The sequence below is a fragment of the Macrobrachium nipponense genome, chromosome 6 (assembly GCF_015104395.2).
Source record: "Macrobrachium nipponense isolate FS-2020 chromosome 6, ASM1510439v2, whole genome shotgun sequence".
Lineage (NCBI taxonomy): Eukaryota > Metazoa > Arthropoda > Malacostraca > Decapoda > Palaemonidae > Macrobrachium > Macrobrachium nipponense.
The window spans coordinates 27,781,215-27,893,242 of NC_061108.1; the positions used below are offsets into that span (position 1 = coordinate 27,781,215).

General features: G+C 44.4%; 1 protein-coding gene across 1 annotated transcript; it reads right to left on the minus strand.

Annotated features, from left to right (window-relative positions):
• Nucleotides 1-5,135: 5,135 nt before the first annotated feature.
• Nucleotides 5,136-108,888, minus strand: LOC135216773 (cyclin-H-like). The gene is made up of 7 exons (XM_064252255.1): nt 108,730-108,888; nt 65,858-65,908; nt 46,368-46,531; nt 45,900-46,101; nt 7,011-7,118; nt 6,702-6,828; nt 5,136-5,275 (listed from the first exon to the last, which is right to left on the minus strand). The coding sequence occupies exons 1-7, from the start codon at nt 108,844-108,846 to the stop codon at nt 5,223-5,225; spliced, it is 822 nt and encodes a 273-aa protein (XP_064108325.1). The 5' UTR covers nt 108,847-108,888; the 3' UTR covers nt 5,136-5,222.
• Between the last annotated feature and the right edge of the window lie 3,140 nt (nt 108,889-112,028).

Here is a 112,028-nt window from a genome sequence, read left to right on the forward strand (position 1 = left end):
TCGTTTCCATAGAAAACTTTGTCTTTCAGGACAAAGACGTTCAGGGCGATCACGCCCAACACCGGTCTCCAACCTCCCCGAGGCCTTCTTTACCAGGAAAAGGCGATTGAAAATCCTGGTTCCTGAGGAGCATCCACTAACTCTATGGCCCTCTTTGCCAGTAAAGCGAGAACTTCTTCATGGAGGGCGGCAAATTTTTCGGAGTTCTCCGAGTAAGCGGATAAATCTACAGGAAATTCTGTGAGAGGGGGGTGCTTGTTGAACAGAATGGTGTAACTTTCCTTCAGGACCTGAACCATCCAAGGATCCGCTCCGAGGTGACACCAGGTCTGCCAGAAAAGGTGTAATCTGGCTCCTACTGCTGTGTGGAGGACTACGAGCCTACTTCTTGATGGAAGAGGGAGTGGTTTTAGACGAGGCTCTACCTCTCCCCCGAAACCTAGAGAAAGATCTAACGGAAGCTCTACCTCGAAATGGTTTAGGGGCTTCCATGGTGGAAGCACTACGAGATGCAGAAAGTACCAAAGCAATCTTCCTGGGCTTCTTCACTGACTGTGATAAGAGATCCTGAGTCGCTTTCTGTGTCAAGGACTGAGCGATCTCGCACACAATCTCTTGCGGAAAAAGGTGCTTCTTGTCCAAAGGAGAGAAGAGCAAGGCGGACTTCTGGTTTGATGAGACCCCTTTCGACAAGAAGGAGCACCAAATCTGTCTCTTCTTCAACACTCCAGAGGCAAAAATGGCCGCGAGCTTCGACAAGAAGGAGCACCAAATCTGTCTCTTCTTCAACACTCCAGAGGCGAAAATGGCAGCGAGCTCCGAAGCTCCATCACAGATGCCTTTATCAATACAATCAAGTACAGATGCAAAATCCTTCAACTGCTCCTCCGAAAGCCCAAATGACTTGACTTTCCTGGCCAAAGAAGCAATGGCCCAATCCAGGAAGCTAACAACTTCAAAAACACAGAAAACACTCTTGCAAAGATGATCCAGCTCACTTGCCGAAAAGAAAATCTTAGCAATATTAAGGGCTGATCTACGAGAAGAATCCAAGCGACTAGAAAAGTCTCCCTGAGCAGAGGCAGTCACACCCAGGGAAAATACTTCTCCAGTGTCATACCAGACACGGCTCCTTGACGAAAGTCTCGAAGGGGGAAGGCAGAAAACATTTTTCGCCTGTTCCCTCTTCTCCAAAAGCCAAGCGTTCACTTTCTTGATAGCCTTCTTAGCCGAAATCGAGAGGACGAAACGCGTGAACGAGGACGCGGAGTCAGGCTTACTGTCCTTTTTCCACTGCGAACCAGGAGAAATTGGAACGGAAGGTGCAAAAGAAACCCCAAAGTTGTCAACAAAGAATCGTAAAAGTTGCATATACCCCGACAAATGCTTGTCTTTTTCTGTACTACTACTTCTTCTTCCACATCTGAAGCTTCCTTCGAAGAAACTGGGGAACATTCCATCTGAAGAGGATTCCTGTTCGGCGAAGTCACACAATAATGCACCCGAGGCGGCTGCGAGAGAGCAGGAGAAGTCGTCTGCGCCTGTACTGAGGCGCCGAGCGGCTGAGCTGGCGCCCGAGCGAGAGCCTGACGTGGCGCAAGAGAAGGAGTCAGGAAAGGAGCCTGACCTGGCGCCTGAAGCGGCGTCTGAAGAGGAGTCACATGGAGTCTGAACAGGTGCCTGGACTGAGGCCGAAACATGAGGCTGAATGGAAGCCTGAAGAGGAGACTGAAGACGAGCCTGTGAAGAGGACTGCACAGTAGCCTGCGGAAGATGCAAGGCGGGCGGGAGCACATTCGGGGAAGAAAGAGATTTGCCAAAAAGCTCCAAAATACTGCCTAACTTGGCATTCATCTGGTCTAAAACCGAAAGCTGAGGATCCACCAACGTAGAAGGCGCGGGAGGAATAGAAGGATGAGCCACAAACATGTCTGGAACCGCAGGAGTTACTGCTTGAGGAGGCTCTGAAGGCGTGTGAGAGTCCGGCTTCTCCAATTCTATGAGAGAAGGATGATAAACTGAAACAGCCGGAGAAAAAGCTTCAGGCTCCTCCCAAAAACTACAGGTAGGTTCGGCAGCCGCCACCTTCTAGGGAACCGCAGCAGGGGAAACATTGCGAGACCTCTTCAGCGGTCTAGACGTCTTATGACGCCAGCCTCTATGAGAGGAGACATCTGAACTCGAGTCGCTTGACGAAAAACACTTCCTCGCAACAACTTTCCAATGGTGAGCAACAGCATCCTGGGATACGGCTACAGGATTGCTTGAGGGGGCAACTGCTCGGGAGCAGATCCCGCTCGCCTCCCTTCGGTTTTCGGCATGCCTCCTCCCAGGATCTGGGGAGTTTGACAGGGGCCTAGACCTAGGAGAACGAACGGGCCAAACAGCCACCTCCTCGTAATACTGACACGGGATTGGGATCGGGAGATACAGAGTCAAGGGCAGGAGAAACAACTACGGGGTTAATAGGATCAGGATTAACAGAATTCAGAGGAATATCCTGGCTACTCACTGACTTAGAAGTAGACCTCTGTGAAGCCTTTCTGATTCTATCCTTTTCTAACTTTCTCATATACCTTTCCAAAGCCTTCCACTCCTGAGATGTTAGAGACTTACATTCTTCACACATATTCTCAAATGAACATTCACGTACCCTACAGCTAGCACAAGTAGAATGAGGATCAAGTGAAGCTTTAAGGGGACCGTCCGCTATGGCGGATGACATGTCAACTTGAAAAATTTAAAAATAGTTATTACTTGTATCATCTATGCAGAAACATGCCGTGCATGCTTTCCAGAAGTTTCAGCCAATTATTTTTATAAATAATGAAGATATAGTGGTTTTTAAATAATGACGTCATCGTAACTGCGTCGTCTGTATGTCTTGAGTTTGACAGAATAGTTTTTGTGTGTTTATTTTTGCAGATATACAGCGATTTTTAAAGATTTTTTCCGAAATTCTCATACATCTGGTAGCAATGAAAGGTAGTGAGACACTGGGTGAGAAGCGAGCTGCTCAGAGCGGTTATTTATAGGCGAGACTCAAGAGAGAATGACTCAGTTACGCCACAGACGTCAAAGGAGTTACATGCGCGTAGGCACTTGCGTTTGGTTACTCGCTATTTACGTTTTTTTTATAACTTCTTAGTGAACTTATAGCAATGCTGAAGTTACCTAAGATCAAGAAGGCTACTCAGCAACTAAGGCTAGCAAAATTAGCGAAGGCCAGGAGTGTGCTGAAAGAAAAACACGAAAATTCATCGTTATCAGCTGCCCTCATTGTCTCATGTCTCGCCGTCAACATCATTATCTGGTGTCACGCTGAGGGTATTAACACCACTTTTAGGGGTAGGACCAGGATCCTTGATGTAGAAATCAACAATAAAAGTACAAATAAAGTAATTATAATTATATTGTTTTGACTTTTATAAGAAAAAAGCGAAAATTTACATAGCAAATCTTTGGGAGCTCATAACTCAAAAACATACTTATGCACATGTCGGTAGCCATTACTCGGTTATTTATTATCCAATTTTAGAGTTTTAGAGAGAAAGATATCATTGGAAAGGGAAATAAAAATCCCATAATTCTGTGTGACAGAATTTTTATTTCTTTTTTTCTTTTTCTTTTTTTAGATTTTTTTGAGTGTCTAGACTAAAAAAAAAATTAAAAAATTCATAAAAAATTAAAAAATTAAAAAATAAAAATTCTGTCACACAGAATTGTTCCGTATATAAAGAAGTTTTTATGGTATGATTTTCAATACAACTGATGTCATATTAGTGGAGAAATCTCTACCTATTTTTTTTTTAAATCATGATTTTTGCTAATAAAACGAAAAGTTTTAGCTCAAATGACTTGAAATTTTTATATGATGAAGGTGTTATATATATCTAAAACATATTTGAAAATTATGTATTTTGCATAATAAATAAAAAAAATAGACATCATAGCGGACGGTCCCCTTAAGAAGTCTAGTCTTACACCCACTACTACACACCCTATACTGAATAGAGCCTGTGTCAGACATCGTGACAAAACAAAATAAATTCCTAAAAAGGAACCAAAAAATTCTTCAAAACCAAATAATTCTAGCGCTGCTAGCAAAAAGATCAGAAAATTCAAGGTACATCACAGAGAAAAACCAAGATGATCAATTCCAAACTCCAACCAGCAGAGGAACCGTGTTATCGGTTCCGACAGCAGGAAACTTCTGACATATTGCTGGAATGGTTCCTGGTACCCGGTAGAGGGCAGGAGTAGAGGGATCACCTGTCAAACCATTAGCGCTGCCGCAAATTTCAAATTCTGCCGTGATGTCAGGAGACGACAGCTATATGTAACCACCGGGGAAGTTGTATAAGTGAAACTATATATTATACAGTGGAACCTCTACATAGAAAAGTCCCTACATACAAAAAATTCAGGTTACTAAAGCAAAGACAAGGATTTTTTTGCTTCTGTGTACGAAAATAATTCAGGTTGCGAAAGGGTAAAGTCCGAGATTTGCCCGGGCTGCCGAGAACAATCTTAAAACTAGTGATCCGCCAACTCAGTAGACTCTAAACCATCCTCCTGCTCTCCCATTGGTTCCTGATACTAGTCAACGCCATAAGATCCTGGTCTCCTATTGGTCAGCATCTGTCCCATCATGCCTCTATGTAAAGGCATTCCTTGACCATTTTTTGTGGCAGCATTATCGTAAACACCTGGAATTCGTTCGTTCACATATATTTCGTTTGTTAACGTAAATTTGTGTTAGTGATTTCGCTTTCGTTGTACTGTAAGTTACTTTATCGCATTGTGTGTGAACTTAATTACTTGTGTTATTAGCCATTGGTCCCAAGAATGTTGCTGAAGTTCAATGAAAGAAGAGGATGCTTTCTATGGAGAACGAAGATGGATATAGTGTTAATGTTTTCTGCCATTTGTCCTCCTCTGTCGTCACTTTCGGACATCGCCTCACTCAAAAAGTAAGGTTCCACATTTTACTACATAGTACGTACGTACATGTACATACAGTATTTCTTGTACCCTGTACACTAATACACTTTATTTACAGGTACAGTCATAGTTATGTTAGGTATTGAATAGTCAAAATTGTTGTATTTCATTGTTTATTGGTCAATTTGCTTTATTATAAAATTTACTATGGTGTTTTTGTAGGGCTTGGAATGAATTAGGCAATTTACATGTAAAACGTAGTTCTAGATACGAAAAAATCAGGTTGCGAAGGCCGCTTCGGAACAGATTAATTTCATAGCCTGAGGCACTACTGTAAATGGAAAAAAATTAATAGTTTAACTTGTAAGACCCAGTAGGCTGTCGAATACAAGTCCAAACTAGATAATCAGTCAGTTTGAAGTACAAGCATTTGTTTGACAAACGATACAAAATTTTCTCAAAAATTTTGTTAGACAAATGGAAAGTTTGACATAAACGTTCAACAAACGAGGTACCACTGCATTTATGAGTAAAATACTAAATCTTTTACCACAGCTCTTGAGGTTTATCTCTGAAGCAAGATTGCTGGGTAGCTTCTCTCTCTCTCTCTCTCTCTCTCTCTCTCTCTCTCTCTCTCTCTCTCTCTCTCTCAATGTATGCACTTCTTTTCTTCTCTCTCAGGTCTTTTTATATTCTCATTATTGAATTTACTTCTACTTCTCTTTAATTTTGTAAATTTCTTTGGTTTAAATGAGATCATGTTTACTTTAATTTTGTGTACATGTTATCAGGTAATAAATGCCATTCTATCTCCCCCAGTTTTTTTTCTCTCTCTCAGTGTGTGGTCAATCACACACTTCAGTTTTCCTGATCATTTTCAATTTTGTTTACTTCAATTTCTGTTCTCTTTTCTTTTATTATGTATCTTCTTTTATTCCAGAAGTTTTATCTTCTACATTATTATTTGTACAAACAGGTACAGTTACTTTATGCCAGATGAGCATTTAATCAACTGCTTCTGTTGTCTGATACATTTCTATTCTAGTCATTTCAATTAATTTTCACTTCTCTTCTATTATGCAATTTCTTTCATTAAGCTGATTTTGTGTTTATTATACAGCATCAACAATACATAGGTGTACTGAGCTGGTGGAGGGGACTTGTTGATTGTATAAACCATTTGTCTGTTCTGTCCAATATCCTTTTCCTTGTTTTCCCTCCATTCATTAATTTAAATTTGTTCCTAGAATTAAAGTGTAATTAGATGTATATTTGTTGAAAATAAGTGCCCAATGTCAGGTCTCCCATTGCGAACATGTTTCAATTGGATTGTTATTTGATCCACTTGCTATCTATCTATTTCTTTAAAAGCAGAACTCAACTGTTTAAAAATGAAATCAGAAGTGAATAGCATTTATTTTCCAAATTTCGTTGAGTGAAATGGGGGATAAAATTCATGGCGGTGTTATCAAGACAAATGGAGGAGAGAGCATAAAGATAACTACCTACCAGCAAGCTGAATGGGCACTAATGCCAGCATTCACTCTGACCTTTTTTTTTCTATTGTAAAGGCATCAGAAAATACATATCAAATTGAGATTTTGTGACCGATAGGTCTGTCATGAAACAAATAAAACTTTGCGATATTCAACATAAAACATGGCTGTAAACACTCCAAAATACACGATAAAATGAAGGTAATGAATTTCGTGAGAATTAATCAATGTACGTACATAGATATTCTATATTCCACTTACTTCTAACTGCTTCAACTAGATTAGCTAAATGCTGCTTCTGGTCTCCAGGGAAAAGTATATCTGTTACATATTGATCTAGATTATCTCCAAGCCTGCTTACTGCAGTAGTCACAGCAGCAAGAGCAATCTGTGAACAAAAGATAAAATAATTGTTCAATTTTTGGATGCCCACCATATACACAATAAAATTATTCTCCCAAGTGGTACCACCAACCTTTTGTAATTGAAAAATAACATAAATTAAAAACAAGGATACAATAATTTCTTATTCACTACCATACTGAAATTCATGTACAGAAATGCATTTACCTGGCCTGGTGAATACAATATAATGGCATCAGTAAGATTTACTTTCTCTAGAAAATCTTCAATATAAGGTCGCAACCTTTCTGGGTCCTGTAGCTTTTGGAATCTTGTCTGTGGTAGGAAGAATTTTTCATGAGTACTTCATAATTTTAACACAATAGTACAGTAATTCTAATAATTATACATAAACCAACCAGTTGTAATCATTTTAATTCAGCATATTTAAAGTATCAATTGAACAAATTCATCATTTATATAATAATTGTTTTATTTAAGTCTTTTATGAATCATAAATACTATCCCCAAATAACAATTACATCATTGGACAGTTTGCTTAGAAAGTTTCACATTCTTTCACAATTCAAATTTTGTACTAGTATATAATTCAGGTTTTTTGTCGTCTTAGGTTTACATCTATAGCACACAAATCAACCTGCCCATTATGTATGACAAATTTCTATATCAATTTGTATTTTTCATAGCTAACAAACCTGAGGTCTTAGCAATAGGATATTTTCCAAGTGCAGCTGGTATGAGTTGTGTGCATTTTGTCATGGTTGCAGAGTGTATAGTCCTTTTCTCCAATATACATCCTAAACATCCAAACACAGGGATGTTTAGGAGTGCTTGATTTATTTATATATATATATATATATATATATATATATATATATATATATATATATATATATATATATATATATATATATATATATATATATATACTATTATATACTATATATATACTATATATATTACTATATATATATATAACTATATCTATATAACTATATATATAAATATATATATATTGTGACATTTATAGATTGTTCGTCTACCCAGATATCAATTAAATAATTTGATTTGGAAAACGGCAGCCATTTCTTTAGAATATCAGCTGATTTTTAGTAAAACGCGGGAAAACCCAAAACCCGCCAGCTAGAGATAGGGAGTTCCCAGTTGGGGGAATATAGTCTTTTGTCAGCTTTAGGGACGTATCTCAAAAGGGAAGGATGTAGGCAGATTGGTACTTCTTAGACCTATATCTTAAGCTCTCTTTCCTGTGACCCCTCTGCTGGCTGTATGCTTGTTTTCCAGGATTTGCCTTGCTCGTGGGGGGTTAAGCTGAATCCCAACCCCCAAGCACACCACCTGAATTCTGCCTCAGTCAACTGCAGTCTGTGATCTCGGACGGATGTCCAACTACCTGCCTTCCTGTTAGGCCTATCTAGGGCGTGAGTGGTGCGCCAAGACACAGCCGGGCGCCACATTTTCCCACAACGATACACTGAATATTGCATCCAGGTACGTCTAAGAGTGTAAACTTCAACCCAGCACCTTTTACTACCATACGACTCTTGCTAAATTCATTTTCAATTCTCATTTTTACCCCTTCTACATCAAAAGCCCTTTGTCCTCATCGGGCCACGTGCTTCCCTTTGTGACTTGTTAAAGACCAAGCTTTCGTGCATACCTCAGTGAAACATTCGAGTTTACTTTCCCCAATGTTAGAGAATTAATCAGCCTTAATCAAAGCAAGAAGTCATTTTTTCTTTTATCTCGTTTAATCTGGGATTCTTTTCCAGATTCCATGAGTCACGTGCCGTCTCTCTGCCCGCAAGTGTGCATTACCCGAGTTTATGAAAATCAGCTTGAATGACTCCAGCTGGAGCCATCATTTACCTTTTCTCCAGGCCAGCACGGGCCTTTTTGTAAATAAATAGCTGTAAAGTAACGAGCTGAGTTTTCTGGCGACCTTTTCCTCTAAAGAAGTATTCAATAATAATAAGTTTTACGGTAAGTTCAATTAATTTCAACTGGTCTTCCTTCAATTATTTCTGTTTACGTATCTAGCCTCTCTCAAGGCCAGCTAAATACGTAAAATTGTCGACCTCGCCGAGGATCGAATCTGGGCTTGCTTAAAAAAGCTTGTAAATCGCGTTATCCCTTGTAAAACGAATGTAAATGTTTTTCAAAGCGCAAGAAAAGAAAGCACACTTGCAGGGAAAGAAGAAAGACACTGACTCACGGTAAGGTATTCCATTCATTAATATGATTATTCTATAACCAATGTAAGCTTAAGGAACGTTTAAGTATTTTTTATTGTAGAAGTGTTTTAAACAAATGTGAAGGTAGAAATCTTATTATTGTAACAGCCAGAGCGCCGAGCGAATTCTGTTATTTTGTAAATCGCATTGTTCTTGTAGGAGCTCACACGATCACGTGTGCAGATAGATGCCAGAAAGGACCAGATCAAACTAGGAAGTGCTTTGCCAGGGTTTATTGCTGTATTAGAAAGCCTAGCTAGTTAGGAGTGTTTTACTAATAGTTACGGCAAAAGAAGTGTACAATTCTTTTGTCTGTGATAAGTTAGGGGAATTCATTCTAACTTAGTTTTCATTCCAAGTGTTGGTAACCGCTTACCTCTCAGCTTAATTCAGCCTCGCGCACTCTCGCGCCTGCGCGGTCTCAACCAGCCTTCGTCTCATTCACAGCGGCAGCCATGTTTGTTACCCATTTAAGAATTATCTAAACAATTTAAGCAAAGTAACGTAAGTCTCGAAGTTTTAACGTAAATAATATCAATCTCGGTACTAGTATCTATCGTTCTGCCAGAGAAATTAACGTAATTCGCCTTGAATAAGAAAGTAGAATTTGGTGTTGTAAATTGCCTTCGCATTTACAGAGAATCAGCTGTTTTGAACGACACGATGTCCAGCCCGCCCAGCTCTCTCACGTGTTTCACCTCGCATCGCTCACTCGCGCGCTGAGCGAAAGTTTCATTTCACTTCGCACCAAACGTAACCTCTTCTTTTTACAATTGTTTGCTAACATTTTCATTTTAAAATCCTTACCGTCATTTCACTTTTCAAAGGGACCTAGTAATCTTACTTAAAGTTAACGTAAATCTTCAAGTAGAATAAATTACAAGAATTGTTAACGTAAAACGCGTCTTTGTAAATTTCATATTAAAACGCAAATCATTTCATAAGCGCAAGCCGCTAACATTAACATAAAAATCGTTCACCACGAGCGCGTTATCATTTTCATAAAACGTTACCAAAAGCAATTCTTTCATTAAACGTTAACGTAAGTAGATCATTTAACGCAAGTTGCGTCATATTAAACTAACATTAGTAGTTCAATTCAAATATAAGGGAGTTCATTCATATATCATTTTTCACCCTCTCAGAGAGAGAGAGAGAGAGAGAGAGAGAGAGAGAGAGAGAGAGAGAGAGAGAGAGAGAGAGAGAGAGAGAGAGAGAGAGAGAACCCATTATTCACGAAGCCAAGAGTACTACATCTTACCATTAATTAGAGCATGCAGAATTAACATTATTTTAGTCTCTTGTGTCTTTCATTTACACAGCGTGATACGTACGCGCATGTGTCCATTGCAGTTTGCAAGCATTTATTTATTTCATTTACCGAGTACTTCAGCGAGGGACTGAGCATTTCTAAAATTTCCATTACCTGTCGTTGCCCGAGTGGTCTTTTCATTTTCTTTATCACGAAAGACTTGCGTATACCGCAAGCACAATTCGCACAGTGTGCCACGCAAATCATTACTTCCAGACAGGGAAGTCGTTACCAGTTTAGGACTGGCCACCACCAGTGCACGTCAGGTCTTACCATTTTACAGTGCCACTAATTCTTGACACTGTCCATCGACTGGCTGCTGAAGTACTCCCACCTTTTACTTTCTCTCCTCCACTATTACCCTCTGCCACGAACAGAGTACCATTTCACTTCAGTATATTTAAGTATACTGCATGTAGTGTCCGGGACACACCAGCACGATACCAGTGCTCCAAGGAACTCCTCATAAGTGCCATTGCACCTGTACAGGCTGTACAGGTAGCCATTAAACCTGCGTGTCCGTCCTTACGGAACGCCCCAGTAATTAGTGTGTCCGTGTACAAGGGTCAGTGATCCTTCGGAACACTCAACAAGGGAACGCCTCCCGAAGTGCCGCAATACCAGCACTACTAGTGCTGTCCAAAAGGAACGCCTCCTGAAGTGCCATCGCATCTGTACAGACGTACAGGTAGCCCTAAACCTGTGTGTCCGTCCTACGGAATGCCCATTCATTAGAGTATCCACCATTTTGGATCACTGAACCAAGGAACGCCTCCTCATAAGTGCCGTGCACCTGTATTGGACCTACAGGTAGCCCATTCCAATGTCTCCCAAATTGGGAACGCCCGTAAGTGTGACGTACGCCGCACACTTCATTCGATTTTTTCACCTCAGTAGAAGGTGCCATTCACAAAGTGCCACCAAGCACCCAGTCTTTTCAGACTTTTCCTTACCACGCCGCAGAACACATTTCCAAGTGAGTGCCACTTTCCACAGTAGGCACTCCCATTCCATTCAGTACCCTTTCCTGGCCATTATTTTCTTTTTCATCCGAGCCTCCACTGCAGCCTAGGGAAATGTCTTCCCCTGATTCCCGCGACTTCTTTGCCAGAGAGCTAGAGAAGCTCGGAGCCCTCATAACTCTGGGCAAGGAGGCTGGTTACACTGGACCAGCACTTGACCAGTGGATAAAGGCGCAGCAGGCTGCTGCGCGCCTGCAAGAAAAGGAAGAAAGAGAAGCAGAGGAGAAAGCCAGAGAAGCAGAGAGAAAGGAAAGAGAAGAAGAGAGAAAGTATGAGCTAGCTCTCATAGATGACGCAATCTCTCTGCTAGTTTCTAAGCCCCAGACCATGAGCTGGACTCCCGGTAAGAGGTGGTTGCGGAGGTTCTGCACCACTTGTTGTGTGCGTGGGCATGCTGTGGATTCCGACCAGTGCCCAAGTCGGTCTCTACCTTGGGAGGAGAGCTTCCAGGGTGAACTTCTCCAAGGCTACCATGTAGCCCTGCCTGATGAACAGTCTCCTACGGCCTATCAGTGGGTACAAGTCATGGCCGACACCGAAGCCCAGGTCTCCCTTATTTCAAGAAAGGCATTGCCTAGGGGTGCCAAAATCCAGACGAACGAAGAAATTCAGTTTGAATGGATTGACGGTAACCTCTATTCTGTTCCTTCGGTCCTTCTGAATGTAAAAATGCCCTTTCTGGACCAGGTGACCAAGGAAACCACATTGTGCCGCCTGGGCGTAGTTGACCAATTTCATGATGTTTATCAGGTGATATTGGGCCGAGTTCTACTTAAGCCGTATCTCCCCTGGATGCAGCTCCCACTACCAGATGCACCGGATCCCTGCAGCATGCCTCATAATCAAACCTCAACTTTAGATCCAGAGGCTAGTGCCTCCGATGTCCCAGACATTCCTTTTATTTGTGAAACCTGGCCCTGACCCAGTGTCAGAGCCAGACTGTTTCTTCCGCATCATCTCAGCCTCTTACCATTTTACCGCCTACCTCCTCCACTTTGGAAGAGGTAAGCCCACCAGTTAACCCCGGACTTGTTTCTGAGGGTGATTCAACGGAGGATTCCTTAACCTCTACCTCAAATCACTGCCAGAGAGGACTCTTCACCTGTGCCAGAGCACACTGCCAGCCTTGGTGACTCCACAGATTCGCAACCTGTGGGGCCATCTCGGCCTTACCGTCCAGTGCCCCGGAAGAGGTTCTGGAAAAAGTTCTGCCGAGACTGTGGCCGCAAGGGTCACATGTCTGCCAACTACGGAGGGTGCGCGAACCACAATATTCCTGCCATCGCAATGGCCGTCACCAATCCTTCTTCACTAGGACCCCCAGCTAAGGGCCCTATAACAGTCGCACCCGTCCAAAGCCATTATCCGCCAAGCCACGTCAGAGCCTACGACGACTCTGGTGCTCAAATCTCCCTAATACGGGAAGATCGAATCCCCTGAGGGGCAAACGTCAATAGACGTCACTTAATCACCATTGAAGGTATCAACCATATTAAACTGATCCTTCCGACCGTCCAATTGAGGGTCACCAGACCTCACTTCTCCAGAGTTTGTACCCTTGCAGTTGAAAGCTACATTCCAGGAGGTTACGACCTCCTCCTAGGGCAAGACATGAAGTCTCCCTCACCGTTCAAGAAGCCTAGGGGTCCTAACCCCACAACAAATCACTCCAAGGCAAGGAGTCATCGAAATTTTACTTTCTCCAGGAAGTACGTCCACCAACAGTCTCCCCCGTTACCAAGGAGGGAGATTGACCATTCACAGTTCCGTTGCAAAACCTGCAACGTAATAGGGCACTCTACTAATTGGCCTAGGTGCCCTAGCAAACTACCAGCAGCGGACAATGTCCATTTTCCACAAGGCTTATCCTTCCAAAAGAGACAGGAGCCTCTGTCTCCCATTTCCAAGGGCACGCTGAGAGGTATTGCACCTCCGGTACCCGCCACAGGTCCAGCCGACCTCCACACTCTGCCAGTGCCACTTGGCAGCACTGAGCAGTGCCAAGCTCCGTCCAGCCTGGACGTAGAGCCACCACAGAACTTGACTTCTGCACCTGGCCCCGAGCTAGTGCCGGCGCCTAACCTAACCAAGGATCCTCCTACAGGAGATCCTCCAACGGGCATGGAGCTTACCGCAGCCCATGGCCAATCTCCAGCCCATAATTCTTCTTCACCCTCACCACTGTCGCCCGAGGATGAACCTCCGGCAGACCTAACCTCCATACCTCCTCTGGAAAGCCAGGAACTGCCCGACACGGAGTCAGCCTGGAGTTTTCCCCTTACGACGGCTGTCGCAGCAGCTGAAGTGAGGGCCTCCCCTGCAGTAGGTTCCACCTCTACGACGGTTGCTGCAGATACCGAAGTAGGGTGTTCTCCTGAAATCCCTCAGGCTACCACTGCCTCTGCTCCTGCCGGCGTTTCTGGCCTTTCCCCAGAGTCGGTGCCTCCGTCTACTCCTAGGACTGGTATAGCCAGGTCCTGGAGGAATAAGAAGAAGAAGAAGAAGGGACGTAGCAAATCATTAACACACTAACCAAAGAGCCACATGCTCTCCTTGGCACCTGTGCCCGAGGTACAGTGTCGCATTCAATTGCAGAATGATCCTGGCACCTACCCAGAGAAGGTAGCCAGCCTGATCTCTGCCAGTAGAACTAACCCTCTAACCCCTAGCCATGGTGATACTAATCCTCACTTAAATGTAATTACCTCATTGCATGTCCATCCTGGTAATGCACTAACCACTCATCATCCTCACGCACCATTACCTCACCTCATATATTTTAACAATTCCGTCGCTGAACTACTGCTGTGCGTACCACACTCTGGAATGATTGCGTCTTCATTTAACTATAATGAGTAGGTTAGGCTAATGATTTAGTACCAGGGCATTAGGTTAGTAGCAAGTAGAATTTTCAAGTAACCTTATCTAGGGGTAGAGTAGACTGTCGTCACAGACAACCCGTAGTTATTACTTAGGCTAGACTACATTACTACATTAAGTTAGTACACTTAGCATCTCCACCTATGTTAGGTAGGCCACTGTAGTTAGCTGTATCGCTGCTCAAAAAACTTCAAGTTGGAGTAGGAGAACTGGGTAGTCGAGACGATCAATTTATTTAAGCCAAGACCTTCACGCCCGAAAGGGAGTGAATGCATTCTTAACAGGGGAAGCTGTGACGTTTATAGATCGTTCGTCTACCCAGATATCAATTAAATAATTTGATTTGGAAAACGGCAGCCATTTCTTTAGAATATCAGCTGATTTTTAGTAAAACGCGGGAAACCCAAAACCCGCCAGCTAGAGATAGGGAGTTCCCCAGTTGAGGGAATATAGTCTTTTGTCAGCTTTAGGGACGTATCTCAAAAGGGAAGGATGTAGGCAGATTGGTACTTCTTAGACCTATATCTTAAGCTCTCTTTCCTGTGACCCCTCTGCTGGCTGTATGCTTGTTTTCCAGGATTTGCCTTACTCGTGGGGGGTTAAGCTGAATCCCAACCCCCAAGCACACCACCTGAATTCTGCCTCAGTCAACTGCAGTCTGTGATCTCGGACGGATGTCCAACTACCTGCCTTCCTGTTAGGCCTATCTAGGGCGTGAGTGGTGCGCCAAGACACAGCCGGGCGCCACATTTTCCCACAACGATACACTGAATATTGCATCCAGGTACGTCTAAGAGTGTAAACTTCAACCCAGCACCTTTTACTACCATACGACTCTTGCTAAATTCATTTTCAATTCTCATTTTTACCCCTTCTACATCAAAAGCCCTTTGTCCTCATCGGGCCACGTGCTTCCCTTTGTGACTTGTTAAAGACCAAGCTTTCGTGCATACCTCAGTGAAACATTCGAGTTTACTTTCCCCAATGTTAGAGAATTAATCAGCCTTAATCAAAGCAAGAAGTCATTTTTTCTTTTATCTCGTTTAATCTGGGATTCTTTTCCAGATTCCATGAGTCACGTGCCGTCTCTCTGCCCGCAAGTGTGCATTACCCGAGTTTATGAAAATCAGCTTGAATGACTCCAGGCGGAGCCATCATTTACCTTTTCTCCAGGCCAGCACGGGCCTTTTTGTAAATAAATAGCTGTAAAGTAACGAGCTGAGTTTTCTGGCGACCTTTTCCTCTAAAGAAGTATTCATTAATAATCAGTTTTACGGTAAGTTCAATTAATTTCAACTGGTCTTCCTTCAATTATTTCCGTTTACGTATCTAGCCTCTCTCAAGGCCAGCTAAATACGTAAAAATATATATAATATATATATATATATATATATATATATATATATATATATATATATATATATATATATATATATATATATATATACTAAGACAGCACAGCTGTCAGATATATTTGAGAAGACAAGCTTCTTTGATAAAAGAGATAATGTTAATACAAATGCTTTCTCCCAACAGTTTTGCCATGCTATAATTACCACCTGCTTCACTACTATAAGCTAAAAAACGATTCCTAAGTTCCACTAGACTGGGACACTCAACCAGCAAATGCCTAACAGTCAGGGGAACTAAGTAATCGTCACAGAAGGGCTCATTCTCCCCATCCATCAGATAGCCGAGAGTTAAACGTGTATGGCCAATACGTAATCTACACAATACAACCTCCCACTTCCTTGGTATTAGGTCATATTTCCAAGGGTGTGTCTGACCAGTAATTTCTTTCATCTTATTGGGGCCTACTCTGTCCCACTGAAGTGCCCATAAATGCTGGATGGACTTCCATATATCATAGAATGTATCTCGATATGGAACAGGGCATTTTCTCGGTACCAAAGTTTGCGCTGCTGATTTGGCTAGCTTGTCTGCCTCTTCATTTCCCGATATGTTCACATGGGCAGGAACCCAACATAAAGAAACAATGCTGCCACTATACTGGTGCGAGAAAATCCACTGCAAGATCTTCAACACCAAGGGGTGATCAGTATTAAAGACTTCCAGGGACTGTAGGGCACTTTTGGATTCACAAAATATTGTGTAGCTACACACTCGGAGTGTTGCAATATGTTCCAGTGCTACTAGGATGCAATACAATTCAGCTGTAAAGTTTGAGGCGACAGAGGGAAGTGCACCTCTTCGGTTAAAAGATTCGCTAAAAACTCCATATCCAACGCCAGCATTGGATTTGGAGCCATCAGTAAATATAAAACTTGTATCTACATGCTCTGATACATGCTCTTAAAAATACGGCCCTATTTCCTCATCAGATTTATCCCTCTTTGCTCCATTGAAGTACCTGCAGAATTTCACATCAGGTAACCTCCAGACAGGAGTACTGGGATACACATAGGGGATAATGGGAAATTTTTTAATATTGTATCCTCTAAAATTTTTCTAATTCTAAACCTAAAAGGAATGGGATACCTTGGATGACTTTCATACAAACCGTTAAAAATATTTCTATTTGCCACAGCAAATGCCAGAGATTTGGGGAGTCTTTGCACTCTAATCCAGTACCGAAGTAATGATGACTGGCGATAGAGTTCAAGGGGCATCTCTCCTACATCAACTAGCAAACTAGATATTGGTGATGAACGGAAAGCTCCTGTGGCTATATGAATACCTGAATGATGAACTGAATCTAAAATTTTTAAGTTAGATGAGGAAGCTGAAGAATATACTTCACAACCGTATGACAGCTTTGATAAGATTAAAGATTTATGAAGCTTTAGTAAAAGATTTCTATCAGCTCCCCAACTGGTGTGAGAAAGCACTTTCAAGATTTGTAGAGCTTCTAGGCTCTTTGCTTTTATATGCACCATGATTTTATACGGCACCTGGTCAATGATGACCTGGTAGCTCGGTGTAACAGCCTTAGGTCTTCTGACCACCACGGTACTGACCGTCTCCTGAATAGGCCTTTAGTTCGAGGAATCGAGTGTAGACCTTGTTCCATTGAGTAGATCAATGGCATCATCTATACTTAGGAAATCTTTTGCATCCCCCTCCAACTCACTCAAATCTTTGAATTTTCTCCAATTTGCTTTCTCTAAGCACCATCGTGGTGATCTCGGGATAGGTGGACCATCATTGGTGTTGATCACAATTGGAGAATGGTCACTGGTATGCCAGTCATCACTTTTTCTCCAACTATAATCAACACTGCAGTTGGAGCTACATATTGAAAGGTCGATGCAGGAGACAGTGCCTGTCTAAATGTGGTAATGGGTAGGTTCTCCAGTATTAAGAAAACCTATATCTTCATTTTCTATTAAAGATGCCATCATATTCCCTTTTGGATTTGATGTTACATCTCCCCACAATGGATGTCTACTATTGAAGTCACCAAGTAGAAGAAATGGCTCTGGTAGTTGCTGCATCAAGTATATCAAGTTCTCTTGGGAGACAGCTATTGGGTGGAATGTAAAGGGAACATAAAGTATATTTCCTTCTTAAATTAATTCTTACAGCCACAGCTTGAAGTGGAGTATTTAGTTTCACTTCGTAGTGTGGCACATCTTGACGGATGTAGATGAGGGATCCACCATGATTTCCCACCTCTAAATCAAATTTAGTTCTATAGTGAACATATTCCCTAGGACAAGGTGTATATTCACCTAGCATGGTCTCCTGCAAACATAACCCTACAGGGGAGTGCTCATAAATCGAAGCTTGACTTTCTCATACTTTGCTCGCAGTCCCTAACAATTCCATTGAATAATGGAAGTGAATTTATTTAAGTTTGGGACCAATATTATGGTTCCTTTTTACAAGACTGGGAGAGCTCTTTTTTCTACTAGGGGGAGGCATTTTAATGGAAAGTTTTGTTGGCTTCTTGGGTGGAGTTATTGCCTTCATAGAGCCAACATCTTTTCCTTCAGTGTCCTTGACACTGAAGGGTTTTTTAGTTTCTTCACTCTCCATCTCTGTCAAGACGGAGAAAGCAGAGGTGTTCCCTAAAGAGACCACCTCAAGAGTCTTTGTATTGCTGGCGGTTGCCAGCTCTGAGGCAGAAGTACCCGCGAGGACTGGCACCAGGGGACCAGCATCTGCTGGTTTGTCCTCCAAAGAGGAGTTGGCACCAGACCAGTAACCAGTGGCCTTGCCTCCAAAGAGGCAGATGGTGGAGGGTGTAACTCAACTGGCACTTCAATTTTTTCCAATTCCATACTAAGGTCTTTCTTGTTGGTTCTAGTGAACCTTATCTTTACTTTCTCATCATCAATTGACTCTAAATGATTCAGTTAGCTGTCTCTTTAATGATTCTTTATTTGATCCTACCTTTGTGCTCCTAACTTGGGTTTTTTTGTTTGTCTCTTTCTTTTGGTTTCTTAATTTTGCTATTACAGTAGGAAAACTTAGACTGGGTCTTACAATCTTTGCTTTGGCTCTCTCTCGTGCTTCCTTAAATGTTGTTCTTTCTATTACTTGGATTGCTTGGATTTCTTTTTTGAGTAAATATACATCACACTGCAGAGATGATGATGCATGTCCCTCACCACAGTGAACACATTTAGGTTCCCTGGTGCACATACCATGCTCATCCTCTCCACAGTTGACACAGACTGCAGGATTTTCTTGCAATTTGGATCGGCATGATTGTAGGGTGTGTCCAAAATGCTGGCAATGGAAACACCTTCTGGGTCTCGGGATGTACTGCTTTACCTTAAACCTATACCAGGCTGCAGTGACATATTCCGGAAGTCTTAATGTACCAAAAGTTAATATTAAGGTAGGCTGAGGTATTCTGTTATTATCAACCTTCTTTGACATCCTTTCCACCTTTATTACACCCTGGTCTTTTAATTCTGTTAAAAGTCTCTCCCCTCTCAGAGAAAGCCATCAAACTGAGGGGCATAAATCAAGCCCTTGCTGGAGTTCAGGCTGGAGTGGGGAGTGCACTCAACCGTAACTCCCGCAAGGTCTGACAATCCCATCAACTTAATACTTTCCTCTGGGGAGATGCTTTCTACAAGGAGCATATTGCCATTCTGCAATGTTATTTTTGGCTGTCTGCCACAACTTTTCACTAATTTCCCTGTGTACTTGAAAAATGTCAATATTATTGTCACCTTCAAGCTTCAAATTCAGGTACAGGCAGCCCGCGGTTAACAGCGCAATCACTCAACGGCGAATCGGTTTTATGGCGGTCGTCAAAAATATTCATTAAAAAAATAAGTCATTTTAAAGGTATCTGTACGGCACAATTTTCAGTTAACAGCGCCGCTAGCCCCGTTGTCTAACGAGTTCATACATTTGTAGAAATGCTGTTCAGACCATAAAGGTTATGCAAATTATATTATTAAATTTTATGGAGAGTTATTACGTAGGTATTAGGGTAAAATTTATGCCTCTGACGCTGTTCTATGCCGAAAATATCGAGTTACATAAGTGCAAATTTAGCTATGGATGTGTCGATTTATAAATGTTTATGCTTTTGTTTAAAATGTTTATGAAAATGAAGTTTTTATGTTAAAACAAAGTTTAATGTATACTTACCTGGCAGGTATATATATAGCTATATTCTCTGTTCCACCTGGCAGAAATTTTCAAAACTCGCGGCAAACGCTAGTAACCTATTAGTAGTTCATGCAGCCACCACCCCGTTACCGTGGCGCTAGCGCTAGGAACCGTTCCCAATTGGGCCAGATTTTCTCTGAACCCTGTCTCCTGAGGGGAGGCGGGTGGGAATTAAATTATATATACCTGCCAGGTAAGTATACATTAAACTTTGTTTTAACATAAAAACTTCATTTTAATGTATGACACTTACCTGGCAGGTATATATATAGCTGATTGACACATTTGGAGGTGGGTCAAAGACAGCAACATTATTAGAGTATAAAAAATATTATTAAAATATTTCTGGGCTCAGCTCGTGCGGCCTATGAAAGGATCCTTAATATCATTCTTTCTAGGTAAAATTAATCTAAAATTACCAGAGAAAAACAAAATTAAGAAAATGTCAGTAAAACTGACTCACTCACTCTTAAAAAGAAGTGTCGGTATGGCAATAGGGGCGAGTGGGAACACTACCACGAGACATTCACCAATTAGAACTTCCAATCAGAATCCCCACAAGAGAGAGCTGATACCAACGGGCGATGCGGCCGCTACTACTACTACTAGAGGACGCCACGGACAACAGCGCCCCTAGCGGACATCCTTAATCATTAGCGCCAGCGTTCGGACGCATTTTCTTGTGCTTGTGCTATTTCACGAGGATTTATATCACCATCCATCATGGAACGTTCTGCCATCGCAACGGCTAAGTTAAGTGCCTCATAAGTAATGTTTTACTGTATTTTAGTCTTCCGGGAACCAGTATTTTCCTTCTAATAGGTCATATACGGTTTCCCGGTTGTCTCGTGGCGGCGCCATGCTGCCTCGTTAAGAATTCCCGGTCCTCCATACTGGGACTTCTTATACTTATGGGCTTACTATATCACGTTCATCGTTTTCTACATCGAGTTTTAGCTAGGTTAGCCCTTTTACCATTTCTCTTAGTTTGGTATTTAGGGCTATTCTATGTTCCAGCCCAGCATCCCGGCTCTTGCTCTTCATCGGCTATCGCTGGCTCCGAGTAGGCTTCTGTTCCTCGGAACAGTTTGCCTCCTCCTGGGCTTCTTTTTCTTCTACTATAAGTGTCTTTTCCATCTTTACGATGTAATTTAGTTCTATTTAGGGTAGGTTAGGCTAGCCTAGGTGCATGTCCCATGTATTGGTACAGCCTGGTTCACGTGGCCCTCCCACGGTTGTGTTGCTCGCGGCTTAGGCCACTTGCGGTCACGTGTTCCATCGCACCTTCCCCTTCCCCTTCCCTCCCTACAGGTATGGGAGGCGCGGGGGACTCTGGTTTGTCATGACAAACCTCAGTTGCCTTCCTCCCTCTCTCTGAGGAGGCCAGGGGTTCCTCCAGCGGGGGGTATAGGGCGAACCACTCATAGGGTACCGGGTCTCCGGAGCGGGGGTAGTTGTTGGGACGGGGAGGAGTAGGCCAACCCCCCCCTCTCTCTCTCCCGCCGGTCTTACGCCGAGACCCTCCCCCCCCTTCCCCAGTTGCTCAGCCACCTTCCCTTTCTATAACGAACGGAGCCTTCCGCCCGCAGGTTATAGATTACTGGCTCCGCCAGCAGGGCGGGGTGGTCACTACTAGTGTGGGGGAAAAAGTTTGATAATTATTTGTTAATTTTAAGGATATACCTAATTTTTTTACGATGATTTGTTTATTTTTAATTTTTATATCCATATGGATACCCATCCCGGCCATATCCGTCGTGGTTTCCATTTTACCACCACACCTGGTTGGATTCTATCTCTTGTCTCCCGCCGTAGCCTAGGACAAAACCAAACCATTTTACTAACCACACGTATTATGGCGGGGCTCTGGTTTAATCTAACTTTCTCGCTCCGGCACCAGCGGAGCAACTGGTTAGGCTGTAAGTGTTCTCCTGATACTTATGTATCCTTTCCACTTACAGGCTACCAACTGTCAGGTCCTGGGATGCAACGCGACGTTGTACGAACCACCCTGCGGCCACGATGAGTGCAGATCTCACGCTCCATGTGCCCACGCCGTACAACGATATGAATCGTCTGGCAACCCGGAAAAGCCTGCGCCATCTGCTACGACCTAGTCAGTTCAGCTGGTGGACGGGGGTAAGTCGATTATAGACTTCTTTACATTTTACTAACAACTCTTAGACATAAGTGTTAACCCCGTCCGCCATTAGAAGCTCATTTAGCTTTTCTTTCAGGCTGCTGGTGTGAGGGAGGTTGCCCTTGCAACCCTGAAAAGCGTGGGTAGGCGGCTTCGGGAAGAACGCGCAAAGGCCAGGCCGGCCTTTACATTTTAAACAAGAAGCTGGCCGTCCAAGATCTTTCCCCAGGGGCAAGTCAACAGGGTATAAGTGACCCCTTATCCGCAGCCCCTCTCATAGCCTCCATCCAGCAAGAGATGCAGCAATCTCGGGGTCGTAGCCACACAGGAGTCGTCCGGACGTCGTACCCTGACCCGACCTCAACATTGAGGCCTATGGCGGTAGGGTGCGGAGGATTGTTGGTTGAGGGTAGGTGTGTCGGGCGCCCAAGGTCTTTCCTTGGGCGCTCCATGGATCTTCTCCTGTCCTTCTTCAAGTGCTCTTTCCAGGCTTTGTGGGAGCTGAGATCCCTACCCGCTCTCCCCGACCTCTCTCTGTACCCCCAAAGGTGAAGGGACAGAGAGAACCGAAGACCCTAGTTAAGACGACTTCTAAGAAGTCGTCTTCGTCTTCTTCGGCTAAGAAGTCTTCGACTTCTTACGCTGACGCGGTGAAGGCCCAAGCGAGGCTCTTCTTACCTCGAAGAGCTCTAGAAGCAAGTCTTTCTAAGGAGAAGGCTCGCGCTCCCACCGAGCCAATGCCTTCTCCGGCCTCCACCGCATCCACTCCTTGTAACGTCCGGGTTGGAGGAGCGGGACCCAGCACCTTTGATCCACTGCTTTCTCAGCAGTGGTGATGCAACAGGTGGGTGAGATGGTCGGCTCTCAAGTCCTCCGCCCTGGGGACAAAGTTGAGCAGATGTTCGCACAACTGTTGAGCACTCTGTCTCAAATCGGGCCAGTCCATCCAAGATCTCTCCAACAGAGTTAGAGAGAATGAGGGACCGAGTAGCTGGGGCTCTCTCAGGGTCCCCCTTCAGTCTCCCCAGTAACAAGTGGCTGGGATTTTCCAGCTTCCACCATGATTTCACTACCAGCTTTCTCTATGGAGAACCCATGAGAGTAGCCGCTTACGCTCCGTTTAAGGATGGTATGATCTCTACCCGGAGTGTGGAACTAGAAGGATTGAGGACTTCGAGTTTTATCCTCCGGGTTTGACGCAGCCTTCATGGCTATTGCTAGGCGGACGCCGTAGCGGCTCTTACTAGGGAAGGACAAGATCTCTAGGGAGAATGTTCTCTACAGTAGGGATCATGCTCAACGTGAATGGGGTCACTGCCTTGAGGAAACTGGGATGTACAAACACCAAGCTCCAGGCCTATAAGGAGTCCCTTTCACTATTTTTGCGACGGAAGAGGAGGGCTTCTCTTTCCGTTCGCTACAAAATAGTAGAGGACGACTCTTCAGGCAGTCCTCAAGGATGAGCCCATGCCACAGCTAAAAGGGGGAGGCGGAGTCTACTTCTCCGCTCTTCCCAGCTTTTGGAGAAATTGTGGGAGAACTTGCCAGCCCCACGTTCACGCTTGGTAAGCTCAAACCGGGGACTGACGCCATGGACCAGTTCGGCGAAAAGCTCCAAGGCTGCCGATTCCTTGATTCAGGCAGAGTTCGACGCGCGGAACTAGGTTTGGCAGGTCCTCAACTCGCTGATCATAACAGAGATGGCTGCTCTCTCGTATGGCACGGAACCTCTGTTAAGATCTTGGCCAAATCCCAGCTTCAGACGGTTCAGACGGATGCTTTCGACTTCTTCCAAGGTAGGAGGAATTGCCGAAAGCACGTTCTGCAGGAGTGCACTATTTAGGCACGAGCCTAATAGACTCCTGGCTTCTAGCATGTGGGGGAGCGGATCTTCTTCCCAGAGTCCGCTGTAATGAAGTACACCAGAGGCGGCTAGGCTCAACCAGAGCTTACAGCTAGGTGGGGTATTTCATCTAAGAGGAAGCAAGAATCCGTCCCCACTGCTGGTAAGAAAACCAAAGAAGTCTGGTAAAAGGTTCCAGCCTTACCAGAAACACCAGCAGCAGCAGCAAATTTTGTTCAGGCCCGTCCCGGTTACCCAACAGGGACAACCTCTACTTCTAAGCAGAACCAGCCCATCCTCCTGCTGTCTCCTCAAATCACAACCTCGGCCTCCTACGCACTCTCGCCGGCCTTCAACCCTACGTATGAAGGTCAGGCTACCCTCCCTTAACAGACAATCGAGAGGTAGGGCGAGAGGCTACTTTCGCCAGCGTGGCGCAGGGAGGGCGACAAGGAGTAAGCAGTTCAGAGGAGGGCGTGGCGTGGGTCAAACCCCGCCCATCAACAATGAGGCTCCCAGGTAGGAGGGAGGCTGTTCCTCTTCCGTCAAAGGTGGGGGTTCAGCAATTGGGCGGGACCAGAGCATAGTGTCCAAAGGATTGGGTTGGAGTTGGATCAAAGATCCTCCTCCAATCAAATCATTCCGCCAAAATACATCAAGGAACTGACAAAGATTATGCGGAGGAAACTCCTTCAGAAAAGGAGCTATGCGAGAGTCAAGCATCTAAAATGTCAAGGTCGCTTATTCAGCGTGCCAAGAAAGGCTCAACAAAAAAGAAGGGTAATCTTAGACTTGTCAAAGCTAATACTCTTTCATTCGTTGCGACAAGTTACAAGATGCTTACCCTCTCGCAAGTAAGGACCTTACTTCCGCGTTGGACCGTCACCTGCTCCATCATCTACAGACGCATACTATCATATCCCTATAGCCAGACACTTCCGCCATTCCTAGGATTCAGGCTAGGAATCAGACATTCTCATTCAAAAGTGATGCCCTTCGGTCTGAATGTAGCCCCCAGGGTATTCACGAAAATTAGCAGAAGTGGTTGTGCAGCAATTGAGAACTCAGGGAATCATGGTAGCAGCATACCTCGACGATTGGTTGATCTGGGCCACCAACAGTCGAGGGGGGGAATGTCTTAAAGCCACCAAAAAAGGTAGTTCACTTTCTGGAACATCTGGGGTTCCAGATAAACAAAAACGAAATCCAGACTTACCCCGAGTCTCGTTTTCAGTGGGGCTGGGAATCCAATGGGATTTGTCTTCCCACAATCTGTCAAATTCCAGTGGCCAAACGGAAAGGGAAATAGAAAATCTTGTCAGACAATTCTCAAAATTGCAAACAATCATCAAGGAGAAGCCAGGAAAGAATCCTAGGGTCCCTTTCAGTTTGCTTCGGTGGGGACAGATATCCTCCTGAAAGCAAGGCTAAAAGATATAAATCGAGTTTGGCGATCGAGAGCAAACGCCAAATCTGAGGACAAGTTGTCAGTAATTCCACAGATCCTTCGCAATCAACTCCGTCCATGGTCAAAGTAAAGAACTTAGCCAAGCGGGTACCCTTCAATATCCCCTTCCAGTGTTAACCATTCACACAGATGCCTCCTGTCCGGGGTGGGTGGGGGGGATATTCTCAGTTCAAAACAGGTTTTCCAGGGGTACTTGGTCAGTTCAATTTTCGCCAGCTCCAACATAAACGTTCTGGAAGCAATGGCAGTATTTCTTACCTTTGAAAGAGACTGCTTCCCCCCGAAAAAGTCTCATCTAAGGCTAGTTTTGGAACAAGTGCAGTGGTAGTTCATTGCATCAACAGGGGAGGGTCCAAATCCAAGCATGTGAACCATGTCATGATAGCCATCTTTGCCCTAGCAAACAAAAACACAAATGGGCATCTGTCCGCCACTCACCTGGCGGGGGTAAGAAATGTGATAGCAGACGCTTTGTCCCGGTCAGTCCCTCTGGAATCAGAATGGTCCCCTAGACGACGGGTCATCCAGTGGATGCCGGAGAGTCCCAGGGTCTCCAAGTAGATCTCTTCGCCTCACAAGCGAACCACAAGCTCCCTTGCTATGTGGCCCCCAACCTGACCCTCTGGCTTATGCCACGGGACGCCCTGGCGTTAGATTGGGGATCAGTGGAGAAAAAATTTATGTTTTTCCTCCAGTGAATCTCCTCTTGAAGTCTAAGCAAGCTGAGGACTTTTCAAGGGAACAGTAGCTCTGATTGCACCGGACTGGCCCCAAGAGCAAAACTGGTATCCCCCCCCTCTGCTTCTGGAATTGGGTCTCCGACTCAACGGATTCCCAATCCAGCTGTCACAATCAGTACAAATGAGGGGGACTGTGTTCGCTTCCTCAGGAATTCTTCAGACCCTAACTTTATGGACTTCATGAAGTTTGCGGCTAATAAGATGCTAATATTGATCCACAAAATATTTCTCTTCCTAGAATCAGATAAGAGAGAGTCAACTATTAGACAATGGACTCAGCTGTTAAAAAATTAGCATCCTTTTCTGAAAGAAATCAAAAAAAAAAAAAAAAACACTACAACCATGACAGTTAATCTAGCTATATCCTTTTTCAGATCCTTGTTTTTGAAAAAGGTTTAGCAGCTAGCACTATTTACTACTCATAAATCGGCTTTGAAGAAGATCTTTCAGTTAGGTTTTTCAGATAGATCTGACCTGAATCTTATTTCACCGTCTATTCCTAAAGCCTGTGCTAGACTTAGACCTTCTCAAAGCCTACTGCAGTTTCATGGTTCTTAAAATGATGTCCTCAAACTAGCTTTCAGATACTGACAACTCGTCTTTGTACATTCATAATGCTTCTTAGAAAGACATATTCTTATTAAGCCTAGCTTCAGGAGCTAGAATTTCAGAACTGTCGGCTCTATCCAGAGATGCGGGTCATGTGGAATTCCTCCCCTCAGGAGAAGTTCTGCTTGCTCCGGATCGTAGTTTTTGGCTAAAATGAGGGATCCTCTTGCAAGGTGGGCCCCTTGGAAAGTCATCCCACTTCGCAAGACCCTTCTCTTTGCCCAGTATCAACTTTAAGAGCCTTTCTATCTCGTACATCCTCAAGATCCTCAGGTCCTCTCTTCATGAGAGAAAAAGGTGGTACTTTGTCAGTAAAAGGTATTAGACAACAAATCCTTTACTTCATTAAACAAGCCAATCCTGATTCATTCCCAAAAGCACATGACATCAGGGGAGTAGCCACCTCAATTAATTACTTTCAACATATGAAACTTTGAGGATCTTAAAAAGTATACTGGATGGAAATCTCCGACAGTCTTTAAACGTCATTATCTAAAGTCCTTGGAATCTTTAAAATTTTCAGCAGTAGCAGCGGGAAACATTGTTTCTCCTGATACTGTATAGTAGTTGTAGTACAGATCCAGGTCTCCTTTCTACCTACCTCATCCAACATGCCTCACCCTATCGCCATGCTACTCGGATATCCTAGCCTTAGCCGCTGAAATCATATAGTGGATTGTCCCTTATTTTTTGCTAGGGACATCCACACACTTTGTACTGATAATGTACTTCAGTGTACCTACCTTATTTTTATGCTAGGGTAGGACACAATGTGTTTGTATATTTTGTAAATAAGTTATCTAAGTAAATCTATTTTGTTAAAATTACACTGCATTATTATAATTTACTGTGTTTACTGTAATTTTAAGTACTTTACATTACTAACTTTCTTTTATGTTACTGTTTAGAATAAGTTAGACTTAAGTACTTAGTTTATATGCTGTGATTGATTTACTTATATTATATCCCTCATTTTACAACTGCTTTTCATTTGTCCTTTTTTCCCATCTTGTCTGTTTCTCTGGTACTCTTTCATAGGCCGACACGAGCTGAGCCCAGAAAAGGGATTTTGACGAAGGAAAAATCTATTTCTGGGTGATTGGCTCGTGTCGCCCTATGAAACCCACCTGTATTGTCTGCCCCCCCCCTGCAGGACAAGATGTTTTTTAGATTAAGGATGTCCGCTAGGGGCGCTGTGTCCGTGGCGTCTCTAGTAGTAGTAGTAGCGGCCGCATCGCCCGTTGGTATCAGCTCTCTCTTGTGGGGATTCTGATTGGAAGTTCTAATTGGTGAATGTCTCGTGGTAGTGTTCCCACTCGCCCTATTGCCATACCGACACTTCTTTTTAAGAGTGAGCGAGTCAGTTTTACTGACATTTTCTTAATTTTGTTTTTCTCTGGTAATTTTAGATTAATTTTACCTAGAAAGAATGATATTAAGGATCCTTTCATAGGGCGACACGAGCCAATCACCCAGAAATAGATTTTTCCTTCGTCAAAATCCCTTTATTAAAACTCTAGGTTCCTTACCTGCTAAGGTAGCTGACTTCATAGGTCCTGCCTCTAAGCCTGCTTAAACCTTAGTAGCTCTCAACACGGAAGTGTCCTGTATGTTGAAGAAGCTAAGACTGGAACTGACAACTGGACGTGACCAATGTGTTGACAGAACCGTACAGCCTCTTATGCCACGGCATTCAAGCTAGTCATAGATCATTTACCTGAACTACACACACACCATCACCAGATAATACTAACAAGACTGATAAAAGTACCGAACACTTTTCTCAGACGACCACAAACACAGACACCATCACCTAATAAAATCAACTAGCTTAAAAGAAGGTTATGGGGTAGTAATTCCTTTGCCCAATACTGTACCAGAGGACACGTATGGACCTAGCGTCTGACAATTATCAAAGGTTGTCTGAACATCTCTAAGATAATGAGACGCAAATATTGAATTAGTTCTCCATATGTGGATTCAATAATTTCCTTGAGGGGCTAAATTCTTTTTAAAAGCTAATGAAGTCGCAACTGCCCTGACTTCATGAGCCTTCACTTTCAAAATACCAAAGCTCTGCTCTTGACACAACATATGAGCTTCTCTAATTAACTCTCTCATGAAGAAGGCTAGAGCGTTCTTCGTCATGGGTCTACTGGGGTCTTTAACTGAACACCACAGAGCATCAGAATTCCCTCTGATATCTCTTGTTCTTTCCATATAAAACCGCAATGCTCTCACTGGGCAGAGAACTCTTTCTTGCTCGTGACCCACTAACTCAGACAGACCCAAAACTTCAAAGGATCTTGGCCAAGGATTAGCTGGATTCTCATTCTGGCCAAGAAACCTTCTTGGAATAAGAAACACACTGCGTTGCCATGTCTCCATCCCACCTTCTTCGATATAGCCTGAAGCTCACTAGCTCTTTTAGCGGTTGCCAAAGCTACTAAAAAGATAGTTTTCTTAGCAACATCTCTCAGAGAGGATTTCTCTAAAGGCTCGAATTTGCTAGAAGTTAAATACTTCAGGACCACATCGAGGTTCCAAGCAGGTGCCTGCATTGTGGTTGTTTCTTCGTACCAAATGACCTAATCAGATCTCTAAGGTCTAAGTTATTCGAGATGTCTAGACCTCGTGTCCCTAAACACTGAGGTTAGCATACTCTTTATAACCTTTGATTGTCGAAAACTGACAAGCCCAATTCCTTCCTCAAGTATAGAAGGAAATCTGCGATTTGGGTCACAGAGGTACTGGATAAGACACTTTCCTGTTCTTTACACCACTTCCGGAAATTCTCCCACTTCGACTGATATACTGTGATTGTTGAATTTCTTCTGGCTCTAGCCACTGCCCTGGCCACCTCTCTAGAATATCCCTCGCTCTGACAAGACTTTCGATAGTCTGAACGCAGTCAGACCCAGAGCGAGGGTATTCTTGTGAAACCTGTCGAAGTGGGGTTGTCTGAGTAAATCTACTCTTAGCGGAAGAGTCCTTGGCGTATCTATTGTCCATTCCAGTACCTCTGTGAACCAACTTTGGGCCGGCCAAAAACGGGGCTATTAAGGTCATCCTCGTCCCTTGGCTCTCCCTGAACTTCTTCATCACTTTCCCCAGTATCTTGAACGGAGGAAAAGCGTACACATCTAAGTTTGTCCAATCCATCAGGAATGCGTCGACCGCACTGCTTCCTGGTCTGGAACCGGAGAGCAATAGGTTGGTAACCTTTTTGTTCTGGCTGTCGCAAACAGATCTACTACCGGACGCCCCACAACTTCCACAGGCTCTGGCAAACCTCCATGTGCAACGTCCACTCCGTCGAGAGAAGTTGTTCTCTTCTGCTCAACAGGTCCGCACTCACATTTTTCTCTCCTTGTATAAACCTGGTGAGTAGCACGACCCTTTCCTCTTCCGCCCAAAGCAGAACTTCCTTTGCCAGATTGTAAAGGGGAAAAGAATGAGTCTCTCCTTGTTTGCGGATGTATGCCAGAGCCGTGTGTTGTCCGAGTTGATCTGCACTGTCTTGTCTCGATCAACTCTCTGAAGTGCTTCAAGGCCAAGAAAATTGCCATCAGTTCCTTCCTGTTTATGTGCCAACTTGTTTCTTTCTTGCTCCAAAGTCCCGACACCTCTTGAGGGCCTAATGTCGCTCCCCAACCCGCGTCAGACGCGTCGGAAAACAAGACGAGGTCTGGGCTCTTCTGCTGAAGCGACATCCCTCTTGCTAACCTGCCTGGAGTTAGCCACCATTTAATTCCTCCTTTACTTCGGCAGGAATTAGAAAACTGGAAGGAATCCGGTTGCAATTTTTTCTTGGCCATGAATCCTTCAGGAAAAACTGTAGAGGTCTCATGTGCAGTCTTCCTAAAGAAATGAACCTCTCTAGCGAAGAGAGTGTGCCCAGTAGACTCATCCACTCTCTTGCTGAGCATCGGTCCTTCTTTAGAAAGTCCTGCACCTTCCGAATGCATTGGGTTGCTTGCCTTTCGGGGGACGGAAAAGCCCGAAAAGTCACTGACGATATCTGAATCCCCAAATAAACTATCTGTTGTTGGGGATCCAATTGAGACTTTCCCATGTTTACTACCAGACCTAGGTCTTTTGCTAAGTTCAATGTTTGATTCAAGTCCTCCAGACTTGACTTCTGATTGGATCTTATCAACCAGTCGTCCATATAAAAAGACACTCTGATCCCTCTTAAATGCAACCATCTCACCACATTGGACATCATCCTCGTGAACACTTGGGGGGCTGTGCAAAGGCCGAAGCACAGGGCCTTGAACTGAAAGACCCTGTCCTGAATCACAAACCTTAAATACTTCCTGCTTCCTGATGAATCGGAATATGAAAGTATGCGTCTTGTAAGTCCAGGGTCACCATCCAGTCCCCTGGACGTACCGCTGCCAGTACTGAATCGTTCGTCTCCATAGTGAACTTGGTCTTTTCTACGAAAAGATTCAGTTGACTCACGTCCAGAACTGGCCTCCAACCTCCCGAGAACTTTGCAACCAGGAACAACCGGTTGTAAAATCCCGGAGATTCGTGATCCAGAACAGGCTCTATGGCTCCTTTTCTCTAGCATGGAAGCTACTTGCTCACACAGAGCCGCTTTCTTCACTAAATCGTTGTAATTTGCCCGGAGGGCTCTCGGAGATGTTGCAGAGGAGGTCTCTTCAAGAAAGGAATCTTGTACCCTTCCCGAGCTACGTTGACAGCCCAGGGATCTGCCTTCATGTTCTGCCAAACTTCCCAAACCTTGAGTCTGGCTCCCACTGTCGTCTGGAGGACTGAAATCTCATTCTTTAGAGGCGGTCTTGGCTCCTCTTTTAGTGGGTACTCTCTTACCCCTAAAGGCGGGTCGAGCGAATGTTCTGCCTCGAAAGGGCTGTTGCGAAGGCCTAGTATCCTTTGAAGTTTTATTCTTAACCAACTTGGATGGTAAGAACTCCTAACTGAAGACGAGAGAAGATCTTGAGTGGCCTTCTGAGAAAGGGAGAGAGCTATATCCCTAATCACCTCTGAAGGAAAAACAGCTGTTTCGAAAGGGGAGAGAACAGCAACTCCGATTTCTGAGAGTTAGAAACTCCTTTTGAAGTGAAAGAACACAACAGCGATCTCTTCTTTAGTACTCCTGCTGTGAACAAAGAAGCCAGTTCATTCGTTCCGTCTCTCAGAGCCTTGTCCATGCAGGACATAATGCTCTTAGCTGTTTTCTATATCCTGCGAATCCTCTTCTTCTAGGGAGTTCGCCAGTGCTCCCAAAGACCAATCCAGGAAATTGAAGACTTCGAAAGTACCTAAAAATCCCTTTACAAAGATGGTCAAACTCTGAAGACGTCCACCAGACCTTAGCAGACTGTAACGCCTGTCTGCGTGAGCTGTCTACTATACTGGAGAAGTCCCCCTGGGAAGAGGCAGGTACTCCCAGGCCTAGACTTTCTCCAGTAGCGTACCATACTCCTGACTTCGATGCTAACTTAGCTGGAGGAAAAAACAAAAGAGTATTTTCCCGCTTCTTTCTTATCCTTCATCCAGTCATTCACACGTTGAAGGGCCTTCTTCGCCGAAATTGACAGAGTCATCTTAAGGAAAGAGGACTTCTTTGTAGTCCTAGTCTTGGAAAATTGTGATAAGGGAGATAACGGAGCTGTCGGTTTGAATTCCCCTTCAAAAACAGAAAGAAGACGTGAAGTCAGAACCTTATAATCTGAAGAAGGTTCCGTATTCTTTCCCTCAACTAATTCCAATTCCTCTTCTGCTGAAGAAATGTCTTGTAAATCATTGTCGTGTTGACGCTTCGCTGAAGGAATAACGTCCTGCCGCCTGCGTCTTGCGGCTAACGAGGAATCGGCGTCCTGCCGCCTCTCGATGTCCTGCCGCCTGCGTCCTGCGTCCATCGTAGACACGTCTGCTTCCTGTCGCCTGCGTCTTGCGTCCACAATTGATCCCGCGTCCTGACGTTTGCGTCCTGCTTCTTCCGAAACCATTTTCTACTTCCTGCGTCCTGCGTCCTGAATAACCAAGCGATCGCCTGTCCTCGTAGCGCCAGTGCGCCCTGAGTCCTCGGCGAACGCGTCCTTGTCTTCCCTCTTAGAAGACTTAACGGGAAGGAAATCGTCCTTCCGCCTCGAAGATGCCTGCCCAGGCGCATCCCAAGACTTCACAAGAACTGCCAGCTTGGACTGCATTTCCCTTAAGAAACCCTTCGTACTATCTTCCTGAATGGTAGAAGACGAAGGAGGAAGATTACGAGCGGGACTGCGACGTAACGGAGAGCGATCTTGTACTCTACCCGACGGAGAAAGACGAGGGGGAAGATACACAAGAAGATGGAGGAGAGTCTCTCATCGAAATCCAAGGACGAGAAGGACGTATAGCGCCAGTGCGCCCTGAGTCCTCTTTTAGAACGAAAATCCTTTTCCTCTTGATCGGAACTGGTCCCCGTCTTCCGAGGAGGACAACACCTCAGGACTACTCCAAGCTCACGATCTTGAGCATGTCTCTCGAGAGCCGTTGACGTCCTGAAAGTCCTCTTGAGGGGGCGAGACACAACTGCATACCGACTTCCCGCTCGGAAGTCGAACCATCCGAGGACGCACACTTCCCAGTTACGCCTTTTCTGCGGCGAACTGCAACAGCCTGGGGACTTGCAACAGGACTGTTCGAAGGGACGCCTGACCGCGACAAAACCTCTCTCGCCTCCCTTCGACTGTCGACATGCCTTCTCCCTTGGGTCTGGGAGCTTGACAGAGGTCTAGGTCTAGGAGCACGAGAGAGACGATCAGACGCCCCCTCCACTACACTTTCACTGACATCAAAAGCACTAACTTTATCCGTAAGTCGCTGTATCTGTCGCCCATGGACGCAAGGGCAGCAAAAACACCTTCACAATATGTATCGTTCGCCTCCTCCGATACAGCGGCGGGAGCAGGAGATACCGGGGAGAAGGAACTACCAATTCTACGTTAGAAGGAGCTGGAGAGGAAATACATTCACTCCTTTTACTAGAAGAATTCGACTTCTCACTACGAGAAACAGATCTCCTTACACGATCTTTCTCAAGTCTCTCAACATATTTCATAAATATCTTCCATTCTTTCTCTGATAAATTCTCACATTCAAAGCACCTATTCTCCCAAGTACACACCTTCTCTCTACACTTCTTACAAATGGTATGAGGGTCGACCGAAGCTTTCGGCAACCTTACCTTACACCCCTCTTTTACACAAACTCTAAACATACTTCCAGTATCAGACATCTTTAAAGAACAACCCAAAGCGAATGCCAAGCTAACGTTTCCGAGTACAATACCAAAGATCCATGAAAAGTCAGCAACGAGAATGAAAATCCTAGCAGGGAACCACCAACAATGTTGCCGGTTCGGCTAGCAGAGAAAATCTGGCCCAATTGGGAACGGTTCCTAGCGCTAGCGCCACGGTAACGGGGTGGTGGTTGCATGAACTACTAATAGGTTACTAGCGTTTGCCGCGAGTTTTGAAAATTTCTGCCAGGTGGAACAGAGAATATAGCTATATATATACCTGCCAGGTAAGTGTCATACATTAAAATGTATTACGTGAAAGGTATTTTTATTTCTGTACAGAAATATGATACAAAGGCAGCTTTTGAAACTGCCCTTCATGTTATCAAATACGATGTTTTTCATGTTCTTTCTTGTGAGCCGCCGTCTGCCGCTCTTCCGAAAATATCGATTTAAAAAAAGTGCAAATTAGCGATCGATGTGTCGATTTTATAAACGTTTATGCTTTTGTGTTTAAAATGTGTATGAAAATGTATTACGAATAGGGTATTTTTATTTCTGTGCAGAAATAAGATAAAATGGCAGCTTTTGAAACTGCCCTTCAAAAACATTATATCGACTATAATGTTTTTTCAAGTTCGTTCTTGTATGCCGCCGTCTGCCGCTCTTCCGAAAATATCAAGTTAAAAAGAGTGCAAATTTAGCGATCGATATGTCGATTTTTTAAATGTTTATGCTTTTATGTTTAAAATGTGTATGAAAATATATTACGTAAAGGTATTTTCATTTTTGTACAGAAATAAGATACAAATTAAGGCAGCCTTTGTAACTACGCTCCACATTGTCAGGGGATGTTTTTTCATGTTCGTTCTTGTCCGCCAGTTCCGAAAAATGAATTGTGTTATTTTATTAGTTATGCATCTTTTCCATAAATTTTTTAAAAAGTTATACATTATTTCACTGTATCCAAGAATATTGTATGTATTCTCATATTATTGTATTTTAAAATACTACGGCAAATTTAAGCCAGTATTCCGAGGAGCAGCCAATGTTGTGGTTTGAAATCAGCTGATGAATACGAGTTTGTTTCACCATAACGCAATTCTGAGCGAATGTTCTTGCTTCTAGTTAGCATAAACAAATATCTAGATCCTTAGACACCGTGTTTTTAGGTGGAAATATTTTTTGAATATGTCTCGTTGTGAATGTGAACTACTTTTTTTTTCGTTAACAGATTACGTTGGCGGCATGTTTATTGCGTAAAAAATTACGTGATTCCATTCGCAATAATCCTTTATATAATCGTAATAAGAACTTTACGTTATTAATCTTATATAGGCGTGAAACCAACAGTAAAATGTGTTCTTTCAAGCACAGTAGTTTTGATTAAAATGATTTTATCCCAATTTTATCTACGGTTGTGCTTGATGGCATACGTTTACTGCAGTTTTATCCTTGTTGCCGATGTACGATAATAGTCATTAGCAGCTTGAACAGTTTTCGCAGCTTCAGTTATAACTAGGTTCAAATTTAACAGTATATATTTCCCGATTGATCTTTAATCTATATTGATCTTTGATCTTTAGCGAATAAAGTTATTACATTAAGATATCTCAGTTCTATTCTGTACATAACGCCATTTATAACAACTACGGTAATGTTGTACTGTAGTACGATGATTGAAATACAAGCCAAAGGATGTTATCCAGTTCGGTTGTACTTAGAAAAAAAAAAAAGTAGTTTCTCGTTCGGTTGTTCGTGACTGTACACGTTCACGCAACGAGTATAACGTTAAAACCATACTTTCATCATTCTCTTTTGCTGTTACTGAACTTATGTAACTAGAAGATGGATAAAGTTAGGCCATTGTAATTTGATCTCTCATAAAATCGGACTATCGTAAGACTAATGATCGTAACTTGAACACTACAGCTACCTGTACACTGTATAAACTTTATTATATCTTTACATACTCTAGACACCCAAAGGATTAAAGCTAGGCTTTTCTCACTTTACAGTATTTACAACGCTATAATGTACTGTACAGTAAATTCTATAGTACTATACTGCTTAAATATAATTTTACTTATTGCTCCGTTGTGGGATTACGGCACCTTTGACCGGTCTAAAGTTTCGAAAGAAGGTGTGCGGTGGCCGTAGGCTTTAAAATCGCTCAGCGTCAAAAATCGCTTGGCGTTGGCGGCCAGGAACGAAACCCCTGCCACTAACCGAGGGCCACCTGTACTTATTAAAGGAATTGGGTACAAAGACCCCAGGAGCTATTTCATACTTTTTATTTTTCTTCATGGCAAATGGTTCCAGTGTGACAATACTGGAACCAGATGCTTTTTGTTTAGATTTCCTGGCTGTATTATACCTACTCGCATTCTTTTGGGTCGTCAACTGTATCCATCTGTCATTCGGCCCAGGGATACTACATTGATCCTGGGGACCGACCATGAAAAATTGAAGTTTGGGTTCCGTGGACAAGTCCTTCGATGAAAGCATAGGGTCGTCAACAGAAACAGGGGGGGTTGCCATAGAACGTAAAATACATAGTTCATCCAGATATTCCCCATACCCACCATGGAGTCACACTTAGAGGACGGGTCATCCCTTTAATTAGGGTCGTCCTAGGGGTAATTACCGGATATAAATCCTATCTCCAGTGCTAAGGCGTCATGATGTCCGTTGAGATCAGACCCGGCACTGAGGATAGGGTTTGACATTAAACTTTCCCCTCACTCGACCACGTCAGGTACTAGAGTTCTACGGGTGAGGTGGCATGCCGTCCATCCTCACCCTCCTTCAAATCCCAAGATTTAGACTAAATCATGTCCAAAACCAAGCCAATAGTCATCATCATAGAATCCATACCTTATAGGGGGAGGAAGGCAGAAAGATGAAATGTTTTTAGTAGAAAAAGGGCTGACTTATTTAGTTGGATTAACAGCTGGGCACCAAGGCCCGGCGAGAAAGCAGTTCCCACCAGGCATCAGGGCCCAACTGCTGAACCCTAAGCTCCCCATCCTCGGCAAGGCCTCAGCATCTGGGGGTGGAAGAGCGGGAGGATGGTGGCGAGTCTACTTAGTTGGTGGCGCGCCAGTTTTAAAATTGTTCTCGGTGGTCCGAGCGAATCTCGGGACTTTACAGCAACAACTTTTCGTAACCTGAATTATTATCATATGCAGAGGCAAAAAATCTTCGTATTTGCTTTCGTAACTTGAATTTTTCGTAAGTTGGGACTTTCGTATGTCGAGGTTCCACTGTATTAAAGTGCAGCTAGTATATTATTTCTAAAATTTGTCTTAACATGACTCCACTTTTCTACTAATTTTTTATCTCTATGTCTTTTTTTCTTAGCTGTAAATTGTTTTTACTGTACATCTCATTACATACTACAGTAATCCCTCGCTACTTCGCGCCTCAAGTTTCGCGCCCTCAGTGCATCGCGGATTTTAAAAAAATATTAATCAAAAATTCAAAGTTGAGAAAAAATGGCGTGGGCGCTAGCAGAAGGCAGAGAGTACATTAGAACATCAGGTATCAACACGGAGATGGGGCGTAACTCAAAATCCACCACTCTGATTCGCTGGCCATCTCGGCTCCTGAATCTCGTAAGCTGATTAGCCGAGCCGCCGTGACGCGTTACCCAACATCTCTCCCTGCCAAGCGCCCAGCGAAGGAAGACCACATTCATTGTTCTCTCGCGCTCGTGTCGCTACTCTTGCCGCGTGAAAGTTTTAACTGTTCTTTTGTGCTTTTTTAGTGCAAAAATAGTGCTTGTGACGCCCTTGAAAATGGCTCCTAAACGTCCTACACCCTCTACATCTTCTGGTAAACCCAAGAAGAAGAGAAAAATGACGACGGTGAACGAGAAAGTGAAATTATTGGACATGCTTAAGGCAGGCAGTAGCTATGCGTCTGTTGCCCGCATGTACGGACTGAATGAATCAACGGTTCGCTACATAAAAAAAGACGAATTAAAAATCCATAAAACTGCCTCAATAACGTTCTCCAAGGACACTAAGCGTGTTGTGACTCCTCGTAATAAGAGGATTGTGCAACTGGAGAATGCGTTATCAGTGTGGATAATGGACTGTATACTACGCATTTAAAAAATAGGGGGGACCCTACTTAGCGGTTTTTCACTTATCGCGGTCGGTTCTGGTCCCCATTAATAGTGATAGGTGAGGGATTACTGTATATATTATTTCATATATCTTAACATTTGTTTTATGTGACTTGGCACTTTTTATGGCATTTTAACATCAGTATTGGTTGCTGTTAGGATAATTTGACTCACCAAAAAAAAAATGCTGCCAAAACTGGATGATTGTGGCTTGTTGACAAAGTACTGATTTCTGTCTTCAAAAAAAAATTAATCGTCCAGATGTGAATTAATCTTCCTTCAAAAGGCATGCTATTACTGGACTCAAAGAACATTATGCTTTGACCTCCCTGCTCCTTTTCCTGTCCATGGAAATTATAGTTGGAGTTATCTGTCAACTGACTTCAAGGCTGTCATGACCTGCTGTCCTAGTCTGGGACACAAGAATTCTTTCTGAATAGGTAGTCATTCCAGATGGAAGCTATGATTTTCTCTTCTTAGTAAACATAGTGAAACACACAGGATTCTCTACCTTCTTTTAAATTCAGCAACTATCAAGATTGGAGACAGAGATCTGGTTTTCTTACTGTAAATGGTTTTCATACTGTACACTCACTAGCTAATTTGTAATTCTCCCTTTGTTTATCATATTGCCCAGTATGCTGGAAACATAAACACATGGGAAGAGTCTAATATAGTAATTGCAAGGCACAAAGTTTTATTTTAAGTAGTTGTTCTCTGAACAATTGACACTCCTCCAAGGTGCATATAGCAGGTAAAATGCTAGGCAACACCCAGGAAGTACCAAAGAGAAGAGGCATGAATTACTAAGGAAATAAATACAAAAAATTTCTAATCAATTTGTAATTTTCATAGCTAACAAACCTGAGGTCTTAACAATAGGATAATCTTCCTTCACCAGTTGGAAAACAGTTAAAAACAAGAATGAGCCCTCATCAGTTCTGAACCCAAGGATAAGGAAAGTAAAGCAATTGTTTGTCCTTGTATGAACACACAACTAAATACTACTGCAATGAGCTCTTGTTTTTTTTAATAAGCCTATAATGACTTGAGTCTACACAATAAAATAGCTTATACAAACCCATAATTCATTAAATTCTCTTTGCAGAATGCATTCATAAGCATGAAGAATTTAAAAGCAAACTGTTTCAGCACATGATTGACCAACTCCCAAATCTTTGCAGATAAGATACAGAACTAATATTCATTCTTATGTTCAACTCAGGAGTGGTTCGACATTCTGTCATTCTTTCCAAGACTGATCAGTATTCCTACTGCATTTAGTGATGTGCCATTGACAAAATATTATTTACAGTGCATCTTTGTGTGATGATTTAAATTTTTACCGATTTTTCAGTGAGTTTTTACTTACTAAACGCCAAAACTTCTGTCACTGTAGTTTTCAGAGTTTATTCAATTGCTTTCCTTTGCTTAGCTTGTTCCCATTATTTCTAAATTGGGGTTTGTTGACTGCATGGTTGGACTGTTTACATAGCTCTCTCTCCTCCCCTTGGGTTCAGTGTTTGCACAATATATTTACTTAAGGATTCAAATCCTTATTGCCTTTATTAAAGTATCAGATACCTTTTGGTTTCCCATTTTCTTCTCAGCCTACTAAGTAATTTTGTTTATATTTAATACAATGTGTATTTTGTGTTGGCATTTCAATATGTATCATTGTCAATATGCCTCAAGGTACTTGTGCTAGTTGGTATGATAAATCCTGCAGTACTTTCATGTCACCATTCATTTAGAAAGCACCCTTATTTGCTATGTCCTTCTTATTGTGTTCTCCTGTCCTTATTTACACAGTTTGCAAGGACTGGTCTTAAAAACAATGGCATAATTTTCCCAAACATTATGCCACTAAGCAATGGTGTTTCTCCTCTGTTGGTGAATTATCTAATTCACTTTTCTGGGCTCAGCCTGTGTCGCTACATGAAATGTCCCTTTAGCACACATTTCTAAGGTAAATTAATGCTAACATACCAGAGAAAAAAGCTAAAATGGAAATGCCAGAATATTCTGGCTCACTCACCTTATATATAAAGGTGTCGGTATGGTTTCTGGGGCGAGTGAAACCCCAACCAGGGGTCTCTTGCCATTTAGATTCATCCTTCTTCAAAATCCCTCTACCAGAGAGGAGCCGATCCAAGGCCCACTCCCCGCTACCGTTACTACTAGCGCCTCTGACGGCTTCCTTTTCGTTAGCACGATCCAGACCGCACGCGTTTTTTCATGCTCTGTGTTGTGCTCGCTCTGGATTTATCCTATTTCATCATGGAACGTCAAGCTATTGCTGCATCCAAGTTAAGTACTGCTAGTAATGTTTCATGTAAATTTTAGCCGAGCAAGGGCCTGTTTAACCATTTTATTTCGGTTATTAAAGACGGCGTCCCGGACGGCTTTGTTCCCTCGCTCCCACGTGTTTCATTGTTTCGTGCTACTCTCGGTCTTCTATACCGTTTGTGCTCGAATGATTTAGCAGTACATGTTTATTACTATGGTTATGCATTATTGACGTATTATTGTGATTATTTACCCATTTATTTAAACACGGGGGTTCACGTGAGTTCGCACGAGCTCGTAGCCTACATCGCTCCTATCAGCTCAGAGTTCATGCATGCATGTTCTTTTGTATTAGGTCTTTGATAGGCTCCATATAGGACTTAGGTCCTTTCTTTTTGGTCCTGAGCTACCCTGGCCACCGCCCTACGTTCCTACGTATCAGCATAGGCCAGCTGCTTTGAGTTGCTGGGTCGCCCTCCCTTCTTGGTTGGCCCGACCCAGCTTCTACAGGACTGTTCTTTCTCTTATCCTCAATTTTCTTCCTTCTCCCCCGTTTTGTTAGGATGTTATTGTATTCATGCTTTTGAGACGGTTCGAGCTGGCCTAGGCCACCTCTGATCGCATGGTCTTTCTCACCGCGTGGCTCTCTCCATGACCGAGAAGGGTCCAGGCGATCACCATGAGCCACCAAGCGTCAGTCCCCCACGCTTACTCCCCCCTCCAGGGGGGGAGATACGCTCGTTCACGTTTTCCCTGGCAACCAATCCGAGCTCCCTCCCTTCTTACCCCCCACCACGCGGGGGATACGGGAGTTAGCAGGACACGCGGTGCTGGCTCGGCTCACACCGCTCTCACCATAGAGTACTGGGGGGGTTCCCTGCCTAGCCGAGCCTCGGTTGGCCACCAGGCTCGGTTGCACTCAGCTCTCCTCGGTTCTCAGGCCGAGCTTTCCTATCCCGAGTCATCACCCTTCCTGCTCCGGCGGATCAGGGTTCCGGCATCGCCAGACCCCAAGGCCAGTGACTGTAGGAAAGCTCCGGCATCTTTTGATACTTCATGCATGTTTACGTTTATTCTTTACATCAATTGTTTTAGTCTAAGTTGGCGGAGACCTCGCTCACCATCCAGGTTTCACCACCTACTTATTCTAATTTTAAGTTTTTTACGGCGGAATTATCCACCCCGCCAACAATTTTTGGTCCCCCCCTGCTCTTCACCCGCCGTCCTAGTACTCCTTGCTCCGGCGTATAGGTTAGGTACTACTGTCTTGGTGATATTTAGTCCTCCGGCAACGCCGGAGACACACTGATTCAAGTTTTACCAACCCTATCGGACACTCACCACGTTACACACCAGAAGAGCAGGTAGAGACTGAGCCTTAAAATTGTCTATGAACTCCGGTGCACTCCGGTGTTATGATATATCACATCATGGACTTAGTCCAGAAAGTTAGTGTTGATATCATTTCACTTACAGGCTACCCACTGTATGGAGTCGGGCTGCAACGCCATACTCCAAGACCCCTGTGGCCACGAGGTCTGCCGGACCCACGCTACCTGTGCGATCCGGTAAGGCGATTTGGCGGTTTGGCACCATGAGAGCTGTACTATCTGCTACAAGCTAGTAGATCAGGTCACCTTCGGAGTAAGTACACCTTCGGATACTAAACCTTGTCATATTTTTATAGACCAACATAATTCGTGATATATCATTTACTATATGTATTTAAAGTTAATCTTAAGTAGCCTTAAGTATTAATACTAGCCCTCTCTTTCAGGGTGCTCAGGTGGTCAGGGACGCCGCTCAAACCACCTTGAAGGCTTGGGTTGGCAGATTCTGTCGGAATGTATCTAAGAGACAACCTTACATTTTGGCCAAGGAGATGGCCACCCTCATCTTCCCCGGCGGAAAGCCAACCTCCTACGTCGACCCGGAAGCGGCGGCTCCTCTGATAGCCACCATTCAAGAGCAGGTCACTCTGGCTTCGGAGGAACCTGCGAACCAGAAAGTCCTGCAGGAAGTAGCAGCGCTCGACCTTGACCTCGAGCCCATGACGGTAGACGCCACAGGTAGGAATGTAAGTGAGGCAGGTTTAGTAGGGGCTCAAGGTCTCGTCTCCCCTTGAGTCCATCTAGAGCTTCTTCCCCTGCTACTTCTTCTACTTCTTTCCAGGGATTCCCCGGGGATGGGCAATCGGTCAGACCGAAGTCCGCCCAGATGATCCCTAAAGTTAAAGGCAAGCGTGAATGTAAAACGCTTCAAAAGACTCTGTCGAAGAAGTCGAGTTCTAGTGGCACTCAGAAAACTTCGGCTCACCATCCCGGAGGAGAGAAGCCTAGAACAACTTCATACTCAAAAGGCTCCAAGTCTAAGTCTTCTAGGGACAAGGCTCAGCTCTTCCCCGACCCTGAGCCTTCGACCTCTACAGGAGCCCGTCCTAGGACCCCCAAAGAGAAGGTGGAACCTGCACCTTACGACCCAGACACCTTTACTGCTAATATTTCGGCCAATATTATGCAGCAGATGGGTAGTCTGGTTGGGAACTTGGTCCAAAACAAGTTCCAGGAGATGTTCACACAAATCTCATCTTCTTTGGAGGAGTCAGGACAGTCAATCCAAGCCATTTCGGAGAGGCTGGTCACTCAGGAGAACTTCATCGCAGGTCTCCGTGAGAACCCCGCGACAGGTCTTGCGCAGCCCGGCATGGTAGTCCAAACCATGCCGGACTCAAGTACTCTTCCCACTTTCACGGCAAGTAATCCCAGGAGGATTGCTTCCCACGCTCCCTTCAAGGACGGGATGCTGACGTTGGAGGGCTGTGGAACTCGAAGGCTTGAGGACTTCGAATTTCATCCAGCAGGTCTGCAACCCCCCTTCATCTGCTATGCCCGCTTTACAGAAGCGGCCATGAGGAGAGAGGACAAGATCCCAAAGGAGACGGTCATCCTCTCCCGGGATCAAGCCCAACGTGAATGGCTTAGGAGCCTGGAGAATTGGGAGTGTATCAATACCAGGGTCCAAGCATTTAAAAGCACATTCACAATCTTCACAGTGGACGGGGAAATGCCCATCCCGTTCACTACGAAGGTAGCGGAGCTCACAATTCAGGCCGCGATGAAGGATGAGCCAATGCCGCAGCTCCGGGAGACGGAGCCTACATCGCTCCTACTCCCCGGAACAGATGATCTATGGTTGGATCTCCCGGGAAACTCAAACCAGACTGTGCTATCACGCAATTCAGTGAGAGACTACCCAGGCTTCCGGACAACCTCATCCAGGCTGAATTTGACGCCCGAATGAGATTGTCCAGGTCCCTCAATACGCTTGTTATGACGGAGGTATCATCTCTGATCTACGGAGATGAACCTCTGTTTAAGATCATAGCTAAGTCACAATTGCATACAATGCAGTGTGACTTATATGATTTTATCATAGCAAGGCAGAATTGTCGGAAGCATGTCCTGGTGGAGGCACCATCCGACATGAGCCCAATAAGCTCTTGGCTGCTTCAATCTGGGGTGCTAATCTCTTCCCAGAGTCGGTGGTGAACTCAGTTCACTGCGAGGCAACCAGACTCAACCAGAGTCTGAAAGTTCGCTGGGGATTAACCAGCAAGAGGAAATCAGAGTCGGCCTCTTCAACCAAGAAATCTAAGAAGCCTAGGAAATTCAAGCCTTTCCAGGATCCTCAGCAACAGGCAGTGATGCAGGCGGTTCCGGTATCGCAAGTACCGCAACCGTCTACCTCCAAGGCACAGCCACAACAACAGTTTCTGCTGGTGGCGCAACCACAAGCGCAGGTTTAAACCTCTTATGCTGTCTACCCAGCTTTCAACCCCGGCAGGGTAGCAGAGCTAGAGGTGCCTTCCGCCAGAGAGGCGGCGGAAGAGCATCCAGCCGAGGTAAACACTTACGAGGAGGGCGCGGGACTCGCCCTTCCCTGAGCCAGTGAGAACCTTCAGGTAGGAGAGAGACTGTTCCTCTTTCGACACAGATGGAGGTTCAGCAACTGGGCACCGAGCATTGTGTCCAAGGGTCTAGGATAGAGCTGGATCAAAGGTCCCCCTCATCCAAAACCTTCCATCAACAACCAACAGCAGAATTGATAGAGTATGCCCAAGAACTCCTTCAGAAAGGAGTAGTGTCAAGAGTCAAGCACTTGGCTCCTCCTCCTCCTCCTCCTCCTCCTCCTCCTCCTCCTCCCTCCCTCCTCCTCCTCCTCCCTCCTCCTCCCTCCTCCTCCTCCTCCTCCTCCTCCATCCTCCTCTCCTCCTCCCTCCCTCCTCCTCCTCCTCCTCCTCCCTCCTCCAATGCACGGACAATACATGAGACAGACTAAAGAACTAGCCAGCGATGACACATGGCAATGGCTACAGAGGGGAGAGCTAAAGAAGGAAACTAAAGGAATGATAACAGCGGCACAAGATCAGGCCCTAAGAACCAGATATGTTCAAAGAATGATAGACGGTAATAACATTTCTCCCATAAGTAGGAAGTGCAATACGAAAAATGAAACCATAAACCACATAGCAAGCGAATGCCCGGCACTTGCACAGAACCAGTACAAAAAGAGGCATGATTCAGTGGCAAAAGCCCTCCACTGGAGCCTGTGCAAGAAACATCAGCTACCTTGCAGTAATAAGTGGTACGAGCACCAACCTGAGGGAGTGATAGAAAACGATCAGGCAAAGATCCTCTGGGACTATGGGATCAGAACAGATAGGGTTTGATACGTGCAAAATAGACCCCAGGGACGTGATGTTGATTGACAAAGTCAAGAAGAAAGTATCACTCATTAATGTCGCAATACCATGGGACACCAGAGTTGAAGAGAAAGAAAGGGAAAAAATGGATAAGTATCAAGATCTGAAAATAGAAATAAGAAGGATATGGGATATGCCAGTGGAAATTGTACCCATAATCATAGAAGCACTAGGCACGATCCCAAGATCCCTGAAAAGGAATCTAGAAAAACTAGACGCTGAAATAGTTCCAGGACTCATGCAGAAGTGTGATATCCTAGAAACGGCACACATAGTGAGAAAAGTGATGGACTCCTAAGGAGGCAGGATGCAACCCGGAACCCCACACTATAAATACCACCCAGTCGAATTGGAGGACTGTGATAGAGCAAAAAAATAAATAAATAAATAAATAAAATAATAATAATAATAATAATAATAATAATAATAATAATAATAATAATAATAATAATAAAAATAATAATAAAAACCATGAATACCTCTATTTTTGCCCTTTCCACAAGTAAGTTTGTCATTTCAGTAACTAAGATTCCCATGACCCCACTTCCCTTGCCTATAAGGCTCCTGCTGCTCCCCTAGTTCCTGCCTTGCTTTCAATGCATTCATTTGCAGTGGTTTCTGCTTTTCCCAAGGTGCTTACTATAGCAGTATCTTTACAAAAGAAAACCTTGGTATCTCAGAACTACACACTACTTCTGTCTGGTAGACAAAAGATTAATCAGTATGGGGACATTCAAGACCATAAATATATGCACATACATGACCGACTGAGTTACAATTAAATAAATACATACTTTAATGTCAATGAGTAATCCCTCTACAGGTCGATACGGCTGATGAATGATGAGATTGAATTGTAATTCTTGGGTAAGTTGAAGTTCATTGTTCAGAATTATCTCAGCAGCTTTCTTTTTATCTCCTTTCACATTGTGGACAAAGTCATTTATGGTGACATAAAACTCTTCAATTTTACATGCAAGGTAAACACAGGTGACTCTGAAAAGTAAAAAAAAAAAAAGTACATGAATAGCATCAAAGATTCACAATACCAAGAGTTATGCCACATCTAGATAACAGCTAATAGTAGCTTCTTCATCATGAACTCAAAAATTACCATTTAATAAACATATATGTAGTATCCATCAATGGGGACAGATGATTATACAATTCTTTTATTTACTTATTTAATTAAAATAGAAATTGAGACTTCAACTCAGCCCTCAAGAAGCTGGCAAACACAATATGAATATACACAAACTTACAAAATCTCCTTTGGGTGGTAATCCATCACTGAATTATATAAATAAAATCTTTTGAAATAATGTTGAGCTGTTGTCATGACAGACAATGGCATTTTGATGCGGGCATCTCTAGGATCTCGGAATCTCTTGCAAAACTCTTTCAGAGAATTCTCATAATAATGGACCTGTTTGAATACAAAAAATACATCAAGCCAAATAGGAAGTTTGCTCTACAACAAAATATTTATGAGACACAAAAAAGGGATTTTGAAAAAGGAAAAATCTATTTCTGGGGGAAGACCTGTGTCGCCCAGTGAAATGTCCCTATAGCACTCATTTCTAGGTATAAATAAATGCTAAATATACCAGAGAAAAAAGCCATATGGAATGCCACAGTTACTACCTCCAGCTCGCTCACCCTCATAGGGTGTCGGTATAGCACAGGGGCGAGTGGAAACCACTATCACAGATGCTTTGCCAATTAGATGTCTCCTCTCTCGAAATCCCCCTCTAGAGAGGTGCCGTTACAACGTCTACCTTCCACTTGCTACTACTACCTCTGCCAATAACCCTCATTCCTGAAATACGCACCCAAGCTTGAGCCAGCTAAAGGGTGGGGAAAAGGAAAAAGAGAGGGATGGGTTCACTGGGCGACACAGGTCTTCCCCCAAGAAATAGATTTTTCCTTTGTAATGAACATAAAAACAAACATATTAATGAACTATGTACATGTACAGGAGTGGGTTGATGAGCAATCCAGTCCAGAACAAAAGGCAGAAAGGCAGGGCTTACAAGCAAGGCAGTTAGGTGAGAGTGAGTACCATAAGATAATTAATAGCAAAATCATAAAATACAGATTTAGAATTACATAACTAGGCCATATCAGGGGAGACAATGTTCCCTGCAGCCACTGCCAAATATTTGAGGGCCTCTAGAGCAGTGGTTCTTAACCTGGGGGGCGCGCCCCCCTAGGGGGGCGTCAGGAATTTCCAGGGGAGGCGCGAACCCTAGGGAAAATTTTTTTTTTTTAAATTCTCAAATTATATTCGTTATTCTCTTAACAAGAGTGAGGAACTCAAATTCAGAAGTTTATGAAAAAATGCAAAAGTGTCGCCATATAACGTTACTTTCCTAGAGTCTACTACTCTAGCTAAGCTCGTTGGGCTTCCCATGTTTTGTAATTATTGACCTCCCTCCCTATCCCTCAAAACCCCTTCTCTTTCTCTTTTTTCTTTTTTTCCTTTAAATCTGGGAGGGAATTTTACTCACAGATGCAAGGGGGGCGTGAAAGACAGGACCAACTCTTAGAGGGGGTGTGGTCATAAAAAGTTTAAGAACCACTGCTCTAGAGTTTTCAGATAGTGGCGTTTAAATACTGTCAGGGATTTCCTACCCGTATATTTTTTAAGATCCTCAAAGTTCATATGATGAAAATAATTAACTGAGGTAGCCACTGCCCGGATATCATGGACATGAGGGACTGAATCCGGATTGGCTTGTTTAATAAAATTAAGAATTTGTTGCCTGATGGCCTTCAAGGAAATGGTTCCACCATTCTCTCTAATAAAAAGAGGACCTGAAGACTTTTTAGAAGTTCTGCCCAGATAAGATTTTAATGTAATAATAGGACATAATGATGGGTCCTGTGAAAGAGGGACAATCTTCCATGGAGACCACCTGTTTTGTGGGTCTTCATTCTTTGCTAAGAATTTCCGATCTGGAGAGAGCAGAACATCTCCTGACCGGAGGAAATCTCTATGATTGATTGGTTCTCTAGAGAGAGCCGACAGTTCAGATATTCTGGCGCCTGAGGCCAGACTCATTAAAAATAATGTTTTCCTGAGAGGGGTTGTATATGTATATATCAGTATCTGAAGCCAACCTCAGTACGTCATTTAAAAACCAGGAGACCGTGTGAGGGCAGTCTACCGGTCTCAGACGAGCACATGCTCTAGGGATAGACGAGAAGTACGCATCTGTTAAATCAATATTAAAGCCAAACTGAAATATCTTCCTCAAGGCAGATTTAGTCGTAGTAATGGTACTAGCAGCTAGACCTTTTTTTAACAGAGTTCTAAAAAATGAAATTGTCAGATTTGTAGTCATCTTTTGGACATCTGATTCTTTTAGAAAGATGGCTAGCTTCCTTACTGCTGAATCATACTGCCTGAGTGCTGATTCTCTTTTGTCTGACTCCACGAACAGGGTGTTTAGTGGGTCAATACTAGCATCCTTCTGTGCCGCAAACTTCATGAAGTCCATAAAGTTAGGGCATTCAGAATTCTTGAGGAAGCTGACACAGTCCGAGTTTGTACTATTTCAGTCAGTTTTGGGTTGGGAATCTGTCTGGGATGGAGTTTCAACTCTAGTAGAAGAGGAAACCAATTGCTCTTTGGCCAGTTGGGTACTACCAATGCTATCTGTCCTCTGAAAGATCTGAGTTTGTGTAGAACTTTCAGCAAGAGGTTTATTGGCGAAAATAGGTAAATCTTCTGCCAATTGTTCCAGTCTATGTACATCGCATCTGTGGCGTGAGCCAGAGGATCCAGATTGGGAGCCACATAACACAGAAGTTTGTGATTGGACTCCGTGGCGAACAGGTCAACCTGAAGGCCCAGGATTTGTTGGCAAATCCAATTGAATGATTTTGAGTCCAAGGACCACTCCGACTCCAGGGGAGTTGTCGTGGACAGTGAGTCTGCGATGACATTCCGTACTCCTGCCAGGTGAGTGGCTGACAGGTCCCAATGATGTTTCATTGCCAACGAAAAGATTGCAATCATCACATGATTTATTTGGCTTGACTTGGAGCCTCCTCTGTTTATGCAATAAACTATCACTGCGCTGTCCGCGACTAATCTGATATGAATGTTCCTGGCCGGAGCTATTCGTTTCAGGGTCAGAAAAATGGCCATTGCCTCTAGTACGTTGATGTGGAACTGGTGGAATGTTGTCGACCATGTTCCTTGAACCTTCTTGTACTGAGAGTAGCCCCCCCATCCGCTCAGAGAGGCGTCCGTGTGGACTATCAGAGACGGTGGGGGAAATTGTAGTGGCACTGATTTACAAAGACTCCGGACTTCCGTCCATGGGCGGAGTCTTTTCCCTAGTACTGGCGGAATCAAGATTTTGTCTCTGAACTTGTTGTTGGCTCTTTTCCGCCATACCCGATTAATATCCTTCAGTCTGGCTTTCAACAGAACATCTGTTATTGAAGCAAACTGAAGTGAACCTAAGATTCTCTCTTGGGTATGACGAGAAGCCCGTTTGTTCTTGAGGAATTGTCCCTCAGCTTTCGCTATCTCTCTGCACTTCTTCGGCGGAAGAGATAGTTCGTGTATGGTTAGGTCCCATTGAATTCCCAACCATTGAAAGCGAGATGCCGGAATGAGACGGGACTTTTCCTTGTTTATCTGGAAACCCAGGTAGTCTAGGAATTTTATTACTTTGGCTGTTGCTTTGCGACATTCCTCGTCGTTGGTTGCCCAAATGAGCCAGTCATCTAGGTAAGCTACTAACATCATCCCCTGAGCTCTTAGTTCCTGCACTACTGTCTCTCCTAGTTTGGTGAATATTCTGGGCGCTATGTTGAGCCCGAATGGCATGACTTGGAACGAGTAAGCTTGTTTTCCTAGTTTGAAGCCTAGGTATAGAGAGAAGTTTCTTGCTATTGGTGCATAATAGTAAGCGTCTGTAAGATCGATAGAGGTGGTGATGACCCAACGGGGAAGTAAGGTCCCCACCTGCGAGACGGTTAGCATGCAGAACTTGTCGCATTGAATGTATGAATTGAGAAGGGACAAGTCCAGAATCACTCTTCGTTTGTCCGAGTCCTTCTTCGGTACACTGAACAAACGTCCTTGAAATTTCAGGTAACAGACTTTCTTTATTGCCTTCTTTTGAAGGTCTTTGGCATAGTCTAGAAGGTCTATCGTTGGAATCTGATGGAAACTGACTGGTGGAGGAGGCCCTTTTTTCCATCTCCACCCCAGACCTTTCGATACAATACTGCGGGCCCACGTACTGCAGGTCCAATGGTCCCGGGAGAGGTAGTGTCTCCCGCCTACCTGCAGAGACTCACTGACTGGTTGAGGTCTTACTTCCTCTGCCTCCTCTGAAGCCTCTGCCTCTTGAGAGAACTCTAGAGCCAGCTCTCTGCCGGTAAGCACCTCTTGCTCTGCTACCCCTTGCGTGCCTATTATAGCCTCGAAACGCCCCCTGTGTTTCAAAGGAAGCGTTGAAGGCTGGGGAAGTCCCAAGGGCAGCCGAACTCGAGGGCTGTTGAGTCGGTTGACTCTGCAGCAGAACAAACTGCTGTTGTGGTTGTGCCTTAGATGTCGAAGGTTTACTAATTTGGGAGACAGGAACTGCCTGTACCACTGCTTGAGGCTGAGAGGTCTGGAAAGGCTGATACTTCCTAGGCCTCTTCCTACTTTTGGCTTGTGGTCTGGGGGTCTCGAACTTCCTTTAGAAGGGAAGTCCCCAGCGGACACGAAGGTTCTGTTAACCACGTCCTCAGAAAAGAGGTTGGCCCCCAGATCGATGCCTTTATGAGCTTGTTAGGCTCATGCCTGATGGAGGCACTAGCAAAGACATGCTTCCTGCAGGCTCGTCTAGCTACTATGAAATCATACAGGTCCGATTCATAAGCCTGCAGCAGCGACTTCGTCAGGACCCGGAATAGAGGCTCCTCTGCATAGACAGAAGCTGTCAACTCTGCAGTGTTGACCGAGTTAATTGACCTGCTCAGCCTACATCTTGCTTCGAATTCCGCCTTTATCATGGTATCCGGAATTTTAGGCAAATGTTCACTGAATTGTGTGGAGGCACACTCCGGGTCGAGTTTGCCCACTGTGAACGTTGCTGGAGCGCCAACCCAACACTCCAGATCTCCGGGAAAGAGCAAAGAGGTAGCCTCCGTCTCTTTTAGCTGAGGCATGGGTTTATCCTCCATTCCGGCTTGCAGTGTCAATTCTGCGATCTTTGATGTGCAAGGTGTCGGGATGTTATCCGGCGCTATGAACATGGTATAGCAACCTTTGTGAGGCGTTAACTTGGTGTTGACGCACTCCCATTCCATAAGGGTGCGGACCCATGCCGCCTGAGCCTGATCTCTAGGGTAGATCACAGTCTCTTTCAGGACCTTGTCTACCGTAACCAATGCTTCCTCAGCTAGCCTAGTGTAGCCCGGGAAGGGGGATTGTAGGCCCAGTGGGAAGAACTCAATTGTAAGCCTGCCCTCTGAAAATGGAGCATGTAGAGCCAACCGCCTTGGGTTGCTATTCTCAAATGGTGGGAGCTTGGATGCGTCCGGCACCACAAAAGACTGAGGCGTCCTTGCGGACTAGATAAATCCGGCCACCAATTCTTCCTGGGTTCGGCGTCCTTGCGGACTAGATAAATCCGGCCACCAATTCCTCCTGGGTTTGCAATCTTTGGGCCAGAGACAGGATGGACTGTCCAGATGTCTCTACACCCGAGGCGAGTTGAGTGGACATCGATTGAAGTCTCGAGTCCACTACTTCGCTCATCTTCTGCATTAGAAGAGTGGCGAAAGCCTCCTGGTCGAAGCCGGACTCCGTTGGTCTGGCTTTAGAAGTCTTAGCTCTCGACCCTTTGGGTGGGGGAGTAGCTTTGGCTGAGGAAGTCAAAGGCTTGGGGGCCAATGACGATCTGGTGGAGCCTGCCGGAGAAGGCTTGGCTGGTCTAACCGCCTTCGGCAGAGACTTCTTCTTCAAGGTTTTCATCTTGGGGATTACTGAGCCCGACCTATTCCCAAAGGTCGTGGACTTCCCAGAGAAGCCCTGATAAGAAGAAGAAGGAGTTGGGCTGAAGGAGAGAACGTTAGCCCCACAATTACCTGCCTCACTTACCTCCCTACCTTCCTCCTGGTCCTCGATGGCCATGGGCTCTCGAAGCAGGCTGATGGCCGCCACCTCCTCCGTCATATCATCACACAAGCCCTCTTGGTCCTCCAGAGGGGCTTGGGTCTCTTGGCAGATCTGCTTTATAATGGGAGCCACTACTTCCGCCGCTACTGCTGCCGAAACCTTAGCGTTCGGGTAGAGAAGGAAACACATCTCCTCCGACAGCACGTACGGTTGACCGGATCCCACGTTCCTCCCAAACCCCCCTACCCAGGCCTTAAGGGTCGTCAGCGAGGAGGCATTGAGCGTCTGATCAACCTGTAAGAGATAATCAATTCAGGTTCCCCAGTGTTGGGGACTTTTCCTTGTTATGTAGTTTGACTTATGCGCAATCGATATGTGTAACATAGAATTCAGTGTAACAATGAGGCGAGGACGCTACCTACCGACTCATCTGTCACGTTCCTAACGAGGCCGTAACACACAACGTAGGCCTCTGGGTGCCAGACCAAGAGTCATAAAGCTCTGGATGTCTCCGCCTGCTCCGGAATCCAAACTCTGGGTATCGCCAAAGCTATAACCGGCGGAGTTGCCATGGTACAAGCAGAACAGGGAAACAAGGCAAAGCCTAAGCCTGAGTCTGATCGCACCGGAGTAGAGTAGTAATTCCCAACCAAGTGAAAGCGCATTCTCTACGTCTAGTTCCGCCCCCACCGGAGTGGGCAGCAGCAATAACATAGAATACGGAAAACAACGGCGGGAACAACGGTACGTAGAACTCCGGTGTATACATCCTGGCGCATGTGATGGTGGACCACACTTCGCCGGAATAAACACAGGCTCGGAGACATACCAACAGAAGCTACATAATAAATTTTCTTAACATTGAGCTCTGAACGTCTCCGCCTGCTCCGGAATCCATTATCTCGTTATCACAAAAGTTATACCCGGCGGGGTTGGCCTGATACGGGCAGAACAGGGAAAATAGGTAAAACCTAAGCCTGAATCTGATCGCACCAGAGAAGAGTAGCAGTTCCAAGTCAATTAGAAACGCATCTCTAAGCCTAGTTCCGCCCCCACTGCAGGGGGGGAAGCAGCGATAACACTAGAGAAGTATGGAAAACAGAGCGGCGGAACAGCGGTACATAAACTCCGGCGTATAGCCTCCTGGCGGGTGTGATGGTAGACCACACCTCGCCGGAATAAACACAGGCCCGGAGACATACCAACAGAGATTACATAATCTATTAATCCCCAAATATCCTCCGACTAATCCCCAGGACCGTGATCGCCTGGCCACAGCAACCGATCAGTGAATACCACTTCTCGAGAAGCTGTTAACTAGCCTACTACTAAAGGGGGCAGAAGACGGTAGGCCAACTGACACCCTAAAGGGAACAATGGCCAGGGCTACACTCAACAAAATTAATTCATAAAATAATTGATGAGGAATTATTGGAAGTACTGACGAAAAAGGGGGGGAGAAAACCGCACCCAACTAAGATCCCAGTCTAACCCTCCGAAATCGGTACAGATCTGGTCAGGTAGGCTAAGATGGCTCCTATAAGGACGTCACTAAGAGTACACCTAGAACCTAACTCAACCCTCCAAAATCGAATGTACCGATCTGGTCAGGTAAGAAAGGCCTAGCCCCTACATACGTAACAAGAGAGGAACTCTCTAGTCCTGGGCCACCCTCAAAGCAAACATATCTGCCTGGTCAGGTTGGCGGTACTAGGAGCCACTAAGGGTGGTGGGATATACTCAACCTGCCTAGCCCACCCTCCAAAACCTAGCCTAGGTCTGGTCGGATAGGTTAGGGTAGGTCATCGTGAAGAACTCCCAACCTCATCAAATATAGCAATACAAGACTATAATAAAAAACTAAACTAGAACCATACATGCATGAGCACCTCGAATGAATGAGTAATCTTCACCTCTTAAAACTAAACTGGCGTACCGCTAGGCTAGCCTAGGACGCCTAAACCACAATACTCGCACATAACGTAGTATAAAGCATATCATCGAATGCACGTAAGGGAACCAACTCGCTCCTGAGTGACTGATGATAACGAAAAAGGCCCTATAATAGGCTAATAACATAAGGATCAAACCGTAATAAACCTATACATTGAAGTGCTAAATGGTGAACTAAATTACACAGCGAAATAAAATTCTGATATAACCGCGCATGCGGCCAACCATGCATCCAAAATGGCTGACTCGGTAGAGCGTCATGCCCGGCTCCCATGAACAAGTCTTAAAATAAGGACAAAATATTGGATGCATCATTGCCCCATCATGCTCAAAAACAATAAATGGAATGCTCAACTTGGATGAAGAAGCTTCTTGGTGAAGGGAAGACATGATGCTTCACAAAAACACTTCCTGGAAACAGCGAAAACGGTGCGTGTGAACACAAAGAGTGCTAATTCAGGAATGAGGATTCTTGGCAGAGGTAGTAGTAGCGAGCGGAAGGTAGACGTTGTAATGGCACCTCTCTAGAGGGGGATTTTGAGAGAGGAGACATCTAATTGGCAAAGCATCTGTGATAGTGGTTTCCACTCGTCCCTATGCTATACTGACACCCTATGAGGGTGAGCGAGCTGGAGGTAGTAACTGTGGCCTTCCATATGGCTTTTTTCTCTGGTATATTTAGCATTTATTTATACCTAGAAATGAGTGCTATAGGGACATTTCACTGGGCGACACAGGTCAAGCCCAGAAATGTTTGTTAATATATACACACGACATGAAATTCTGTAAATGCATATAAGAAAAACATGGTAAAGCTACCTGGGAGTGAGGGAATGTCAGAACTGCCCAGCAAAACTAACATGCCTCCCCTCCAAATTAAAGATTGTAAATTCAGGATTATTTCAATTTTCTCCTTGATACACAAACCAGATTATTATTACCATGTAGCTTAACTAGAGCTGGTCCTGTAGCTCAAACTTGGTAACAAGATAGTTCTTTTTTCCCACTGTTACCCCTACATTAAGGGGTCAGGTCGGCTGCTTTATGTGCCATCTCCACTGCCCTCTGTCAAAAGTATCCACTTCCACCAAACCTATTCTCTCCACATCTTCTTTCACTTTATTTCACCATCTAATTCTGTCTCCTTCTCTGCCTTCTTCCTCTAACAGGTTCCTCCCAAGCCCTCTTCACTCCCTTCTCATCATCCATCCTCAACACATGCTTGTACCATCTTAATCATGCCTCTCTTATCACCTCAGTAATCTTTACTACGCCTACCCTTCTTATTTTGTCATTTTCCAATTTCTCGAGCAGTGATATTCCCTTAATCCACCTCAACATTCTCATCTCTGTTCTCTCAAGCTTTACTTCCTCTTTCAAGCTTTACTTCCTCTTTGTTCATATGTGGAACAAACCTTTGGTCTTAACAATAGGATATTTCCAAGTGCTAGCTGGTAACCAGCTAAAAACAATCGAATATTGTAAGCAAGGAATCTGTGAGATCCAGCAACTCCTGCACGTACGAGGTGATAGCTGGTCAGAGACCGCACACAGTCTTTCCTTAACCGCCTTGGAGAGTAAGACGCTAACACTTTGCTCTCCTCCCAACCTGATTGTTTCACTTTGGGAGAGCAGATCTTTCAGTTCAAGGTCATGTGCTTTGGGTTGACCATGTCCCCTCAGGTGTTCACAAGGGTCTTTGCCCTCATATTGAAATGGGCTCATGCTCAAGGGATTCGCCTGTTAAGGTACCTCGACGACTGGCTGGTATTAGCAAGCTCCAAGGAGAAACTGTTTCAGAACAGGAATTGTCTTCTTCAGTTTTGTCAGGAGCTAGGCATAATGATCAACCTAGAGAAATCGAACCTGGTTCCCAGCAAGAAAGCTCTTTACCTAGGTATGGTTATAGATGCAGCAGCATCGAAGGTTTTTCTGTCAGACCAGAGGTTAGACAAGTTACGGTTAGTAGCACAGAAGTTCTTGTCTCAACCTGAACAGACAGCACACCAGTGGCAGGTCCTCCTGGGGATTTTGTCTTTGCTGGAGAAGCTGATCCCTCATGAGCATCATCTTCAGTCTCTGCAATGGAGACTGAAAGACTTCTGGTCCCCAGCAGGAGATTCTCCTCTATAGAGAGTCCCTCTGTCCTAGGACGTGAGACAAGACCTTTGCTGGTGGTTAGACAACCAGAATATCTCAGTGGGAACCCCTCTTCGTTCTCCCCCTCCAGACTTCCTTCTGTTTTCGGATGCCTCCATCTTGGGTTGGGGAACTCATCTGGGAGACCTCCTTGCGTCAAGCATTTGGAGTGCAGAAGACAAGCTTCTACACATCAATGTTTTGGAGCTGAAGGCAGCTTTCCTGGGTGCTGAAGGAGTTTCGGGAGAAAGTAGAGGGTAATTTGGTGGTTCTGATGTCTGACAACATCATGGTGGTTGCTAATGTGAACAAGCAGGGGGGCCTGGTGTCTTGTCTACTACATTCCTTGACAGTCGAATTACACCAGTGAGCAATCGACAACTGGGTAGAGCTCTCTGCCCGGTACATTCTGGTGAAGAGGAATGTGGTAGCCAACAGACTGAGTCATCAGAAACAAATCCTGGGCATGGTGTGGTCTCTGCATCAGGCTTTTTCAGGTTTGGGGGAGGCCTATGCTAGACCTCTCCTCAACTCAGTTCAACAGAAAACTGGAAGTTTACTGTTCGGTGGTCCCGGATCCTCTTACTCTCTTACTCTAGCAGAGGACGCATTCCAAAACCCTTGGGACAACATCAAGAGTGGTTCCTGAACCTTTTGTCTCTTCTGGCAGAGGTCCCAAGAGAGATTCCTTTGGGCAACAACCTCTTTGTCAACCTCATATCGAAAGATTTCACCAGTCAGTAGAATCCCTGTCTCTTCGTGGATGGAGACTATCAAGTATCTCCTCCAAGTGAGAGGGTTTTCTCAGGAGGCAGTGGGACACATGTCCAATTACCTCAGAAAATCCTCTTCAGCAGTTTACCGGGGGAAATGGATAGTCTACTGTGATTGGTGTTGTCGAGGGGTTTCTCTCCACTCAAAGCCTCTGTTCAGCATATAGCAGATTTCTTTATCTTCCTCAGGGATGAGAAAGGACTCTCTCTTTCTGCTGTTAGGGGTTACAGAGCAGCACTAGGTTTGGTATTACACATGCAAGGCATAGACATATCTTCCTCTTGGGAGATTTCCTTGTTATTCAGGGGTTTCGAACAAACCTGCTTCCAAAGGAAATCAAACTTCCTGCATGGGATGTTTCGCTTGTCCTGAGAAGCCTCACTCGAGCTTCATTCGAGCCCTTGCGTCGTTCATCGGACAGAGATCTGACACTAAAGACAGTTTTCTTATTGGCCTTGGCTTCTTCGAAGAGAGTGGGGGAGCTTCGTGGCTTGAGTTATGATGTGAAACATACCAGGGGTTGGGGTCAGTGACCTTCAAGTTTGTCCTGGAATTCATGGCGAAGACCCAAAATCCCTCAGTACATGACAATAGACTTGCCTCTTTTTTTCATTCGACTTTTTACCTGAAAGACATAGCTCACAGATCTTTGGACACGTTCTCCTTAGCCCCTGTCTTGGCTGCCAGACAAGTTGTGTAATTCATCCATTACCCCTCATAGGGTATTTTGTATCTTGACTATGATGATTGTGCAGAAGAGAGAATGTGTGAGTTGGCTGGTCTCTTTCTTTCTCTTTGTTCCTTTCTTCTTCCTACGGGCGGGTTGAGGAAAACACACGTCATATGCTGGACTGGTGTGATACAGGTGAGTAAGGTAGCCATACCAAAAGTTGGTGTGTTTTATGTTTTTTGACATACCAAACCCTCTATTCAGTAGCAAAATACTCCTCTCTCTACAGCAAGGGGGAGTGAGGAGTGGTAACAAACCCCTGTGAGTATATATATACAGGCGGCCCGCGGTTAACGGCGCAATCACTCAACGGCGAATCGGTTTTACGGCGGTCGTCAAAAAAATTCATTAAAAAAATAAGGAATTTTAAAGGTATCTTTACGGCACAAATTTCAGTTAACAGCGCCGCTAGCGCCGTTGTCTAACGAGTTCATACATATGTAAAAAAGCCGTTCAGACCATAAAGGTTATGCAAATTATATTAACAAATTTTATGGAGTTATTACTAGGTATTAGGGTAAAATATATGCCTCTGACGCCGTTCTATGCCGAAAATATCGAGTTACATAAGTGCAAATTTAGCTATGGATGTGTCGATTCATAATTGTTCATGCTTTTGTTTAAAATGTGTATGAAAATGTATTACGTGAAAGGCATTTTTATTTCTGTACAGAAATATGATACAAAGGCAGCTTTTGAAACTGCCCTTCACGTTATCAAATACGATGTTTTTTCATGTTCTTTCTTGTAAGCCGCCGCCTGCCGCTCTTCCGAAAATATCAATTTTAAAAAAGTGCAAATTAGCGATCGATGTGTCGATTTTATAAATGTTTATGCTTTTATGTTTAAAATGTGTATGAAAATGTATTACGAATAGGGTATTTTTATTTCTGTGCAGAAATATGATAAAAAGGCAGCTTTTGAAACTCCCCTTCAAGTTATCGACTGCGATGTTTTTTTCAAGTTCGTTCTTGTATGCCGCCGTCTGCCGCTCTTCCGAAAATATAGTTAAAAAAGAAGAAAAAAAAAAAAGTGCGCAAATTTAGCGATCGATGTGTCGATTTTTCAAATGTTTATGCTTTTATGTTTAAAATGTGTATGAAAATATATTGCGTAAAGGTATTTTCATTTTTGTACAGAAATAAGATACAAATTAAGGCAGCCTTTGTAACTACGCTCCACGTTGTCAGGGGATGGTTTTTCATGTTCGTTCTTGTCCGCCAGTTCCGAAAAATGCATAGTTTTATTTTATTAATTATGCATCTTTTCCATAAATCCTTTAAAAAGTTATACATTATTTCACTGTATCCAAGAATATTGTATGTATTCTCATATTATTGTATTTTAAAATACTACGGCAAACTTAAGCCCATATTCCGCGGAGCGGCCAATGTTGTGGTTTGAAATCAGCTGATGAATACGAGTCTGTTTCACCATAACGCAATTCTGAGCGAATGCTCTTGCTTCTAGTTAGCATAAACGAATATCTATATACTTGACTTATATGAGACAAAGTTATTTTTCCTTATACAGCGTGTTTTTAGGTGGAAATATTTATTGAATATGTCTCGTTGTGAATGTGAAATACTATTTTTTTCGTTAACAGATTACGTTGGCGGCATGTTTATTGCGTAAAAAATTACGTGATTCCGTTCGCAATACGTAATCCTTTATATCATCGTAATACGAACTTTACGTTATTTATCTTATATCGGCGTGAAACCAACAGTAAAATGTGTTCTTTCAAGCACAGTTTTGATTAAAATGATTTTATCCCAATTTTATCTACAGTTGTGTGTGATGGCAGACGTTTACTGCAGTTTTATCCTTGTTGCCGATGTACGATAATAGTCATTAGCAGCTTGAACAGTTTTCTCAGCTTCAGTTATAACTAGGTTTAAATTTAACGGTATATTTCCCGATTGATCTTTAATCTATATTGATCTCTGATCTATAGCGAATAAAGTTATTACATTAAGATATCTCAGTTCTATTCTATACATAACGCCATTTACAACAAATACGGTAATGTTGCACTGTAGTACGATGATCGAAATACAAGCCAAACAGATGTTATCCAGTTCGGTTGTACTTAGAAAAAAAAAAAAAAAAAAAAAAAAAAAAAAAAAGTCGTTTCTCGTTCGGTTGTTCATGGCTGTACACGTTCACGCAACGAGTATAACGTTAAAACCATACTTTCATCATTCTCTTTTGCTGTTATTGAACTTATGTAACTAGAAGATGGATAAAGTTAGGCCATTGTAATTTGATCTCTCATAAAATCGAACTATCGTAAGACTAATGATCCTAACCTGAACACTACAGCTACCTGTACAATGTATAAACTTTATTATATCTTTACATACTCTAGACACCCACATGAACTGTACAGTAAATTCTATAGTACTATACTGCATAAATATAATTTTACTTATTGCGCTGTGGGATTACGGCGCCTTTGACTGGTCTAGAGTTTCGAAAGAAGGTGTGCGGCGGCCGTAGGCTTTAAAATCGCTCAGCGTCGAAAATCGCTTGGCGTCGGTGGCCAGGAACGGAACCCCTGCCGCTAACCGAGGGCCGCCTGTATATGGTTTGTTACTTAAACGGTCAATGAATCTGCTCATATATCATTGTACTTCAACCCAGATGGGTGAGTAGTTAGATATCAGTTTATCTATCTTCTCATGGGCATAGGACCACCTTCTCTAGAACTCATTATTCTAAGAGGGGTGGTCAGGTGGCTTAACTCCCAGCCAGTTTAGGATACTTGTACCTCCCACCAAGTATAAGTCTGTCCTATTATTAAGACCGAAGGTTTGTTCTGCATATGAACAAATGACAAATTTTTTAATCAATCTGTACTTTTCATAGCTAACAAACCTGAGGTCTTAACATTTACTGCCCACCTTTAGCTACCCCTCTCTTTGTTATAGTTCCTGGATTGGGGAAAGACTAAATACGTCACGAGGCTGTGTGCGGTCTCTGACCAGCTATCACCTTGTATGCGCAGGAGTTGCCAGATCTCACAGATTCCTTGCTTACAATCTTTTATTGTTTTTAACCGGTTACCAGCTAGTCTTGGAAATATCCTACTGTTAAGACCTCAGGTTTGTAAGCTATGAAAAATGCAAATTGATTAAAAAAATTTAATTTTCTTAGAGCCTATGTTTCTGACCAATACATTAACACTGGTCTTATCACTGTGCTGTAGATCTTGACTTTTAGCATGATTAACATTTTCTTATCACATACTACTCCAGCTACCTCTGTCAACTTCAGTCTCACATCCTCCATCTTGGCTTGAAGTAGATCATAAGTATTTTAACTTTTCTGCCTGTTTTATAATAGTCTCTCTTTTTGCTTGTATTACTTTTCTGCCTCTAGCTTCCCTACAGCTCCCCTAAACCTGTTTTATTCACATTCATCTTTAAGCCACCCCTCTCTAAAGACTCCTACCACTCTCCAACCCTTCACTGTAGGTCTTCCTCATTTTCAGCAGTAATCACTCGATCATCAGCAAACAATAACTCCCACAGCTCTTCATTCCTGATCTCTTCACTTAACACATCCATGACCAGCACAAACAAAAATGGGCTTAATGTTGACCCCTGGTGTAATCCAACACTAACCTCAAAGTTTTCTGTTTCCCCAACTGCTATTATAACCTCTGTGCTCGTTCTTTGATATATCATCTCGACCAGCCTAACCAACTTTTCTGGGACTTTCCTCTTCCTCAAACAACAAAATGTCACTTCTCTTGACATTTTATTGTATGCTTTTTCTAGGCCTATAAAAGGGATTTCGACAAAGGAAAAATCTATTTCTGGGGGAAGACCTGTGTCGCCCGGTGAAAAGTACCTGTAGCTCACTTTCCTAAGTATAAATAGATCCTAAATATACCAGAGAAAAAAGCTAGCATGGAATGCTGAGGTTACTACCCTCAGCTCGAACACCATAGGGTGTCGGTATAAGCACTGGGGCGAGTGGAAGCCACTTCTCACAAACAGGACTTCTGCCAATTAGAGGATTCCTTTCAAAATCCCTCCCACGGCGAGAGCCGTTACAAAGGCTACCCCTTCTACCTTCCGCTCGCTACTACTACTTCTACCCACGCCCGGCATCTTCTAGGTTTGACCTGTGTCTGCCGGTGAAAAAGTATCAGAGAATTGCCATACAAGTATCAGAGAATTGCCATACAAGCTTGCAAGATACCAGACAAAATGCATAAAAGGGATAATGAAACTTGAAGTTCACTAAAGAATAAATTTAATGAGCCGTAATAAAAACGGACAACTTATGTGACTAATTAAAACTAGGGCTTAAAAACTAGTAATAACGAAACAATATAATGGAATGGTATCTGAAGCAATATGAATATATAAAAGAAATATGTACAAAACAGGTAAGTGATACCAAAGATGGTCCCAAAGTTATATACAAGTCCAGCAACGGAATAGTAAACAAACCAGCCCGGCCCGGAAGAGGGAGGGTTGGTAGGGGATACGAGCGAGGAAGGTAGGAAGGAGAGAATCAAGGGAGAAAAGACTGAGAGAAGGGCAAAGGAAAGGAGTTTTTAAACTCGATCATTCGGGGGAGACTATGCACCCTGCAGCCACTGTTAAGAATTTAAGGGCCTCTAGGTTTTTGAGATAGTGGCGTTTAAATACAGCCGGAGATTTCCAACCCGTATATTTCTTCAGGTCCTCCAAATTCATATTGTGAAAATAGTTAATCGAGGTAGCCACTGCTCGGATGTCGTAGACGTGCAGTACTGAATCCGGGTTGCCTTGTTTAATAAAATAAGAGGATTTGTTGTCTAATACCTTTCAGGGAAATTGTATCACCTTCCTCTCTAATAAAAAGGGGACCTGAAGACTTTTTGGAAGTCCTGGCCAGGTAGGATTTAAGGGTGACGACAGGACACAATGATGTGTCTTGTGTAAGAGGAATAATTTTCCATGGAGCCCACCTGTTTTGTGGGTCCTCATTTTTAGCCAAGAATTTCTGATCCGGGGATAGTAGTACTTCACCCGACGGGAGGAATTCGACATGATCTGGGTTTCTAGAGAGAGCCAAGAGTTCAGATATTCTGGCACCTGAAGCCAGACTCATTAAGAATAAGGTTTTCCTGAGAAGGGTTGTATATGAGCATGAATCATTATCAGTGTCTGAGGCTAATTTAAGTACATCATTCAAAAACCAGGAGACTGTATGAGGGCGGTCTACTGGTCTCAGGCGGGCACATGCTCGCGGGATTGAAGAGAAGTACGAATCTGACAAGTCAATACTAAAGCCAAGCTGAAAAATCTTCGTTAAGGCAGATTTGATAGTAGTAATGGTACTAGCAGCTAGGCCTTTCTCAAATAGAGTTCTAAAGAACGTAATTGCCAGATTTGTAGTCATGTTTTGGGCATCAGATTCTTTTAGGAAAATGGCCAATTTCTTCACTGCTGAATCATATTGTCTGAGCGTTGACTCTCTTTTATCCGATTCTATGAACAAGATGTTTAGTGGATCAATACTAGCGTCCTTTTGGGCCGCAAACTTCATGAAGTCCATAAAGTTAGGGCACTCAGAATTCTTGAGGAAGCTGACACAGTCTGAGTTTGTACTACTTGAGTCAGTTCTGGACGGGGGATCCATTTGGGCCGGAGATTCAGTTCTAGCAGAATAGGATACCAGTTGCTCTTCGGCCAGTTGGGTGCCACCAATGCTACCCGTCCTGTGAAAGACCTTAGCTTGTGCAGGACTTTTATCAGAAGATTCACTGGCGGAAACAGGTAAATCTTCTGCCAACCGTTCCAGTCTATGGCCATCGCATCTGTGGCGTAAGCTAGAGGGTCCAGGTTGGGAGCCACGTAACATGGTAGTTTGTGATTGGATTCCATGGCGATTAGGTCTACTTGAAGGCCCGGGATTTGATTGCAAATCCAGCGGAATGACTTCATGTCCAGGGACCACTCTGACTCCAGAGGAGTTGTCCTTTTGGAAAGTGAGTCTGCGATGACATTCCTTACTCCTGCCAGGTGAGGGGCTGACAGGTGCCAACGATTTTTCGTTGCTAACGAGAAAATCGCAATCATTATGTGATTTATTTTGCTTGACCTGGAGCCTCCTCTGTTTATGTAATGGACTACTACTGAGCTGTCCGAGACTAACCTTATATGAACGTTTCTGGCTGGAGCCAGGCGTTTTAGAGTCAGGAAAATGGCCATCGCTTCTAGAACATTGATGTGGAACTAGTGGAACATCTCCGACCAAGTTCCTTGAACTTTCTTGCATTGTGAGTAACCTCCCCAACTGCTCAGAGGCATACGTGTGGATAGTTAGAGACAGCGGAGGGAATTGCAGTGGTACTGATTTGGACAGGTTCGGGCATTCCGTCCATGGACGGAGCCTTTTTGTTAATATCAGTGGAATTATAGAAATCTTGTCCCTGAATTTGACGTTGGCTCTCTTTCGCCAGACTCGGTTGATATCCTTCAGTCTGGCTTTCAACAGGACGTCCGTTACCGAGGCAAACTGTAGCGAACCTAGGATTCTCTCTTGGGTACGACGGGAAGCCTTTTTGTTCTTGAGGACCTGTCTCGTAGCCTTTGCTATCTCCCTGACCTTCTTGGATGGGAGAGATAGTTTGTGCTTGTTTAGGTCCCATTGGATTCCCGCCATTGAAAGCAGGAAGCCGGAATGAGCGGAGATTTTTCCTTGTTTATCTGGAAACCCAGATATTCCAAGAATTCTATCACTTTGGCTGTTGCTGGCTGCCCAAATGAGCCAGTCATCTAGGTAAGCTACTATCATTACCCCCCGAGTTCTTAGCTCTTGAACTATCGTCTTTCCTAATTTGGTGAATATCCTGGGCGGTATGTTGAGCCCGAACGGCATGACTGAATGAGTATGCTTGCTTTCCTAGTTTGAAGTCTAGGTACGGAGAGAAATTTCTTGCTATCGGAACATGATAGTAAGCGTCTGTAAGCTCTATAGAGGTGATGACGGCCCCACAGGGAAGTAAGGTCCGCACCTGCGAGACGGTCAGCATGCGGAATCTGTCACATTGAATGTATGAGTCGAGACGGGGACAAGTCCAGAATCACTCTTCTTTTGTCCGAGTCCATTTTGGGACACTGAACAGACGTCCTTGAAACTTTAGGCGTTTTACTTTCTTTATATCCTTCTTCCACAGGATATCTTTGGCATAGTCCAGAAGGTCCGTTGTCGGAGTCTGGTGAAAACTGATTGGTGGAGGAGGCCGTTTCTCCCATTTCCACCCTAGACCTTTCGAAACAATGCTGACTGTCGGACAAGTAGTTAACTACCGAACTCCCTTGTTCGAAGCTTATGACCGGTTCCAGCTGCCGCAAGTTACATTCCTATTGTTATTTTCTTCATGTTCCACAGTAAACTGAATACATGGGTGTTTACTATTCAAGTAATCATGGAACCGCTGTATGTGACTTAGATGCCTGAAAACCAAAAATGTGTCATCAACATACCTGTGATAAACGATTGGTTTAAACTCTAGGGGACAATCATCAAGCCATTGTTTTTCAGGAAAACAAAGAAATATATTGGCCAATGGGGCTGAAAGTGGAGATCCCATGGCAAAACCTTCAAAATGTTTGTAGTGCAAATTATTGAATACATTGTGGTTATCGTTTATGCATAAGTTCAGAAGCATTTTAAAAGCATTTCTTGAAATATTGCTCACTCGTTCAATGTACTTGTAAATAGAGTTTAAAAATATATCAATCGTTTCCTTGATAGGAACGTTTGTGAAAAGGGAGGTGATGTCAGAGCTTGTAAGCACTGCACCTTTGGGTAGTGCAAAAATTCCATCTAAAAATACTTTTAACTGCCAAATACCCAGTACCCAATAAACTAAAATGCTTATAAATGTCTATTCTAACATTTCACTGCTTACTTGTGAAATAAGTTTGCACTTGAGCATCATGAATATAAAATCTCGTCATACAGGAACCTTCAGCAATAAACTATTGCAACATGAGCTAGATGAAAAGACCTACCATTTGCCTCTCCTCTTCAACATTCAAGAAGTGTGAACCTCGTTGTGCACTCTGAAAAAGAACAAGAAAATGTATCTGCATGAAAATCTAATCCATACATTTAAACCACATCAATAAAGCATATTCAGCAATGAAAATTTTTTTTTTTTTAATAAAATGAACTTTTCTTATAAACAAAGATGCTACCCTATAATAGCCTATGTATGCAATAAAGGAATCTCCAGACACTCAACAGAGGATGTCTCCCTTTCCACCTGTATGTGTATATGAGTGTGTGAGCACTTGTGTGTATGCATCAGGCCACTGACCTCTCAAGGTTCATGTATGTCTGCGTGTGCGTGTGTATTGCGGTTCCCGAGTCCCTTCAACATGGAGGCGCAGGGAGGAGGGAAATTCCCATTAGGAAAATGACAAATTTTCTAAGACAATTTGTATTTTTCATAGCTACAAACTTGAGGCCTTAACAATAAGATATCTAGTGCCTAGCTGGATACGGTTAAAAACAGATGAAAGCAAGGAATCTTGTGATATCTGGTAACGCATGCGTAGATCGGGTGAAGAGTGGTCAAGGACCACTCACTTACACCACTGCGTCAGTCTTTCCCAACTCAGGATGTCTTGACACACAGAGGGGCGGCTAGAGGTGGGCAGTCTAATGTTAAGACCTCAGGTTTGTAGCTATGAAAAATACAAATTGTCTTAGAAAATTTGTCATTAGTTCATACGCGTACAATCCTTCGGTCTTAACAATAGACTCATACTTGGAGGGAGGTGCAAGACATCCTAAACCAGCTGGGGGCCTACCCACCAGTCCAGCTTCCAGAAGAAATGACTTCTGGAGACTGAAGCCCGTTGAGAAGCTAGATAAATTGATATCTAACCACTCAGACCCTGAGTGATGTACAATGATATATGGGAGAACCATTGTATAGGGAACCAAAGAGAAACTTTGACTGTCCAATAGCAAACCAATAAACCAGTGTTTGTACTACTCCCAACTCCTCCTTGCCAAGGAGTGGAGCATATGCTACCAAATAGAGGGTTTGATATTTGTATATTAAGCGACCACACTATCAGTCTTCTTCTTCCCAGCTGGTTCCCATTTTTATATGGGGTCGCCGTTTCGGATGAGCCGTTTCCATCTATTTCTATCCTGTGCTTCTGCCTCATCAACTCCTTTCTCATGTAAGTCTCCTCTCACACAGTCCTTCCATCTCTTTCTTGGTCTTCCTCTTCTTCTTCTTCTTCCTTGAACCTCCATCCCCATACTATGTCTCCCAGCGTGGTCCTCATCTCTCCTCAACAGGTGTCCATGCTACTGGATAGAGGGTTTGACATTTGCATATTAAGCTACCACACTATCAGTATGACCACCTTACTCATTGTATCAGACCAGTCCAGCGAATGACGCGTCTATTCCTTAACCCGACTGAAGGAAGAAGGAAAGGTACGTGAGAAAGGAGGAGAACAGCCAACTCACTCATTCTCTCATCCACACAATCATCTTAGGTAAGATACAAAAGTGCCCTGTTAAGGGCAACTATGAGTTACACAACCTGTTGGGCAGCCACCACAGGACCCAGGGAAAACGTCGGCAGATCTGTGGGCAACATCCTCAAGATAGAAAGAGATGAACGTGGACTGGCGTAACCAAGTGCAAGCGCTCAGCACTCTATGTACAGCCAAGTTCTTTTTAAAGCCAGAGAGGGACCAATACCCCTAACGTCATGCGCTCTAGCCTGCATAGACGTGGTGGTGGAATCATCAAGAGTCAAGTATGCCTGTCTGATGGCTTCCCTTATCCAAAAAGAGATAGTATTCTTCGACACTTCTCTCTTCGTATGGCCTGTGCTAACAAAAAGTCTGCGGCAGCCTGGTCTAAGGTGCCGAGTCCTTTTAAGATAGCAACGCATGGCCCGGACAGGGCACAACAAAAGCTCTTGAGCATCATCACCCAGAAAGTCATTTAGTGATGGAATGGAAAACGAAGTGAACCTGTCATCGTGCACAGAGGGATTTTGGGTCTTGGCCACGAATTCTGGGACAAATTCGAAGGACACCGACCCCCAACCCCTTGTGTGCTTCACAACATAGCTCAGACTGTGGAGCTCTCCTACCCTCTTGGAAGATGCCAAGGCCAGAGGGAAAACTGTCTTGAGCATCAAGTTCCTGTCAGATGAGCGACACAAGGGCTCATATGGACTCATAGTGAGGCTCTTGAGAACCAAGGAAACATCCCACATCGGAGGCTTGAGCTTTCTAGGAGAACTCGACTGCTCAAACCCCTTAACTAGCAGGGAAAGTTCCCAGGAAGAGATGTCGATACCTCTAAGACGTAACACCAAGCTCAGGGCACCCCTGTAGCCTCTAATGGCAGAAACGGACAAAGGTTTCTCGTCTCTGAGGAAGGTTAAAAAGTCTGCTATTCACTGAATAGAGGTTGCAAGTGGAGAAAAACTCCGTTTACGACACCAATCGCAGTAGATCGCCCATTTGCCTTGGTAAACTGCGGAGGACAACTTTCTGAGACTGCTGGACATATGCCCAGCTGTTCTCTGAGAAAAGCCTCTCGCTCGGAGGAGATACTTGATAGCCTCCAACCGTGAAGAGACGGGGATACTACTGACTGGTGGAACCTTTCTGCATGGGGCTGACACAGATGTCGCCAACAGGGAATCTCCCTCAGAACTTCTGACAACAATAACAGCAGATCTGGGAACCATTCCGCCTGAGGCCACAGAGGGGCTACCAAAGTCATCCTGAGACCCTGCGAACTCAGGCTGTTCAGAACCTGACAGATCAAACAAAACAAAGGGAAGGCATACACCTCCAGGTTGTCCCAGGGATGTTGGAATGCGTCCTCTGCTAATGCTAAAGGATCTGGGACCACTGAACAGAATATCTCCAGCTTCCCGTTGAAGCGAGTCGCAAAAGGTCCAGCATGGGTCTCCCCCAAACCTGGAAAAGCTTGCCTGCTACCACTTGATGAAGCGACCACTCTGTGCCTAGGATCTGATCCAACGACTGAGTTTGTCTGCGACCACATTCCGTTTGCCTGGGATATACCTGGCTGAGAGCTCTACCGAATTGCTGACCACCCACTGGTGAACCTCGACGGTCAAGGCATGAAGTCGATGAGAAACCAGGCCTCCCTGTTTGTTCATATAGGATACCAACATGGTGTTGTCCGACATTAAAACGACAGAATGACCTTCTACCTTTTCCTGAAACTCCTTCAGACCCAGGAAGGCTGCCTTCAACTCCAAGACGTTGATATGTTGCTGCTTGTCCTCCAAACTCCTAATGCCTGAAGCAATGAGGCCCCCTAAATGAGCCCCCCAACTTGTGAGGGAGGCGTCTGAGAACAGAAGGAAGTCCGGTGGAAGAGAATGCAGAGGGACACCCTTCGAAAGATTCTGGTCGTCCAGCCACCAACGAAGGTTTTCTATCACTTCCAGACAGAGGAACCTTTAACAGGGGGTGAGTCTCCCGCCGGAGACCAGAATTCTCCCAGTCTCCATCGCAGAGACCGAAGATGAAGACGCCCATGAGGGACCAACTTCTCCAGGGATGACAACACTCCCAGGAGAACCTGGGACTGATGAGCCGACTGATGAGGTTCCGACAGGAAGTCGCGTGCCACCACCCGCAACTTCTCCAATCTCTGATTCAACAGGAAAACTTCTGCCACTGTCATATCGATGACCATGCCCAAATAGAGAATCCTTTGACTGGGTATGAGGTTCGACTTTTCCTGGTTGACTACGATACCCAGTTCCATACAGAACCAAAGTAGACAATCCCTGTCCTGCAGCAGCTTTTCCCTGGAAACTGCCAAGACCAACCAATCGTCAAGGTACCTCAGCAAACGGATCCCCTGAACATGGGCCCAACTTGACACGAGAGAAGACCCTTGTGAATACTTGAGGGAATGTTGTCAGCCTGAAGCATAGGAATTTGAACTCGAAGACCTTGTCCCCAAGAGAGAAGGAAAGGAACTTTCTGGACGTCGGATGAACAGGGATTTGAAAGTATGCATCCCTTAAGTCTATCGACAGCATAAAGTCGCCTTCCCTCACGGCTGCCAACACCAAACGTGGGGTCTATTTTGAACCGTGTCTACCTGATGAAGTAATTCAAGGTGGATAAGTTGATCCACGGTCTCCATCCTCCTGACGCCTTGGGCACCAAGATGTGACTGTAAAACCCCAGAGACAGACGCACCACTTCCTCTATCACATCCTTGTCCAGCATCTTCTGCACTTCCTCCCAAAGGGCCAAGAACTTCAGAGAATCTGGAGGATATGCCTTCCCAAGCTGCAGCTTGTCCGACAGAGGAGGAGAGAAGTCGAATGGCAGTAGGTACCCTACCTGAAGGACATCTACCACCCACTTCTCCACCCCATAACTCTGCCACTTGGCCCAATGGCCCGCCAGGCAACCCCCCACTAGTGGCGCAGGAGAGGAAGAGGCACCTAACCTACTGACGGGCCCCTTTACCTCTGCCCCTTGGGCCGCTTCTTGGCTTAAAGGAACGAAAGCGGAAGGGACGTCGACCCTCTGACCAAGACTGAGTTGAACAGGAAGGCCCTGCCAAACTCGAATTCCTCGACGGCCTACCTGGCGACGATCTTCTTGACTGCTGCTGGACAGGGGGAGGAGGAGCCACCGGACGTCTCCGCGGACAATACTCCGACTTAGACACGGCTTGGTGCACCAGTCTGTCTTTGGTGTCAGCCCGGCACCGGTCTATCACATTCTCGAGCTCAGTCCGAGAAAACAAATATTGGGACTCCAACAGATCTCCGTTCCTCAATGCCAGCAAGGACTCTGTGTCAACTGATCTCTCCATCCTAGACAAAGCCGTGTCTCTTCTAATCAGAAGAAGATTAGCCCATAAATTGACACTGAGGTGAGCCATGTACAATAACACCTTGCCTCCGGACTGCACGAGACTGGCAAGAGAGGATGCACTCACCAACCCTTCTGGGGACCAGTCAGAAGCTATCTTGCCAATGACCTCAGACCAGAAGTCCAGACAAGAAACCGTCTGCAACATGGAGGCTACCGTAGATTCCAGTGCTAAGGCATCTTGCGGAGACAAGGACAGAGCCACAGACCTCACCTGCTCCAAAGTCAATCCCGGCTTCAGGCGAATGATGTCTGGGTTAAGATGGCGCGACTTCAAAAATGCAGAGTTCATAGCATAGTACTTCCTATGTCTTGTGAGAGGTGAGGGTAGTAGCTTGGCAGAGCCCCTAGAGCAAAGCAAACTGTCCCAGTCCAAAACAGAGGCATTAACCTTATGCAAGACCGGCTGGATGTGTCCAGACAAGGGAAGCTGAAGAGATGATTTGGGATCCTGCATAGCTCCCACCAAGGCTTCCAAGCAAGAAGGAGAGTAAGACGACCGAGCCTGAGTCCTACTTTCCAAATTGTTGAACCCACGAATGACATCAACTTCAGAAAAGGAAGACTAAAACTATTGCGTGTCTCCCTCCTCCTGCTTCGGTAACGGAGACCGACGACAAGGACATGTAGGCTCCTGTAAGGCACCTTCCCCATTAAAATCAACGGAAGGATCAGCAGCCAAACAGCCTGAAACACCAACTAACCTGTCTGGGCTGGGTCCACGCATCGGGGGGCAACCCCCCCCCCCCCCCCCCCCCCCCCCCCCCCCCCAGCCCCAAACACAAGCGAAACAGGCAATGAACCAGGTAAAGGCCAAGAGAGGTTAACCACGGCTCTCGCCCAAGCAGTTAAGAAAAGACTGACTAGGTGAGTGGTCCTAGATCACTCTTCACCCGATCTACGCATGCATTGCCAGATATCACAAGATTCTTTGCTTTCATCTGCTTTTTAACCAGATCCAGCTAGGCGCTAGAAATTATCCTATTGTTAAGACCGAAGGTTTGTTCACATGAACATCAAGTTTGTATATACAGAATATTACAACAAAAAACAAACAATTGTTACCAGCCTTATTCCTCAAAGTTCTCCATACACAGTTTCTGAAGTCTTGGATTCAAGAATAGCTAGAAAATCATCAATGAAGTAACAGTATGCCATGGGCATATACAACTTTGACCCATCAGATGAGAGAAACAGCACTCAATCTTTTATATGCCTCATTGTACTAAAATGATCTTCTCCACCTAGGTCAAATTTTGAAATTAATATTTCTAGGATTGACCTGTGTCGCCCAGTGAAATGTACCTATAGCACTCATTTCTAGGTATAAATATATGCTAAATATACCAGAGAAAAAAGCCATATGGAATGCCAGAGTTACTACCTCTGGATTGATCACCCTCATAGGGTGTTGGTATTGCACCAGGGGCGAGTGGAAGCCACTATCACAGATACTTTTCCAATTAGATCTCTCCTCTCTCAAAATCACCCGCCAGAGAGGTGCCGTTACAACGGCTACCTTCCGCTCGTCACTACTACCACTGCCAAGAACCCTCATTCCTTTCATAGCACTCGCAACGTGAACCGCTTTAGTTTTCGCTTGTGTTTATTTTGCCATTTTTTTATTATAATGTCTTCTGATCTTCAAGAAGCATCTTCATCTAAGTTGAGTATATTATTTGTTGACTTTGAATGCCGTTAGGCAACAGTTTGCCCTTATTTGTGAAGTTTAATAGTTGAGGTGTTTGCATGGGAGCCGCCCTGTTTACGTCAAGGAACCGCGTTACTCAGTCATCTCAACTTTTTATTTCGATGAATATCTTATTTTCACCACTATTGCACATCACAGTAAGCGTTACTGTTGTGTTGAAATTTTACCCTTTCGCTCCTGATGTGTACCGATAGGCTTGTGTATCACTGTTGGAGCAATTACATTTTTTGGCCTTATTTAGAGGGTTTCCCTCGTTAGTCATGCATCCTTCATGGGCGATTTGGTTTCCTCACGAGAGTGCTGTTTTATTTTTTCAAATCCACTTCATGCGTGAGTAGTGTGTTTGAGGCGGTCTATGCTAGCTAGTAGCCTAGTACTACGCCATTTATTTTGGAGGTAAAGGAGAGCCCTCATCCATTCGCTGTGCTCATGCATGTTGTGTATGTGGTATTATTTGTATTATCTTATTATTATATTATATCGATATGCTAATTTTATTTGATGAGGTTAGTTTGGAAGTCCTACATGAATAATTACCAACCCTAGCCTACCTGACCAGATCGAGGACTAGGTTTTGGAGGATAGGCTAGGCGTTTGAGAATGCTACTCGCTACCCATATTGGTACTAGTCCTGGCTTACCTGACCAGACTGATATATTGGTTTTGGAGGGTGATCCATCACTAGAGAGTTCCTCTCTTATTACATAAATGTAGGTGCTAACTGTCTTACCTGACCAGGTCAGTATGTTCGATTTTGGAGGGTTAGGTTAGGCTCGTAGATGGGCTTGCCTTTATTTGTCGGTACTTCCAATAATTCCTTATCAATAAATTTTGTAAAGTATAGCCTTGGCCGTTACCTCCTTTAGGGTGTCACTTGGCCTGCCATCTTCTGCCCCTTTAGTAGTAGGCTACTTCATGGCTTCTCGGAGGGTGCTAATCACCTGGCCAGCTGCTGTTGCCAGGCAATTACTAGTTTACCTTTCTTCTCCGGGCTCTTCCTTCCGTTCCGGACTCGTTCCGGCGGTGTTTCGTTAGCTCGCTGACCAAGTAATCCTACCGGTGAACAGCAACTGGAGCGTCGAGCACTGTTCCGGGGGATTAGTCGGAGTAGGTTAAGGATTAGAAGATTATGTAGTCTCTGTTGGTATGTCTCCGGGCCTGTGTTTATTCCGGTGAGGTGTGGTCTACCATCACATGCGCCAGAATGTTATACGCCGGAGTTCTACGTACCGCTGTTCCCGCCACTCTGTTTTCCGTAATTCTCTGTTGTTATTGCTGCTTTCCCCACTTCCGTAACGAGGCTATAATATCGACAATCAAAAGCCACAGTAGTGTTAAAATGATTTTGTTATGATACAATAAAGTTTTGTACATACTTACCTGGCAGATATATACTTGGCTTTAGACTCCGTCGTCCCGACAGAAATTCAAATTTCGCTGCACATGCTGCAGGTATGTCAGGTGATCTACCGCCCTGCCGCTGGGTGGCAGGACTAGGAACCATTCCCGTTTTCTAATCAGATTTTCTCTTCCACCTGTCTCCTGAGGGGAGGTTGGGTGGGCCATTTAATTGTATATATCTGCCAGATAAGTGTGTACAAAACTTTATTGTATCATAACAATATCATTTTTGTACATTCAACTTCCCTGTCAGATATATACTTAGCTGATTGGCACCCTTGGTGGGGGGTAAGAGACCGCTAAATTACTGAAAAGCACAGGAAAACAACACATGTTGTAGGATAAAAACCTTGGTTCTTACATGATTTGGCAGAAGACTTCGTGGCTATTGTCTAAGAGCCTGCTTCGCCTCAAGACTCATCGAGGTAGAAACCTATGGCTGAGAGATCTTGGGGATCTGTCAATGGGGTCTTATCCACTTACTCGACAGAACCTGAGTATCTTTGTCAATGGGTGCTAATCCACTTACATGACAAAACACCTTTGCCAAAGGCAACATCAAGGAGCACAACACCGATCCCGATCACCTGATCCTAACACCCGGGTTAGTACTGAGATTGAAAGAAAATTTCCCCAAACATTCTTTCAAATCCTAAAAACCCAACACCAAACCTTTAAAAAAAAAACTAATTAAACTAAATAAGGATCGGCATCAGCTCCCTGGCCCAGCTCCGAATCCGCAGATACGTAAGGACCCAGCGAGAAGCTTTTCTCAGAAGTAACTCTTATCTCCTCCAGGTACTAGTGGGATGCAAAAACAGAGTTGCATCTCTAGTACGTGGCAGCTAGAATGTCCTTCATAGACATATTCTATGAAAGAATAAAGAAGTCGCAATGGCTCGCACCTCATGCGCTTATACTCTAAGCTGCTTGAAGGAGTCGTCATGGCACGTCTCATGTGCTTCAGGGAAGACACTTCTCACAAAGAACGCCAGTGCGTTCTTAGACATGGGTCTTCTTGGGTCGCTTACCGCACACTATAAGACTCTCTAGGCTACCCTTAATCTGTATCTTCCTCTAAAGACAGAACTTAATGGTCCTAACTGGGCAGGGAGACCTCTCAATCTCCCTCCCTACCAAGGGGGAGAGTCTGGGGGAGAGTCCCTTAACCTCAAAGCTTCTAGGCCAGGGTTTTGAGGGGTTCCCATTCTTTGCCAGGAATAATGGCTTAAAAGAACATATTGCCGAGTCTCCTTTAAATCCGACTCTCGAGTCCAAGGCAAGGAGTACACTTGTCCTTTTAGCAGTTGCGAGGGCCAAGAGAAAAATACATTTCCTCGTTAGGTCTCTAAAGGAAGCCTGATGAGAAGGCTCGAACTTGACAGATGTGAGGAATTATAGGACCACGTCCAGATTCAAACTAGGTGGAAGTGAGGACTTTTTCTTGGAGGTCTCGAAGGACCGGATAAGATCGTGAAGATCCTTGTCCTCCACTATCTTTAGGCCCCTGTTATGAAGGACAGTGGGAGAGCATGCTTCTATATCCTTAAATGTGGATACAGCCAGGTGAGATTCTTCTCTCAGAAAGAGAAGAAAATCAGCAAAGTAGGTCACAGAGGTATTGGAAGAGGAAGGTTTCTTCGACCTGTACCATTGTTGGAAGACTTCCCACTTCGATTGGAACACCTGTAAAGTTGAGGACCTGTGGCCTCTGGCGATCGCGCTAGCAGCCTTTCGCGAAAAGCCTCTTGCTCTGACGAGTCTTTCGATAGTCAAAAGGCAGTCAGGCAAAGAGCAGGGTTTAGAGAGCTCTCGAAGTGGGGTAGTCTGAGCAGATCTCTCCTTCGGTGTAAGGGATCTGGGGAAGTCCTAAACCATTCCAGAACCTCTGAGAACCCTTCTGAGTTGGCCAAAGGGAGCGAAAAGGGGTAGAGTCATCTCTGTAGAGGACAAGAACTTTTCCATCAATTCCCCCACCAGTTCGAATGGGGGAAAGATCTACGCCTCGCTGCCTGACCAGTTCAGTAGGAGAGCGCGAAAGCTATTGCTCTCGGGTAATCTAGCAAGGAGTAAAAGTTGTCCAGACTCCTGTACTGATACGTGGTGAACAGGTCTAATGTGGCCTGTCTCACAGGGCCCCTAGGCTTTGTCACACATTGAGATTGAGGATCTACTCCAGAGGAAGGAGATCCACTCCAGAGGAAGGACTTGGTTCTTCTTGCTCCATAGGTCCGCCCTCACATTCCTCTCTCTCCCTGAATTAATCTGGTAAGGAGCAAGATCCCTCTCTCCTCCATCCAGAAGAAGGGTTCTTGTTACCTCATAAAGGGAGAAGGAATGTGTCCTCCTTGTTTCTGATGGATGTCATAGCCGCGGTGTTGTCCGAAATGACTTAGACCACCGTGTCTCTGACTTCATACTGAAACCATTTAATAACCAGAAAGATAGCAAACAGCTAAAATGCGTAGAAGTGTTAAGCTGAAAGACTATAATCTGTTTGTCACCGATAGGATGGAGACGGTGACGAATTTGTTAAGGCATGTGTCTCACAAGAGAAAGTCAAATGCCTTCTAGATACTGAGGTTCCAGGAGGCAAGACATTCTCTCATAGTAGTTGAATCTCCGTAAAGGAGAAAACAACACTATATGCCGTAAAAGACGAAGGAGGACAGAGAAGCAACCTATTTCGTAACAGTCGAATCGAGAGAAAGATTCTCAGGATTCTGAACCCGTGCTTACCAAGGACTGAAAAAAAAACTAACCCCTATTTCATTGCTGTCCTGAGATAAGTCGTTAGCTATGAAAGCGGATCGTTTTTCAGTAAAGAAAAACTTCGGGAAGTACTGCCTGCAGAACTGCTTCTCAAGAGCTGAATGCCATAAGAAATAAACCTGTTAGAACCCCCTATTTTTATATCATGACTGTGAAAAGAGAAGAAATGAATATATGAGTTTGTATGTGTGGGCTTTCTATATGTGCTGAATTCATATCCTGTTTCTTTTCTAAAAAGGGCAGTTTATTATTGTTACTTTTCTCTAAAGTGAACTGGATGTTGTTATCAAACTTATTGAGTTCGTCTAGAAAAGTTTCTATTTCATTTTCATCACCTTGCAGTATAGCAAAAATACTATCCACATATCTCCACCATCCTTGCAGTTTCAAGTTAGGGACATTAACATTAGGAACTAGATTAGTTTCAAAATATTCCATATAGATATTAGCGTGTAATAGGTGATAATGAAGACCCCATAGCTACTCCATATTTCTGTTTGTAAACCTGTCCCTCAAACGTGAAATAAGTATCACTGACACACAGTTTAATCAACTCAAGGAAGACGCCTATTTCGATGTTTGGATTGAAAATACCCTCATTATATTTAGTCTGAAGGAATTCTAATACTTTATCTAAGGGGACATTGGTGAATAATGCTACTACATCAAAACACTTAGAAGTTAACAAGTTACACAGTGATTTTGTGGGTTTCTTTTCAATCTTCAGCAGAAAACTGAAAGAAGTTTAATAATAATAAATAATAATAATAATAAATAATAATAATAATAAATAGTAATAATAATAAATAATAATAAATAATAATAATAATAATAAAAATAATAAAAATAATAAAAAAAATAATAATAACAACAACAACAACAACAACAACAACAACAACAACAACAACAACGATAATAATAATAATAATAATAATAATAATAATAATAATAATAATAATAATAAAAATAAAAATTGGCTAAAGAGTGCATGGGAAGAAGGACTAATAAAAGTAGACGAAGACCCAGAAATATACAGAGACAGGAGAAGAATGCAGACAGAACAGAGGACTGGCACAACAAACCAATGCACGGACAATACATGAGACAGACTAAAGAACTAGCAGCGATGACACATGGCAATGGCTAGAGAGAGAGCTAAAGAAGGAAAACTGAAGGAATGATAACAGCGGCACAAGATCAGGCCCTAAGAACCAGATATGTTCAAAGAACGATAGATGGAAATAACATCTCTCCCATATGTAGGAAGTGCAATACGAAAAATGAAACCATAAACCACATAGCAAGCGAATGCCCGGCACTTGCACAGAACCAGTACAAAAAGAGGCATGATTCAGTAGCAAAAGCCCTCCACTGGAGCCTGTGCAAGAAACATCAGCTACCTTGCAGTAATAAGTGGTACGAGCACCAACCTGAGGGAGTGATAGAAAACGATCACACAAAGATCCTCTGGGACTATGGTATCAGGACCGGATAGGGTGATTACGTGCAAACAACCAGAACGTGACGTTGATTGACAAAGTCAAGAAGAAAGTATCACTCATTGATGTCGCAATACCATGGGACACCAGAGTTGAAGAGAAAGAGAGGAAAAAATGGATAAGTATCAAGATCTGAAAATAGAAATAAGAAGGATATGGGATATGCCAGTGGAAATCGTACCCATAATCATAGGAGCACTAGGCACGATCCAAGATCCCTGAAAAGGAATCTAGAAAAACTAGAGGCTGAAGTATGCTCCGGCCTCATGCAGAAGAGTGTGATCCTAGAAACGGCACACATAGTAAGAAAAGTGATGGACTCCTAAGGAGGCAGGATGCAACCCGGAACCCCACACTATAAATACCACCCAGTCGAATTGGAGGACTGTGATAGAGCAAAAAAAAAAAAAAATAAATTAAAAAAAAAATCAAAAATAATAATAAATAAATAATTATAATAATAATAAAAACTAATAATTAATAATAAGAATAATTATTATTTCCAGTCCTTCCTTGCCCATGCACTCTTGATGTCACTCGTCTTAACTGGTTTTCAGATATTGCCCCAGTGCTCTGTTCTCGCGTCAACATCTGAGAACAGAGCACTGGGGTGGGGCAATACTGAAAACCAGTGAAGACGAGTGGCTCAAGAGTGCATGGGAAGAAGGACTGATAAAAGTAGACGAAGACCCAGAAATATACAGAGACAGAAGAATGACAGACAGAACAGAAGAATGGCACAACAAACCAATGCACGGACAATAAATACATGAGACAGACTAAAGAACTGGCCAGCGATGACACATGGCAATGGTTACAGAGGGGAGAGCTAATGATAACAGCGGCACAAGATCAGGCCCTAAGAACCAGATATATTTTCCAAGAAAGAACGATAGAATGGGAAATAACCATCTCTCCCATATGTAGGAAGTGCAATACGAAAAATGAGACCATAAACCACATAGCAAGCAAATGTCCAGCACTTGCACAGAACCAGTACAAAAAGAGGCATGATTCAGTAGCAAAACCCCTCCACTGGAGCCTGTGCAAGAAACACCAGCTACCTGGCAGTAATAAGTGGTATGCGCACCAACCTGAAGGAGTGATAGAAAATGATCAGGCAAAGATCCTCTGGGACTATGGTATCAGAACAGACAGGATGATACGTGCAAACAGACCAGACGTGACATTGATTGACAAAATCAAGAAGAAAGTATCTCTCATTGATGTCGCAATACCATAGGACACCAGAGTTGAAGAGAAAGAAAGGGAAAAAATGGATAAGTATCAAGATCTGAAAATAGAAATAAGAAGGATATGGGAAATGCCAGTGGAAATTGTACCCATAATCATAGGAACACTAGGCACGATCCCAAGATCCCTGAAAAAGAATCTGGAAAAAATAAAGAGGCTGAAGTAGCTCCAGGACTCATGCAAAAGAGTGTGATCCTAGAAACGGCGCACATAGTAAGAAGAGTGATGGACTTCTAAGGAGACAGGATGCAACCCGGAACCCCACACTATTAATGCCACCAAGTCGAATTGGAGTACTGCGATTATAAAAAAAAAAAAAAAAAAAAAAAAAAAAAAAAGGAGATAATAAGTGCAGGGGGTCGAGTTACGACGTTGATCCGTTCTTAAGACGTATCGTAACACGATTTTCAGCGTAAGTCGGAACATTAAAAAATACCACATGATTTAATGTAAATACGTATCAATAACAAAGAGAGAGCAATTCCTTGCCTTTATTAATTTGGTTGGCTTGCACACTGGAGAGGAAGCTGCGGTGCTGGAGAGACTGGGGGAGGTTAGTGAAGAGAAGCAGAACCTCCAGAAGATGCTGGAGATGCTGGGGCAGGTGAGTCTTGAGGTGAGGCAGAACATACTGGAGATGCTGGGGCAGGTGAGTCTTGAGGTGAGGCAGAACCTACAGAAGGTGCTGGAGATGCTGGGGCAGGTGAGTCTGGAGGTGAGGCAGAACATTCAGAAGGTGCTAGAGATTGTGGGGCAGGTGAGTCTGGGTTAGCAGAACATTCAGAAGGTGTTGGAGATTGTGGGGCAGGCGAGTCTGGATTAGCAGAGGCAGCTGAGGTAGAGGGTACAGGATCTTGCAGGCCACTCAACCTTCTTAAAATACTGCTCCAGGTTAGCCTGAACAGAGAGCGACCTCTTTTCATCCAAGATCTCCTTGTAACACTGCATCAAATCCATGATGCCTCTGGAAACCCTAGTGAACCTGTCCAAGTTGGGATCCTGAGCCTCAAAAGTTGCCAAAGCTTGCTGCAACTCTGCAAAACCTCTTGCCAAGTCCTGCCTTGTGAAAGCCTTAGGCTCTGGGGTGGGTGCTTCTTCTTCTTCCTCTATCATCTGCTTCTCCAGTTGTATCAGGTCCTCAGCAGATAACTCCTCGCCATGAGACTCCAGCAGCTCTGTAACATCATCAACCTCCATCTCCAAATTGATTTCCTTACTCAGGGCAACAACGTTCTTTACAACTTGCTGAACTGTGTCCTCAAACCCATGGAAATCATTCACAAATTGAGGACAAATTTTCTTCCAGACACCATTCATGTTTGTTGTTAACCTCCTCCCAGGAATCAGCAATGTTCTTTACAGCATCAAGGATGTTGTAGGATTTCCAAAAGTCCTTCAGAGTCAAGTCCTTCTTGGTTTCAGTTGCCTGTAAAGCCATAGCAATTGTCCTTCGTAGGTAGTAGGCCTTGAACGAAGCAATCACTCCTTGGTCCATAGGCTGTAAAAGGGCTGTGGTATTAGGTGGAAAGTAAACCACCTTGACATTAGGGTTAAAGTCTCCCAGCTGGGCAGGGTGTCCAGGGGCATTGTCCAGCACTAGCAACACCTTATAGGGGATACCCTTGGAGGCGCAATACCGCTCCACACTTGGCACAAAATGGTTTACGAACCAGTCCTCAAACACTGCAAGTGTCACCCATGCCTTCTTGTTGGACTTCCAAATTACTGGTAGTTGACCCTTCCAAATGCCCTTGAGTGCCCTTGGATTTTCAGCCTGATACACCAACAAGGGCTTCAGTTTGAAGTCGCCAGCAGCATTACCCCCAAGAAGTAAAGTTAGCCTCTCCTTGCTGGCTTTATGACCGGGTGCTGACTTCTCCTCCTTGGCGATGTAAGTGCGGTTAGGCATACGCTTCCAAAACAAACCTGTCTCATCCACGTTAAACACTTGCTGAGCAGAATAACCCCCCTCCTTAATTATCTCAGACAACGCTTCAGGAAATTCACTCGCTGCTTTCTCATCCCCACTAGCAGCTTCACCTTGCACTTCAAGGTTATGGTAATTAGCCCGACCCTTAAATTGCATAAACCAACCCCTACTAGCCACAAACTCTTCACTTTCACTTCCCTCCCCCTTTTCTTTTCAACACTTCAAACAATCTTTTCGCCTTCTCCTGAATCACCATAAGGCTGACTGGGATACGCCGTTGATTTTGGTCTCCCAACCAAAGCACCAATAACCTTTCCATTTCAATTATTAGACCACTACGCTGCTTGGTTATCACTGTCGCTTTCATAGGAGCAAATCCTTTCACGTTCAACGATGCGCTCTTTATCTTTGATAATGGTAGCAACAGTCGAACGACTAAGGCCAAGCGAGCGGCCAATGTTTGTTGGCGTTTCTCCCTTCTCAGATCGCTTTATAATGTCCACTTTAATTTCCATGGTGATGGCCTTTCTTTTCTTCGATGCACTACCATCAGAAGAGTCCGCCTTGCGCTTGGGAGCCATAACAAAGAGCAAAAAGTTATAAAAACGATACAATACAAGGGAGAGAGAGGCAGCGTAAATAACCAAAATGGCGTATGGGCGAGGAATGAGCGTAGCGAAGCGACGCCGTCCTCTCCCCCACAAAGCGTATTCTTCCGCCGTGCGCCCAAAACTTGTTCGCGTTTGTTTAAGTCGCTTACGACGCTAAACCGCGTAAGACGGAACGGCGCATAACATTATTTTTTAGATTTTTATGGGGGCGTGTTCGTAACCACGAAACAGCGTAAGTCGAGACCGGCGTAACCCGAGGACTTACTGTACTGTATAGTACACAAAACTAGACAAATTTAGCCTAACAAACAACTACAGTACAGTACAATTCAGAAATATTAACAAAATATTGCAAAGACTGCATATACTGTTTGAGGAAGTTCAAAAGTAGATTTTGAGTATGGCATCTTATTAATGTTTATGCAAGAGTGTTAGCTGCTGATCATATAGAAAGAGTTGCCTGTATTTTCTTATGTGAAAAAATTATTGTTTTCTCTTCCCCACCGTTATCCCTACATTAAGGGATCAGTTGCCTGATGCGCCTTTTCCACTGCCTTCTATCAAAGGCATCATCCTTCACCAAAACTCTTCTCTTCATATCTGCCTTCACTTTCTCTCGCCATCTAATTCTGTGTCTCTCTCGATCTTCTTCCTCTGACAGGTTCCTCCCAAGCCCTCTTCCCTCTCTCCTCGTCATCCATCCTCCACAAATGTCCATACCATCTCAGTAGTGACTCTCTTATCCCCTCTGTATTCTTTACTAAGCCTGCCCTTCTTATTTCACCATTTTCCAATCTCTCAAGCAGTGATATTCCCATAATTCACCTCGGCATTCTCATCTCTGTTCTCTCCAGCATTACTTCCTTTTTTCTCTTAGAGCCCATGTTTCTGCTCCATACATTAACATTAGTCTTATCACTGTGTTATACATGTGTTATCTTGGACTTTTAGCTTGATTGGCCTTCTCTTATCACCTACCTCTCTCCACTTACCCCATGCAGCTTTTATCCTATTGTCAACTTCAACCTCACATCCTCCCTCTCGGTTTAAAGTAGATCCTAAGTATTTGAACTTTTCTGCCTTAATGCTCTCTTCACTTCTGTATCCTGTATCTCCATCATTGGTCCCTTCACCCTCTGTTGTTCCCCCATCTCCTCTCTCTCATTTCCAGTATTCAACAGTTGTTCAAAATACTCTCACCATCTCTTCTTAACCCCTTCCCACCCAAATGACGCAACCGCTTGCGAGTAGGCTATACCAGGTAAACCCAAAATCAAATATCACAATCAGAGTATGCTTCTCTTCATTATTTATGTTTCTTTATTGATTACAATGTATATATGAAAGTGTATATATGTGTTTATATCTATAGGTACTCGGAAACTGTCTCTATGTATACTATAGCTATATCCGTGATTTATACATTTTATTTTTCATTACTTCATTTATGTATATGTGTTCCTGGGTTTATATATATGTTCCTATACACACACACACATACATATATATAAATACATATATATATATATCATCCTGTGACAAATAAATATCCACCCCGTGACTGGGATCCCTGAGGGAAGGAACAGGATCTGGCCGAGAATCATCAAAGATGTCGGACAACAACCGCCAAACTTCTTCTGTGACTGGCTCAATATCGTCAAATAATTCGCAATCACTTACTGGTTGCACACTATCTGATGTCTCATTTTCATCATCAGATTCCCCTGGTACATATATTTCATCTGAGGAATCTCCAGAGTCACCCATGACTAAAAAATACGAGCAGAAATTGATAAAGAAGCAACCAGAACGATAATAAAAAGAATTCTACAGTTGCACTATTGTCTATATGCGAGTCGACATCGGCCTGAGTGATAAATAACGGGAAAAGAGAGGAAAGATTGAAATACTGAGCTCCCATTGGTGAAATATGGTGACGTCTCAATTCCGTCACTGAAACGTCACGAGATGCCTTACTCCTTCGCTCTGATTGGCTAGTGGGCGGAGCTTATGTTTGACAAGGGATGAGAGAGCATATCCCAGCAACGAGAAGTCTTCAATTACACAATCCAAACACACCAGATCTCGGTACAAAAGAGAGAGTGGAAGGACGTATTACGCTACGTCCTGGGATTACTTGCTGGCTGTCAAGTGACGTAGTACGGTACGTCCTGGGTGGGAAGGGGCTAAGGTCTTCATCCCTATAAAATATATTGATGACACCACCCACTTTACCCACATCCTGTCTCTGCCTTTTCCTCAACTTTGAAATCTTATAGATATCATTTTCTCCTTCCGTTCCTAGTCTTTCATTCAACTGCTCTGCCACCTTTCCAATAACCATACCTACCCTCCTCCCCGCCTCTCTTTCCTCTTCTCTATACCTTACCTCTGCACCCTGTGCATGCCTTACTTTCCAGTCCTTAAATGCTTTTGATTTTCTTTCAATTGATTCTTGCACCTCTCTATTCCACCACCACTTTTCTCCTCTTGACACTCCATATCCTCTGGTTCTTCCCACCAGTTCCTCTGCTTCCCCCACACACATTTCTCTCATGTCTGCCCAGATATTTTCCACTCTGTTAACCTGTACAAATTCTACAATCCCCTTTCCAGGCATCTCTCTCTCACAGTCCTCCTAAATTGCTCCCTCTTCTCTCCTTTAAGGCCCAAATCTTAATTGTAGATCTTCTCTTTCTCTTTTGGGTTTCCTAACTCTCATTTTAAAATCCATAACCACCAACCTATGCTGTTAAACACACATTTCTCCCAAGATCACTTGGCAGTTTGTCACACTGCTTTTGTCGGCTCATCTAACCAGGATGTAATCTATTTGGCTCTGCACTCTTCCACTTTCAGAACTTATCAAGTACTTATCTAACTTTTCAAACCATGTGTTCATACAGGCCAAATCAAAACCTGAGCCATCTCCAATAAATAATCCCCATCTTCATTTCTAATTCCAAACCCCTGGCCTCCGTGTACCTCCTCAAACCCATCCATTCTTTTCCACCCTGCCATTCATATCAGCTCCTATTATTAGTTCTCCTCCTCTTTCACTGTTCTAATTTCAGCCTCAAACTCTTGTCTAAATCATTCTTTCTCTTGCTCTTGGCACCCCATCTGAGGAGCGTATTTACTACCTTGTCCCCTATTATTATTGGAATCTTTAAAAGCCTGTCATTTACTCTCCCAACTTCTAACCCTTTTTCCTTCCAGTTGTGACTTACTATAATTCCAACTCCATTTCTTCTGTATCATGACCTGATGTAATATAGCTTATACCCATTTCCTATCTCTCTAGTTCCACTCCCTTTCCACCTAGTCTCCTGCACATACAAGAAATCTATCCTCGTAGGGGGATTCTAACAAGCGTCACTTACAGGGGACGCCCTAGCCGTACTTATAATCCTTAAAACATCAGGCATGGTTTATTGTTTGGCAAAGGGGTTTTTATGACAGCATGCACTTGCTGTCATCAACCACAGTTATTGGCAGTGGGGCTACCTTTCTACTAAAAAGTAAGACTGCACGGCAGCAGTTTCCACAATTATTGGTGGTGGTCCTAGCCTTTTACTAAAATGTACCTAGCCTTTTACTTAACCCTTAAACGCCGAAGCGGTAAAATGACAATTTGTCGAAAATTGCATTTTTCCTAACTATACAAACCTGAGGTCCTTTAACAATAGGAAGGTAACTAGCGGCAGCTGGGACGGTCGTAAGCTTCGAACAAGGGGAGAACGGTAGTTAACTGCTTGTCCGATCGTGCGCGCGCCCGCGCGCCCGAGAGGTGAAGAATCACTTTTGCTTTAGGCCCATGCAAAAAGTTGCAGAGTGAGGGGTGGCATGAGGTGGGACTATATGTAAAGGACCTCAGGTTTGTATAGTTAGGAAAAATGCAATTTTCGACAAATTGTCATTTGTTCCGATACGTAATACAAACCCTCGGTCCTTTAACAATAGGAAGACTCACTTCTTGGTGGGAGGAATCTGAGTCTTTTTGGTGAACAGACTGGTGTTCGTCCAACCCTGGAGTGCCTCCCTGGTCGTAAGAGCAAGGGAGGGATCCAAACCTGTCCGATTGATCGGGGTGTGCACCGCAGGATCAATGGTCAGACCTCTGGGCCAAGTACTAAGAGAGAGGCAAGCGTATCTCTTCGTACCAGCAAGCAAGAACTTGTTCCTGTTTGCAAGAGACAATCATAAAATGATGGGTTTTGTCTCAATTTGGCATCCACTTCCTCCCCCTTGTTGGAGGAAGTGGGTGGATATTTTACTCCTATCCCTACTGAAAGGGATAGGATGGTGCTCTATTGAGTAGCTCACCTGCATCTCGTCCTTACCCAGCAGGGTGACGACCGTGTCCCTCTACCCAAAGGTAGAGGGAGAAAAAGATGGGAAGAGGAGCCAAGTCACACTCTCATTCCTCATCCATTCTTACGGTCACACCAGGACTCGATGCTGTTCAGCCTGCGAGGGTCTGGGTTTAACTACACAACGTGTTTGAGCAACCACCACGGTTCCCAAGGAAAAAGATCCAAGGAACTGTGGGCAATATCCTGAAGGTAGAAGGAGGTGCATGCGGTCCGGTTGGACCAGGCGCCTGCCTTCATTACCTGCGCCACGGAGAAGTTCTTGCGGAACGCGAGAGAATGATGAAGAGGAGGCTCCGCACTCATCCGGGTGTCGAGTTTCTTCAGACAGCTCCGGGGTCGCACCTTCACAGGACAAAGCAGCATAGCCTTCGTATCGGAGGCGGTGGACGTCCATTAGGGAGGGTATTGTGAAGGACTCGAATCAATCGTCAGTTACCGAAGGGTTCTGAGTCTTCGCTACGAAGATCGGTACGAAATCGAGCGTCACAAATCCCCATCCCTTTGTGCTTGACTTCTCAAGAGAAGTCATGCAGTTACCTAAGACGAAAAGAAGGGAATAGTCGTATGACCTATCCCTCTTCTCGACTTTGGTTATGTACAGTACTCATACTGACAAGCTATTAAGACGAAGTAATGATTGCTCTGGAACAACCGAACTAAGTCCAACAGCACTAGGTTCGTAACTGACGTCGGAGGGCGCTCTGACAGCTGCCGACTGACTGGTTCGGAATCAGTAGAGGCAAGTTTGTCCAAGCATCCGGTACTTTCATGCCCTTGACTTCGCCCTTTAAGAGTTATGCTGAGAGACCAAACAAATAAAATATTTGTTAGTCACCGATGCCGGACGGCGCGGCGATGATTCTCTTAATGCATAAGCTCAAAAGGCGAAAGTCAATTGCCTTCAAAAGACCGAGGTCCCTGATGGCAAGAAAATCTCATAGCACGTTGAATCTCAGCTTAAGGAGAAACAACACTATGTGACGTTGAAGACGAAGGTAGGCAATGAATGCAACCTACGTCTTCCACCGCTGAATCGAGAGAAGGAATCTCAGATTCTAAACCTGTGCTTACAAATGACTGAAAAACGCTAACCGCCATTTCATTGCTGTCCGTTGTGCAATGAAAGCGGGGCATTCTTCAGTATGAAACACAGGGGAGCGCCGCTTGAAGAAACTGCTTCTCATGGGCTGAACGTTTGGAAGTAGAGCTGGCAGGTGTGGGAGTAGGCGATGTCTTTCAATACATCTGCTAATCCGGGGTGAACAATGAACAATTGTACACCTCCGAATACAAGATATTTTGAGGACAAACTCAGATTCCGCAAAAATCATTCGCATTATCGGGATACGATGCAGCAAGAGACTTTACAGAATTCTTTTAACCGTGCGGTAAACAGAAAGATGAGAGTCGAATATATATCTCTGTTTAAAATTCTCGCAATACCGAAGACGATGAATACTAGCGTCTCTCAGCAGTAGATGGTCATTCATGTATGCGAGAATCCCCGTTAATCAGAGACTTAAGTCCGTGATTGTTGGGCAGAGATACGGTTGTTATTCAATCAAAGCAGGTGAGAAAGACATAAACAACCATCTATCTCAAAGCGGCAGCTGATACTGAAATGCCTCGGGCAATTCAATACGCAGTAGCTGTCGCTGACTCGTCATCCTGAGTTGCCAAGTAATCCTTTCCACGAAGGAATGCGTTCGGCTAGAACCACCGAGCATAAAAAGATATGCTCGAGCAATTATATTAAAGCGAAACGAATTTCGGTAAATATAAAAGCTTAAATGGTGTTGTTGTGACACACCATAAGTATATAAATTGAAACTGGAAACTCCTGGGAGTTGCAGGCAACCCGGGTTGCAGTTCAATTAGAATACTTTTCGTCAAAGTCGCAATCCGTAGAATAACCAGGATATGCGCCTACCCCTCGGACCATTCAACTGCTTAGCAGAATCATGTCGCGAGGTTAATATACGTAGTATATTTTGTAGGATTCTGAACAACGATCTCCATCCTAAATTCTTTCCTTCAAGAAACAAAATAAGGATTGGAGATCGACCACCTTCGTTCTCTATTAAAGAGAGTGAAGGAGAAGTCTTCCTCGAAGGAAAGCTTCAATGGTGAACAGAATACTAAGACGATAGTTCCAGCCAAACTGGATATTCCCGTCCGTTCTTCTCTATTCCAGGTTGGTCGCCTACTGTGAGATAGTCTTCTTCAGCAGCAGTTCTTCTTTCCTAATGCTAGAAATTCCAGGATTCGAGCATAGGCGAGGTCCCGATTATCGTGTAACATATCGGAGGATTTATTCTCGTCTCGCTCACTTTGGACAGTGGTCTCGCCTAAGTGTTTGGAGATCGTAAGAAAACTCTAAACACTCTGAATGCGCTAGAAATTCCGTAGAATTCTAAGCAGTCTGCGAAACCCCCACCGAATTCGTCAAACGATATCGGCTGGTGGTCCTCTCGATTCCCGTAGAAATCGAGAATGGGGCAGGATCCCTCCTCAACGACCGGGGCTTTACGTCAGGTAGGACCCGAAGGTCCCCCCTGGTAGCGCAGTCCCCAACGTGGGATCCTACAGAGAAATCTCTGTAGGATCCTTCCCCTTTCCCTCGTAGCCGTAAGGAGAGAGGGAATGGGGGAGGAATTGGATACTCGCTCGCCTTCCCAGTGGAACTAGTAGTTGGAGAAGAGTAGGAGCAGCCATCGCCTTGCGGCGATGGCCTCTCAGAGTCTGGGAAAACGTATCGTCAGGAGAAAACGTTTTCCCCGAGGAGGGTTACGAAACTCTCACTGTAGGTAAGGGTCTGCCGCCACTGTGAACGTCGTCTGGGTGGGGCTGATCGACACCTGACAGGAGAGAGCCGATACCGTCCTCCGACTCATTCCAGTCCTCGTCGAGGTCGAAACCTCTCAGGAGGACCGAAGGAGTATTTAAATACGGTGTCCGAAGACACGTAGAAACGCCGCTGTCGCAGTAGAGGAGGTGGAAGTAGCTTGATCGACCGGCCAGAACTGAGAGAGCCTTCTTGTCCGGAGACGAGAGACTCTGGTTCAAGACAGAATCGGCAAGCTCCGATCGCGGCATACCCACCGTCGGTTTGGGTTCCCTCTCGGGCCCCAAAACGACTCGAGCAGAGACATGGGCTCTGCTGTGGGAGCGGCGATCCTTCCCCCGGTCGTTGTGCTGACGAATCAGTGCAATAACCTGGGTAAAGTTACTCTGAATCTCGGAAGTTACAGCGTCTTGAGGAGTAGGACCGTCCAGTCCCTCCAACAAGAGCAGCTCCCAGGACCCTCCTCCTTCAGAAGAGGACCAGCAACAGATCCCTGACGGTTGCCTCCAATCACTTGCGCGTACGTCCTGGTTGGTCCCTAAGACCACCTGGCACGTGCGGCGTCGTGACGGGATCGTGAGCGGCGCATCTCTCACGATCTCCTATATACCTCGCTCTTCCTGGCGTATGCCGAGGAAGTTAAGGTATCGAGAGACAGAACTGACGCTACCCCCTCTCCCCCTGACGGTCGCCTCCAATCACTTGCGCGTACGTCCTGGTTGGTCCTAAGACCATACGTGGCACGTGCGGCGTCGTGAGCGGCGCACCTCTCACGATCACTCCTAGCTTCCTCGCTCTTCCCGGTGGTAGCCCGAGGAAGTTGAAGGTAGTGGAGAGACAGACCTGACGCTCCCCCCCCCCCCCCCGCTCGCTGGCAGGACCAGCGTACGTGGGGGGCTGCAGCCGATCACCAACCCGCGGTGGGGATCGATCTGCAGGCCTGGCCGTGCCGCTCGCCACGGCTCGACTGAGCACGTCGACCCCGGTCCCGTGCGTCAGACGAGCTGCTGCTGGTCACCGTATTCGCCCGGTCCCTGTGGGAGCGGCGGTCAGGTGACCTGCAGAGCTCGCTTTCGCCGTGAGACCGGTAAGCGTCCTCGCGGCACGTCAAACCGCTGGTACCAGCCGAGGCTGGTACCGTCGGTCGAGGGGACCTGGGGGACCTCTTCCCAGCCTTAAACCGTGGCCGGTCAGAGACCGTCACGTCCACCCGAGGTACCGGCTGGTCGCTGCGAGAGCGGCCGCTGGCCTGGCGAGAGTCACCTGAGCGGCTCTCGACAGTCTTCTGCTCCGTGCCTCGGTCATGACGCTGAGCGAACTCAGGCGTCTTAACTTTGGCTGCACGGTCACCCGAAGGAGATCGTACACTCGGAACTTCTCGCGGACGAGAAACCGAGCCGGGGTACCTGGCTTAGCAGCAGAGCTGCCAAGACCAGGAGCGAGGGTGTACCAGCGGTAGCCAGCACACCCTTGGTCCCCGTCTTCTTCTTCTTCTCAGAAGGGGAGACGGGCCCCGTTCCCGAAGGAACAGGAGGACCAGCAGAAGAACCCCCCCCGTCACACCGGAATGTGACGAGCCCTTCGAAGTTCCCGAAGGAGTCTTCTTAGGGGGAATAACAAAACCCGGTTACCAGCTGGTCGCTGCGAGAGTGGCCGCTGGCCTGGCGAGAGTCACCTGAGCGGTTCTCGCCAGCCTTCTGCTCCGTGCCGTGGTCTTGGCGCCGAGCGAACTCTAGCGCCGAAACTTTGGCTGCACGGTCTCCCGAGGGAGAGCGTACACTCGGGATCTCCCGCGAACGAGAGACCGAGCCGGAACCTGGCGTAGCGGCATCGCCGCTAGCACCAGGCGAGGAAGTACCAGAGCTAACCGATACTCCTCTGGTCCCCGTCTATCTCTTCCTTACGGAAGGGGAGACGGGCCCCGCTCCCGAAGGAGCAGGAGGACCAGCAGAAGGACCCCCCGTCCCACCGAGGTGGGACGGGCCCTTAGAAGTTCCCGAAGGAGACTTCTTAGGGGGGGGAGGCAGCCTTCTTCTTCTTCGGCTTATGGGCCTTAGAAGTCGAAGGGGAAGAGGCAGCAACAGACGAAGACGAAGATGACACCTTCCTCTTCTTCGTCAGCTCACGCAGGACAGTCGTCAGGTCCTCCATCCAGGCCGGAGTCGGGCCTATTGCCGAAGCAACACGGCCCGACTGCACCTGTCCGGAAGGACCTGGGACTGGGGAAGACACACCATGGGCAGGACCAGCATGGACAGGCGCAGGAACCAGGAGCGACAGGAACAGCAACCAGCTCAGGAGCGGCAGGAACAGCGGCAGCGGTAAACACAGAAGGGACAGCCAAGCCAGTAGCGGGAACCACATCAGCGACAGGTACGGCAGGCCCAGCCCTCGCCTCGTAGAATCATCGGCAGCCAGCGTGGTACTGGCGGCCTGGTCCAGGGGCGAGCTGCTGGAACAGCGGAAGTTCTGGGGCAGGCAACACGAAGAAAACACAGGCGGTCGGCGGCATACCCTCCCCCTCCCGGTTACGTGGCGGCGACACCGGCCCTAGAAGCGTGGCAGTACGGCGTCACGCCGACACAGCATGGGGAGTGTAGACCAGCGGGGGGAAGCAGCATAAGCGGCCGTGAAGGTTGTAGTGGAGACCACTCCAAGGTCACCGCCCCAGACCTCGCTAGACTCTGCAGCAGATCGTGGATGCTAGGCACGCCCTGCAGCCGCAGTGGTCCATACCTGTCCAAGGTCGTCTCCCACGGCTGTAGCACCTGCGGTAGCACAGACAGATTAGTAAGAGGGGTTCCCTCACGCACGGGGGGGGAGACATGCCCCACCCCCGAACGGGAAGGAAGACCCCAAAAACCCCAAAATAGAGGAAGCTGAGCGGGGGGGCAGGAAAGAAGACGAAGAATCGGATACCAAGGGAGTCGCGGGAGAGCTTTCCGACGACTTCCTGGCAGACCTTCGCTTCCCCCTACCCCGCACAGCAGTGAAAAGTAATATGAAAATGAAACCAGAATACTGCACTTGCGATTCACTTCATAGAACTTAAAGAGGGAAAAATCAATTCCCGGTAAGAGCGGAAAACCTTGATCCATAATAATATGATGCTATCATAAATATAATGAAATGAACAATACTGCACTTGCTATTTTCACTTTCACAGCAATAAATCGTAAGGATTAATTCCCGGGTAAGAGCGGAAATTGATCCAAAATTAAATTTGATGCAATTAATAATGAAAATGAAAAGAAAACTGCATTGCGAATCCACTTTCATTGCATTCTATTCATACAAAATAAGAGGCTCTTGCCGAGCGCAATCAAGCTCTCGCAACGAACGCACAGGGCAAAAATATAATGAAAAAGAGTACTTACATCTTTCCAATTACACACTTTCGCCCAAAATACATGACTCGGCGCGAGTGCGCCCGCCCTCGGCACCGAGACATAATTCAAGGGTTCAATTCATGAAAAGAGCGGAAATCGCCGTCTCTACGGCGATAGCTCCATGTTGATTCATAATTAAGTAATGAAAATGAAAACAGTGTACTTACAGTTTCATTTTCAAGTCAAACCAACCATTAGTAGAAAACAACCAATATAACAAAGCATACGACGATGAAGCGGGCAGAGAGCGATGACGAACACGTCCTTCACACCCGCGGCCGAAAGCAAAAGTGGTTCTTCACCTCTGGGGGCGCGCGCGGGGCGGCGCACGATCGGACAAGCAGTTAACTACCGTTCTCCCCTGTTCGAAGCTTACGACCGTCACCCAGCTCCGCTAGTTACCTTCCTATGTTAAAGACCGAAGTTTTTGGATTACGTATCGAACAAATAAAAATTGTCTCCCGTGTGCCGGAGGTGTTTCGGAGTGAGCGTGGAAGCGGAAAAAATGATATTGTTATTATACAATAAAGTTTTATACATACTTACCTGGCAGATATATACTTAGCTATTTGACTCCGTCGTCCGACAGAAATTCGAATTTCGCGCACACGCTACCTGTAGGTCAGGTGATCTACTTACCTGCCGCTGGGTGGCAGGACTAGGAACCATCCCCATGTTCTATCATATTTTTTCTATACCGCCTGTCCTCCTGAGGGAGGTAGGGTGGGTATAATTTTGTATATATCTGCCAGGTGAAGTATGTATAAAACCTTTATTTTTTGTATAATAACAATATCATTTTTATACATTTAACTTACCTGTCAGATATATACTTAGCTGATTCACACCATTGGAGGTGGGAAAGAGACAGCTAAATATAGAATCAAACAGGAATCACAACTATCGTTGTAGGTAATAACTAAATAAAACCTTGGTTCCTACCTGTTTAGACTGAAGACTTCATGAATAGAATCCAGGAGTCTAGACAGTCTCAAGCCTCGCGAGATATTGATCTATGGCTAAGAGTTCTTGTGGTTCTGCCAAAGGGGTCTTACCCGCTTACTTGGTAGATCCTGGAAGGACTATGTCAATGGGTGCTTATCCACTTACTTGACAAACACCTTATACAAGGAGCACAACATCGATCCCGATCACCTCAACCTATCCATGTTAGTTCTAAGATTGCAAGAAGTTATCCCCTAACCTCTTGCAAACGACCACAAACTCGAAACACAAACATTCGTACAGTAAAGTACAAAAATAAAAATAAATTTAAAAAAAAAAATGTTTGTACAATCTAGTCAGTAAGACGTCTCTTGATTCCCCCCACTGATCCAAGCTCGGACGTCCGTGCGCCAGCAAGCATACTAATCAGCAGAAAAAACCAACAACTCGTCTCACAAGGTAGATCTATGTACTATCAAAATTTTGAACAAATACAAATTTTTCTAAGGATCGTTATGTGCTCCCAGCCCCAGCACTGTATCGGCTGATACAAAAGGACCCAGAGAAGAAACACTTTTCATATGTTACTTTAACGTCCTTGAGATTAGTGCGATGCGAACACTGAATTACACCTCCAGTAAGTCGCATCCACAATGTCTTTTAAAGACATGTTCTTCTGAAATGCTAATGAAGTGGCTACCGCTCTAACCTCATGAGCCTTCACTCGGAGAGTCCTGAAAGAGTCTTCAGTGCAGTCATTATGAGCATCCGTAATAATGCTCCTCACAAAGAATGCTAATGCATTTTTTTGACATGGGTCTACTAGGATCCCTAACTGCGCACCACAGGCTTTGTTTACATCCGTTTAGTTCATTCTTCTCTTAAATAGAACTTCAAAGCTCTAACCGGACATAAAGATCTTTCTAATTCCTCTCCTACTAGATTTGAAAGTCCTTTAACTTCAAAACTCTTTGGCCAGGGTTTAGAGGGGTTCTCGTTCTTGGCCAGAAACAGAGTCTGGAAAGAACAAATTGCCGCATCACTCTTAAATCCTACTCGAGAATCTAGAGCGTGTATTTCACTAATTCTCTTCGCAGTCGCTAAACGACAACAAGAAAATACATTTTCTCGTTAGATCTCTAAACGACGCGTTGAGAGGAGGTTCAAATCTACTAGATGATAGAAATCTCAAAACTACATCTAGGTTCCAGTTCGGAGTGCGAGGAGAAAAGGTTTTTGAGGTTTCAAAAGATCTAATAAGATCGTGGAGGTCTTTATCTTCTGCAATTCTCAACCTCTGTTTCGAAATACGGCCGAAAGCATACTTCGATAAACCTTTAATGGTAGAAACTGATAATTTGATTCTTCCTTAAGGAAAATCAAGAAATCAGCTATGTTGGTCACAGAGGTATCGGAAGAGGACAGTTTATTCTTCTTACACCATCTTCTAAATACATCCCATTTTGATTGGTAGACCCGAATAGTTGAAGATCTCTGGGCTCTAGCAATTGCTTTTGAAGCTTTGCTTGAAAAACCTCTCGCTCTTGACAAGTCTTTCGATAGTCGAAAGGCAGTCAGAGCGAGAGCGGGGAGTTTTGATGGTACCTCTCGAAATGGGGTTTGTTTGAGAAGATCTCTCCTGTGTGGAAGAGATCTTGGGAAGTCCACTGTCCATTCCTGTACCTCTGTGAACCAATCTTGAGACGGCCAAAGGGAGCGATGAGTGTTAGTCTCGTCCCTCTTGATGCCGCAAACTTTCTTAACACCACTCCTAACATTTTGAAGGGGGGAAAGGCGTAGGCATCTAGGCCTGACCAGTCCAGCAGCATGCGTCCACCGCTATCGCTCTCGGGTCTTCCACTAAGGAGCAAAAGTTCTCTATCCTTCTGGATAGGTAGGTGGAGAATAGGTCTATATGTGGACTGCCCCACAGGGACCACAGAGCTTGACACACCTGAATGTGAAGGGTCCATTCTGTGGGGAGAACTTGGTTTATCCTGCTTAGCCTGTCTGCTCTGATGTTCTTTCTCTCCTTTCACGAATCTTGTGAGAAGAGTCACTTTCTTTTCTTTGCCCAATACAACAGCTCTTTTGTTATATGGAACAGAGAAGAGAGTGAGTTCCCCCTTGTTTCTTGATATAGGCCAACGCTGTGGTGTTGTCCGAGTTGACCTGTACCACTTGACCTAACTACCTCTGTCTCGAAGGCTTTTAGAGCTAGAAGAAACGGCATAAAGTTCTTTGGAGTTTATATGCCAGTCTAGCTGATCCTTCCTCTATTGGCCTGATATTTCTTTTGTCCCTAGAGTCGCTCCCCATCCCTTCTCTGAAGCGTCTGAGAACAAGATTAGGTTTGGGTTCCGAACTTCTAGAGACAAGCCCTCGTTCTTTTCTAAGGGAAAAATCCACCACTTCAGATGATTCTTTACTTCCAGAGGAATACTGAAAGTGTCCGAAAGTTGCCCGTTCTTCCAACTCCAAATTTCTTCTTAGGAAGAATTGAAGAGGGCGAAGGTGGAGTCTTCCTAGCGAAATGAACTGTTCTAGTGAGGAAAGGGTTCCAGAAGACTTAACCACTCCCTCACCGAACTCCGTTCTTTCTCTAGGAAGCTCGAGATTTTCTGTAATCCCCGAGCAATCCTTTCCTGGGACGGAAAAGCCCGAAAACCCGAGAATCCATCCGAATCCCAAATAGACTAAGTTCTGACTGGGGATCATCTGCGATTTCTCGAGGTTCACGAGTAATCCTAACGTCTTTGCTAGGTTCAAAGTAGACTGTAGGTCCTCCAAACACCGTTTTCTTTTCTCCTTTCTCCGACTTGGCCCGGATTAGCCAATCGTCGAGATACATTGAGATGTTTATCCCTTCTAAATGAAGCCATTGCCACGTTCCGCATCAGATACGTGAATACCTGAGGGGCGGTCGATAGGCCGAAGCACAAGGCCCTGAATTGGAAGATTTGTCCTTGAACAACAAATCTTAAATATTTTCTTGACGATGGGTGAATCGGAACATGAAAGTAAGCATCCTGAAGGTCCAGGGATACCATCCAATCTCCCTGACGTAGGGAAGACAGAACTGAAGCTGAAGTACCTCCATGGAGAACTTCTTTTTTCTCCTTTCCCTCCACGTACCTGTTCAGGACGCTTACAATCCTAGGACGGGTCTCCATCCCCCCGAAGCCTTTGGAACCAAGAAAAGGCGGTTGTAAAACCCCGGGGAGAAAGGATCTTGCACTAGCTCTATTGCATTCTTGTCCCTCATCGACACCACCGTCTGAAGGAGAGAGTCGTTCAGTCCAGGGTCCTTGTAACTCGTCGACAAATCCTTTGGAGATGTTGCCAAAGGAGGTCTGTCTACGAAGGGAATGATGTACCCCTTCTGTAGGACAGACAGAGTCCAGGGATCTGCTTCTCTTACGGACCAGGCATCCAGAAAGTATTGAAGTCTGGCCCCTACCTGTGCTTGGAGGACATGGCTGCTATTTGCTCTTTTTAAAAGAGCGGAAGGAAGACCTCCCTCGCTTGTCAAAGGGTCTTCTCTCCGAAGTTGATCGAGTTGAAGGGGCTCCACGAAAGGTCACCACTGGAGTCCGAGCCACCTTCTTCTTAGTCTTAACTGCAGGTCTACTTTTCTTTGTAGATTGTACAAGAAGGTCCTGCGTAGCCTTTTCCGACAAGGATCTCGCAACATCCTTCACTAAAGATGAAGGAACAGAATGTTCTGACAGAGGTGCGAATAATAGAGCGGACCTCTGAGAAGGAGAAACTCCTTTCGTCAGAAAGGAACTGTAAAGAGATCTTTTCTTTCACATTCCAGATCCAAAAAGAGCAGCCTTATTCATGCAAGATAGGACACTGTGCAAAGTTTCTGGATCTAGAAAATCTGGCTCACTCGTCTTCTTAGCCAGCACCCCAAGAGACCATCTAAGAAGTTAAAACACCTCTAAGACGTGAAAAATTCCCTTAAGGTGCTGATCTAATTCCGACACTCCAGGACGCCTTTGCTGAATTGAGAGACTTGTCTTCTCACAAGACTCTACAAGACTCGAGAAATCTGAATCTGCCGACGAAGGGAGCATCAATCTTATCGCCTCTTTTGTCTTATACCAAATGCCTCTCCCCGTCAGTTTGGAGGGAGGAGAGCAATAAAACCGTTCTCAAAGTTTCCTTTTTAGATAAAAGCCACGAATCTAAAGACTGGAGGGCTTTCTTCATTGAGATCGCCGGTTTCATCTTTAAGAAAAGCCGAGGATTTCGGGGTTTTTGTGCTCGAAAACAGAGATCTCGGCAAAGGAGGAGCTGCAGGACTAAGAGAATCCGCAAACTCTCTAGAAGTAACGAGGCTTAAAACTTTATAATTGGAAAGTCCCTCGTTAGTTGAAACTTCTTCCTCAGAAATCTCTTCAAGTTCCCAGGTTAGAAGGAGATCGCTCTTTCCTGACCGATTCTCTATCAGGAGAAGCCGCTCCCTGTGGGGAGGCGTCCTGCTTCTGGCTGGCGTCAACCGATTTTGGAGCGTCCTCGGCTTGCCTGACGACTCTCTCCTGAGAGGCGTCCTGCTTCTTGTTGACGTCTCGCGCCTCGAAGCATCCTGGCGCTTGCCTCGCGCCTCGCTCCTGGGAGGCGTCATGCTTCTGGCTGGCGTCAACCGCTTTGGAAGCGTCCTGACGCTTGTTTCCTGGCGACTCTCTCCTGAGAGGCGTCCTGCTTTTTTGTTGACGTCTCGCGCCTCGTAGCGTCCTGGCGCTTGCCTGGCGCCTCGCTCCTGGGAGGCGGTCCCTGCTTCTGGTTGGCGTGACGCGCCTATCTTGACGCTCGCGCCTGGCTGACGTTTCACGTCTAGCAAACTCGACGCTCTTGTCTGGCGTCTCGTGCCTGCGTTTGACAGGAGAACGGATCCTGCTCGCCTATGCAAGGCTGATGAATCCGATTCCAAATCAGAGGAAGACAAAATACTATGGCGAGTCTGAACCCTCGATAGCCTAGACTTCTTAATAGGCAGGAAATCGTCTTCTTCTGGGAGGGTCTTTATACAGAACTCCCCACAAAGAGAAGTGATGGAATCCTGATAGTGCGAAGGATTCTTTTAGTCTCTTCATTATTGTCTACCCTCGGTTGTTTAATTACTGAATGGTCCCTCCTCTTGAAAACGCTCAGGACTAGAAGTAATCCTGGGTTCATCCAAACGTCTTTTAAGGGGGCGAGAAAGATCCGCCGATCTCAACCTCTTTTAGGTGAGGAATTCTCCGAGGAGGAGAAACACTCACGCAGAACGCTTTTTCTGTAGCGTTCTCTGGCATTCTGTGGCGATACAGAAAATGCCGAAGGGACGTCTGACTGTTGGGGGATCCTCCACAACCTCCTTACGGCTTTCGACATTCCTTCTCTTCTGGGCTTGGGAGCTTGAAAGAGGTCTAGGCCTGGGGACACTTATACATCTATCCACAGCACTATAATCACACTGCTTACCTTCATAGGCCGCCATTTTGGTTTCCATTTTCCTCCGAAGGGCGGCTTTAAGATTCGCAATCTCAGATGCCGAATCTGTGTGTTCTAATAAAGGAGCAGGTACATTAGATGGGGCAGTAAAAGGAGAAGAGGGTATAATATTACTGATAACCCCGCTAGAACTAGATAAAGGTTTGGAAGAAGACCTCCTCACCCTGTTTCTTTCTAACTTCTTCACGTATGAGGTTAGAGATTTCCATTCTTCCGCACTCAAATCCTTGCATTCATTACAAGTATTACCAAAAGAACATTCATACATCCTGCATTTCTTGCAAATAGTATGAGGATCAATCGATGCCTTCGGCATCCTAACTTTACAACCCACATTCACACACATTCTCACCACATTTCCAGAATCAGACATCATGTTGAACAATCCAAATCAAATTCCAAAAACGGTCCACAATCGCGTATGCCAGTACAATCAATGCAAATACGTCACCGAGAAATCCAAACGAAGATCAGTTGTGATGCAAAATACGAATCCAGCCGGAGATACCCACAACGATGTTGCCAGTATGGCCGACAGAAAAAATATGATAGAACATGGGGATGGTTCCTAGTCCTGCCACCCAGCGGCAGGTAAGTAGATCACCTGACCTACAGGTAGCGTGTGCGCGAAATTCGAATTTCTGTCGGACGACGGAGTCAAATAGCTAAGTATATATCTGACAGGTAAGTTAAATGTATAAAAATATTTTTTTCAAAAAATTACAGCGCGCTTAGTTTTCAAGATTAAGAGTTCATTTTTGGCTCCTTTTTTTGTCATTGCCTGAAGTTTAGTATGCAACCATCAGAAATGAACAAAAATTATCATTATCATATATATGATAATGATAATTTTTGCGATAATGCGATATATGATAGCGCAAAAACAAAATTTCATATATAATTGTATTCAAATCACGCTGTGTGCAAAACGGTTAAAGGTAACAAGTTACTTTTTTTTTTCGTTGTAATGTACCCTAAATTGCGATCATTTTGGTATATAACACATTGTAAAACGATAAAAGCAACACAGAGAAAATATTATCACAAAATAATGAATGAATTCATTACGCGCGCACGTAAACAAATATTTTTTTCAAAAATTCACCATAAATCTAAATATTGTCCTAGAGACTTCCAATTTCTTTCAAATGAAGACAAATGATTGAATATTACTATACTGAAAGAGTATAAGCTTACAATTGCAGTTTTCAACCATATCTGAGGAGTTAAAGTTGATCGAATGTCGAATTTTTTTTTATATATTTTTTTATATGCAATTATTTTGGAAATTAGAAAAGCTACAACCTTCAAATATTTTTTGTTTTATTCTACATAAAATTGCAAACATTTTCATATATAAAACTCTATGAAATGCCTTATATAAAACGGAGCAAATATTCCGAGAATGGGACGTACGCATTTCGGAGATTTGTGGCGGAGAATCCGCGCGCAGAGGGAAGGAAAGTTTTTTTTTTTAATTCACCATAAATCTAAATATTGTGCTAGAGCTTTAAATTTGTTTCAAGATGAAGATGAACTGACTGAAATTACTAGACTGTAAGAGTTTTTTTAGCTTACAATTGCTGTTTTTTCGACCAGTTTCGGTAGAGTCAAAGTTGACCGAACGTGGTTTTTTTTCTATTTATCGTGATTTATATGCAAATATTTCAAAAATGAGAAAAGCTACAACCTTCAATTATTTTTTGTTGTATTCTACATGAAATTGCGCACATTTTCATATATAAAACTTTATGTAACGGCTAATTTAAAATGGTACAAACATTACCACAATCGCACGTATGATTTTTTCGGAAGAGTTACCGTGCGGACGTAAAGAAAATGTTATTTTTTTCATAAATTCACCATAAATTGAAATATTGTGCTAGAGACTTCCAATTTGTTGCAAAATGAAGGTAAATGATTGAATATTACTAGAATATAAGCGTTTTAGCTTACAACTGCGTTTTTCGACCATTTCGGTAGAGTCAAAGTTGACCGAAGGTTGAAAATTTGTCACTTATCATTTTTTATATGAAAATATTTCAAAATTGATAAAAGCTAAAACCATGAGTTTTGTTTTTTAGTTGTATTGTGCATGAAACTGTGCACATTCCATATATAAACTTTATGTAACGGCTAATTTTAAAATGGTGCAAACATTACCACAATCGCATGTATGATTTTTTTTGCAAGAGTTACCGCGCGGACGTAAGGAAAAAGTTTTTTCATAAATTCACCATAAATCGAAATATTGTGCTAAGACTTCCAATTAGTTGCAAAATTAAGGTAAATGATTGAATATTACTAAAATATAAGAGTTTTAGCTTACAATTGTGTTTTTCGACCATTTCGGTAATCAAAGTTGACCGAAGGTTGAAATTTTGGCACTTATCGTTATTTATATAAAAATATCTCAAAACTGATAAAAGCTACAATCATGAGTATTTTTTAGTTGTATTGTACATAAAAATGCGCACATTTTCATATATAATACTCCATGTAACGTTTAATTTCAAATTGTACAAAAATTATGTCAAAGTGACGAAATAATTTCCGAGATGTGTCACAGATATGTACTTTTTAGTGCGGCAAGAAAGAAATTCGCGCTTGCGCGCCTGCGTAACAATTGTAAAAAAAACAACACCTTGATCCGTGAACTCCCAGCATCCCCCAAGGCGCGTGATTCAAGAGTTTTCGGCTGGTAGGCCTAAAAGTATTTTTCCGCAAATTTTTAAAAAAACTTGTATGTCGACGTAAAATACGTCCAGTCGGCACCTGAGAGACAAAAAAATGTCGACGTAAAATACGTCCAGTCAGCGTTTAAGGGTTAAAAGTATGACTGCAAGGCAGCAGCTGTCCTTTTTGTCACCTTTTACGACCCGCAGAACATAAGGTGGTAGTATTCTTACACCCCTACCACAGGGGTGTAAAATGTTATTGTCATGATACAATAAAGTTTTATGCATACTTACCTGGCAGATATATACTTAGCTATAGACTCCGTCGTCCCCGATAGAAATTCGAATTTCGCGGCACACTCTACAGGTAGGTCAGGTGATCTACCGCCCCGCCGCTGGTGGCGGGAATAGGAATCATTCCCGTTTTCTAAGACAGATTTTTCTCTTCCACCTGTCTCCTGAGGGGAGGTCGGGTGGGCCATACACCGTATATATCTGCCAGGTAAGTATGCATAAAACTTTATTGTATCATGACAATAACATTTTTATGCATTCAACTTACCTGTCAGATATATACTTAGCTGATTGGCACCTTTGGCGGAGGGTAAGAGACAGCTAATCTACTGAAATAGACAGGAAACAACATATGTTGTAGGTAATAAAATTAAAAACCTTGATTCCTACCTGTGTTAGCGAAAGACTTCATGCTACTGCCTAGGAGCCCGTATCGCTTCAAGAGCCTCAGCGAGTAGTGACCTCATGCTAAGAGTTCTTGATGGTCTGTTTACAGGGGTCTTACCCACTTACGCTTCAGAACCTTAGGATCTTTGTCAATGGGTCCTATCCACTTACATGACACCTTGCCTATTGGCATGATCATAGAGCACGACACTAATCCCGATCACCTGATCCTTATTGGGTTAGTACTCGATTGAAAGGAGTCATCCCGAACATCCTTTCAAGCAACCCACAACTCAAAAACAATATTAAAACTAATTATTAAAAATATTAAAAACAAATTTAAGGATCAGCGTCTGCTCCATTTCCCAGCATAGTATCCGCTGATACATAAGGTCCAAGAGAGAAACATTTATCGTATGTTATTCTAACCATCCTTTAAATATGTGGGATGCAAATACTGAATTGCACCTCCAGTAAGTTGCTGCTAAAATGTTTCTCATGGACATATTCTTCGTAAAAGAAGGGAAGTTGCCACAGCCCGTACTTCGTGAGCTTTCACTCTCAGCAGCTTTAAAGAGTTCTCTTGGCAATTCCTATGAGCTTCGGTAATTACATTTCTGACAAAGAATGCCAGTGCGTTCTTTGACATCGGTCTATTGGGGTTTCTTACCGAACACAAACCAAGACCTTGTCGACATCCCTGAAGCTGTTGTCTTCTTTTCTAAATAAATTTTAAAATAAGGTCTGACTGGGCAAAGGGACCGATCCCAACTCTCCTACCAGATAAGAGAGTCCCTTGACTTCGAAACTTCTAGCAAGGTTAGAAGGGTTCTCATTCTTCGCTAGGAAAAGATCCTGGAAAGAAAATGACAGCCGAGTCTTTTCTAAATCCCACCCGAGAGTCCAAAGCATGCAATTCACTGATCCTCTTAGCAGTTGCTAGAGCCAACAGGAATATGCATTTGCTAGTAAGATCTCTGAATGAGATTTTATCTATAGGTTCGAACCTGTCCGACATCAAGAACTTTAGGACAACGTCCAGATTCCAACTCGGGGGAATCGATGATCTCAATTTCTTAGTCTCGAAAGACCTGATGAGATCATGAAGATCCCTTATTATTCTCGAGATTCAGCCCTCTGTTTCTAAAAACAGCTGAGAGCATGCTCCTATATCCCTTGATAGTTGATACGGCCAATTTGGATTCTTCTCTTAAGAAGAGGAGAAAATCCGCGATTTCGGCTACAGAGGTATTGGAAGAGGACAGCTCCTTCGACCTACACCATCTACGGAAAACTTCCCACTTCGATTGGTAGACCCGCAGGGTAGAGGCTCTGCGGGCTCTAGCAATTGAAGTTGCCACTTTCTTTGAAAAGCCTCTCGCTCTGACCAGTCTTTCGATAGTCGAAAGGCAGTCAGGGAGAGACTTTGGATGTTTTTGTGGAACCTCTCGAAGTGGGGTTGTCTGAGCAGATCTGTCCTGTCTGGTAGAGATCTGGGGAAGTCCACCGTCCATTCCAGTACCTCTGTGAACCAGATTCGGGAAGGCCAAAAGGGAGCAATTAGAGTCATTCTCATTCCTTCCGATGCCACAAATTTCCTTACTACTTCCCCCAGCACTTTGAATGGGGGAAAGGCGTATGCATCTATGCCTGACCAATCCATGAGGAAGGGCATCGATCGCTGTGGCTCTGGGATCTTCTTCTAGCGAGCAGAAGTTGTCTATTTTCCTGGAGAGGAACGTGGCAAACAGGTCGATCTGGGGTCCTCCCCCAGAGTGACCATATTTGTCTGCAGACTTCTGAGTGGAGCATCCACTCTGTCGGGAGAACCTGGTTCTTTCTGCTCAACCTGTCTGCCCTTAGGTTTTTTTACTCCTTGGACAAACCTTGTACGCAGAATAATGCCCCGTTCCTCTGTCCAGGTTAATAGAGCTCTCGCTATTTCGTTCAGAGAGAAAGAGTGAGTGCCCCCTTGATTCCGGATGTAAGCCAGAGCTGTGGTATTGTCGGAATTGACTTGAACTACCGCCTCTCTGACTTCCGCTTCGAAGTATTCCAGGGCTAGATGAATTGCCAGGAGTTCCTTCGCATTGATGTGCAGAGTAGTTTGTTGTCTGGTCCAAACACCTGCTACTCCTTTGGACCCAGTGTTGCTCCCCCACCTGCTCCGAGGCATCAGAAAACAACACTCGGTGAGGGTTCCGAATCAAGAGGGACACCCCTTCGTCCTTGTAATGGGGTTAACCACCACTTTAGGTCTGATTTATCCCCTGTTGGATGGGAAAAACGTCTGACAAGTCTCCTGTCTTTTTTGACTCCACATCCTCTTTAGATAAAAATTGCAGAGCTCTGAGATATAATCTTCCCAGGGAAATGAACTGCTCTAACGAGGAAGGGTGCCCAGCAAACTGAGCCATTCCCTCGCCGAGGTCCGTTCTTTCCCTAAGAAGTTCGAGATCTTTTCTAAAAAAAAGAAGCCTCGAGTAATTCTGTCTTGAGATGGAAACGCCCGAAAACCCCGAGAATCCATCTGTATCCCCAGATAGACTATGTTCTGTCTGGGGATCAATTGTGATTTCTCGAGGTTCACGAGCAGTCCCAGAGATTTTGTCAAGTTCAAAGGTCTTCTCCAAGTCCTTCAAGCACTGAAGTTTCCGATTTTGCTCTTATTAGCCAAATATCGTCCAGATAAAGGGATATATTTATCCCCTCTAGATGTAGCCATCTCGCAACGTTCATCATTAGCCTCGTGAACACTTGAGGGCCGTTGAAAGGCCGAAGCATAGGCTCTGAATTGGTATACTTTCCCCTGCATCATGAATCGGAGATATTTCTTCGATGATGGATGCAGGGGGACATGAAAGTATGCATCTTGTAGATCTAAGGAGACCATCCAATCTCCTGGACGAAGAGCCGCAAGAACCGATTTTGATGTTTCCATAGAGAACTTTGTGTTCTCCACAAATCGGTTCAATGCGCTCACATCCAGGACCGGTCTCCACCCTCCCGAGGATTTCGGAACCAGAAAAAGACGTTGTAGAATCCTCGGGAATGCGGATCCCGAACCACTTCGATGGCCTCCTTTTGAAACATCGTTGTTCTACCAGTTGCAATAATGCTTCTTTCTTGGCAGGGTCCCTGTATTGGGCTGACAGTTCCCTCGGGTTCGTAGTCAAGGGAGGTCTGTCCTCGAAAGGGGATCATATATCCCTTTGTTACCACGGAAAGGGACAAATTTCTGCCTGTCTCCGAGCCCATTCTTCGGAAAATTTCCGAAGTCTGGCTCCTACCGGTGCTTGAAGGACTGTTGTCTCATTTAGCTCTCTTGATAGGTCTGAAGGAAGGCCTACCTCTCTTCTGCACTCCTCTCTTCTTAAAAGAGAATCTGGCCGAGGTACTTCCCCTCGAAAGGGCTGTTGAGGGGACCCGAGTCTCTCTCTTAATAGGACCCAAAGTCCTCGATTTCTTTGCAGATTGGGCCAAGAGATCTTGTTGTGGCCTTTTCTGTCAAAGAATGAGAAATATCTTTTACAAGATTTGAAGGAAACAATTGGTCCGACAGAGGAGCATACAGAAGAGATGACCTCTGAGTAGGAGTAACTGCTTTCGTCAGAAAAGAGCTAAATAAGACTCTCTTCTTCAGAATACCAGTTCCAAACAGAGAGGCCACCTCTCCTGATCCATCCTGAACCGCCTTGTCCATACAGGAAAGAACACTATGAAGGACTTCTGGACTAAGAAGATTCCTCCTCTTGTGTCTTTTTGGCCAACCACAAGGACCCCAAGGGACCAGTCTAAGAAGTTAAAAACTTCTAAGACATTAAACAATCCCTTGAGGAGATGGTCCATTCTCAGAAGTCCCCCATGTGATCTTTGCTGATGACAAGGCTTGTCTCCTAGACGAATCTACCAGATTCGAAAAATCTGCTTCGGCAGTGGACGGGAGAGTTAGACCCCGTGTTTCCCGTCTCGTACCAAATTCCCTTCTTCCCTGATAGTCTGGAAGGAGGCAGGTAAAGACTGTCTTCCCCGCCTTCTCCTTGGATTCCAACCATTTCCTACGAATCGGAGAGCCTTGTTCATGGAAATGGTTGGCTTCATTTTAATAAAAGATGATTGTTTCGGGACCTTCGTGCTTGTAAACAAGGACTTGGAAAGGAGGAGCAGTAGGGCTTAAAGAGTCCCCAAACTCTTGAAGTAAGAGGGCTGCCAGCGTCTTGTAATCTGACAAACCCGGAGCCGAGTGATCTTCAGAGTCCGAAATCTCTTCCAAAATCCAATTCCGAAGAGGATGTTTATTTCCAGTAGGAGACTGGCCTCTTGCAACATCCACCCCACTCTCGCAAGAACGACGACCGCCTGTGCGATAACTTGCGTCCCTACGAGAGATAGGTTGATCCTGCAAAACGACTTATCCTTCTCCTGGCAAGAGCGATGGCCGCTTGTGCGACACCCTTTCTCTCCTGTCAGACGAAGGACGTCTCTCCTATCACTTTCTCCGGAACCACCTATGTCCTGACAAGGAATACGGCCGCTTGTGCGACAACTAGAGTCCTTGTCAGGTAAAGGTTTATCCTTCCGAAAGCTAAACAAATCCTCTTGGCTTAATTGTCTTTTGGAAGAATTCCGTCTCTTATTTGTCACTTGTGGCTCATTGCGCCGGGTTGGCGCTCGTGATTCCTTGCGCCAAGCTGGCGCTTCTGGCGCATTTCGGCATGGTGGCGCTTCTTCTGGCGCATCTGGCGCTTCTGGCGCATTTCGCCCGGCTGGCTCTTCTGGCGCATATGGCGACATTTCGGGCAGGGTATGCGCTTCTGGCTGCAGCTTCTGGCTCGCATCTGGCGCCATCTGGCGCTTCTGGCGCATTTCGCCAGCATGGCTCTTCTGGCGCATATGGCGCTTCTGGCTCTTCCTGACTCTATGGAGTCTCAAACTCATCTGGCGCATTGCGCCAGGTTGGCGTTTTTGGCGCATTCTTCATACTCCTCCGAGTATAAGCCGAAACTTCCGTTTCTTCTTTCTTTCCCTTCGTCTTCTTTATAGGAAGGAAAGAGTCCTTCTCCTGGGAGTTTCCTTAGTAAAAACTCCTACTAAGGCTGAAAGTTGCTCCTGCACATTTAGGATAATTTTTGCAGCCGCACTCTCTTTTTCCTTCCCTGATTCAGGTGAGGCATGTCTCGAAGCGGAAGGAAACTCCGATTTCCGTTTAGGAACCAATCTCCTTTTCTTCTTCTCACAAGGTGATAGATCGGAGAAAAGCTCAGGGCTTGAATCCAAAGTAGGAGCCTTCCAACTTCTCTTTAAGGGGCGTGACAGTTCATCAGAACTCCATCCCCTTACATTCGGTGAAGAATCTGACGAAGAAAAACACTTCTTTAGGATGCTTTTCGATAGCGATCCTTGGCAGTTCGGGTCGTCACAGAATCTGCCGAGGAGACGCCTGATCGTGGGGATTCTCCGTAACCTCCGTAAGGCTTTCGACATTCCTTCTCCTCTGGCCTGTGAGCTTGGAAGAGGTCTAGGCCTGGGAGCGAGACAGAGCCGATCGATCACCCGACACCCTCCACTGCACTAGGGACACTTAATTCACTATCACTGTGCTTACCTTTCAACGTCAGCATTTGACGTTCCATCCTTTGTATGCGCAGCTTTAATATCTGCAATTTCCGTTGCCGGATTTGCAGTCTTAGTACTAGAGGAAGAAGATAGACGTTTAGGGTTAGGTGTTAATTTAATAGGCTCGTTAGAGCGAGACCTACTACGCTTCTGGAGGAAGCCTTCCTAGCCCTATCCATATCTAATTTCCTTAAATATGAATTTAAATTCTTCCATTCTTCCTCATTCATATTTACACATTCATCACAGGTGTTAGAAATTGAACATTCATTCCTTCTACACCCCTTACAAACTGTGTGAGGGTCTACCGAAGCTTTCGGTATCCTCACCATGCATCCCTCATTTACACACTGTCTTCTAACCGTAAAGCTAGAATCCGACATCATGAGAAATATCCAAAACCAAGTCCAAAAAACAGTCCACGAAAGAGTATGCCAAACCAAAGATCCAATACGTCACCAAAATAACCGGCTTAGAAGATCAATAGCGATGAAAAATACGAAAATCAAATCAGGAGTAACAACAACAATGTTGCTGTCACGGCCGATAGAGAAAATCTGTCTTAGAAAACGGGAATGATTCCTATTCCCGCCACCAGCGGCGGGGCGGTAGATCACCTGACCTACCTGTAGAGTGTGCCGCGAAATTCGAATTTCTATCGGGGACGACGGAGTCTATAGCTAAGTATATATCTGACAGGTAAGTTGAATGCATAAAAACAATTATTGTTTTCTAACATTAGGTAACTTACAGACATATGACTGCTAAATTTGTTGATAAAATCTGCATTTGCCTGCTTACGTAGATTTGCAATTTCTCTGTCATCTTGGAAGGTCCAGTTACGAAACTGCGTGCTGCTACCATACATGTTTTCGAAGCTGAAAGACAGAAGAACTTGTTAATCTAAATGGCCAGTCTCTTGTAGGAACTTTATTTTATTGCTTTCAATAGTAAATAAAGATGTCTTTCAAGTATACCTCTTAATCCATAAATACATACATAAAAAATTTTTAATAAGAATTGTACATTCAAACCTTTCCTGTTTCACACCAGTTATGCAAATAAGTGATTTACATCTTGAGTTTCCTTGTCAAATTAAAGTAAGTTTGTTGCCGGTTGCAAAGTTGTGTCATAGTAGCCTAAAGAAAAGAAAGGGAAGGAGAATACACAACATTCTAGTTTTCTAAAAAGTTGCAGTAGCAGTCTCCAACCACGTCCCAAAAGCAAAGAGTCTGACTCACGATGCATCCAGGTAGCTCAGCACTTCTACTAGTGAGACTGGTCATCATCTGTGAAGTATTATTTAAAAAAAAAAAAAAAAAAAAATTGGTCATATCTGTGAAGTATTATTTAAAAAAAAAAAAAAAAAAAAAAAAAGATGACATAGGAAGGTGAGTATGTAATTTTTCATAAAGTAATATGTTTTTACATGGAACAAATTTTATTCTTGTAAATTATATGTGCTAAAACAAATTACCCACTACTTGACAACAGCCTGAACAGTTTTGGTGACTGGATTTCCCTTGCTAAATAGTACAGTGCAGAACTGTAATTTAAATACAGGGGTGGTTTGGCCAGAAATGCTGTTGATTTAGATAATTGCATTCAGCAAGTCTTGATACTACCAAGCAAGGGGTATCAACTGTACAAGGGCCTTGTTATACTTCCCTTTAAAATGCTTGAAAAAACATCAATAAGGTGATGCTCACCATAAAGGTGCAGCTTTGAAGCAGATACCCCAGAAGATCCCTGCTTGTGGGTTAGATGAGGGTGGAATACAGAAATGAGGACAATGAGTCTATCCCCAACCCCCAAACTTCCTTTTTCACTAAACTGCAACACAACTTAGTCACCTGTTACTATTGGACCAAAATAATAAATATCTAAAAAAACTGAAATGGCCCTGAACTCACAAGCAGATGCCTCAGATTCAGGAAGTGGAAGCATTATGTATGTCAAATGACCTGCCTTAGCTGAAAGGGTATTAGATTCTTTGAAACATCACACCTAACAGCGTCAGTAAAGGAAAACAGAGAACCCCTTTCTTAAAAATTTGTTTCTCTCTGGGTAATATCTTCCAAGGTCATTTTGGTTATCGAGCTAAACAGGAAATGCTTTTACTGTATCTAAAACTCTGGAAATGGTTGAGAGAAGGGGGTTGTTCATCATCTTTTAAATAAGAAACTTGGCTAAAAGCTGCATGGAAAAAGGGTGACATTTCTTTCCTCTACCCAAGAGATGTTTCCACTGCTAGTTACCACAGCAACAGATTTTGTGCTCCCTTCACTGCATAAATATGCTATTGGGCTGTCCTTTGCCAGATGATGGATAAAGACCTTGAGACCCCAGGCATACTATCATTGCCTCTAGGAGACTCCCTGTTTCGTAAATACATCTTACCAATATACCTTCTTTGATGGGTCTGAAAACAATAAAAATGATATTGTCATGATACAATAAAGTTTTATACATACTTACCTGGCAGATATATACTTAGCTATAGACTCCGTCGTCCCCGACAGAAATTCGAATTTCGCGGCACACGCTACAGGTAGGTCAGGTGATCTACCGCCACTGCTGCTGGGTGGCAGAACTAGGAAACATCCCATTTTCTAAAACAGATTTGCTCTTCCACCTGTCTCCTGAGGGGAGGCTGGGTGGGCCATTTAATAGTATATATCTGCCAGGTAAGTATGTATAAAACTTTATTGTATCATGACAATATCATTTTTATACATTCAACTTCCCTGGCAGATATATACTTAGCTGATTGGCACCTTTGGCGGAGGGTAAGAGACAGCTAATTACTGAATAGACAGGGAACAACATACGTTGTAGGTAACAAAAATATAAGAAACCTTGGTTCCTACCTGTGTCGTCGGCGAAAGACTTCATGGTTACTGCCTAGGAGCTTACATCGCCTCAAGAGCCTCAGCGGTAGTATGACCTCATGCTAAGAATTCTTGATGGTCTGTCGATGGGGTCATATCCACTTACTCGACAGAACCAAAGGATCTTTGTCAATGGGGTCCTATCCACTTACATGACAAAACACCTTGCCATATGGCATCATTAAGGAGCATAACACCGATCCCGATCACCTGATCCTAATACCGTGGGGTTAGTCACTACGATTGAAAGGAGTTATCCCCCCAACATCCTTTCAAACGACCATAAAAACTCAAAACCAAAACATCTTTTAGTTAAAAAACAATATTATTTAAGGATCAGTACCAGCTCCCTGTCCCAGCACGGTATCCGCTGATACCATAATTGGTCCAAGAAGAAAACACCCTTTTTCAGAAGTCCACTCTGACGTCTTTCAAGTACGTGGGAGGCAAATACCGAGTTGCATCTCCAATATGTTGCTGCTAATATGTCTTTCATTGACATATTTCTATTAAAGGCTAGGGAAGTTGCATTGCACGGACTTCGTGTGCTCTAACCCTAAGCGCTTAAATGTTTTCCTCTTGGCATTTCATGTGAGCCTCCGTTATCACATTTCTTACGAAGAATGCTAATGCGTTCTTCGACATTTGCCTCTTCGGGTTCCTTACCGCGCACCATAGGCTCTGATTACAACCTTGAAGTTGACTCTTTCTCTTCAGATAAAACTTCAGTGCTCTGAACCGGACAGAGAGACCGTTCTGTTTCTCTACCCACAAGGGGAGAGAGGCCCTTGATTTCAAAACTTTCTGGGCCAAGGCTTAGAAGGATTCTCATTCTTGCCAAAAACAAAGGTTGGAAAGAGACAACAGCAGAATCTCCTCTAAAACCTACCCGAGAGTCTAATGCATGTATCTCTGACCCTCTTGGCCGTCGCGAGGGTCAGAGAAAAATGCACTTCCTCGAGAGGTCCCTAAAGGATGCCTTATCAGGTGGTTCGAAAGTATTCGAAGAGAGAAACTGGAGGACCACATCTAGGTTCCAACTTGGAGTGATAAAGGATTTAGACTTTGTAGTACCAAAGGATCTTATCAAATCAATGGAGATCCTTATTGTCTTCTATGTTAAGGCCCCTGTTTCTAAATACAGCCGAGAGCATACTTC

What these genes read in the sequence shown, in the direction of transcription:
- LOC135216773 (XM_064252255.1), bottom strand. Translation starts at nt 108,846, where the DNA reads ATGTATGGTAGCAGCACGCAGTTTCGTAACTGGACCTTCCAAGATGAC. An exon ending in TTGAAGAGGAGAGGCAAATG is followed by an intron (nt 46,532 to 65,857) that starts GTAGGTCTTTTC and finishes GTATTCAAACAG; the next exon opens with GTCCATTATTATGAGAATTC. An exon ending in TATTGTATTCACCAGGCCAG is followed by an intron (nt 6,829 to 7,010) that starts GTAAATGCATTT and finishes TTTTGTTCACAG; the next exon opens with ATTGCTCTTGCTGCTGTGAC.